This window comes from Mercenaria mercenaria, chromosome 7 (assembly GCF_021730395.1).
Source record: "Mercenaria mercenaria strain notata chromosome 7, MADL_Memer_1, whole genome shotgun sequence".
Classification (NCBI taxonomy): Eukaryota; Metazoa; Mollusca; class Bivalvia; order Venerida; family Veneridae; genus Mercenaria; species Mercenaria mercenaria.
In genome coordinates, this window is record NC_069367.1 from 2700276 (window position 1) to 2844454 (window position 144179).

The 144179-nt window shown below is 35.1% G+C and overlaps 5 protein-coding genes and 1 long non-coding RNA gene across 6 annotated transcripts; 2 read left to right on the forward strand and 4 right to left on the reverse strand.

Annotated features, from left to right (window-relative positions):
* Positions 1 to 2493: 2493 nt before the first annotated feature.
* LOC123556121 (deoxyribodipyrimidine photo-lyase-like) lies at positions 2494 to 23752 on the forward strand. Its single transcript, XM_053547376.1, has 10 exons — positions 2494 to 2606; positions 9185 to 9582; positions 13577 to 13722; positions 14186 to 14368; positions 14874 to 15032; positions 18338 to 18536; positions 19151 to 19303; positions 20387 to 20508; positions 21226 to 21385; positions 22864 to 23752. The coding sequence occupies exons 1-10, from the start codon at positions 2593 to 2595 to the stop codon at positions 23016 to 23018; spliced, it is 1689 nt and encodes a 562-aa protein (XP_053403351.1). The 5' UTR covers positions 2494 to 2592; the 3' UTR covers positions 23019 to 23752.
* Positions 23753 to 25357: 1605 nt separating this feature from the next.
* On the reverse strand, positions 25358 to 80964 carry LOC123555133 (uncharacterized). Its single transcript, XM_053548916.1, has 20 exons — positions 80782 to 80964; positions 77529 to 77746; positions 76709 to 76803; positions 71142 to 71565; positions 68660 to 68664; positions 66663 to 66803; positions 65637 to 65764; positions 64569 to 64671; positions 62875 to 63030; positions 62441 to 62626; positions 62072 to 62088; positions 61910 to 61949; positions 61046 to 61153; positions 58344 to 58509; positions 57511 to 57700; positions 50202 to 50318; positions 39469 to 39623; positions 37766 to 37899; positions 33790 to 33999; positions 25358 to 28209 (listed from the first exon to the last, which is right to left on the reverse strand). The coding sequence occupies exons 2-20, from the start codon at positions 77734 to 77736 to the stop codon at positions 28102 to 28104; spliced, it is 2691 nt and encodes an 896-aa protein (XP_053404891.1). The 5' UTR covers positions 77737 to 77746; positions 80782 to 80964; the 3' UTR covers positions 25358 to 28101.
* On the reverse strand, positions 40535 to 41477 carry LOC128558390 (uncharacterized). Its single transcript, XR_008371574.1, has 2 exons — positions 40941 to 41477; positions 40535 to 40665 (listed from the first exon to the last, which is right to left on the reverse strand). It is a non-coding gene; the product is annotated as an uncharacterized LOC128558390 (long non-coding RNA).
* Positions 80965 to 89598: 8634 nt separating the features above from the next.
* LOC123555693 (uncharacterized) lies at positions 89599 to 91953 on the reverse strand. The gene is made up of 4 exons (XM_053548964.1): positions 91852 to 91953; positions 91284 to 91485; positions 90873 to 90969; positions 89599 to 90544 (listed from the first exon to the last, which is right to left on the reverse strand). Exons 1-4 carry the CDS (start codon positions 91949 to 91951, stop codon positions 89660 to 89662), a joined length of 1284 nt encoding a protein of 427 aa, XP_053404939.1. The 5' UTR covers positions 91952 to 91953; the 3' UTR covers positions 89599 to 89659.
* A 1132-nt stretch (positions 91954 to 93085) lies between these two features.
* On the reverse strand, positions 93086 to 94364 carry LOC128558760 (uncharacterized). Its single transcript, XM_053548965.1, has 3 exons — positions 94148 to 94364; positions 93453 to 93544; positions 93086 to 93228 (listed from the first exon to the last, which is right to left on the reverse strand). The coding sequence occupies exons 1-3, from the start codon at positions 94272 to 94274 to the stop codon at positions 93130 to 93132; spliced, it is 318 nt and encodes a 105-aa protein (XP_053404940.1). The 5' UTR covers positions 94275 to 94364; the 3' UTR covers positions 93086 to 93129.
* Positions 94365 to 108643: 14279 nt separating this feature from the next.
* On the forward strand, positions 108644 to 114435 carry LOC123555692 (perlucin-like protein). The gene is made up of 4 exons (XM_045346283.2): positions 108644 to 108942; positions 111118 to 111200; positions 112756 to 112843; positions 113063 to 114435. Exons 1-4 carry the CDS (start codon positions 108681 to 108683, stop codon positions 113278 to 113280), a joined length of 651 nt encoding a protein of 216 aa, XP_045202218.2. The 5' UTR covers positions 108644 to 108680; the 3' UTR covers positions 113281 to 114435.
* Positions 114436 to 144179: the final 29744 nt, after the last annotated feature.

Sequence of the window (144179 nt, forward strand, 5' to 3'; positions counted from 1 at the left end):
CTTTATAGATCTATGTTTGAATACAAAATGTACAAAATGTATTTAGAAACAATTAAAAATACTTTACTGAAAAATGACTTAAACGTGTGTGTGGTTTTTTTGGGGGTTTTTTTTTTTTTAGTTGTTTTTTTTTTTGTTTCATCACGGGCGTCTCTATATTCTAATGGTGCATTGGTGCTTTTGGGTTTCGGTTGTCATGACAACACCAATAACTTTTTTTTTTGTAAAATATGGTAGAATTTTATTCGCCTTAAGTAGATAAATGAATCACGATATGCTAGTTTTAGCTTCTGCACGAACATTAGGGAAACAATGACAATTCCAATATTGTAAGCTAGTTACTTAAAATATTACTTCGACACTTTCTTCAAAGACATATATTTCGAAAAAGAAATGTATCCCTACTATAAAAAAAGATTTGGACCGTTTCATGAGAAATTCTGTATTATTGCGGAGTCACTCAAAATAGACCCCTAGACTTTATATGAATACGAGGTTTATGCACACCAAATAGGAAGTGATTACTAAGTGTTTACTTTACTCCCAGAGATCTTCGACCTCACATATGTTATACATGCAAATGCATGTAGGCTGTTTACACCAAATAGGTACTGACTACGCGGTGAAATAGTCCGAAATGTAGTTCCATGTTCTTGATAGAATATGTTACATTTAGTCAATAAGAGTATGTAGTGCTCAGTTATATTGCAGGTTAAGTTTTATTGCTGATAATTCAAAAAAGATCTAGATCACTCGTATTGTAAATTTTAATTCTGTTAATTGAGAAAACGTTTATATACGCGAATTTGATAAACAGCAAATTTCATGGGACATATTCAAAACGTAATGTTTTTTTAAAAACAGGTTACCGGTACGTCTCTTGGCGAGAAAATATGTTACTCTAACTGGTCGTATACGGTTTTCGTAAAATTGAACTATTCTAAAGTACTGAAAATGAGGTCTCAAGATTTGATAAAGAAGGAACAGGTTAAGGTACAATAGTATTAAACTGGTAATCCAGCAGCACCTCCGAGCTAGTCGGATAATGGCGGAACAAAAATCCTCATTTTTCCCTAGTTAATATGGCGTTTTCATGTTTTATGAAAACCAGTTCCTATTTGTTTTCATTTTAGACCTATACTTGACGTTTTGGTTGCATTTTTAAGGAGACCTTTTGCTTTTATAGTATGTAAACAAACCTTATTACACATGCGTTCATACCCACATTTTAGTTGTCAGTTTGGAACATATTCCATAGCGTTGACCTGTCAGTTAAAAAAATCTTTCTTAGAAGATACATGACTGTAACAGTATTTGATAACCTTCCCATGATGCTTTGTATGTCGTACGTAATACATCGATATTGCGCATGCGATGTTGAGTCAGTTTAGTGTATGCGAGCGGCTTGAGTAAATCTATTTTCATATATACGATATTTGTTGTTAATCATATAATGCAGAGATTAACTCTTTAAACATGGTGTCAGAAGTGGGATTTACTATATATGTCATTTATGAACATAAGGCTAGTAATCCCTTATTAAAAAGGGTCTAGTTATGTGTGTCATAAGATTGTTAATTTTATACAGAACATACAGCAAATTTATTTACCACTATATACCCTAGCTAATAGGCTGATCACTATTAAATCAAAAGTAAGCCTCCGCATATGTTGTCACAAATAGTCCAACTATGAATAGTGCTATTCTTTCTTCCTTTCCTCGTGTCCTTTCTCAATAGTCATATGTTTGTGTTTTCTTTTACTCTATTACGTTTCAGTATGTATGTTTGGCATTCTATTGAAATGGCGTTATCTCGAAAAGAGACATTGAAAGAAGCGAAAATGAGTACATTCAATTGGTTGTATTTAAAAAAAGTCAACACCCCTTTTTCTTTTTTTTATAGAATCTCAGTCATACAATTTACCTCTGAGGACCGCTAAGGACCACTAGGGTAACAAAGTAAGTGGATTTTAGGCATACAGACACTAAATAGAAAAATGGCGCGATAAAAATGGTAGTCGCATAATGGCGGATACAAATAATCCTCAGTTTTTTTGCTCTGTAGAGCTATTTTCCTTATTTTCTTTGCATTTTTTTTCTAAAATCACATGACAGATGTATGCTTGATCATGACATTTAGGTAGCATTTTCATAATGAAATAACAACATATATTGACAAAATTTTTCATGGAAACTTAGATCATACACTACCAGTATAATTTAGGGTCTCATTATTTAGCTGATTTTGCAGTTTGTGTGTTTGACTGAAATTATTTTTCTTGCATTAAACATTAAACCCCCACTTTTCTTTTGATTTTTATTTAGCACTGACAATATTCTTCAAGAAAATGTAGGTTACAGACATTTAAAATGGGCCCTGATGTGTTCTGCGGCCATTGGAAATAGGTCAATTTTATATAGAATAAAGAACAACAACTATTTAGTGTGTTATAACCAGCCAGATTTAGTGGTGTTCAGCCTAAATATCAACACCAGATTTAGTAGTGTTCAGCCATGACCGCTGTGTCGGTGTCCGTAATATGTGTAAATTATAACAGCCACAACGTCTGCAAGAAGAACGGTAGAAATTAATGAAAATTCAAGGGTAAATTTTCAATTTGCATTTCAAGTACAGAAAATTATACAGATGATATGCGCATGCATAGATATCTGTAGATTTCACTGTTGCAACATTGCGGGATTTCACGTGTTGTGTTGCGTAATCAAAATGTTTAAGTTTCGGACAAGGAGATATTCGGATAGGTTCATGCAACAGAATCATGACATCATGTCTTTATATTTCTTGTTCAGTGTTTCTGAGGTTTCTTACTAAAGTAAATGTAAGCTTTATTTAATATGTATGCAAGGCCTTTATTGGTATACCAGATCTTTAAGTTTGTTTTGTTTTTAATTTGGCAGTGGCTACGATTACGCAAAGGGGTCCGACACGTGTTGGTCATCTTAATATGGCATAATAAATAGTCCTAAGGCACTGGGGGCAAAAACATTGGTCAATAGATATCTAACTGTGACCAGGGAAATCGCTCTCTATGGGCTCTTCAACTACAGTGCTTTAGGGTATAGCGGATTTTAGGGTATAGAGGATAGATTGATAAATTTTATATTTAGACTTGAATTTTTGTATAAATTTTCATATCATTCTTTTACTGACATGCAGACAGACATTCTGGCATACATTTTAAATGTTTGCTTGTTGTGTTATTTTTCATATGTCATCAAATGTAAAATAAAGCTATCCCCTATAGACTAAATCAGTGTATATGTAAAAAACGTTAGTGAATGAAAATTATTTGATAGAAATTTAAAAAGCTGAATGTTTTTGAAAAGAGAATACATAATTTTTCTGATTTATATTAAAGAGGTCTTGGAAAGTTTGTTAAGATGTGGATTTTAAACTAATAATGTAAAAAATGACCAAAGCTATCCTGTACACCCTAAATCAGCTCATATGTAAACAATGGCGTGGAGAGAAAAAACACATTAATTTCTATGAAAAGCTGAATGTTTTAAGAAGAATAGATGTTTTCTGTCTGAGATACTGAAAAAAAAACTATTATTGTCATTTCTTTGAATTAGAAAGCAGGAAAAATTAGTTAGCTATCCGCTATACCCTAAAGCACTGTACCTCACTCTACAAAACACCCAAAATTTTTAACACGCTTCGTTGCATCCATTGTTTCTCTCTGTGAATTACAGAGCTATGCATTGCCACTCATGAAAACACACAACTTTAATCCATGCCTTAAACGATGTTCATTTTGTCAAGCTTTGTATGTCACAATAACGAATAAATTTCGATCCATTTACACGCGTTCGTACACACGGAATTCATCAGTAAAATGAATCTTAAATTCAAATTATCGGCGAGTAATTGCTACAGATCGATAAACAAACATATTTTACTAACACTCACCACTGTTGAAATGTTTCTGTTTCACTTAACATAGACAAAAATCAGTTTCAAGTAAATTTCAGAACATTTTCGCCAACATACTCCATTTTCCGTGTCGCGTGATATTGACAGAACCGGTGATGTAACAAATGATTTGATTGGCTAAGCGCTTTAAAATCACTTGTTACATCACCCGTTCTGTCAAATAGCACGCTCCAGTAAAGATGGAGGATGGTGGGGGAAATATTTTTAAAATTTACTTTGAACTGATTTTCGTCTGTGTTAAGTGAAAAAATAAATATAACATTAGTGGTGAGTGTTAGTAAATATGTTTGTTTATCGGACTGTAGCAATTTTTCACCGACAATTTGCATTCAAGAGTCATTTTACTGATGCATTCCGTGTGTAAGAATGCGTGTAAATGGATCGAAATTTATTCGTTATTGTGACATACAAAGCTTGACAAAATGAACATCGTTTAAGGCATGGATTAAAGTTGTGTGTTTTCATGAGTGGCAATGCATAGCTCTGTAATTCACAGAGAGAAACAATGGATGCAACAAAGCGTGTTAAAAATTTTGGGGGTTTTGTAGAGTGAGGTAGTTGAAGGGACCATAGAGTGCAATTTCCCTGGTCACAGTTATATTATATCTGTTAACCAATGTTTTTGCCCCCAGTGCCTTAGGACTATTTATTATGCCATATTAAGGTGACCCACATGTGTCAAACCCCTTTGCGATTACGGTACCGTAATCCTAGCCTCTGATTCTAGGATTACGGAAGTTCCATATTCCTAGACAATGCTATGAGGATAGGCTAGGATTACGGAGTATGTAACAGGCATCAAGTATATGTTAGAACATGCATAAATGATGTTGTAAACTTACTTATTTCACTTAAAACAGCAATTTTTCATGCCTGTCGCACATACGGGTGTTGATTTCGCCCGATTCTATTTGCACGGAAATCTAAAGTGACAGGCAAAATCAAATCATAAAATTTAAAGTATGAAATTTTTTTTTTTAAATCCTTTTGAGCTATCATTAAGAATATAATCCACGTTTGTCTGTCAATTTAAAAAAAAAAAAAAAAGACAAAGAAAAACATTTAGTATGGTTTTGGAAAGAAAAACTTATAAATACGGGTGTTGATTTCGCCTTTCTTTCGTGGAAAACTCGAGTGACAAACAAACTAATCTCATAAAATTTTAAGTATAGATTTTTTTTTTTTAATTTAACATTAACTATCATATTTCTATAATATTTCTGCGCCGCCATTAATATATTGTTTAAGTTTATACTGACCCAAAATATTGGATCGATAACACGAAATACACGTAACATGGTAGGCATGAAAAAATCGCTATTTTCAGTGAAATATGTAAGTTTAAAACATCATTTATGCATGTCCTTACTTATTTCGGTAATCCTAGCCTATCCTCGTAGGGTTGTCTAGGAATACGGAACTACCGTAATCGTAGCCACTGCCTTTTAATTTATTTCCTTAATTATATTGAAAACAGCAACACGCACAGTAACAACATCCGTATAAATGGAGTTGATCCCCACAGCTGGTCTGCCTGGACTTCATTTTATTTTAGTGAGTTATTTCTACTCAGTGCACGAATAGAAATAAAAAGCTGATGAAAAACGGAATTTTCTTAAAACATATGTGCTTGATTTACATGAGACATCATGCTTGTTGGCAGATGTCTTTGAACTTAGCTACCAAAACAAAAATTGAAAGTACGCAATAACTGTTCTTGGGATATAATGATGGCCCGAGGTTATGAAAATATACTTTTCTTTTAATTTCTCTGAAATTTTTCAGTGTAAAGTGATAAAAAAGAAAAGAGATTAATTTTATTTTGTGTTAAAAGAGGCGCCACTATACATAATAATACACGAAGAAAATCGATATATATGTATCGGTGTTAACATGAATATTCAGTTCATAACAATGTACTGCTTTATTGATCCAGCCCTAATAAATATCAATTTGTACGCCATAAACATTTTTTTCTAGGGATCTGATGAATTAAAATAATATTAAACTTATTAAATATTTTCTTATTTAAGACATGGATTGTGCCCAAGAATTGTTGAATTTGTTTTACTGCTTGAGTAAATAAATAACGAATAGAATATTTACACAAAACATAATACATGAATAATGGCAACATTATGACAACTAATCATAACTTTTACCAGCAATTACCTTTACACTAGCAATACAGTACATAATAGTACATGTGTATTGATTACCGGACCCCTAGCCACTTCCTTTTGATTCTGCTTGAAGTGAAATTTTGGAGATCTTAAGGTACACTATTTATTATTATGCCCCCCTTCGAAGGAGGGGTATATTGTTTTGCAGATGTTGGTGTGTTGGTATGTAGACCAATCCGTTTCCATATGATAACTCAAGAACACTTGGGCTTAGGATCATGACAGTTGATCATGACAGTTGATAGGGTGGTTGGACATAGCCAGCAGATGTCCCCTATTGATGTCGAGATCAGTAGGTCAAAGGTCAAGGACACAGTGACCCAGAACAGTTAAACGGTTTCCGGATGATAACTCAAGAACGCCTGGGCCTAGGATCACAAAAATTGGTAGGGTGGTTGGTCAAAACCAGCAAATGACCCCTATTGATCAGTCAGGGGTGTAACTGTTTCAAGTTATCGCAGTTTATAACCCATTTGAGTTATTGCTTATACTTTCATAACTTGTTTCAGTTATCGTAAAATATTACAAAGCCCTCCTGTGCCAATACCTCATTTTGAATGAGACTAATAATATTAATGCAATTATTTCCTGAATTCTTGAACTTTTATATTTCCAGCTATGCAGTAAAAAAATTTACGCAAGGCTGATAAAGTTTTACGCAAAAGTTTTAAAGCTATAAAACTCTTAACATCTCATTAATTATGCTTATCTGGTCATGATCAAACTAAAAGAGAATTTGATTGACCACAGTTTGCTACTAATTTCACTTTAAAGGTCACTTTGTGAGAACAGCAAAAATTTTGTGAATAACTTAACTGAGTTAACTATATTTTATAACTAATACAAGTTATAAAATGCTTGAAAAAGTAACTGAAATAGGTTACATAACTTAAAACAGTTACACCCCTAACTGTCGATTTAGAGATCAGTAGGTTAAAGGACAAGGTCACAGTGACCCAGAACAGTTAAACGGTTTCCAGATGATAACTCAAGAACGCTTGGGCCTAGAATCTTGAAAGTTGATAGAGAGGCTGGTCATGACCACCAGATGACCCCTATTGATTTTGAGGTCAGTAAGTCGGGTCAAGGTCACAGTGATCAAGAACAGTTTAACAGTTTTCAGATGATGACTCAAGAACGCTTGGGCCTAGGGTCACAAAAGTTGACAGGGAGGTTGATCATGACCAGCAGATGACCCTAATTGATTTTGAGGTCATGTCAAGGTCACAGGAACCTGGAACAGTAAAACTGTTTCTTACGATAACTTGAGAACGTTAGGTCCTAGGATCACGAAACTTAATAGGGAGGTTGGTCATGATCAGCAGATGACCCCTATTGATGTTGAGTAAGTCAAGGGTCAAGGTCACAGTGATCTGGGACAGTAAAAATGTGTCAGGACGATAACTTGAAAATGCTTGGGCCTAGGATCACAAAACTTAATAGGAGGAGGTCTATCATGACCAGCAGATGACCCCTACTGACTTTGAGGTCAATAGGTCAAAGGTCAAGGTCATTTTGACCAAGAACAATGGAACTTTTGTGCACAGTGTCCAAATAATTTCTGTTCCTTGAGCAATTACTGAATGCATCAAGGTGGACATTTCATTTTCTACGAGCTCTTGTTTACATTTATTAAAGGTACATGTATATTAGATCCAAATTTCATATCAAAAATATGAACAATTACTTCATACTGTTTATATAAACATAAAGTTAAAATAATTTAAATTATATACATTAACAGTACTATGCATAAGGTTTAAAATAGATAAGCTCAGCTGAAATATATACTAAAACTGAAAACTGGCTGTTTTTTTTGTAACAATCAACTGTTAAGTACTGCATGGTATTTAAATGTGGACACATGTAGGTCTATATCGTCACTTTAGCGCAATAAGTCAATAAGTCCTTCTTTGAATCAATGCAGTTATCCACTTTCTGCACTGAGGTGACGATATGCAGACTTAATTTATATATTTAGTAAAGTTAAATACAATTAACGAGGATCTAATACATTTGAAGTAAATATATAAAGATAAAATATTTTACTGAAAGATGACCATTGTATCTTTAATATATATTCTAGCATAAAACTGCTGTTCTTGTCACTTTTTGAGGGTGTTTTAACAGGAGAGAAAACGTGTGTTAACAGAGAGATTCTCGCGCTCACGTGCTGTTATAACACCTTTTTATATATGCGCATTCCGTGGCAGAGCGTAAATGTATTACGGCCCCAAAACGGATAATTCAAATGGAAATGACGTCAACGTGAAAAAAACAACTCGGATATTCCTGCGCATTTCATGGAAATTTAATGACGTTGAGGGATAATGTATTCATTTATTCGTTTTTTCGCGTTTTATGCTAGAATAGCATATTATTTTCATGTTATAACATCTTCAGAATCCCTCGGGATACGTTGGTACCCTCACCCTACGGGCTCGGGCACCAACCAATCCCTCGGGATTCTGCAGACGTTATAACACGAAAAAACATGCGTTATCCCTACATTAAGCAGTCTTTTCAAAATGAAAAAATATTTGTATACCATTGTTAAAAAAGTACCCTTGTTTGAAAAAATGAGATGCATCGGTTGATGCTGCACAGAGTAAAAGTGGTGTAAATCCTTGATATTTGTTTTTTCATTTGACCACAAGAATAGAATAATGAGATGTCATAGAAAATGAAGAAATATGCTGGAAGAGTGTACATGTAGATTTCCAAAAAGTAAAAAAATAAACAACTTGTTCTTTCACAGAATAATATTGTGCTCCTGAAGTAGCTCACCATTTCCGCTGCAAAACTCCTGCATATTTCTTGATACGAATCTGATATTAAACCTGTAAATATAGAATTTTTGTTGTTCTGTGATCTAGAGGTCTGGTCCATAAGATGTATATTTAGTTAAGTAATTTAAAACATCTAACCACAACTTATTGCTGATATTTGGGGTTGGATTGTCCAAACCATAGAATTGTTTTAGGCTTTATTATAATACTGTGATTTATTTGTGATTTATTCTTAATTTTGTTTTCTTTACAGATTAAGGTTAATCAGACTGGTAATCAACTGTAGACACATTGCTGAGAGTGTAATATACCCATGTGCTAATTTTTCAAACACAGCGTACAGACTGAGATATTCCCCAGTGTTGTTACCAAGATACCTCTCAACAATGTCTGGCAGTGAAAGTGGCAAGAAGAGAAAACGTGAGGCTGATGACAAGAATAGTTGTAAGGAGAACGGGGAACCAGACGTAAAGAAGCTGTCTGTGGAAGACTTTCAGTTGAAGATCATTGAGTCAAGAAAATCAGTTTGTAAGTCAGTCGCTGAGTTCAAGTTCAACAAAAAACGTGTTCGTGTTCTGTCAAAGGCTCAGGATTTCCCAGAGGATAGCAATGGTGTGTTGTACTGGATGTCGAGGGACCAAAGAGTTCAAGGTATTTTATGAGTATGTGCTCTCAATTTTTAGCTCACCTGTCACAAAGTGACATGGTGAGCTTTTGTGATCGCGCGGTGTCCGTCGTCCGTCGTCCGTCCGTGTGTGCGTGCGTGCGTCCGTCCGTCCATAAACTTTTGCTTGTGACCACTCTAGAGGTCACATTTTTCATGGGATCTTTATGAAAGTTGGTCAGAATGTTCATCTTGATGATATCTAGGTCAAGTTCGAAACTGGGTCACGTGCCTTCAAAAACTAGGTCAGTAGATCTAAAAATAGAAAAACCTTGTGACCTCTCTAGAGGCCATATATTTCACAAGATCTTCATGAAAATTGGTCAGAATGTTCACCTTGATGATATCTAGGTCAAGTTCGAAAATGGGTCACGTGCCATCAAAAACTAGGTCAGTAGGTCTAAAAATAGAAAAACCTTGTGACCTCTCTAGAGGCCATATATTTCACAAGATCTTCATGAAAGTTGGTCAGAACGTTCACCTTGATGATATCTAGGTCAAGTTCGAAACTGGGTCACGTGCCTTCAAAAACTAGGTCAGTAGGTCAAATAATAGAAAAACCTTGTGACCTCTCTAAAGGCCATATTTTTCATGGGATCTGTATAAAAGTTGGTCTGAATGTTCATCTTGATGATATCTAAGTCAAGTTCGAAACTGGGTCACGTGCGGTCAAAAACTAGGTCAGTAGGTCTAAAAATAGAAAAACCTTGTGACCTCTCTAGAGGCCATATATTTCATGAGATCTTCATGAAAATTGGTCAGAATGTTCACCTTGATGATATCTAGGTCAAGTTCGAAACTGGGTCACGTGCCTTCAAAAACTAGGTCAGTAGGTCTAAAAATAGAAAAACCTTGTGACCTCTCTAGAGGCCATATATTTCACAAGATCTTCATGAAAGTTGGTCAGAACGTTCACCTTGATGATATCTAGGTCAAGTTCGAAACTGGGTCACGTGCCATCAAAAACTAGGTCAGTAGGTCAAATAATAGAAAAACCTTGTGACCTCTCTAAAGGCCATATTTTTCATGGGATCTGTATGAAAGTTGGTCTGAATGTTCATCTTGATGATATCTAGGTCAAGTTCGAAACTGGGTCACGTGCGGTCAAAAACTAGGTCAGTAGGTCTAAAAATAGAAAAACCTTGTGACCTCTCTAGAGGCCATATATTTCATGAGATCTTCATGAAAATTGGTCAGAATGTTCACCTTGATGATATCTAAGTCAAGTTCGAAAATGGGTCACGTGCCATCAAAAACTAGGTCAGTAGGTAAAATAATAGAAAAATCTTGTGACCTCTCTAGAGGCCATATTTTTCATTGGATCTATATGAAAGTTGGTCTGAATGTTCATCTTGATGATATCTAGGTCAAGTTCGAAAGTGGGTCACATGCCGTCAAAAACTAGGTCAGTAGGTCAAATAATAGAAAAACCTTGTGACCTCTCTAAAGGCCATATTTTTCATGGGATCTGTATGAAAATTGGATGAGAATGTTCATCTTGATGATATCTAGGTCAGGTTTGAAACAGGGTCATGTGCGGTCAAAAACTAGGTCAGTAGGTCTAAAAATAGAAAAACCTTGTGACCTCTCTAGAGGCCATACTTGTGAATGGATCTCCATAAAAATTGGTCAGAATGTTCACCTTGATGATATCTAGGTCAAGTTTGAAGCTGGGTCACGTGCCATAAAAAACTAGGTCAGTAGGTCAAATAATGAAAAAACCTTGTGACCTCTCTAGAGGCAATACTTTTCATGGGATCTGTATGAAAGTTGGTCTGAATGTTCATCTTGATGATATCTAGATCAAGTTTGAAACTGAGTCAACTGCCTTCAAAAACTAGGTCAGTAGGTCTAAAATTAGAAAAATCTTTTGACCTCTCTAGAGGCCATATTTTTCAATGGATCTTCATGAAAATTGATCTGAATGTTCACCTTGATGATATCTAGGTCAAGTTCGAAACTGGGTCACGTGCGGTAAAAAACTAGGCCAGTAGGTATAAAAATAGAAAAACCTTGTGTCCTCTCTAGAGGCCATATTTTTCATGAGATCTTCATGAAAATTAGTGAGAATGTTCACCTTGATGATATCTAGGTAAAGTTCAAAACAGGGTCACGTACCTTCGAAAACTAGGTCAATAGGTCAAATAATAGAAAAACCTTGTGACCTCTCTTAGAGACCATATTTTTCAATGGATCTTGATGAAAATTGGTCAGAATTTTTATCTGGATAATATCTAGGTCAGGTTCAAAACTGGGTCACATGAGCTCAAAAACTAGGTCACTATGTCAGATAATAGAAAAAACGACATCATACTCAAAACTGGGTCATGTGGGAAGAGGTGAGCGATTCAGGACCATCATGGTCCTCTTGTTTCATAGTTGCCAATTATTTGCTCATTATTCATTATTGGTAATTCTTCCAGTGGAATAATACTTATTTTAGGATTTGTGAAGTTGTGCAGGATACTATGTTATGTTTAATGGTGCAACGACACAATTATAGGTCATATGGCAACTTCCCAATTTTGATGGTGGAGGAAGACTCCAGTTGCCCCTCCGTTCATTGTTTCCTAGCCGGCAGGTACCTGGATAGAACCACCGACCTTCCGTAAGCCAGCTGGATGGTTTCCTCAACGACCTTCCGTAAGCCAGCTGGGTGGTTTCCTCACCGACCTTCCGTAAGCCAGCTGGATGGTTTCCTCACCGACCTTCCGTAAGCCAGCTGGGTGGTTTCCTCACCGACCTTCCGTAAGCCAGCTGGATGGTTTCCTCAACGACCTTCCGTAAGCCAGCTGGATGGTTTCCTCACCGACCTTCCGTAAGCCAGCTGGGTGGTTTCCTCAACGACCTTCCGTAAGCCAGCTGGATGGTTTCCTCACCGACCTTCCGTAAGCCAGCTGGGTGGTTTCCTCACCGACCTTCCGTAAGCCAGCTGGATGGTTTCCTCAACGACCTTCCGTAAGCCAGCTGGATGGTTTCCTCACCGACCTTTCCGTAAGCCAGCTGGATGGTTTCCTCACCGACCTTCCGTAAGCCAGCTGGATGGTTTCCTCAACGACCTTCCGTAAGCCAGCTGGATGGTTTCCTCACCGACCTTCCGTAAGCCAGCTGGATGGTTTCCTCACCGACCTTCCGTAAGCCAGCTGGATGGTTTCCTCACCGACCTTCCGTAAGCCAGCTGGATGGTTTCCTCACCGACCTTCCGTAAGCCAGCTGGATGGTTTCCTCAACGACCTTCCGTAAGCCAGCTGGGTGGTTTCCTCACCGACCTTCCGTAAGCCAGCTGGATGGTTTCCTCAACGACCTTCCGTAAGCCAGCCGGATGGTTTCCTCAACGACCTTCCGTAAGCCAGCCGGATGGTTTCCTCAACGACCTTCCGTAAGCCAGCCGGATGGTTTCCTCATCGACCTTCCGTAAGCCAGCCGGATGGTTTCCTCACCGACCTTCCGTAAGCCAGCCGGATGGTTTCCTCATCGACCTTCCGTAAGCCAGCCGGATGGTTTCCTCAACGACCTTCCGTAAGCCAGCTGGATGGTTTCCTCACATGAACAGTTCAATGCCCCGAGTGAGGCTCAGCCCATGTCGGTGAGGGGCAAGTAATTTGAAGTCAGCGACCTTAAACCACTTGGCCACTGAGGCCCCTATACATGTAGTATAAGATAGAGAATATACCCTGATTTCAGGAGATTACTTTGGTTCTTCAACATGTCACTTGAGAGTAACTTGTGGAATAACCATAAATACCTTAGGACTGTTAGTAATATTTCATCTAGACCTGTAACCTCTTAATTATTGTCCAGACTTCTATCACTGGATGGTCTAGACAACAGGTTTACTTTTACTACTGAACAGAACTTAACATTCTAACAATGCATTACAAGTGACCTCTTTGTTTACACACAGATACACTTACAAATGAGCCCTTGGTTATAGTGAAGAAGACCACTGTTCCTTGTATAATGTGTTATCTGTATTTCCAGACAACTGGGCCTTCCTGTATGCTCAGAAGTTGGCATTAAAGTTGGAGGTTCCATTACATGTTTGTTTCTGCCTTGTACCGAAGTTCCTCGAGGCGACTATCAGACACTTTACATTTATGTTAGAAGGTCTCAAAGAAGTTGAAAAGGTAAAACTTACGGTTAACAAAGTTTACATGATTCTATCAACTTTATGCTTCTACTTCATATTCATATACTTCCATATTTCACTGCGCAACTACATTTACATGTACATAAGGTATTACCACTATTACATGGTGTTACATGCCTCACTTTCCCAGTCGTACATACCCCTTCCAGCATTATTTTACTGCACTTTCCCCTTTGAGCATTATGTTACCACACATTTACTTTCTAGCAACTGTATGTTCCTTGAATCCTTAGATACTGTGTGTGCCATGAATCCTTAGATACTGTATGTGTCATGAATCTTTAGGTACTGTATGTTCCATGAATCCTTATATACTTATGTTCCTTGAATCCTTAGATACTGTATGTAGATACTGTATATGCCTTGCATCCTTAGATACACTTTGTGCAAGACCAGTGACTTGGTTATTCAGTTTGCATGTTGTTCACATGTTATTGTAGGAATGTAAGGAGTTGGGCATTAGTTTTCATCTTTTGATTGGCCATGCCAAGGATGTGTTACCTTCATTTGTGACAGAGCATTCTATTGGAGGTCTTGTCACTGACTTCTCTCCTCTACGAGTACCAAGAGGTTGGGTGGAAGAAGTTGTGAAAGTATTGCCAAAGGACATTGCCTTTTGTCAGGTAAGTTGTACCAGGCAATTACTTTATTGTACTTATTGACACATGTGAAATCTATTAATAATTACTTATTTTAAAAGTTCAGCAACATGAATAATAATTATGATAAACCCTCGTTGAAGAGCCTCCAAGTGGTCTTTACATGTAGAGGGTCATAAATTTGCCTGTTAATATTAATTAATAGCATTTGAATTGGAAAAAAACAACAAAATAGTAATGTTTATAGTCAGTTCACAGACACAGAATTGTCTATATATTGATCTGTTTAACATAATGAGTAATAAATGCAAAGTACTTGAAATCATATTTCATATTATTAAATTGATACTTAAATCATCATGAGTGGGCACCTGGGTCCTCACATAAAGAATTTAAAGCCTTCAGTGAGGCTCGATTGCACATCAGTGAGGGAGAAGTGGTTCAGAGTCAGCAACCTTAACCATGCTACCAGTGATTTTTGTTCTGCAAGCAGAAACAGGATGTGAAATATATTAAAGTTATTTTGTAGGTTGATGCTCACAATCTAGTACCTTGTTGGGAAGCGTCTCCAAAGCTGGAATATGGAGCAAGGACAATACGTAACAAAATACATAACCAGCTGTCTGGATTCCTCACAGAATATCCACCTGTATGTAAACACAAATACAGACCTAAACTTGAATCCATGGTATGTAACTGTATGATCATTTGGTATCAGAACATGATAAGTATTTTATATAACTACCAAAACTTGGACTCAATTTATGTTATATAGCGGAATCTTGGGTTTACAGCATAATGCTTCTTTAAGACCACCCCCTATAAAGACCATCTCTTCATTAAGACCACTTTTGTAATGTGACAACTGTTGTTGAATAATCTGAATATTTTCTTTATAGAAATTTTGGTTAGGGAAAATTATCTTTACTATTATACTAATTGTCCATCAATAATTACAAAATATATTTCAGTTGAAATTATTTTATTTATTAGCCCACCATCATCAGATGGTGGGCTATTCAAATCACTCTGTGTCCGTGGTCTGTCCGTCGTCATTCCGTTCGTCCGTCCGTTAACAATTTCTCGTTATCGCATCTCCTCAGAAACTACTGGGGGGATTTTGACCAAACTTTGTCAGAATGATGTATTGGTACCCTAGTTGTGTCCCCCTGAAAATCAGACTGGTTCAACAATTATTGAGTGAGTTATGGCCCTTTGTTTATTTTTATAATTTACGTAGATTTATATAGGGAAAAATTTTGAAAATCTTCTTGTCCAAAACCACAGAGCCTAGGGCTTTGATATTTGGTATGAAGCATCATCTAGTGGTCCTCTACCAAGATGATTAAAATTATATCCCTGGGGTCAAATATGGCCCCGTCCCGGGGTCACATGGTTTATATAGACTTATATTGGGAAAAACTTTGAAAAACCTCTTGTCCAAAACCACAGGGCCTAGGGCTTTGATATTTTGCATGTGACATCATCTAGTGGTCTTCTACTAAGATTGTTCAAATTATGCCCCTAGGGTCAAATATGGCCCCGCCCTGGGGGTCACATGGTTTATATAGACTTATATAGGGAAAAACTTTGAAAATCTTCTTGTCCAAACCACAAAGCCTAGGGCTTTGATATTTGTTATGTAGCATCATCTAGTGGTTTTCTACCAAGTTAGTTCAAATTATCCGCCTAGGGTCAAATATGGCCCCGCCCCCGGGGGTCACATGGTTCATATAGACTTATATAGGGAAAAGCTTTTAAAATCTTCTTGTCAATAACCTACAACATTCAGATTTGGAGCACATGTATAGTTTTGAGTGGCAAGATGAACATTGACATGAGTTGACCTTGATTTTGACCTAGTGACCTACTTTCACATTTCTTTAGCTACAGCCTTCAAATTTGGACCACATGCATAGTTTTGTGCACCGAAAAAATCTTTGACCTTGACATTGACCTAGTGACCTACTTTCACATTTTTGAAGGTACAGGCTTCAAATTTGGACCACATGCATAGTTCTGTGTTCCGAAATAAAATTTGACCTTGATTTTGACCTAGTGACCTACTTTCACATTTCTCAAGCTACAGCCTTCAAATTTGGACCACTTGCATAGTTTTTTGTACCGAAATAAACTTTGACCTTAAGATTGACCTAGTGACCTACTTTCACATTTCTGTAGCTACAGGCTTCAAATTTAGACCACATGCATAGGATTGTATACCGAAACAAACTTTGACCTTGACATTGACCTAGTTACCTACTTTAACATTTTTGAAGGTACAGGCTTCAAAGTTGGACCACATGCATAGATTTATGTTCTGAAATGAAATTTGACCTTGATTTTGACCTAGTGACCTACTTTTCTCAAACTACAGCCTTCAGATTTGGACCACTTGCATAGTTTTGTGTACCGAAATAAACTTTACCTAGACATTGACCTAGTGACCTACTTTCACATTTTTGAAGGTACAGGCTTCAAATTTGGACCACATGCATAGTTCTGTGTTCCGAAATAAAATTTGACCTTGATTTTGACCTAGTGACCTACTTTCACATTTCTCAAGCTACAGCCTTCAAATTTGGACCACTTGCATAGTTTTTTGTACCGAAATAAACTTTGACCTTAAGATTGACCTAGTGACCTACTTTCACATTTCTGTAGCTACAGGCTTCAAATTTAGACCACATGCATAGGATTGTATACCGAAACAAACTTTGACCTTGACATTGACCTAGTTACCTACTTTAACATTTTTGAAGGTACAGGCTTCAAAGTTGGACCACATGCATAGATTTATGTTCTGAAATGAAATTTGACCTTGATTTTGACCTAGTGACCTACTTTTCTCAAACTACAGCCTTCAGATTTGGACCACTTGCATAGTTTTGTGTACCGAAATAAACTTTGACCTTAAGATTGACCTAGTGACCTACTTTCAAATTTCTCAAACTACAGTCTTCAAACTTGTTGCACATGCATAGTTTTGTGTACAAAGAACTTTGTCCTTGAAATTGATATAGTGACCTACTTTCACATTTCTCAAGCTACAGCTTTCAAATTTGGACCACATGCATGGACCACATGCATAGTGTTGTGTACAGAAATGAAATTTGACCTTGAGCTAGTCAATAAGTCTTGAAATTTGGAACACTCAAAAATTGCACATTGGTGGGCGTCAATATCACTCTGTGATCTCTTGTTCCTACATGAAGTCAGAAGTTTTCGATAAAATTTTGCATTTGTCAAATTTTCATATTGTGTGTAAAGAAAAACCCAGTTATAAAAGAAACATGCTATTCAGACCACTTTTTAAAAGAACCATTGGTGGTCTCATTTGTGGAGATCTACTGCAAACACAAATACTGACATGCATTTGAAATGTGTAAATACCCGCCCGCTTAACTCAGTAGGTAGAGCATTGATCTACGGATCGTGGGGTTGCGAGTTCGATCCTCGGGCGGGGCGTATGTTCTCCGTGACTATTTGATAAACGACATTGTGTCTGAAATCATTAGTCCTCCACCTCTGATTCATGTGGGGAAGTTGGCAGTTACTTGCGGAGAACAGGTTTGTACTGGTACAGAATCCAGGAACACTGGTTAGGTTAACTGCCCGCCGTTATATGACTGAAATACTGTTGAAAAACGGTGTTAAACCCAAATCAAACAAGAAATGTGTAAAACCAAATACAGAAACGAAGTTTTTTTGTGGAAGCTTGTATAATATACATATTCTTAGCGTAGCACAAGGTTAATTTTGGAAACACATTGTTAACGTGACATGAGCCATGTTTTCTACATGTTCTTCATGAAACTTGGTCAGAATGTTTACCTTTATATAACTAGAACAGAACTAGGACAGGTGAATGATTCTGGGCCATCATGGCTCCCTTGGCTTTAAAGAAGAGATAAAAAGAACAGATGTTCCTTTTTAAGGAAAATTTTAGCACATGTACATGTATGGTTATTTTTCATTCCATGTAAAACTCAGCCGATAGACTGGGACTCGGCCTATGCAAGCCTCGAGGTGAACCAGACTGTTGGGCCTGTGGACTGGGCCAAGCCAGGAACCAGTGCAGGACTACAGATGCTTGAATCATTCTGTAAGGAAAGGCTGAGATACTTCGGCAGTGAAAGGAATAATCCAAACAAGAATGCACTAAGTAACCTGTCACCGTGGATACATTTTGGTAAAATTTCAGATTCTGATTGATAAATTAAGAAACCTGTCTTCAGTGTTAGAATTCTTTTTGCAGAAGGAAAAAAAAAAGTTGGTTTTAATAAAATGCTCTTTAAATGAGCAATTATTGCATACGAATTTCCCAGTTGAAAAGGCAAGCCTCTTCCCAATTTCCTGGTGAAAAGTCTGCAAAGTCATATCTGAACTGTTAAAACTGGACATTAGCGGAATAAAGATACATTTAGCAAACTTTCAAAAGCATTCTTCTGAAGTGTGACAGGAATGTTAGTATGTCAGTTAAATTTATATCATGTTTGCACTTCAATATTTACTGTACAGAAATGATACGACATATTTGTAATTACATTCTAAATTTTGCTGCATATTTGAGGCCAGTCAAAAATGTTTACAGTATGTGGAGGCATCCATGTCTAATGGAATTAATTGATTTGCACTACACAGTGTTTTATGATGTTGCAATGTGTCAGTGGAGCCTATATTAGGCAGACAGAATCAATTTATACAGTTAAAAATAAGCCCCCATATTACAAAACATCATTTTTATGAGCAAAATTGGTTAAACAATCTGCTAATCTGTAGCTGGGTGTATTTTTATAACTTCAGGTCAGATTTCTGTACAACGGTGTATCCTGATGGTGCGACAGTACAGGGGGAGACACAAGGAAGGGGTGGATGCTTACATTGAGGAGGCTGTCATCAGGAGAGAGCTATCAGACAACTTCTGCTACTACAACAATAACTATGATAGTATAGATGGTTAGTCTTTTATACATTGTATATCAAATCTGTTCTTTTGTAGGTTTGTAATTTCTTAATGTCTCTTCCCCCATTACTGGTGGAAATAAGTTATTATAGCAGGACCGTCTGCCAGTACAGCCACACTTCTCAAAGAATATTGTCAGCTGGGAACTCTGGGGGTAGGGCTGGTTGTTACTTTTCATACCTTTCTCAAAGGTCCATAATACTTACAAATTTTATCTTAAAAACAGATGAAATTGTTTTTCAAATAAATAGAATGCATACTTACATGGTTAGAAAAGCACTACTTTTAATATTGCTCATGAACAATAAAGGGAGGTAATAAAAACAGTAGATTCAATAAAACATTCTAGTATATTCAGCAATATTCAAACCTTTGACAAATGTTAAAGAAATTATCAGAAATATGATTTAACAAGAAATTAATGTATCTTATGTGAATGATCTGTTTGCCATCATAAAAATGTGAGATACACTCTTGATCCAAAGGTAAAGGTCACACTTGGAGGTTCAAGGTCAGTACATGTTTTTTTCCTGTTTGGTTCATAACTCATCCTTGAAGAATTTTATTTTTTATAATGAGACAGCTTGTCATGTACAACACTGAGACCCCTAGCTCAAACATCAAGTTAAGTGCAAAAGAGCTTTTTTTCTTGTCAGGTCGGTAACTTAGTCATTAATCAAAAGATTTTAATATGACTTTGCACGAATGTTTTTTCCATAATGAGATGATCCGTCATGCAAAACATCCAGATCCCTTGCTCAAAGGTTAATGTTACACTTGGAGATCAACATTAAGTATTTTCCTGCACAGTCTGTAATTATTATAGGTCACTTTTCTTGTCCTGTCTGTAACTGTTTTGTCCATGCATGGCTATTTAAATAACTTTGTAAAAATATTCAACAGTTAGTGCACTGTAAAACCCAAATCAACCCAAATCAACATCAAGATAAACAAAGGTCATACAGAAAGACATTTTGTGTTCATTTAAATGTGTGGCATTAAAATTCTAACAAGGAAACAAAAAGAGACCTGTGTTAAATATTCTGTGTTGATAGCTGACACAAAAATATTTTCAGGAGCCTATGACTGGGCAAAGCAGACTCTGAAGGCACATGAAAAAGATAAAAGAGAGTATGTATATAGCAGGGAGAAACTTGAACAAGGAAAAACACACGATCCCCTGTGGAATGCAGCCCAGGTATGTATAAAGAAAGCACTTGAACAGACTCAGGAATGGGGGGGCCTCTATTACCGAGTGGTTAAGGTTACTGACTTCAAATCACTTGCCCCTCATCGATGTGGGTTCAAGCCCCACTGGGGCATTGAATTCTTCATTTGAGGAAGCCATCCAGTTGGCTTACTGAAGGTCGTAGGTTCAACCAAAGGGCACGCTTTAGATGAAATAATGCACAGGACACCTGGGGTCTTCTTCCACCATCAAAGCTGGAAAGTCGCCGTATGACCTATAATTGTGTCGGTGCAACGTAAGACCCAACAAAATAAATAAATGAACAAACTCATGTTGTTTGTATCTAGCTTAAAACGTCTTTGTGCATGTTTTAATTTTAAGACTGTCGTAGGGCCTTCCGTGGTTCTCAAAGAAAAATTGGGTTGCAGGACATTCATCCCTATGCTTCTTGCTGTAACAGACACTGTCTATCAACTGTGTACCATCAAAATACCAGGTTTTTGGGAAAAATCACTTCAGATACAGAAAATTTTCCACAATAGTAGGTTTAATGATAAAAAAGTAAGTATGGTAATATCTGCAGAGTAATAGGTTGGGGAGGTGGCCAAAATAAGCACTTGGAGCAGTTGTGGAATTTTCCAACTGTCTTGTCTTATGTTTTCATTGAGGGTTAGCTGTCCTACATAGAGTGTTCAGTAAGAATCTTGCAGTGTTTTTGTCTTGTAGAATGAGATGGTGAATGAAGGAAAGATGCATGGGTTTATGAGAATGTACTGGGCTAAGAAGATCCTTGAGTGGACCAGCAGTCCTAGTGAGGCACTGGAGATAGCCATATACCTGAATGATAAATACAGCCTGGATGGCCGTGATCCTAATGGATATGTTGGTATGGCCAGTTTTATTACTGAAAGTTTTTAAGTTATTATGCCTGAAGAGGGAATATATTGTTTTGCTCTTTGTCATTCAGTCAGTATGTAGACTGATCCATTAGTAACCGCCATAGGAGGATTGCTTGTTGTCGGTAGATTGCCAGTATTGTTTCAGTTATTAGAAGGTCAAAGGTTAAAGTCACTATGGCCTACTGTTGTCAAAGTTCAGTGAATAATTGCCTGTGGTCAGTAAATGACCACTATCGTTCGAGAGTCTGTAGGTGAAAGGTCAAGCTCACAATGATCCTGATACTAAAAATGAAATCAACTGAATAAGTAAAGATCGCTTTGGCCTACAGTCATCAAATCCATAGGTTGATTGCCTGTGGCCAGTAGATGAATTGTGTCATTTTCAGTGTCAGCATGTCAGAGGTTAAGGTCACAGTGATCTTGAGACTTCAACTTCTGCTCAAGAATGAACACGTTCGGCCTACAGACTAAAAATGGTTCCTGCTCAATAAATAAAGAACATTTTTGCCTGCATTTGTATATTAGTCAAGCTTCATAGGAATATTGCTTGTGTCATGAGATGACCCCCTGTTGTGGGGGTTTGTAGGTTAAAGGTCTTCAACCTCAAGAATGAAAATAATTTTCACTCAACGACTAAAGACCACTTGTGTCTAATTGGGACATAATTGTGTTTTACAAACAGCTCTTGTTCCTGTCAGTTTTAATAAAAGATTTGATTGTTTATCCTTGGTTATATTTATTTTGAACAAAGCTTTCTTCTTTTTTCCATCACAACTGACACTGCTTGTTACACTTACTTGGCCAGTCAGTTTGTTAACAAAGTTGTACTAGAATTTTCCTTGCATTATTTTGTAAATTTTATAGGTTAATCATTATTTTCAGTACTTTAATATTCCCAGCTGCAGAAGCAAATTCAGAGATGCAGTCTATTTTCTGTCTATCATGCTTTTTTGTCTGGACAGTAACTTGAAATCTGCAAAGGGAATCAAACTGTACTTGACTGATCTGTTAAAGCACATATTTGCGCTGGGTCAAAATTTCACGAATTTGAAATTTTGAGTATGTTCTAGAGGTTTACTATTCACGAAATTATAAAAATGATATCATACTTTGAATTATACTAATGGTCAATATTTACATGAAAATTAACTTTCGCGAGATGTAGGGCCTTCTGAATGTAGCGAAAATCAAACCATGGTGAAAATTTCTGCTTTAACAGTAGATGGCAATAAGATGGAGTGCAGAGTGAACAAAAAAACAACATAACTCTGGTCTTGAATAATTTTTTATAATGACTCCACTTTAGCCTCTTGAACCGCTGATTTAATCCCATTTGCATTGTAAAACGTAGGGGTGGGGATATGACTTTCTCTCATATTGCTTCTACTAATTGAAAGTCCTTTGACCGATTATGAATTGAATATAAATTGTTCTATAACAAGTTGTATTAATTGTTGTATAACAGGTTGTATGTGGTCTATCTGTGGTATACATGATCAGGGCTGGAAGGAGAGAGAAGTGTTCGGGAAGATCAGATACATGAACTACAACGGCTGTAAGAGAAAGTTTGATGTAGGAAAGTACGAGGCTAAACACAGGAGGCAGACCATTGCTAAATGATTATACGTGTCTTGGATTTAGTTCATGTGTAATTTTGTTATTGATGAACAGGTTTTGAGCCAATACAAGTGCATTAAATGGTAGGCAGCATAAAGTTAGATGCGAGTCATGATGGAGGAAGCTGCTGACTGTATCAGTATGAAGAGAAATATTACAAACAGTGACAATGTACAAAATGTGTGTAGGTAATTGTGTTCTTGGCTGAGCCAGATGGGAGAAATTCGATTTGACGTATTATGAACTAAATTGATCTCAGGTACAGAAGCTGAAATAGATTTAAAGCATTGGATACCTAATTTTCTACAGACTTTAGTTAATTTTAAGGTATCCAAACCTTAGTAAATGCTAAATTTGCAATCCATATTTATGAAAGAAACTTGTGAAAATGAAAAAAAAACTGCATATTGAAAAAAAAAAAACTGCATATTGGAAAACAAAATCTTCTTCAGGTAGCAATACTGCTAGAAACAGAGTTAGAATTAGGGTTTTGATGTTACAGCTCTGTAGTGTTTAAGATAGGACTGCATTAGGGCATAGACTTTTATATTTGAATTAGGACAGTGTTTAGGATAGAGGGTAGCGTAGTATTTGTATTATTATATCATTAAGGGTTAACATTTTGATAAATGTCGATTATTTTTGATAGATACTGTATTTTGTTACCTTGTGGATGCACTTTTTCCTCTACTGATGCTATACTGTAATCATATTATCAATACTCAGGGAACCTCACTACCTCACTACTACCTCACAGGGATAATCACTACCTTACAGTGCCTGTTGCACCAAATGTACTGCATCACATTGTATATACCTGCAGTATGATATTGCTTTTGTTTGCAGTCATTATATTTGTATAAATAGAAAGTGTACTTTTTTGACACTTGCTCATGTTGTGCTGTGTTATCCTAATCTGTATTTGGGATTTTGTGTTTGTCAGTTGATTTGTCCTATCTGCATTTAAACTTTAGATCACCCAACATTGAATGGACCTTTAACCTTATGATCTTCAATTCTGTGTTACCTTCACCCTCGTATGACCTTCAGTTCCATGTATACTTTGTAATTGGATACAAATACTCTTACAATTCTACTTCATTAGTTTCCAAATCACTCTTGCTGTGCAAGTTCATTTTGTTATGCATTGTATCATTGTTTCATGAGATATCACTTGTGTGTTCAGTTTTTTAGTGTGTATGTTCATGTACAGGTTACATTTTGTATGAAGTATATGAAAAAAAAATGTAACTGTATTAAGATATCCTTTTTTATTTTGCCCATTGTATTGTTAGCAGCAACTACAAGGTTGTCTGAAAGACAGCTATATCCACCACCGCTATTATGGACAGTGAGAGTTTTGATGGTATTGGGCGGAAGCATTGAACATTTTGAGTTGTGACCTTGACCTTGGGCTGGCATGGATCAATTTCTGAGTTCTGAATATCATCTTGATAAGTAAAATATTACAGCCAAATCATATTAAAATCCTTCAAGGGGTTTAGGAGATACAGAGCTGACACAAAATGGAAGGCTCAAACCTTTGACTTAGAGCCATTATGGCTGACTTAGGAGTTTGTACATCGATCGTCTTGATGAGGTGACCATTTGACAAAAGTTTTATGAAAATCCTTCAAGGGGACTAGGACATACAGCGCAGACAGAAAATGGAAGGCTCAAACCGTTGACCTTAAGCCGACATGGCTGACTTGCGAGTTCTGCACATAGTATTGATGAGGTGATCATGTGACCAAAGTTTCATGAAAATCCTTCAAAATGTTATGGAAAGACAGGAGACAATTCCTATAAACCCCACCACTTGCGGCGGGGGATTAAAAACGAGAAGGAAAATTTCATTAAGTCGAACTTTTATCCAGTGTCTTTATTGAATTGCCATTAGACTGTAGTGTCAATTGCCCACTTAATTACCGGTATCTTACTTATTTCTGTGTTACTCTAAAAAACAGCCATCAGATGTAAGAAAAAAAGAATAAACAGCTTCTTTCAGTCTCTATATTTGGACCTTGTGCAAGTTACAATGTATTTTTATCCAGGTACACAGCTCTGCCTAAGATAGTAAGCACTTTATGTTTTTTCCACTAAGTAAGTTAAAAATTGCACATGTGTCTGTTGTGTTTTACTAGTTGACAGTAAGGCTGAAAATAGTTAATAGATTTAACCATACTGTATTTAAAATTTCCCAGCTGTATTCAAATAGTTTGTAACTGGTGAAAAAAATACCAATAAACAGTTAGTGTTTGCTTGAAGAAATTTAAATTTGTAAAAGGGTGTTCTGTGGAATCTAAAAGAGTAGAAGTAAGAAAAGCAAGTGAAAGTTATGATACCCTACAAGCAGTAATAATTTATTCAGTATTCAAGTATACATACAAAGTGAATCAACTGTGCATTTACAAAGTATAATAGTAATTCAAAGATAACTCTAAAATAAGAGAAACTGGTTCAAATTAGTGAAAAGGTTTCAAGTATCACACTGCCCCTATAGCACGTAAAACTAATGCAAAGCTTGGCAAACATATTTGGCATTTTTTCTCAAAACAACTCTTAACTCCTCCACTCTTCTATTACAATTCAGGATTAAATATTTAAACATATTAAATTTAAATGTAAAAATAAAGGAATAATTTATGCCATTTATGATACAATAAATGCAGAAATAAACCCTGCTCACTCCTACTACTTCTTGGTGATCTTATATAACCTTATACCTCTATTTATCCTTGTAAAAAAGTAAACATTATAAGCAATACAGAAAAATATCTCCTTTTATAAACATAATGTGCTACATTTTAACTGAAAAATTCATACAAGTAGTACTCAGTAACTCATATCCACATAAAGTAATTAGTTTGGTAGCCATTTCTATATTGTTTTCAAGTTTCTCTTCTGTTTTTATGTAAAAGTAAGATGAAAGACGGACTAAATATGTGTAAACAAACCAGATATTAAATTTCACAGCACGTTTTTGTGTGAACGTAACAGTATCGTGTTTGATAACATTTCATAATTATAAAACCGGAGTTACTTTACCTAAATAATGAAATTTACAAACTGCAATTGTTTTTGCCTTCCAAGAGTCTGGAGACATGTAGAATAATTGGAAAGTTAAGCATGGCATTTGGTATTTGTTGTTTTTTTACTAGACCAGATATAATCCATTTTGAAGACAAGTTATTTTATGACTATAATCAACTGGTAAGAGAAAAGTTTTATTTTGAATGGACACTTAGTACAAATTATTTGGGCCTTCATTTTGATGAAAAAGTTCATTTCTCATTTGTCTACAAACTTTTTTGTAAGTCAATGTTTATACTGTGATATAATTTCATTATTTTTTTTGCCTATTTTGTGGTTTTTATCACAGCAGGTATTTTATGGGGATTTCAGAATTTGTAAAGTCCAGAATAAATGGAAATTTAATTTGTTGGACGAGATTTTATCCATAAAAATCCAGTTTCTCTAAAATTTTAACACAATTACAATATAGATTTACACATATAGTTTTGGTTAAATATTACATAATTTGATTATAAAGATACAGATATGATAACAAAATTGGAATACTGTAAACATACTAAAATATCACAGAAAATATAAAATAGAAAACAAGCAATCAACCTGACCAGGATTATGCGCTAAACATAAAATACAACAAGGCACACCATGTATATATAACCTCTAAAATAAAAAATAAATACTTTGTCTATAACACAATATAAAATGCACAAATGTATAATTATATCTTTTAATTATGCATGTATAACACTTATTCAAGGCACAAAATCAAAATAAAATACTGTATCAAAAATAACGCATAAGAATTCAAGAAAACATTAAGCCACAAACAAGATTATTCTATTCAAATTCAGCAGTTACAGCAAGAAGGCACTATATATCAGGACCTGGTGTTAAATATAAAAGTGAATAAATAGAAAAGCTTGTCTCTGTAGTTTTACAATGAACTCACAATACCTGAATTATATTTTACATAAAATTTACAAAATTTTGACATAAAATCCACATTTTTGAATTACAGAGGTTGAGATGCCCTACATGTCTGTGTACATCAATTGCTATGAGGTGTAGAATTACTCTCAGGATTTCTGTAAGCACCTAAAATGTCAAAATTTAGGACACTAGTTTTCTTACAGTTTATAGCCATACACATCCCAAATGAACTTGTATTACACAAATCTAAAGTTTAAACTGTCTAGATTTATATGCAGCAGCAACTCAATAATTTTTCACACAATTTTCAACTGATGTTATTAATTGTGATAGGGTTATTTACACACAGGAGTACCATGTAGGTTTTCTGCAAATCTCTCAGCCTCTATATTAAATTTTGTTCATTTTATAATACAATTAAAATGTCCAATATTTTATAATGTTAAGTAAGTTGTTCTTTAAATGCAGTGAGCTTTTACATATTTCCATCCAACTCACAATTTCTTTTTGGGATGGGAATAGTTTTAATACATCTGCACAATAATCAATTAACTTTGACATCTAATGCAAGTAGAAAATTACACAACCAAGATTAATTATTGATCTATAAAATAAATAAAGCAAATCTCTAAAAGCCCTCTTCCATAAATATCTTGATGTTTAAAAGATACTGATAAAGGGAAAAGATCACTCTTCTTTACATTATAAAAGACAACATTCTACGGCTAATTTAACATTCAGTGGCTATTTAAAAATTCTGTGGCTAATTAAACATTCTGTGGCTAATTAAACATTCTGTGGCTAATTAAACATTCTATGGCTAATTCAGTTTTTGATAGCTATGTCAGTACAGTTCCTCTAAAATTGAGGACAAGTATGGTCCTTAGTTGGCATGTCAAAGGTTGATGAAAATGTGCAAAAATACAATTAAAACAGTAGGTTATAGTGCCTTTGAACATTTTCTTTGCCATTTCTACCAGTGATGTAAAGAGTACAGAAATATCTTTTAAAGTTCAACCAGGGGACAGTTTAACAACTGGTAAAGTTTTAGAGTAAATTAACCAGTCCAACCGGTATCTTCAGCATTGTTTTACACGAGTCAATTTTTTGTATATACTTCTTATTCAAAGCTGTAGTTGTCAATATATCGGCCATCTTCTGTGCTCCACTCGTGCTCACCTCCACTCTTCCCGAATTTGGCACTGAGAGTTATACCTTTACGTGGCACCTGCAAGTATTAAACAATACCACAGTTACAGAAATATTTTATACATTATCTTGTATTTTGTATTCTACACATTACCTTGGATAATTATTATTATTATTATACCAGATAACAGAAAGAATATATCACTGCTTAAACACTTGGCAAGAAATCTGTCTGAATGTTTCACTAAAACTGACAAATTCAAAATCTACAGAAGTGTAGTATCTCATTTTGTTGGTTGTATATCTAAGTAAAGTCATTTTAAAGATAAAATCTTAATACTGGTACAAGAAATGTCCACATTTAATTCCTTCAAATGTGATCAAATGTACTAAATTAAATTAATGACGCATTACATGCCTATAATGTAGGCACTTCTTAATAAAACTGCTTACTTCAATTAGCAACCAGGTATGTTACAAGTAACAAGGTAACACAGTGTCAAAGTAAAGTTATTTCTATGATTTACATATATATAATTTATTTGAATAAAAAGCTATTTTTGCATAAAACTATACAAAACTTATTAATGTTATTAAAGCATTAATGAAAGTAACAAAACAACTTTAAACAATAACTGCACGGCAATCCAGTGTTTCTTGTTAAAGCAAATTATGGCTAAAATACATTAATGTATATATATTAGGCGAATCATTAAATGGTCTCACAGCACTCTAGGCAATATGTGAAGTAAAAACAGATGTGTTTCTTATGGTGGCATATTTCCGCAAACCAAATATTTACTTAGAACTGTTTTTCACTAGTATTTAAGAGTGGAAAGTGTTTTTGGAGCACTGACTTGTTCTAGTGCAATTTATTGACAACTTTTCTACATGGGTCTGAGGTGGAGTATACACAGACAAAATGACTTCTGTCAAATTGTCAGGGATTACAGTTACCTCAAACAAGTGACCACTCAGTATTCTACTACTAGCATTCACTTATCATCTTCTATAACAAGTGACCACTCAGTGTTCTACGACTAGCATTCACTTATCATCTTCTATAACAAGTGACCACTCAGTATTCTACGACTAGCATTCACTTATCATCTTCTATAACAAGTGACCACTCAGTATTCTACTACTAGCATTCACTTATCATCTTCTATAACAAGTGACCACTCAGTGTTCTACGATTAGCATTCACTTGATCTTCTATAACAAGTGACCACTCAGTATTCTACGACTAGCATTCACTTATCATCTTCTATAACAAGTGACCACTCAGTGTTCTACGATTAGCATTCACTTATCATCTTCTATAACAAGTGACCACTCAGTATTCTACGACTAGCATTCACTTATCATCTTCTATAACAAGTGAAAGTGTTCTACACGATTAGCATTCACTTATACACTTCTTAACAAGTGGAACACACACATGATTCTGACGATTTAGGCATTACAGTTACCTCTAAACAAGTGACCACTCAGTGTTCTACGACTAGCATTCACTCATCTTCTATAAACAAGTGACTCACTCAGTGTTACGATTAGCATTCACTATCATCTTCTATAAAAGTACCACTCATGTTCTCTTACATCACTTCATCTATAACAAGTGACCACTCAGTGTTCTACGACTAGCATTCACTCGATCTTCTATAACAAGTGACCACTCAGTGTTCTACGATTAGCATTCACTTGATCTTCTAAAACAAGTGATCATCCAGTGTTCTACGACTAGCATTCACTCGATCTTCTATAACAAGTGATCATCCAGTGTTCTACGACTAGCATTCACTCGATCTTCTATAACATGTGATCATCCAGTGTTCTACGACTAGCATTCACTCGATCTTCTATAACATGTGATCATCCAGTGTTCTACGACTAGCATTCACTTACTTCTATAACATGTGATCATCCAGTGTTCTACGACTAGCAATCACTTAATCTTCTATAACAAGTGATCATCCAGTGTTCTACGACTAGCATTCACTCGATCTTCTACAACAAGTGATCATCCAGTGTTCTACGACTAGCATTCACTCGATCTTCTATAACAAGTGACCACTCAATGTTCTACGATTAGCATTCACTCGATCTTCTACAACAAGTGATCATCCAGTGTTTTACGACTAGCAATCACTCGATCTTCTACAACAAGTGATCATCCAGTGTTCTACGACTAGCAATCACTGGATCTTCTATAACAAGTGATCACCCAGTGTTCTACGACTAGAAATCACTTAATCTTCTATAACAAGTGATCATCCAGTGTTCTACCTGCAATCACTCGACCTTCTATAACAAGTGATCACTTAAGTGTTCTACGACTAGCAATCACTCAGCCTTCTATAACATGTGATCACTCAGTGTTCTACAACTAGAAATCACACAATCTTCTATAATAAGAGATCATCCAGTGTTTAAGAACTATTGACCACTCAGACTCGATGTTCTACAAATGACAAACAAGAAACTGATGAGACTGGTATCTACTAGTGACCAGTATATACTGTAAGAAACACATCTGTTTTTGCCTTACTCGATGTAAATATGAAACATTAAAACACTTCAATCTTTGAAAATAATGCTACATTTCAAGCTGTATCTGAAAGAAAAACTTAATTCCAGAAATGTACGACCTTATCAAAGTTATAAAATCTGATTAAACCACTTAAAGGAAAAGCTAAAAATATTCAAAGGCAGGTGTTCAGGTTTGATCAATGAAACAGAGAAAAAAATTATTTGATCTTCGATTCCTGTAGTCATGGTAGTTATTTGTAAACTTATACACTCAAATTACTATTTTAAGCTTGAGGTGTAATGCAGTTTTCTTTATTACTATATATTTCGTACATTACATTCTGAACTTTAAGACAAACTTTTACATGAATCGTGTTTCTTTTGTTGATACTGTATTGCAAAAACAAAGTTACCCAAACATAAAGCAGCATATATATTCAGACTTTTCTAGATAAGGGAACAGTGTTTTCCTTACGTATGAAAGATAACAGGTAAGGGTAGATATCTCGGAACACAGAGCACCACAATCTTGTATCTTATCTTGTACCACAAACACAACCTCAGAGCCATGCATAAAGATCTTTCTATCATGTATGAATAATCAATCTACTGTCCATTATAACAGTCGATTAACAGTGTATCAGTGCTATTTTATTGTACATACCAAACTTGTAGTATCAGACACTAAATTTAGAATCTTAAGTGTTAAATTTAGATTTATTTTTGTGGCAAATGTTACGAAATGTGGAATCAGGTTTAAAACTGACTCTTGCATTAATGTAGCAACCTATTTTGGTGAAACTGGCTCAAGTAATGTTAAGAAACCTAATTTTTTGTGCAAAATGATTGTAAGAAATACAGGATCAATAATTATTAGTTATGATCTATCTTATATTTTCTATTATTTTGAACACTGAACATCTGCCTTTAAGATATAAACACTAAAATGTTACTTTAATGCAGATCCTTGTACTTAAATTTCTGTAAAAAAAATCGATACAGTAAGTATATACCAAAGAAACTAATCTTAGCTAACAAATTTAGTGAATTCTGACTGCAACAACAAAATATAATCCCAGTGTTTCCCCCAGTTTCTGAGGTATGCGGAAGCATGATGTTAAATGCAATACTATCTTAAATACTTATACTGCAAGACATGCTCTGTCACAGCTGTTTAAATGCAGAGCTACTGATTTTTGCAAGTATTCAGTACAGTAAACCTCACTTATAAGGAACTCGGATATAAGGAACACTCGGTTATAAGGAACGATTTTCAATTCCCCGATCTAATTCCTTCTTTCTTCAACGTAAAAATCCTCGGTTATAGGGAACTCGGTTATAAGGAACACTCGGTTATAAGGAACACTTTTTCTGGTCCCAAAGTACGAAATTCAATGGAAAACCCCTCGGTTATAGCGAACAGACATAAAGAATAAAAATTATTGAAAACTGGAAATAAACAGGGGAATCGCTGATGACGTCAGAGTAACGTCGGCACTTTCACGCGCTTTTATGCACATGAATAAACACATATTATTTCTTTTCTATGATCTTTAGTTTGTTATTTCGCGGATATGATAAAAAGAAAATAAATAATATCATCATTAACTTATATTTACTCGAGATTATGTTTGAGAGCCACATGTATTAGGTATTTCATGTTAACAATAGTAAAAACGAAAACCAGTCGTGGACACGGTCATGTCATACTATCCTAAATAAATGTGTTAATTACGCGTGATTAACAATGGCAAGCAGTCCAGTTTACCAAATTTTCAATTGTAAAAATTATAGCAGGTGCAAAAATGGACAATAGCAAAACTATAGGTATAATTTACACTTTAGACCGTATGTATGGCGCCGTTGTCTATTCGTAATGCACTGTATGTCATAAACACCCTACTTTTAAATTTTAATTGGTAGTCTAATTTAACATTTTTGTATTAATTATTTGAACATTTATTTTATATTAGTACTGATGCCTTTTCACATAACATGCTGCCGAGCAAGGTAAGGGCTGCAAACATATCTTATAATCATAATCAAACGTCGGTCAAATAGTGTTCGCTATACAAACCTCGGTTACAAGGAATTAGTTCGCTATACGGATATAAGGAACCTCGGTTATAAGGAACAATTTTTAGAGGTCCCAAGCTGTTCCTTATAAGCGAGGTTTACTGTACCTCCAAATAAAATATTTTGATGAAAGAGTATGAAATACTATTTTCAGTAGGAACAGCAAACTGAATGCAGCATTCCTTAGGAATAAAGCATGCTTAGTCTGTAAAATATATGTTAAATTATAATTTATTTCAAGTCTGTCCATGGTTTACTGAAGTGTAACGGCTGATAATGTTTGAGACTCACTCTGTCACTGTTTCAAACAGTGGAATTTTTACTTTATAATTTTCACTGTTATGCAACTAACATTTAATGTGAAAAAATATGAAGTGTTTATAATGATCTGGCTTTCTTTCCAAATATTCATCAATACAGATGAAGAAATATATAATTATATACAAGAAAAGATTATGAGATCAACTATCATTGTAAAATGTAAAAGAAATCACAAAATTCTCAAAGAATTACTATATTTTCTAATAATAAAAATTGAATATTGTGATGTCATAAATTTGCAAATGACATTGCCCAATGTGTGTGACATTTGAAAATTTCAGAGGTAAAACTGGTTTAATTTGGTAAAAACCATTCAAAAGACATGGAATTGAATTTTTTTCTAACTGTACACAGACTGAAAAGTCTAATTTTACTCATATGAACAGATTTTAAAATTTTTACTCATGCCTTTGCAACTTGCGAGAATGTTGCATCTGGTGTTCACTTGGGGAAAGATATTTTGACCTTACACTGCAAATATATATATATATCTCAATATGTATGTTTTAAGTTCAAAATCTAAAAATACTTTACGTATTTCTAAATGTTCCAGTCTTACAAATAGATTATATCAAAACTGCATCAATTAATATATTTAACATTAGGAGGATAAACAGTGAAATTTAGAGTTAAAGCAAGTGTGGGTATAAAACATATGCTGTGCAAATAAATAAATTGGTCCAAGTTAGATTAGGTGCATTTATTCAGGGCGAGTTACAGGGCACATCACCTGCCCATTTTTTACTGAAACACTTCTTTCTGAGCCTCTAGAAGAGTCGTAGAGTGACCTGGGATACCCGGTCGGTCCCCGGCTTGACAATGCCCTTCCTGAGGTCACACGACTTGATGGGGCTCGGGCAGAGGTCACACGACTTGATGGGGCTCGGGCAGAGTTTTCTCTGCTCAGGATTTGACTGTTCTTCTCTGAAGATACTCCAGACTGTAAAACAAGCTCCACGGTAAATCACAATTTTCTTCACTTTATATCAGACATAGCAGTTACCTAATGCCTGAATGAAACATTAAACATCTAACACACATAAATATTATTTTACCCTTTTTTTTAATGAGTAAAACTGTTTGTGTATAGTACTGTCTAAGACTAGGCATGTATCTTGATATGAACATAGTTACAGTCACCGTAACGTATCTCGATACCCATGTTACAGTTACACCATGATACATCTTGATGTGCCTCTGGCTACCTAACTTTCATCTTTAGGAATTTTTTAATGAATACTACTATAATTTAAAAATAAGGATTTTCATTAAAGTTTAATATACAACACTGGTTATACACATGTGTGTCTTAAAAAGTCCACTGATTAAGATGACACCCATCTCTCTTCAGTTAAAGGATCAATCAATTTTACGATTTCTAACCCACACTATTAGAGGCTCCTCCATAAAAGCTTACAAAAAAACTTAAATGTTAATAAAACACCAATACATAACATGATATTTTGTAGTTCTGTTAGCTTACACCCGCACCTACAATTGTCAATAAGCAATGTTAAGATTAATTTACAAAACAGCGGCTGCCATTTCTTTGCTTGTTCTGATTTTGCAACATTTAGTTTATGTACAAAGCTAAATTCAGAACAATCACAGAAAATAGCAAATCATGTTTAGATCTGCAAACATAAGAGACTTCACTGAGGTACCAGTTTTATCAATATCAAATCCGAGCTCTTCCAACATCCCTCCGAGACTGCCCATATCATCATCCCTCTGTATATACATGTATGTATGTCATTCAGTATAGAAAACATTAATAATTTTGTATGTTAATATAAATACTGTAGAAACTTTAAAATAATGCAAACTTTCTGGTTCTAAATTTATATTGGGCCGAATTTATATACTAGGCTGGCCTAAAATAAAATAGCCCCTTGATATAATTTCATTTTTAAATTACGTTTTTCAAACAATCAGAAATAAGTAATTGCATTAATAAGACCAATTCTATTCTACAGAATTTTCAAACAGTCCAAAAAATGTATTGATCCATGTTGACAGCACTAATGCACTTCTTTAAACATTAAGTATACAGCTGATGCTTTTCAATTTCTATAAATGTTTTGTCCCTAAAGGCAGAGCTTTCCAGAACAGAGTATGATTGTTTAAATACATCAAATTGCCATGAAAAACTTGCATTAAACTGAAAGTTGCCATTGAAAGGATTGCCTTGTGATTCAATGCTAGCACTTAAAATGTATGCAACCAGTGTTACATAAATGTATAGAAAACAAAACTGAAAACATTAATAATTCAGACCTTTAACTGGTATTGCTTAAACAGTAACTGTTACCATGGATGCAGATTCTTCCTGCAACCAGTAATAATTCCTTACAAGGAGTCAAATATTAGTGATTTTGAAAATGTATAAAAAAGAAACTAAAGAATCTGAAACTGCACACATGTGCATCTACAGTGAACACAATCAGACAAAATACAAGGTGGTAGGTTGTTGTACATTAAAAAGGAGAAATCAGAAGTTTATTTCAGATGTTCAGATGTACTGAAAGACAGACAAAAACAGAGAGCCAGACAAGCTGTCAACCTTTATTTTTTTTTCCTGAAGAAAATTCTATATCTAAAATATATATTTTACCCACAAACATTGAAGTTTTCATATACTGTAGTAAAAATTTCCCCTGTAAGGGTTTACTCTAGCATAAAGGCGTGTTGTAAAAGAAAAGTGTAAACACAACTTTTTATAGATGCACATATTAAATGCAAAATGCACTTTCTATGGAGAAAGGTAAACATATAAAGACCCTGTAAGGTATAATTAAAATCAAGCATAAAAAGAAATGAATACTTATCAACACAATATTCAAATAATTTAGTTTTTAACAAATTTTGTGCTTGATAAGCATTAACACATTTTTACTGCCTTAACACTACCTGCAGAATCCCTCATCTACAGCATCCCTCAGTGTCTGAGAATGTTAAACAATGACTTGGGATTTTTCAGAAGTTTTAACAGGAAAAAAACAATGTAATGCAACTTATGAAGAAAAAACTGAATGTATACTTTGGGAAAATATTGGATGTCTGCAGAAAATCATGAGGTAACAGTGAAATAAGGATGCAGAAACTGGTGGACAGCTTGATAAAGAAACAAGAACTGTCTCCATAGGATGACACATGCCCCCGATGGCACTTTGAATGAATAGTTATGGCCGATGTTAGAGTTTAGGACCTTTGACCTACGGAGCTGGGTCTTGCACGCGACAGGTCATCTTACTGTGTCACACATTCATGCATAGTTATTTTAAAATCCATGCACTAATGACAAAGATATGGACAGGACACGCCCATCAATGCACTATCATGAAAAATGACCTTTAACGTCTAAGTGTGACCTTGACCTTTGAGCTACGGACCTGGGTCTTGCGTGCGACACGTCATCTTACTGTGGTACACATTTATGCCAAGTTATTTGAAAATCCATCCATGGATGACAAAGATATGGACCGGACACGCCCATCAATGCACTATCCTTTAACGTCTAAGTGTGACCTTGACCTTTGAGCTACGGACCTGGGTCTTGCGTGCGACACGTCGTCTTACTGTGGTACAAATTTATGCCAAGTTATTTGAAAATCCATCCATGGATGACAAAGATATGGACCGGACACGCCCATCAATGTACTATCCTTTAACGTCTTAGTGTGACCTTGATCTTTGAGCTAGGGACCTAGGTCTTGCACGCGACACGCCATCTTACTGTGGTACACATTCATGCCAAGTTATTTAAAAATCCATCCATCGATGACAAAGATATGGACCGGACACGCCCATCAATGCACTATCCTTTAACGTCTAAGTGTGACCTTGACCTTTGAGCTACGGACCTGGGTCTTGCGTGCGACACGTCGTCTTACTGTGGTACACATTCATGCCAAGTTATTTGAAAATCCATCCATCGATGACAAAGATATGGATCGGACACGAAAATTGCGGACAGACTGACAGACCGACAGACGGACGGTTCAAAAACTATATGCCTCCCTTCGGGGGCATAAAAAGTGGTTTGAAATTGCACAATGACAGTGACAATATAGAAAAGTAAGACAGCACCTATTCCTACAGCTTCCTGTAACAATTAGAATTTAATCTTAAAACTTTTACAATACTTCAATAGTCCCATAATTTCCCACAGACATCCACCAGGTTACCGGAGTGGAACACTGATTATATGTACAGGGTAGGCAAATGATTTTTTCATTTTTTTCTATATTAAGTGGGTTTCACTAAGGAGCAGGAAGTCTGCAGGAAATTATGGAAGTTACAATTCAGTGAGTAGAACAATTTATAAAACCATCCTTTAAGAGTAGTATACATGTATAGCTAAATCCTCTAAAATATACTTCAAGCTTTAATGAAATAAAAGAATATTCCTTGATAAACAATTTTCTATTTTTCAGAACAGATCATACTTTAGAGAACTTTCCAAATTCTGCCAGCTATAGACATCATGATCTTCAGTTATATCTATTGTAGCAAGGAATGGTAAACATTGATATGTTCAATCCTTAACCTAGGAGCAATAACCATTAAAAGAGCATCTGTAAATCACTACAATTTTACCTGTTATTTAAGACAGAGAGAAGGTCAAGTACAAAAGTGTTTCTTTCCTAAAATAAAGATTTCTACTTATAACTCATGTCTTTACAGTTCTCATTTATACCACTTACATGTATTCTCACAGCCTGCTTATCTTTGCTCAGTTCAGACACTGTTGTTTTCTTTCCCTTATCAGGATTGGTGGCGGGTGTCGGGCTCTCACCTCGCTGACGTCGAGAAGTTGGACTCGGGCTTCTTGACCTCCCTAAGTTAGTTAAATACAAAATAGTTAACTGTAAAACTGAATACTATTTGCTGTACATTGTTAAATCACTCTTAAATGAATAATAATTTAATAATGCAAAATGCTTTAAAGCTTTTAAACACTAATATTTATTATAATAAAATGCTTCCTTCACATAACTTTGTGTGCTATTGTATGTACATGTATACATTAACTACATGTATACTTTCAAAATCTTTAAGAGTCTAAAACTATGTATAATATATTCTATAATCATTTTTAGAGTTAATTTAGCAAAGAAACAAGTGCTATTTGTAAAACATATAATTATGACCCATATGATGGCCTCTTGCAGGCAATGGCATAATTTTGTATTCTGTGACCTTGACTCTTAACCTAATGACTTCAACAGTCGGGATCATTTACTGACTACAGGCAATCATCTTATGACAACTGTAGGCCAAAGATTTCTCAAGCAAATGTGCAGGAACCATTACAGGTCACTACAACCTTGACCTTTGACCTTCTGAACATAAAAAAATCTGGTTAATCTACTGACAGCAGGCAATTATCCTATGAAGACACTAAACTCTGACCCTGATAATAAACTCCAAACCCTGATAATAAACTCCAACCCTGATATTTAACTCCAACCCTGATACTAACCTCCAACCCTGATACTAACCTCCAACCTTGATACTAACCTCCAACCCTGATACTAACCTCCAACTTTGATACTAACCTCCAACCCTGATACTAACCTCCAACCTTGATACTAACCTCCAACCTTGATACTAACCTCCAACCCTGATACTAACCTCCAACCCTGATATTTAACTCCAACCTTGATACTAACCTCCAACCCTGATACTAACCTCCAACCTTGATACTAACCTCCAACCCTGATACTAACCTCCAACCCTGATATTTAACTCCAACCCTGATACATTCTTCCTTATGTCGAAGGTTCCAGGCTTTCAGCTACTAACCTCCAACCCTGATACTAACCTCCAACCCTGATATTTAACTCCAACCCTGATACATTCTTCCTTATGTCGAAGGTTCCAGGCTTTCAGATACTAACCTCCAACCCTGATACTAACCTCCAACCCTGATATTTAACTCCAACCTTGATACTAACCTCCAACCCTGATATTTAACTCCAACCCTGATACATTCTTCCTTATGTCGAAGGTTCCAGGCTTTCAGCTACATACCTCCAACCCTGATACTAACCTCCAACCCTGATATTTAACTCCAACCCTGATACATTCTTCCTTATGTCGAAGGTTCCAGGCTTTCAGATACTAACCTCCAACCCTGATATTTAACTCCAACCTTGATACTAACCTCCAACCCTGATACTAACCTCCAACCTTGATACTAACCTCCAACCCTGATACTAACCTCCAACCCTGATACTAACCCTGATACTAACCTCCAACCCTGATACTAACCTCCAACCTTGATACTAACCTCCAACCCTGATACTAACCTCCAACCTTGATACTAACCTCCAACCCTGATACTAACCTCCAACCCTGATACTAACCTCTAACCCTGATACTAACCTCCAACCTTGATACTAACCTCCAACCCTGATACATTCTTCCTTATGTCGAAGGTTCCAGGCTTTCAGCTTACACACCTTGCTACAGTAGTATACCTCCTTGCATCGTGTACATGCAGACAGACGGACAAACACCGAGCGACCACACTGGTAACAATATTTGAACAATGGTTTCCTGTTACAGAAAGAAATATCTGACTTGAGTGAGTAAGCAAATCACAATGTAATTTATGCTCAACAGCCCTTTATGATTGCAGTTAAAACAGATAAAACTTTAAAAGTCTGACTGCAAAATTACCAGTATAATTTCAGTTTTTGTCTTGTATTATTATAACATAGAATCAATCAGTCACCCTAGAGTGTACAAGCTCAACTAGGGACATGACCAGACTTGTATATCAAGTCAATATAACTTCAATAGGCAGAAAACAAATGTGAAACTATAGCCTACAAATTTAACTGTTCTAACTGCATCAAAAAATTGCTGCTTCCATAAAATAACAATTTCTTTTTGCCCAGCTGGGACAAGTTATTTTAGGCAAATCAGAACAAAAAGCTAACAGTCAGCAGTCAGGGGTGTAACTGTTTTAAGTTATGTAACCTATTTCAGTTACTTTTTCAAGCATTTTATAACCTGTATTAGTTATAAAATGTAGTTAACTCAGGTAGGTTATTCAAAAAAAGTCTGTTTGCTGTTCTCACAAAGTGACCTTTACAGTGAAATTATAGTTCAACCATCGTTTTTATCCAATGACAAGCGAGGGATTTTCAAAAAAGTAACCAACTTATTTTCATATTGTTTCATAACTGAAGAATCTGATCTACTTAATCATGAAGTAGTTCAAAATTAATGAGTATTCATCCCAGTAGGCATTTGACGTCGGTTAGACGTCGTATAGACGTCGGACCCCGACGTCGGATTAACGTTGGATTTTGGTTGGATTTGCAAACCGTTTAGACGTCGGATCCTGACGTTGGCTAGACGTCGCAATCCGACCATTTTCCAACATAAATCTAACCACATTTCAACCAAAATCTGACCAAATTTTCAACGTAATTTGCAATCAAACAAGTAATCAACACATGTATTTTATCATCTTTATTTCATATTATGGCGACGTAAGTCTAATACAATAAGTCCAAAAAGTAATGCAGTAATTGAAAGTTTCAAGTTTCGTCATTTTTGTATGATTCTTCAACTCCGCCAACATTTCCACCTGAAATGTATAAAATTTGACAGTTTCATTATTTAACATATACAAATGTACTAGTGCTATTACTAAGAGCATAATTAATACGTGCTAAACAAATATGTAATATTTTAAATTCTATGAAAAAGAATATTCTATAATTAACTTCGTAAAATATATTTAAATGAAATTGCTTTTTAAAGTAACAAACAAAAATAAGTCAATTTTTTAAAAAAAAAATACGGAATATAAATCAGTATAACTTTTAAAATAAGTATAGTTTTTAAAAATCTGTTACTCACGTTGCGGATCCTTCCCTTTGTGTAAAGTATTTATAAACTTGCTCTATCTTATCCCAGTAAATACCAAATTACAGGAAGACTGTGTAAACCGATGCAGGCTTATCTCGCGAATGTGTGACTAATAGACAACATGTGTAGAAGAGAAGATCTATGTGAATTTAGAATAATTTATACATGTGTATAGAATGCATTTTTATCTTGAACAGTTTAAAGTTCGTGAAAAAATCCGTCTCCGAAAATAGACAATCTCATGCGATATTGTAACATTATTAATATAATGTTTGTTGTGAGAATGAACTAGTATTAATAAGGGCATGTCCAGGCCTTTATGAAAACCAGTAAGAATCTTTAAACTATACTAGCAAAATTATACCAGTTAGTTTTATAACTAAAAACATTTATCAGACTTTCTATCCAACCTAATTCCAACGTCTTCTAGACGTCTAAGTCTGGCGTCTATTAGACGTCGGGGATATGACGTTGGTTAGACGTTGGATTCAGGTCGCCGACGTCGCGACCAAAATCCAACGTCTAACCAACGTCTGTACGACGTCAGGTGTTTACTGGGATTGTTCCGCCTATTATGGATTTCCCACATTCTAGGAGGTGGAGCAATTACCAAAGCAGGGACTGCATACAAGTAATGTGTCTATAATAAACGGACCAAATAGATAAATGAGCTGTGTCATGTGAAAACCAACATAGTGGGTTTGCGGCCAGCATGGATCCAGACCAGCCTGCGCATCCGCACAGTCTGGTCAGGATCCATGCTGTTCACTAACAGTTTCTCTAATTACAATAGGCTTTGAAAGCGAACAGCATGGATCCTGACCAGACGTCTGGCGCGGCTCAAATATTTTAATGCAAGCTGTACTTTCATAGTTCAAGTTTGACCTTTCTGCACCTTTCACTACCTCTACTGGTCTAAAAATAAACCAGGGTGCACTTAAATTCTACTTTGTCTTGTTTTATTTATACATGTATACGTTGCTTGACTTGTACTGTTACATCATTACGAGTTAAACCTGCATATTATATTTCCATTGAATAAGAATATAAAATTGTGTTCCACAAACTACTCGATAAGACTGATGTATTTATGATATAAACTAAATTAAAATCCAGCACTGGATCAACCACTGTTTTGCTAAAGTTGCTAAAGGCACTAAAATGACCTTGTATAAAGTTGTAGTAAACATGTACTTCTCCACCATGAGTGAAGATAAGACTAGCCAATGAATTAACAGAAGGCGTGGTTAGTTTACTTCAGAGAACTTTTTGCGGTTTTGACCCGTCAGTTAAATTAAACGGGGCGCTAAACTATAAGCCGGTTATAGATACACTTACTGAACTTCTAAATGCATTAAGTTTTGCCTTCACTACGCTACGCTCCGTTTCGGCAAACTTAATTGCATTAGAAGTTCAATAAATGATCTATAACCTATACTTAGTAGCAAACTGTGGTTAATCAAATTCTCTTTTAGTCTGAGCATGACCTGATAAGCATAATGGGATATTAAGAGTTTTATAGCTTTAAAACTTTTGCGTAAAGCTTTATCAGCCTTGCGTAAAAATTTTACTGCACAGCTGGAAAGATACAAGATCAAGGATTCAGGAAATAATTGCATTTGTCTCATTCAAAATGAGGAATTGGCACAAGAGGGCTTTGTAATATTTTATGATAACTGAAACAAGTTATGAAAGTTTAAGCAATAACTCAAATGGGTTATAAACTGCAATAACTTAAAACAGTTACACCCCTGACTGGTCAGGTGGACAGACAAAGCTGAAACTCATCAAAACATTTTCATGGAAAAAAACAACAAAAAACCCCCTTAACACATTAAACTGTAGTACCTTTAGAATCACAGATTTCATGTACTGACTGTTACTGTTATGACTGTGCTACTGTCTGTTACTATGGTGACTGTGATCAGAGTAACGTCTGTGTAACTGCTGTGACCGTGATCACTGATTTTATATACTGTCTGTAACTATGGTGACTCAGACTTGTGTACTGTCTGTTACTGCTGTGACTGTGAACCCAGACTTTATATACTGTCTGTCACTATTGTGACTGTGATCAGACTTTTTGTACCGTTTGTTACTGCTGTGACTGTGATCAATGTTTTTCTGTACTGTCTGTTACATTGGCGACTGTGATCAGACTTTGTGTACTATCTGTTACTGCCGTGACTGATCACTGATTTTATATACCATCTGTAACTATGGTGACAGTGATCAGACTTTGTGTACCGTCTGTAACTGCTTTGACTGTGACCACTGATTTTACATACTGTCTGTTACTATGGTGACTGTGATCAGACTTTCAGTACCACTGGTTACTGCTGTGACTGTGATCGCTGTTTTTCTGTACTGTCTGTTACAATGGCGACTGTGAACAAACTTTGTGTACTGTCTGTTACTGCTGTGACTGTGATCACTAATTTTATTTACTGTCTGTAACTTACAATGGTGACTGTGATCAGACTTTGTGTACCATCTGTTATTGCTGTGACTGTGATCACTGATTTTATAAACTGTCTGTTACTATGGTGACTGTGATCAGAGTAACGTCTGTTAGTGCTGTGACTGTGATCCCAGATTTTATATACTGTCTGTAACTATGGTGACTGTGATCATAATTTGTGTACCGTCTGTAACTGCTGTGACTGTGGTCACTGTTTTTCTGTACTGTCTGTAACTATGGTGACTGTGATCAGACTGTGCACCGTCTGTTACTGGTTTGACTGGGATCACTGATTTTATGTACTGTCTGTTACTATGCCTACCCCATGTTACTGTTGTGATAGTGATATCATATTTTATGTACTGTCTGTTACTACGGTGACAGTGATCAGACTTTGTGTAATATCTAATACTGTTATGACTATGATCACAGACTCTTGTGTTCTTTGTGCTACCATGGAGACTATGATCTTATATTTTGTACAGTGTCAGTAAACAGTAAGAATTATAAAACAACCAGCTGTAAAGTTTCTTCCATAGAATGTGTTTATATTTCTTTAGTAAACTGGTTTCTAATATGTAATAAATATTCAAATTAGTTTAATCATGTTAATTTACCCAAAATAAAATATAGTACATTATTTTAAACTTGTATATTTACTATAAAACTGAGCGGAAAGCTGTAAACAGTAAAAGTGCTATCAATTAAAAGACTACAGGAAAAGCAAGTTTATTAGGAGTTTCTATCTATAGTCTAACCATCACCAAAATAAAAGTATTTAAAATTCATTTTTGACTCAGTAAGTAATGTTACATAAAATCTGTCTATAATAATCATATACATGATATATGTACAGGCATGTCTCAAATAAATTTGTAGACAGAAGTCTTTGTTCCTTTAGAAATACAAAATAAAAATGATCTTATTACATATATTTTTAAACTGACAGATATGAAAATCAAAATGTTTATCTTTTACATGATGAAAAAAATTGTTGGTATTTTGGATGATATTCTGTCAAAAACTTTTACAATAATCCCAAAGGTAGAAAAATATTTTTACGCACCAATTTATGGTTTGGTTGACACATGATGGAAGACCTGTATTGTCCTTGAATTCTAATACATGTAATAGGGGATAAACCGTATTGTCCTTGAATTCTAATACATGTAACAGGAGTTATATAGTATTGTCTTTGAATTCTAATACATGTAATAGGGGATAAACTGTATTGTCCTTGAATTCTAATACATGTAACAGGAGTTATATAGTATTGTCTTTGAATTCTAATACATGTAATAGGGGATAAACTGTATTGTCCTTGAATTCTAATACATGTGACAGGGGTTATACAGTATTGACCTTGAATTCTAATACTTGTAATAGGAGTTATACGCTCTGTCCTTGAATTTTAATACATGTACCAGGGGCTATACAGTCAGTCCTTAAAGTCTAATACATGTAATAGGGGATAAACTGTATTGTCCTTGAATTCTGATACATGTAACAGGAGTTATATAGTATTGTCTTTGAATTCTAATACATGTAATAGGGGATAAACTGTATTGTCCTTGAATTCTAATACATGTGACAGGGGTTATACAGTATTGACCTTGAATTCTAATACCTGTAATAGGAGTTATACGTTCTGTCCTTGAATTTTAATACATGTACCAGGGGCTATACAGTCAGTCCTTGAAGTCTAATACATGTAATAGGGGATAAACTGTATTGTCCTTGAATTCTAATACATGTGACAGGGGTTATACAGTATTAACCTTAAATTCTAATACTTGTAATAGGAGTTATACACTCTGTCCTTGAATTTTAATACATTACCAGGGCTATACAGTCAGTCCTTAAAGTCTAATGTAATAAGGGATCTGTATTTTCTTGATTCATAAACTATAGGGGTTTACATATTGTCTTTGAACATTAATATATAACAATAACAAAGTTAAACAGCTTGTCTTGAATTTCTAATAACTGTTTGAAATTAACAATATGTCAAATGAGTTTAACATGTAATTACGAGTTATAAAATATTTTTTTGAATTTCTTTAATTTATTATAACTTTGAATTTTACAAACATATAGAATGTCTATAACTTAAAACTATACGCAAGTATAATATTTTATCTAGATAACATACAAATAAAATTAAATTATTTTTGCACAGAAGAAACAGGAAACTGTTAATAGATTTATTAGACCTATGACAGGATGTTTGTCATCTAAATTAAAGAAAACATAACTTATAGTACAGAACATTTTCTTTAGTTTACCAGATATCTATGAGTATTTTTCATTACGAAGTTATTTTACATGTTTAACTGAAGGTAACTGTCTTTACTGTAATTGTGATATGTAATATTCAATATTATTTTAATAAAATACAAACAAGTTCATTTCAAATCTGAAACATTTTGAAGAGTATTTGTATATGATCGAATCATTTACTTTACAACTGTTAAAGTTTTTTGAATGGATAAACTGAAAGCTCTTACGTTTGAACATGAAAACTTGAAGTCAATATTTCTTTGCATCAATGAATATGATGGGTATACTGTATGTCTTCCATTTGGATAATAACATGCATTGTATAGATCTCTTGCATTTCACATTGTTAGGAATATGTGGACTTTCCCTTTCATTTGATGTGAAATGTGCGACTCTCTCCCTTTCACATTTGTATATTGAATTGTAATAAAGTTGTGTCTCCCTTTCACTTGTGTATGAATATGTGACAAGACTGTGTTCTCTCCTTCACATTGAGTATGAATTGTGAGCTAGACGTGTCTCTCCTTTCACATTTGTATGAAATAGTGAGCATAGGCTGTATTCTCATCCTTTCAATTTGTAATGGAATAAGTCGACTGTCTCATCCTTTCACATTGTGGATGGAATATGTTAGCTTAATGTGTGTCTCTCCCTTTACATTTGTGATGAAATATTGCATAAGACGGTTCTATCCTTTACTATTTGTGTATGATATGGACTCTCTCCCTTTCACATTGTTTGAAAATGTGAGCATAGACGTGTCTTCCTTTCACATTTGGTATGAATTGTGAGCATTACTGTGTCTCATCCTTTCACATTGTGTTGGAATATGGCGACTCTTCCTTCTTACATTTATATGATATACATTTGATCCTGTTTCTCCCTTTCACATTTGTGTATGGAATATGTGCGACTCTCTCCCTTTCACATTTGTGTATGAAATATGTGAGCATAGACTGTATTCTCTCCCTTTCACATTTGTGATGGAATATGTGCGACTCTCCCCTTTACATTGTGTATGACATATGGCAACTATTTCTCGCCTTTCACATTTGTATGAAATTTAGCTAACTTGTTATCTGCCTTTCACTTGTCTTTATTTGAAAATGTGTGACTGCTCTACCTTATCATTAGTGTATGGAATATGTGAGCAAGAACTGTTTCTCCTTTCACTTGTGTATGGAATATGTAGTAATAGACTGTGTTTCTTCCTTTCACATTTGGGGGATAAATGATTGACCTAGACTTGTTATCTCCCATTAATTTTTATGAATATGTGATAGACTGTGTTACTCTTTATACATTTGTTATGGAATATGTGCGACTTTTCTCCTTTCACATTTGTGGTATGAATATGTGAGCATCAAATGTATCTCTCCCTTTCACATTTGTTTAATATTGAGCATGATGTGTTTCTCCCTTTCACATATTTATAGAATAGGAGCATAGACTGTTGATTTTATCTCAGGGCTCTCCTTTCCCAATACATTGTGTATTGAATATTGCGACTTCTACTTTCAAAATTTGTGATAATGAAATAATGTGTGAATTAACATGTTGGTTTATTACTTTTGAGTTTGATAATGTATAGGGTTATAAGATGTTGTTATCTCTCACATATTCACATTTGTGTATTTACAATTATGTGAGCTGAGAACTGTGATTCTCCCTTTGCACATTTTTAATATGATGACATAGACTTGTTCTTCACATTCACATTTGTGTATGAAATGATGCGAACTACTCAGTAACTTTTACATTTGTTTGAATATGTGAGCATAGACGTGTGTTTCTCCATTTCAATTGTAATGGAATTGTGACAGTAAGACATTTATTCTTTTCACATGATTATGAATATTGTTCATAGAGTGTTTTCTCTCCTTTCACATTGTGTTGGATTTGGCATAGATGATATGTTCTATCCCTTACATTTGTTATGAAAAGTGACATAACTTGTGTTTCCCCTAACATTTTGGTATAATTGTGGCGACTACTCTCCCTTTCACATTTTGTAAAGTGTTAATGTGAGCTTGAACTTTCTCTCCTTCACATTTGTTAAATTAATTGAAGTCAATAGCATGATATTCTATCCTTTCACATTTGTGTATGAATATGTGCGATACTTTCCATGTACATTTCTTTGAATATTGTGCATAGACTTTGGTCTCTCTCCCTTTCACATTTGGTATGAATATGTGAGTCTCTTTCAATTTGTGAATATGTGTCCTCCCTTTCTTCTTTATTGTGATAGAACTGTTGTCCTCTTTACATTTGTTCGAATCATTGTGATGAAGATGTGGCTCTCCCTTTCCATCTTGTATGGAATTGTTGGACACTCTCCCTTTCACATTGTGTATAAATTGCATAGACTGTTTCTTTTACATTGTGTATGGAATATGTGAGCATAGACGTATTCTCTCCCTGTCAATTTATCTTAATTGGTATGAATATGCTATTCAATGACTGTTCTATTGAAATAATATATCCTAAACACTGATCTAACATTAAATAAAATCATTGTTTGGAGTTCAGATGTGAAGGAATTATATCATCTGAACAAGGATAATTTTAGGTAAGAGAAAATCATTGACTGGGATTCTAACACAATATCAACTAACATTATTTACATCCGATTCCTTGGAAACATCCACTATATATTTTGCCTGTTTAGTGCTGGTTCATTTTCAAGCTAAATACCACTGTGTGGGTTGATTTATCAGCCTACCACTATGATGTTGTGTTGCAAAGATGTTTGTTGCCATTATGTTTGTTGATAGAATGTTTGTTGCCATGATGTTTGTTGCTATGATGTTTGTTGCCATTATGTTTGTTGCCATGGTGTTCGTTGCCATGATGTTTGTTGCTATAATGTTTGTTGCCATGATGTTTGTTGCTATGATGTTTGTTGCCATGATGTTTGTTGCCATGATATTGTTGCTATGATGTTAGTTGCTATGATGTTTGTTGCCATGATGTTTGTTGCTATGATGTTTGTTGCTATAATATTTGTTGCTATGATGTTGTATGATAATTGTGTTGTGCAAAAAGTGATTTTTACTGCTTGAATTGAAATAAAAAATGTTAAACTTTATTAATTTGAAGTCAAGGCAGTAGATAAAAGGCTTTTCTTTCACTACCTGAATTTGATGTAACAGTTTAAAAATGTCATTCATTTACAAATATTATAAACAATCAATACGGTATCAGTAGATGTGGTTAATTTTTGTCAAGGTTTTACCACACACAAAGTGATCAGTGAACTCAAAACATAATAATTAGCTGTACCATATCCAAAAGATTCACAAATTCTTGTCATTGCAATATGTCTATCAAATCACAAAATAACTATTTCGCAAAAATTATTCAATCTACATTATTCACTATGCAAATTTTTTTTAACCTTTAGCCTGCAAATGGCAAGTGATTCTGCCTTTGCGACCATTGCAGACCAAGATCAGCCTGCACATCCATGCAGTCTGATCATGGTTTGCACTGTTCATTGTTCAGTCAGTAACTTTTCAGAGAACACCCCTTCAAATAATAAATGGTTTTGTCCAAATTGAATGATGTACCAGTCTATTTTAGAAATTTAGCAGTGCAAGGTTAAAAAAACACAAGCTACCTAATGTACAGTACTGTCAGTAATGTTGTAACAATTAATTCATAGTAAGCCAAAACAGTAGATATCCCGGTACATCACAGAAAAACTAAACTGCCAATACCCAAATTTCTATATAGATGACAACAGATATCCATGATGCAGTGGATCTTAATAATACAAGATATCCATATGCTGATCTATATGCATGATGATGAACAGATACCATGAGCAGTGGATCTATATATAGATGACAACAGAATATCCCGTGATGCAGTGGATCTATATACATGTATAGATGACAACAGAATATCCTGTGATGCAGTGGATCTATATATAAATGACAACAGAATATCCCATGATGCAGTGGATCTATATACAGATGACAACAGAATATCCCATGATGCAGTGGATCTATATATAGATGACAACAGAATATCCCATGATGCAGTGGATCTGTAATGTCAATCAGCAACTTCTGTTAGATTATATACTCAAATATGTACCGGTAATTTTGACATTTTCCGCCTGACATGAACATTTGTATGCTCACAGGAGGTACATAATTACAACAAAACAGAATATCAAACAGATATTGCCAATGAGACATTACAGGTTCCCCAACCTAAGTGATCTTAACTTAATAAGCAGAACATAAAACCATTTCCTGAAAACTTTGAAAAACGAAAGCATCTAGTATAATGTAACAAAAACAATAGCATCTGAAAACTGCTTTTAATTACTCCATGGATGATATATAGGTAATAACTAAAAAAAGTAACAAAACTAATAAATAGTGAAATCCTGTTGTCTTCTAAGAAATGTAAAATTTCTTAATTGTCCCTATATAAGAGTAACTGAGCTATATAAGTGCTACAGGAATAAGCTACAGGTATTTGTTGGTATTTCTGACCTTGGTTTGACCTGTGACCTCTTTTGGAATCTAACATGCTGTGTGGGGTTATTCTTCACATGTCGACTGTAATCAGTCAATGTCATGCAATACACGTTGCTATTTATCACAGAATTTCTAAAATTAAATTTATAAATTTTATAAAAATAAATCATTGTGATTTAACCTAATAAAACAATTTACTAGATGTGTGTCCACAGGACACAGGTTCTCCCAACACCTGTCACTGTACAATGTCATGTTTTCGTGACTCTAAGAATAAATATTTCTAAGATATGATATAAAATTATTATTATATACATGTATAATAAACTCTGGTCTGGTTGTGTGAAATCCTAAACAGAACACCAGGTGCACAACTTCACATGCTATTTAACAAGCCCGAAATATTTTATGATACTATGTCAAATACTTTTTAAGATACATGTGACACAAACTTGTATACCCTTTATGCATATTTCTGACAATCAAGGGCTATAACTCTGGTCTGGCAAATAGAAATCTAAATCAACATCCCAGGTGCACAATTTCACATGCTAAATGATATTCTTATGATGTTTCATGACCCTAACCCTTACATAACAAGCCTTCTACGGTGAATGAAAAGTTAATAGGAAGTTAATAGAAAGTTAATGGAGCTATTCACCACAGCAGTTCGCTGTTCATTCACCGCATCCGGTGAATGATTGGCGATCAAACTTCATTTTAACATTCTATTCACCGCAGACTCCAGTGTTCACTTCTTATTCACCGCAGGACTTGGTATTTAAATATTGTATCATTAATTCACTTTCTATTCACCGGAGAAACTTGAATTTCATGATTTGTGAATAAAATAGCTGCACCCGTTTTGGCGGCAAAATGGTTTGTAGAGTTTGAAATTCTGGACCATGCAAAGCACAGCAGATTTTTATGAATAGCATGGTATCAGCTAAAGTAAGTGCTTTTTAATTGTCTATGATATACACAAGGCATGCCAAAAGTAAAATATATTTTTTTCAATTTATTTGATTCATATACATGTAATTCTAAACAGATGTAGACTTATTTTTGTCATCAGTTTCCATGACTTTGATTTCTTGTGCATGTAAATGTATAGAGGTTTCAAGCTAATTCACTAGCTTATTGTTGAGCCCGCTTGTGTTGAGCTTGATATAGTCTCCACTTTTAGCGGTTTGGTGTATGTGCTTCCGTGCATGCGTCTGTCCGATTTTGTCCGGACCATAACTTTGACATGCATGGACCAATCTTGTTTATACAGTGTAACTTCCGAAAACCGGACCTTCTGAAAACCGGAAACCTTTGAAAACTGCACGAAACTCAAAGTCCCGTTTTTTTCTGTTCTTATTTTTATATATTTTTAACCGGAACTTCCGAATTCTGAAAACCGGACGATTTTTGAAGCATCGTTTATATTTTAACACTAAAATTGACTTCTGAAAACCGAACAGCAAAATATTTGCTTGATTAAAAGTGTCACCTGATAATCCAGAAACGCTGTCAACATGTTCTTTTGTTTATTTATTAGCGGTGCGCGTTTATTTTGACACGTTATATAATCACAATGATCATTTGATGCAAAAGTAAGGAAATAATTATTAGCAATTATTTTCATTTGTATTCAATTTATGAATTAAATATCTTATGTGTTAAAAACTTTCTTAATGTTTGAACGAAAGAAAGATGGATGTTTTAAATGATTTGGTTACATCGATTAAACTATGCATTATCAACATTAATTAAAATTTAATGTTGACGAACTCGGGTCCAAATATGGTAAAATGTAAGTGGAAAATGTTTGCGTAAATGCTATTGTATTAAAGTTCTGTTTTTTTATATTTGTTATTTGTGTATTTATTATCCTTAATGTTTGAAAATAATTAATTAATTATCTAATTAATTAATAACTTAATATGAAATTGTAAAATTAAAAAGGATAAAAATCTCCTTCATCCTACGTGTAAGAAAATATAACTCTTGTGCACCACGTCCATTTTGCCTACAAACTTTCAAACTTCTGAATTCCGGAAACTTCCAAAAACCGAACTTTTAGGCTGGTCCGGAGGTCGTTCGGTTTTCGGAAGTTACACTGTATTTTGCATGAATATTAACCTCAATAAGAAGGTGTGTCATGCACAAACCCCATTTTCCTATCTCAAAGGTCAAGGTCACGGAGGTCAAAGGTCAAACTGAAATTTGTCCGGAGCATTTCTTCTTCATGCATGGTGGGATTCTGATGTATTTTGGCAGGAATATTCACCATTATGAGACGGAGTGTCATGCGAAAGAACCAGGTCCCTAGGTTCAAGGTCAAGGTCACACCTGACAGACCGCTGGCAGGCTTGACATTCTGCCCTACAAGAGAAAAGCTAGCTTTCTGCAGACATGCAGCTCGCAGCTCATTCACCACAGACTGTTCACAGTTCATTCACCACAGACTTCACAGCTCATTCACGGCAGACTGTTCGCAGCTCATTCACCGCAGACAGTTCGCAGATCATTCACCGCAGAATGTTCGCAGCTCATTCACCGCAGACTGTTCGCAGCTCATTCACCGCAGTCATTCACTGCAGACCTCATTTGCATGTGAAAAGTTAATGAAAAGTTAATGAAAAGTTAATGGTCCCAACTTCATTCACTTTCTATTAACCAATCATTCACCAACCATTCACCACAGACCATTTTTTTCTGTAAGGGAAGTCAAATATTTTTTGAGATATGAGCGATACAGATTTTTATGCCCTTTTATGCACATTTTTGACTAAGTCAAGGGCCATAATTCTGGTCTGACTGAGTGATATCTCTTTCAAACCCCCAGATGCACAACTTCATAATTATGCTGAATAATATTCCTGTAATGTTTCATAATCCTTGGTCAAATACTTTTTGAAATACATACGATACAAACTTAGGCCCTTTTTATGCTTAATTTTGACTAAGTCATGGGCTATAACTTTTGTCTCAATATGTGAGACCCCAATCAAAACACCAGGTGAACAACTACCTGAGCTAAATAACAATCCTGTATGTCTGATGATGACTGTTTTGTTGATGAAGTTTTTTTTAGATAATTATGCTAGACACAAAATAATGCTAACAGCTAGACATCTGGATGGACAGACAAGGGCAAAATTTTGGGAAGCAAAAAAAAAGCATTATTTAATCATTAGTCAAAACAACATAGGCAACAATGAAACAAATCAAAGTCATTGTTAGGTATGTTAAATTAGAAACTTTTAAAAATAGGACTTGTAATAAAAACTTTGTTGGGAAATATTATCTTGAAGTTCCTATACAAGCTTGTTACAATACCACAGATGCAATCAAACAATGAAAAAGTTAAACAAGCTTTTCATACAATCATGACATGCAAGGCTACAGTGAAAGCACAGCACCTTCTTGCACACACACACACTGCTATAATTAAATCCCTTTATTTTCCCTATGTTACATGTACATCACTGTTAAGATTTTTACATTATTTTCTTTATCAGTTAGTGTTGTTATTGGAACTTTTACACTGCCTTAATTTTGTGAATATTTCTTGCAAGCATCTCACGAAGCTTTTATGTCTTTTGTTAGCTCAAAAAGGGAGGTAACTGATCTATTTATCAAAATTACACATATTTTACTTTAATGATATCTAAAAATAAAAAAACAACAGAAATTGAATTTAAAAAAGCCTTGCGAAGCAAAGCCAGAATAAATCAGTGTATGAACTTAAGGTAGTTCTGCACGTCTGATAAACTGGAAGTTATAGTATGTCATTTATCTGTATAATACAGAATAAAGTCCGTACCAGGCAATTTACAGACACAAAAATCATTCTATGAATTGCCAATTGTGTATTTACAAAAACAACAATGTCGCAATCACAGTAAACGTAACAAGTTAATAAAAATGTTGACCTGTAACATAACTGTAATTCTTATATGAACAATCTATGCACATTTCCGTTAAAACACGGAAATATGATGTCAAGTTAATGTATATTTGGTGACATAATGATACGAGACATGTGCCACAAAAAATGAATTGTTGTATGATAAATCACAATTTTTAGCCCTCTTTTTTAATAGAAAAATGAATTGGGTGTGATAAAATGTAGAATACAATGTAGTTTTATTCAGAACTGCAAAACTACCTTAATCAATTATTACATTTAGAACAAACTGTCAATGCAAGCCTGCATGCAGATTTACCGTATTGGGACAAACATTGGAGCTATCACCTTAACATACATCCAGCTTGGTTAAATAGAAAACATTTAAACTTTGTTAAAAAAATTACATCATTTTACTTACAGAGTAAACAGAAAACTTATGAGTTTATTTTTTTATAATTTTTTGGCTAAACATCAGTGACCTTGACCAGTAATTAATAAATGAGACCTTGACCTAAAAACAATGGCATGACCTTTACCTTTCTGAAATAATTAAGTCTACAATTACTTTTGAAATTCAGAATTATTTCGTCTACAGTTGCTACTATATAATCAAGGTATTTTAACATATTTGCCTTTGATCTTTTTGGCATTTAAAAACTGATCATGCAACATCCATATATTCATTAAGCCGTGTGATAATCCGACTTCCTGGATATTTATCATACAGTTCAATAAAGGATTAGGGGTGTAAAAGCTATACTGTGAATAAAAGCATAAAGAATAATATCAATCTTCAAAGGCTGGATAGAGCGGAAACATCTAAGAATATGAACAAAATTCTCCGACCCCAAACATACACACACACGTCCAAGGCTAAATAAGAAGTCTCCACCTTCCATTTTTCCATTACTTCATAATCTTCAATTCTATTCATTGATAATTTTGCCTTAAAATTTTTCATTTCTCACCTTACCACATTAAGTTGATATCTTTTAGACATTTTATGTGTGAATTTTGTCCTGCATTCAACAAACATTAAAATATATACATCACAGAATCCACATTCTTTCAAATGGTACAAACAAAGAATTAAATTTTCACTTGAAATTTGAAAATAAATTTTATTAAGATCCGTACATTTCTTGCAACTGCAATCCTTCATTCATATTTACTCCACATCAGTGTAAGTGAAAAATCAGTCATATAGACAACATGTTATACAGCTGCTCTTTTATCTGTTTTCTCCAGCGGTATCTAAGTAACCACTTTAATACACTATATTTTTTTAGACTGTATCAATAAAGCGCAGCCAAAGTAATACATAATACAAATGTGCTATAGCAAGTTCAAAAGACTGTACACAGAATATATGCATGTGTAAACAAAACAATTTGGCAATACACATATGCTTCAAATCCTTAACACACCAATACTATGACAATAAAACTTACTTTCCAAACACAGTGTCTTCTTCACTAGATTATGTGAAAATGAACAAATTAAACTTATTACTGCTTAATCTTACTTCTTACTATTAACACTGACTTATTACTGCATAAACTAATTACCAACACTTAATTATTACCGTATCTTTACAGACATGTTCCCAGGATATAAATGACAAATTTTCAAATTAATCAGCAGTGAATTAAGGAAGAATAATTGTCTTTAGAAATATCATAACAGAGGACAATCACCTATCCCTGTGATCGAAGAACTACTGACTGTCCCTGTGATCAAAGACCAATTGACTGTTACTGTGATCAAAGAACAATTGACTGTCCCCGTGATCAAAGAACAATTGACTGTCCCTGTGATCAAAGACCAACTGACTGTCCCTGTGATCAAAGAACAATTGACTGTCCCTGTGATCAAAGACCAACTGACTGTCACTGTGATCAAAGAACAATTCACTGTCCCTGTGACCAAAGACCAACTGACTGTCCCTGTGATCAAAGACCAACTGACTGTCACTGTGATCAAAGACCAATTGACTATCCCGTGACAAAAGACCAACTGACTGTCCCTGTAACCAAAGAACAATTGACTGTCCCTGTGATCAAAGACCAACTGACTGTCACTGTGATCAAAGAACAATTGACTGTCCCTGTGACCAAAGAACAATTGACTGTCCCTGTGATCAAAGAACAATTGACTGTCCCTGTGATCAAAGAACAACTGACTGTCCCTGTGATCAAAGAACAACTGACTGTCCCTGTGACCAAATACCAACTGACTGTCACTGTCAAAGAACTGTGACCAAAGAATAACTGACTGTCCCTGTGATCAAAGAACAATTGACTGTCCCTGTGATGAAGGAACAATTGATCAAAGAACAACTGACTGTCCCTGTGATCAAAAAACAACTGACTGTCGCTGTAACCAAAGAACAATCGACTGTCCCTGTGACCAAAGAACAATCGACTGTCTCTGTGATCAAAGAACAATTGACTGTCCCTGTGATCAAAGAACATTTGACTGTCCCTGTGATCAAAGAACAACTGACTGTCCCTGTGATCAAAGACCAATTGACTGTCCCTGTGATCAAAGACCAACTGACTGTCCCTGTGATCAAAGAACAATTGACTGTCCCAGTGTGATCAAAGAACAATCTTACTTCTTACTATTAACACTGACTTATTACTGCATAAACTAATTACCAACACTTAATTATTACCGTATCTTTACAGACATGTTCCCAGGATATAAATGACAAATTTTCAAATTAATCAGCAGTGAATTAAGGAAGAATAATTGTCTTTAGAAATATCATAACAGAGGACAATCACCTATCCCTGTGATCGAAGAACTACTGACTGTCCCTGTGATCAAAGAACAATTGACTGTCCCCATGATCAAAGAACAATTGACTGTCCCTGTGATCAAAGACCTACTGACTGTCCCTGTGATCAAAGAACAATTGACTGTCCCTGTGATCAAAGACCAACTGACTGTCACTATGATCAAAGAACAATTCACTGTCCCTGTGACTAAAGACCAACTGACTGTCCCTGTGATCAAAGACCAACTGACTGTCACTGTGATCAAAGACCAATTGACTATCCCTGTGATCAAAGAACAATTGACTGTCCCTGTGATCAAAGAACAATAAATTGTCCATGTAATTAATGAACAACTGACTGTCCTTGTGATCAATTTCAATTTCAATTTTCGAACAAAAAAAAAAATAAATGTCCCTATGATCTGTTACCTCCAATGAATCAAAGCAATCTTGATTCCAATACAATATTGATTGTGAAATTTAATGAGTGTCTATAAATGTTCAATTTTGACATGCTAGGAAACTAATCTTAAACAAGAAAATATTTTTCTGATTATGTATCTTTTACCTAATGTGCTCATTCTCAGACTGATGTATACCTCTATTTTTTGAGGAAAAAGTAATATATACATTATACATACCGGGGTCCTTTCACACTATCTGCATCTCCCATATCATAGGGAGTGGAGCCCCCATGTGGTCCCTCAAACTTTACCATGGGGGCATCTCCTGTTGCAGTCGGCTGATTTCGCAGAAATTTTGGCTTTTTGGCATCTGGTGGAAGCTGGGCACCGGCCCCAATATAAACAAATCCACTACTAGGACTTGCACCTGGAACACAAATACATCTGTTTGATTTAACAGCTTATCCTGCATTCAGTAAAACATATAAGCCTTTTGATAGCTATAGAAGTGTTACCTTCAAGTTATGGATCTTGTACATGACATGTTTTGTTTTGGTAAAACATCTGACATCTTACTGTGACACTAAACTTTAAGCTAAGGATGTGAGTTTTACATATGACAAGTCTTGTTGGGGTAAGATATTTCATCTCTTAATGTGACACTGACCTTTAAGATATGAATCTGAGTCTTAAATGTGATGCGTCTTATGGTAAAAAATTAAAAACTGTAAATAAATCACCTAAATAGTTTGACTTCTGTGACCTTGAGTCTTATATGCAACACATTGTTTTATGCTTTGAAATATAAAATACCCACTTTTGCATAAAAAGGTTAAAGGCTGGACAAGAATTAAGGTCTAAAATCTATCTCCAAGTGTGACCTTTACCTGTATGCTTTGAGTCTATATGATAGTTCTCTTGTTATGGTGAATGTCTAAACACACATAAATTTATTTGAAAAGTATACTCCATAAGTAGTAAAATGATTCTAGTTTCTACTGAGGGGAGACTATAATTACCCTAAAGCAATAATGTCCTCTATTTCATATTCATCTTAAAATAAAACATACTTCGGATTCCTCCTCTCTGTTCTTCATCCAGTCTTCTTTTCTCTCTATCCACAGCTTTGGTTCTCAGTATGTCACCTATATGTTCGAGAAGTTTACGACGATTGATAAACGTCTCCCTCTCTGCGTGAGTCAGTGCATGGTAGGGAGTCTTAGCAATATGTGTATCCTGCAAGTTCAATGTATCCAATTGTTTGTTAAATTAATGAAGTTTGAAGAAAACAATGCAAAGTAGTTTAAGGAAATCAACTGCTTTACTTGATCTGAAAATATTTTGACCAGCAAATTACCGGTAATATGACTTAATTTGTTGGTTGGAGTTTTAAGCTTTATCAAAACAAAGTCAAATAAACCCTTGTATGCTTTGTTACTGAAGATCCATTGAGTCATTATTACATGCACACATGTGCTTTAGTAGAACCACCAATCTTCAATAAGCCAGCTGTATCACATGACTGTAAGAGTTCTACTTCCTAAACAGTATTCTCAGCCAAAAAGAGATATACAATAAGTGATTCAAAATCAGAGACCGTGCTGAGACCTTATGAGATAAACACTGGTCTATGAGTATTATTAAATACATAGGAAACTTGTGAGAGCTTCAACATAAATTCAAATGATAAATTACTTGAAGTGTTTATTGACAATTGTGTTAGAGAAAATATCTTGAAATACAAACAAAGTCAATATCAAACATCCAAGATGTAGCAGTATTCACTTAAACTGTATTCCTGGTATTATTCATAGTACAGAAATGGCACCTGTGTAGAACCGTCAAGCTTTCATAAGATCCAGGCTGCTGCCTTCCTGATGAGATAATACCTCAAGCAAGCTTTTAGACATAAACTGACAACAGCAAGTGATTAAGTCAGTGACCTCAACATAAGAGGTGAACAAACTAAATGCCGTCATTTCAACAATTAGGAGGTGAACCAGAATGCACAACAATCAGTCGACAATTTGGGGTCGTGGAAACAAAGCAAAGAACACCAATTCATTCGACAATTAGGGGGTGAACTAATGAACACCAAGGACCTTCCGATAAAAAAGGGAAATTCCATTATTCCTTTTTCCACGGGCACACTCTGTAAACGGTTTTTGAAAACATAAAACAATCCTCTATCTATAACACATGAAAGATAGAGGAACAGTACAATTATAATGAACACCAAGTTTCACAAAAGGGGTGAACAACTGAACACCACATTCGACAATTATGGAGTGAAAGCAAATGAACACCACTCATTCGACAATTAGTGAGAACAACTGACACAATCATCGGACAATGCAGGGGGTGAAACAAATGAAACAACCATCATTCGACAAGTTAGTGGGGGAAAGAAAAATAAACACCCTGTCCAGCATTCAACAATTAGGGGTGAACAAATGGACAACCAGTCTCAACAACGTGGGGGGTGAACAAGCGAAACCACCAATCATATCAATAATTCAGGGTGAAAAAATGAACACCAATAATTCCAAATAGGTAGGAGGTGAACAAATGAAACAGAAAGCTCATCAAACAATTTGTGGGAGTGGGGGGAGGGTTGGGAGGCTGGGAGGGGAGATGGAAACAACTGCAACCAAGTATTCAACATTTGGTGTGTAAGTGATGTGTGAATAACTGAACACCAGTCATTTACAATAAGGGGCGGATGAAAACAACTGAACAGAAGGTCAATTCAACCACTTTTGGGGTGGTGAGGGGGGAGGAGGTGGAGAGGCGTGGGGGGCGGGGGGGGGGTGGGTAGGAATAAACTAACAACAAATGAACGCCGGATTCAACAATAGAGGTGAACAACCAAACACAAGTCATTCAACAATCAACAATTAGAGGTGAACATCCAAACACCAGTCATTGAATGATAAGGAATGAACACCCCAACACCAGTCATTCAACAATAAGGGTCCATAAAATAAGCACTTGTTATTCAACGATTAGGTGTGAACAAATGAACAAAGTCATTCAACAATTAGGAGGTGGGGAATAAATGAACACCAATCATTCAACAATTTTTGGTGAACAAATGAACACAAGTCATTCAACAATTACACGTAGGTGTGGACAAATAAACAAAAATCCTTCAACAATTAGAAGTGAACAAATGAACACAACTCATTCAACAATAAGGTGTGAATAAATAAACAACAGTCATTCAACAATTTTGGGTGAACAACTAAACACCAGTCATTCAACATTTAGGTGTGAACAAATGAACACCAAGCATTAAACACTTAGAAATGAACAATTGAACACCAGTCATTCAACAATACGGTGAGATGGAAAGATGGAAAATAAAAGACTGAACAGTTTAGATACCTGTGAACGACCCATTCATTGGGACAGAAAACAATATAAAATCACCTGTAACTCATCATTGAGTAATTATAGCAAAGTGAATAATGATGTAGAAATGTGAATCTAAGTAACGAATGATATTAAATCAGGAATTCAGCGACTCTGAGTGCTGAAATGCAACTGAGGTTTTTATCACATAAGAATTCTAGAGTAACAGTGAATTGTAAACATACAACAGCACAATACTATACCTGATAACACATATAGCAAACACAGTCAACCGCTGTTCCCGTGAAATACTGTACCTGATAAAATATGTAACAAGTGCAGTCAAATGCTGTACCCAACAGAAAAATTGTATATCTGATAAAAACACGACTACTGTACAAGCAACAAAATAATATACCTGATAAAACATATAGTAGGCATAGTCGACCACTGTACCCATATTCCTCTTTGGTCCAACAGGTATTGGTGCTAGAACATTGGCACATGCTCTCACCAGTTTGTCAATCTAAAACAAAAGAAACAGCTTCTACTTTAAAATGGAAATAGTGACATTTAAAAGTGCTCAAAACCAGGGATAGGGTTAGCCAATCACGATATCTGAAGCCTGGCCTACTAGGACAATCTGATTACCAGCAAAGCCCTGACTAACTTCTAAAAATTGTATTCTGGTTTATATATTCATGATATAAAATAATAAAAAGATGTATTCACGTTATTTTATAGTCTGGTATATATTATTTAGGTTATTTAACCATTGTTGTACAATAGAAGATTATTAGTGACTAAGCTGGAAAACCATATGGACAAGCTGTAGGCGAGCCAATATGGTTTTCACAGCTGGGGTACAAGTTCAAATAGATCTTGCTGTAATATAGTTCACTGTTAAAAACCTTATTATTGTATCTATTTTATTTTAATTGAATTAAAATTTCACTGAATGATTGTATTTTTGCCTTCCTCATTTCAAGATGAATAAGATCAACTCTGTACATAGAGCGCCTACTTCACCCGATTTACATTCAGAACATTTTCATGTGTTTGGGGCTTAATCGTATGTTTAATGTGGGACTTTTAGAACCATCCAAATACAGAAAAATACAGGATTTTTTGTACCACATCATCCAATAAGGTAATATATTGTACGGTCATGTGCTGCAAACGAATGTTCCCGATTGGATAGATAAAATAGATTTTGAATAATTTATGATATAATAATACCAGAGTTTCTGATAGATACAGTATTTTATGATTTAAATATAACAAGATGTATTCTGGTAATTTTTACAAGACTACTAGTATACCTACAAGATGTATTTGGAAGATATGTCTCTGTATTAATTCTGGGTAGTTGCGGGCAACACAGGGACTTACAAAGACACCGTGGGTCAATGGTAGGTATAGAATACATCAGTCCCACAAATACCAAAAGTTAATCTCTACCTAGAAACACAAATGTATATGAAATTACCACAGTCATCTATAGCCTGAACACAATGTATGAAATTACCAACAGTTACTATAGCCTGGAACACAATGTATGAAATACCAAAGTTCATCTTAGCCGTGTAACACAATGATATGAACATTACACAATTCATCTAGGAGCCTGTAACACAATGTATGAAAATTACCAACAGTATCTATGGCCGGAAATAATGTATGAAAATTACCAACAGTTCTCCTATAGCTGTACACCATGTATGAAAATTACAACAGTCCACTATAGCCGTAACACAATGTTTATGAAATTACCAACAGTCCATCTAAGCTGTAACACAATGTATGAAATTACCAACAGTTCATCTATAGCCTGTAACACAATGTATGAAATTACCAACAGTTCATCTATAGCCTGTAACACAATGTATGAAATTACCAACAGTTCATCTATAGCCTGTAACACAATGTATGAAATTACCAACAGTTCATCTATAGCCTGTAACACAATGTATGAAATTACCAACAGTTCATCTATAGCCTGTAACACAATGTATGAAAATTACCAACAGTTCATCTATAGCCTGTAACACAATGTATGAAATTACCAACAGTTCATCTATAGCCTGTAACACAATGTATGAAATTACCAACAGTTCATCTATAGCCTGTAACACAATATATGAAATTACCACCATTCATCTATAACCTTGTAACACCAAGACATGTATAGGAAATTACCAACAGTCATCGATAGCCTGTAACACCAAGGTATGAATGGGAAATTACCAACAGTTCATCTATAGCTTGTAACACAATGTATGAATTTTTGAAATTACCAACAAGTTCATCTATAGCCTGTAAAGACACAATGTATGAAATTACCAACAGTTCATCTATAGCCTGTAACACAATATATGAAATTACCAACAGTTCATCTATAGCCTGTAACACAATATATGAAATTACCACAATTCATCTATAACCTGTAACACAACACATGTATATGAAATTACCAACAACTCATCTACAATCTGCCTTGATTGGTACTTCACTTTTTTAGTCAGACTTTAAGATGTACCTTGCCCTCTGAACCTGTATTCTTAAAGTAGGAACATACATGTAAATAATAAACCAACTTGCCAGATAGTCTGCATACATGACTAAAGAACAAGGAGCTGCGTTCAATAAATGCTTGATGCCCCCGGTGGCATCCTTGTCGATAGATTTTGCACTTAGTCAAAACGAGTCAAGGTCAAGGTCAAACTGATGTCAGGTGATGGTTTGAAAGAGGCGGAGGTCACAGTTTACCCCATCTAGATTAGTATCAATTTTATTCTTGTATGGGGTATGATGCTAGACGAAACGGTCACATTGGTTAACCAAAGAGGATGGCCATTAAAGCAACCTAAGTCCCAAAAATGAAGGTCAAGGTCAAACTGAGGAAGGTGACATCTGAAGATGAGGGAGGAATGGTCACCGATACATCTGCAAGTTAGTCAAGTCATGTCTAGTAAGCGGGTATTGATGCTCGACGCAATGGTCCCCATTGGTTACCCTCGTACGAGGACGGACGGAAAGGAACAAGTCACTATATGCCTCCAGCATCAGTAGAATGCGGGGAGGCATAAACAAATAGGAACTGAAAATCTGTACACACGAGTGAAACTGTCACAATACAGTTTATGTCTTTCCAGCAAATCTTCTCACATTAAATATTCTGCTTACTGAGCTGACTACCTGTAAAGTTTGACTACTTCAAGTGTCATAACTTATCAGAAATACTGTGAATTTGTACAATTTCTAGTAATTCAAGGGCAGTAACTCCAGAGCCTCTAGTACAATCATGAGATGTTGTGCCCATAAACATTGTGTCAAATTTTGTGAACATCAGATAAAACTATTCAAGTAAGAGAATGGAAGTTGCCCACATGCTGCCTGTGACTGCCACACTCATGCTTGCCCTATACAGGTTTTCTCATACCATGTCCTAATTGATGGACATATAAATATGATAGTATTTTTAACCTGTCGAAAGAGAAAAAGATACAGCAATCACTTTTTTACATTACAGTTACCTGCAAAGTATAATGACGTCATAATTATTATTCTAACATGACCAGCAAATAACCTACATACATGCAGAGCAAAATCTATCTCGAGTTATTCTGCAATATACCACTCGCCTGCAATGACATCATCCGATCCAGGTCGAAAAAGTAGAGTAGTTAACCATTTTTTTCTATAACATGTTGATTTGATATAAACTAGTATGCGTGTTAGAATTCGAAGTAATTTTGTCCCAAGTGTGATTATGCATAGAAGAACCAGTTTTCGCCCTTCTTATGCGAAACATATATCACTTAGGCCGGCGGCCTTCGTGATATTATCGTACGCATAAGAACTCAAAAATCTAGTTATTCTACGAAAAACCACATTTGGGAACTTATTATTTCTTAAATAAACAAAATTTTGTTACTTACATGTATGGATACATGTACATGTATATCACAAAATCTTCCCCAGAACTTTCTGTAGTTGCAATGTGTGTTAATGTACTGCATGTACATCAATGTGACATTATACCTAAAGATTGACATTTATTGTTCAGCTTCGCAGCATTACGTGTATATCCTTCTGGCCATGAAAATTGTCATTTTTCCGAAATTCTGAGTTTCCAATACTTAGGCGGCTATTTTAATTGAATGTAGTTATCCCACCCCATTTTTACCCCTACCAAAATCAGGGACCTATTGAGGATTAGCTGTTACGGAGGGTCCCTATGTTATTTTTTTTTCCAGTTTAGTGATATATCTATCCACTGTCAATACACGAGCCGAGACCCGGAGCGAGGAAGAAATGCTTCTACACTTAATGATACAGCCCACTAGCGCCTTTGCCAGTCTCCCCTTTTGCCCCACTGTGAGCCACCACTATTCTTCTTTGTTGTCCCCCCCCGTTACAGCCATACTGGTAACTTTGTCCAAGTTACCACATATATCATTGTACGCACACCGCTTGCTTCAATTGTCACCACGCGCACAAAACTTTCGATTTTACAACAAGATGAGTGTTACAAACTATGTGACATAATGACAACATATCAACAATGTTTTACTACAGTACGCGTATGGTGACATAGACAAATAGACAACATTGTGTTAAACATTGTGTGATATACTATTCAATACTGACACATGCAGTGCTGGTGACTTAAAAATGTCTTTCCTTCTTTCTGAAGTTGAAAATACACTGATTTGAGTCCACACGAGACTGGCTTTTTTGCTGTTTGCATGAAATTTCATGCCAGTAAACTCAAATGATTTCACACTCAACATGTCTCAGTGTAAACAGGATCTTACCTTATAACTATCACCTCCATTATAAGCTGTAAGTTTTTGTGTACTCACCTCCAGAATAAGCATGTAGAGTTGTAGGTCCGTGCAGTGACTCTTCACTTGTCTCCGTGTAAATGGGTTCTTACCTTATAATTGTCATCTCAAGTATAAGCATGTAAAAATGGATGTCCACTCCACTTAGTGACTCTTTACTTGTCTCCATGTAAACAGGTTCTTACCTTATAATTATCATCTCTAGCACAAGCAATATGTAAAGGTGTACGTCCCCCAAGCAACTCCTGACTGTCTGGATGTATTGGATCCTTGCTCCATTCTTTCATCTGAAAATAACAGCAATAAACTATTCACGTAATCTGATTTAACACATACATAGACGTGGTTCTCTGGCTCTTAAAGTTTTTCTTTTTAAATTTTAAAATTGGTTGATTTGATTAACTTTTTGTGTTTAATTACATGTCTGCTTAGTAACTAAACATTAACTGAGACTCATTAGTGCCACTGTATAAATAACACTGTTAAATATGATGATCTTAAAATGACTGAGCATAGTGTTTTTTGATTGTTGCCGGAAAAAGATAAGGTTAGGGTATAGTATAAAACCTGACAGGCTTAATATTATCTGTAACAGTCTCATGAAAAATGTGCAGCCTCAACTGAAATTCAAACCTCAGCCCTTCGGGTCACCTTGCCAATGCTCTACCAATTGAGCTAACGAGGCCCCACGGATAACGGAACTGACTACACACCTGTCCCCCCCTCTATTGAGAGACATTTGGCATCTGGACAAGTCTGCCCGCAGACTTGTTAACCGAATCAGGGCACGCACACCTAAGCCAAACGCTTCGACCCGCATGGGATCCACGGGTATGAACATCCGGCCGAGCCCAAATGTTAGGTTTTTGAACAGTCTCAGGAAAAAAAATGGTGCAGCCTCGGACCGGATCGACCTCGGTTCTTCGGCTTACTGTGCCAAACGACTCTACCAAAGCTGAGCTACCAAGGCACGCCAGCCGATACGAGAACCACTACACAATCTGGATACTTCAACTATGAAGAAGAAAGAAACATTTCAGACTTGCAGTTAGTTACCATAATTTGCTACCAAAAGCAGATATTGTATGCTACTTGATAACAGCTTCTATTCTAAATGAGCTGACAGACTGGAAAGTAGAGTCTGAAATTTTGGTTCATGAAAACAGCTGTGAGTGGAGAACTTACAAGGTTTCTGTTAAGGAAGGAGTCATCCTCCTCGGCCCTCACATCAGGGTCAGCCCCAGCTTTCAGAAGCAGCTCAGTAATCAGCACACCCTCCTCTCCGGGTATAGCACTGGCAATATGTAGTGGTGATAACCCTCCTTTCTGAAATACAGAATCATTTTATATTTTAAGAGAGGTTGATATTTCGATATATGTATGTGCATGTAGATCTGCTTATGAGCATCAATGGCTCTTTTGAGCACTGATGGCTTGTGTATGTTGTATTATCTAGATTTGCGCAAGAGTTTTGTTGTTGCTTTTTTGTTGGGATTAAACATTGCATAATCCGCATCAATTGTGTTACACCAGTCGATACCATGGATTATCATTGTGTGACACCGTCATATTACACATTATCATTGGGTAGTTTACACCAGCCCTATTACATGATGATCATTGTGTTACACCAGTCATTTATTACATGGTTAATCATTGTGTTGTATTACACACAGTCAGTCTATACGATTATCATTGTGTGTGTACAACCAGTTATACTGACCATCATTGGGTGTAAACTCAGTCTATACAGATTCATTAGTGTGAACACACGTCATACATAAGTATCATTGGAGTTTTGTTCTGTTTACACCAGGTCTATACACTGACCATATTGTGTTAACCAGTCTATACATGACAATTATTGTGTTACACCAGTCTATACATGATTATCATTGTGTCGCACTGATATAAACATGATCATCACTGTGTCCCACCTATCTATACATGATCATCATTGTGACACAACAATATAAATCATCATTGTGTCACACTGACCTATACAGAATTATCATTGTATAACAGTGAATATACATGATCATTATTGTGTCACACTGATATACACATCATTGTGTCACACTGATATATATACATGATCATCATTGTGTCACAATAGATATTATGTATCATATGGTGTCTATTGCACAAATAGTGCTGATGGAATATTAACTTAGATCTGCTACCTGTCACAGCTTTCAGTGTATTAAGTAAATTCTATATTTCTCATGAGTACTAAAGTTTTTTAAACATGCAACCCAAAAAGACCTTTTAGGCAGCCTGATGATGGATGGGACGAGGCCTTGTTTTGCAGTAAAAGATATTCACCATCTCAACATCAGCTGCGTAATTTGCAAAGAAAACGGACAGGAAGTGGCCAAACCAGAGGAACGCGAGTTAGGGTACGCACCGCGCTGTATTGTAAACAGATCCAGCGTTAGCCAAGAGATTCATTCTTTCGTCTAGAAAACAAACAAAACACATAAAACATGCATTAAACCCACACACACATTACACAAGAGACTGAATATAATTAAATGAAAAAATACATATTTCTTTATTATTTGACAATATTCTTATAAATGGGACTTTATAAAAACAAAGAGCAGGTTAGGACAGGTTTCGGATTTATCTTAATCTCTTGTTCTACCATTTCAAATACAATCACAAATTACATATATCCACAGATGGTCTTGAATACAAGATTACTTGTACTTCTACGTTGATATCTTGTTGTAGTTAAAATCAAAGGTTTTCGAGGAAAGAAAGAAGTATTTATCTTGAATAGCTTATTAACCTTTAGCCTGTGCAGCAAGTCATTTTGCCATTGGCGACCAAGCAGACCAAGATCCGCATGCACAAGGTGAGCATGCACTCTTTGCGTTTCAGTCAGTATATTTTCAGCAAAATCCCTTTGAAAGACGGAATAGTCCATTTAGAAATTTAGCAGGTAAAGGTGACAAGGAAAATCATAAAAAGATTACCCGGTAAAGAAGGCTTCATGTTAGAAAGAACTGTCATATACTCATAGTCTTTAACCACAGGTGTTTGAAGCTTAATCAATAGAATATATATGCAGGTTAGATATTAAGTAAGGGTGAGATAATGATAATGCATATATATATATAATAATTATACCGGTAGTATGTAGAGGTTCAGCCCCGTGGGTCTAAGGTTAGAAATACCTCCGCTGGAAAATAACAAAAAAAACACAGAAGCGTCAGAGGACAGCAAGGCCCAGCTATTCAACAAGCCTTGTCCGTTGAATGGAATAAAAGTTGAAAAGAACAGGGGAATAAACTTTGTTAAGTGCCAAAAAGTCAGCGTATTGTAACATGGGTATCACATGTCAAATTCATGACAGTGAACAAGGGGTGAAGGTTCAATCCATTCCCATTTAGTGGGTACATCGATACCAGCTTACATACAAAAACTCAAAAACTGTTTAAGTTCGAAAAAAAGGGGCAAATTTTTGTAAAATTGCAAATAGGGGAGATTCTGAACCTGTCACTGCATGTAGATCATGACAGTGAACCAGTATGTGATTTCAATCCAGTTCCATTGGGGTACTGAGTACCAGCTTACATACAAAACTTAACTTAAAACTGCTAAGTCGAAAAAAGGGTCATAATTTTAAAAAAACAAGAGAATAATGGAACCTGCTTGTGAAGTGTCGATGATGAGCAGTGAACATGTGTGGGAATTCAATACATTCCATTTGAGGGTATGAAATACAAGACTTACAGACAAAACCTTAACCAAAAAATTCTAAGTCAAAAAAGGAGGCATAATTTTGGGAAAAAAAACAAAGTAGAGTTAAGGGGACTGCAGCTTAGTGATGTCCAGATGATGACCGTGAAGTGTTAAGTTTCAATCCATTCCACATTGTGGGAATGAAATACCACGCTTCATACAAAACCTAACCAAAAAGGTTCTAAGTCGAAAAAAGGGGCATAATTTGTAAAAAAAGCAAAATAGAGTTCAAGGACCTGGCAATGTGACGTCGGTTATCACAGTAAATAATGTGTGAAGTTTCAATCCATCACAAGTGGGTACTGAGATACACAGACTTAGCGCAATACAATACTAACAATTTGGGACGTGGACGTGAGGCGGATGCAGACGCATGGGTGAGTCCAATAGCCTCTGCATTTGCTTTGAAGGAGTCGGAGCAAAAAATGAAATCCTTTGTAATTCTTTTAGTGATTAAACAAACACAAAATTTAAAACGTTTCAAGTTATCTTTCAAGAGATTCTTTGGGTATGAGTATCCACTCTTTCAAATAGTTTTGCCTTTAAACAATTTAAAGTTGCTGAAAGAATGCATATTATTGGTAATATGTAATTAAGCAAAATGCAGTTTGAATCAAAATGGGCTGTAGGATAGATAACTCCATGTACCATAAAACCTAAGAGCGATTATGTTATAAATGCAATGACAGTAATTTATTATATTTGCATTTGGGACTTTTTAAAGAAGACGAATTGATTGGTTGATTTTGTGTGATGTGTGATTTGAATGCCTATTTATAATAGACAAGTATATAAATGTCAAATGTGTTCTTAAAATTCAGGAGTCAATCAAAGTAATTTAAGAAAAGATAAATTATTGACCTTAGAGGTGTGATGTGTACGAAACATAGATGCATAAAGTCATTTAGTGAAAAAAAAAATATATATGGGTAAATGTTAACACAGAGATGTGGAGTGTAAATGTAACTCAGAAGATTTCCTATGAAAATAACACTTTTTGCCCACATTTTTGTAACTATTAATAATTCATGACATTGACAACATTCAAAATGTTCCTGCTTCAAACTTTGAGACCTGCAAAATGTTGATAAGTTATGCGCTCACTCTTGTACTTTAAGAGAGAAGAATCAAAAAACGCCCAAAAACACATATGTGAATAAATAGTTATGTGAGTGTACCTCAGCTGTGTATACTACTAGAATACAGCCAATTCTTGTAATAATTTATAAGTTAAACATGTTAAGCAGTGTAAAATAAAGTCAATTCTTGTTATAAACCTTAAGTAGATCCCTTCATGTTCCTATTTAAACAAAGAGGCTGGTGAATGAAAAAGTGAATTATTTATACAACAGCATTTTTTGACGTTTAAACGTTGACAGATGCTGGCACGAGAAAAGAAAGCACACAGGAATCAGGGAAATATTTGATGACTATCCAGTCAGAAGTTCATTAATAATCTTGATAACGGTTAATAGCGAAGCGGAAAATAATATAGTATCAAACAGTCATCTGCACGGAATAAAATCATCGTTTATGTTTTAGATGCTATATGATATCAGTTCTTCGCATATAAACTACCACAAACAATGATGTATCAACATGTTTATGACAAATCACAGTTGGGGATATATTATTTCTTAATTAGTTAAAACATGATAAAAGTAAGTTACCTATTTTTGATAAACTGCTCAATGTCGCACAGGTTCATTAAATTGCCCGGTTTGTGGCTGCAGTTCTCCCGCAACACTTCTCATTCATACGTAGCGATGTGGCACAGCCGTCTCACTACAGCTGAGTCTGAAACTTCTATATGTAATATTGTAAAACTCATATTTTAATCGAACTCTTCCGACGGCGGCCATCAAGTCTTGTGTTATACAGCAACGTGAGGATATTGATTTCTTCAATCCTTACTGTTGTTTTGCAGGTTCGGCATATTTGTAATACTTTTTTCCAAACCAGGTGGACCAGAATGTTCTGTCTGTGTCTCACTACCCTGACTGTCAGTTTTCTGTAAATTTGATCCTTTACGATTACCCGTCTGCTTTTTGCTAAGAATACTTTTTGGAGTTATCTGCCCCTGACTAGACTGGTTATGTTGCTGAGTTTGTTGTTGTTGTTGTTCTTGTTGGGACAATTTTGATTTTTCCTCCTTTTGTTTTGTTTTTAAGTCTTTAGGCACTTCTAAATATCTTTCAGCTATATTAAAGCGGAAACTTTCGATAGGGTAGAAGAAAATACAGCCTGCAGAGAGAGCCGAACATCCCTCGTCAGAAAGTTTATTAACATCGGCACCATGATTCAGTAAACAATTAATCACTTCTATATGCCAGTTCACCTACAGAAATAGAAACAGATACATACTGCTGCAATACTGTTACAAGCAGAAGAATGAAAACTATTCTATATTGAAAATAATTTCTATTTGGGACTTAATAAAGAGACTCTTAAACAAGAAAATAATGTGATTTACAGGTTGCTTATAATCCCCCTATTCGGACCAGTCATCTGAGAACCTATGTAAGGATGGGTTTGGCACCATAAAACAAAAATTGTAAGTTGCACATTTTAAATTAAATTTACTTACACAAAATAAATAGTTTCTGTCTCATTTTATTAGGTTCTGACATCACACTGAGAAAAATAAATGTACAGAAATGGAATTGTCGGCTTTTAATGGAGGAGAAGATCCCAGGTGTCCCTGCATGCATTAGTTCAGGTATGGGAAGACACCTGCTTTTTGACCTTTCTCAAGCAAGCTGGATAGCTTCTTCACATAAAAGAATTCCACTCCACAACGTGAGGTTGTTCAACCCTACTGGAGGTTAGGGGAAGCAACCTTAACGCCACTTGGCCAAAGCAGCCCAGCTACACAAATAACAGCAACCTAAAATATTGTTCTATATAAAAAAAGACTGAAGAAGAAGAAAAAAGAGAAAAAATGCTAAAGACCATACATAATGGCCCCAAAATAAGTGCTGAATGCCCGTTGCTATCAGCAACATCCGGTGACACTTTCCCAGAACTCAACAGATCCTCAACTTTATTTACATTTCCCTCTGTAGCTGCTTGAATCCGATTCTTCAAACTGTTTCAGTGGCCCTTTTCCGTTAAATTAAACTCACGATCTCCTGCTAGAGACTTTATCATTTTGCAAGACAATGTTTTCACCCCATACTTATGTTTTTCAAAATGTTTTTGCATGGCTACTATTGATGGGGTCCTATTCCATACTTGATTTCTCATACGTCTCACTTATTCAATCCATCTGTGGGTAAAATTCTGATCAAATGATTCTTATTCACATCTTAGAAGCTTCTGGATCAAAAGGAACCTCAGGTAAAGTATTGAAACTCATACCGCTAACTTTTCGAGGTTTTACGACTATTGGTGCAAAATAATTGTTCAGGGAGGTTCCTTCAAAGGTTTTCAAAAGCTTCTTTTCTGTGGAGTCCATCTTGGTTAGATACTGGATGGCTCATTGGAGTTTAATCAAGCTCTGGTGTGATTTTATAGCACAAATGCTTCAGGAGAATTGCGAAACAGATTTTTACCAACTTTTGCCCCCATGGCCACCAAGCCGACGTACCTGGTGTACGTCAGGGTGAAGTAATCACCCCGTGACCTTCACGTTCATACTTTTTGGATTAAACCCTGCACAGACGCATGAAAAACAACAGTATTAATAAAAACTGAAACAATCTCCCGGAATTATGCAGAGGACACAAGAAGGGTACCAAAATGGGATATATATAGGCTTTTGCAAAAGCTTACAGAATGTCACATTTCCAGAAGGTGGAGTAACATTTTTAGGTAAAAAAACACAATTAGCCAGGAATTATATAGTCCATTGCAGTTACGTATAGGGTCACAATTGCAATGTATCAAATGAAATTAATCTAGGCCGTCCAACACTATAGAAAATTCAAACATAATTATCATTTACGAATGGAAAGTATTAATACCTCAAATCTTTCCCTGGAACAGGAAAGAGAAACTCCATAACTCTCTTTCCTGTCCATATAAAATGTGCCAGAGTAAAGATGTGAACCATCTGACAAGTATACACACATGGTCCCATGACGAACGATCTTGGAAAAACTTCACTTTATAAGAACTGAAATACAAGACATAGTTTTTTTCAATATGCAGTTTCTTATTGAATGGAAAAAAATACTGTTAATGTTTAATTTCTATTTGATAATATAGGGTACCGAGACAATTTATAAACGCAGCATTAATTAATCTTGTCCATTCCTAACATAAATTTAATCCTGTATTTTAACCCAATCACATCTTTCCAGGGACTGGATGTTCCTTTCCTGTTGGCACCAAAGTTCAGGGCAGTTTTTCACCACACTAGCATTTTCAAATAAAGTCTCAAATCAGCTTGATAAGTGCGGATCTCTCTAATTATTGAAAAATGTCTCAAAAACAAGCATAAGAACCTAAATAAATAACATTATTTCACCACATCATATACCTATTAGGTGAGAAGGTTCATTGAAGGTCTAAACTGTAATGTAATTTTTGATTTCTATTTGCGAAAATGTCCACAAAAAATTTGTGATTTCAATAGACTCCAAACTGTTGTTTTTTTTTTTAAAGTAAAAATGTATATAACAGCTAAACAAGTGTTTATATGGTCATCAAAAGGGGAGGACTGACTGAAAAAGTACACCGATGAGAAGGTGACCTTTATATCCAAGTTACCGATACAGCGCATCAACATTGTTTTAAAATTTCATTTTGCTTAATAGGTACATACAGTGTATTGTTTATAAAAATGCATAGATTCTTGTATTAACTGTTATACTTCAAAGCCTTGCATTCTTATATCTTATACTTGTAGAATATAAAACACACACAATTCACACGCCACTGATTGAAGCAGTTTGCGTTTCAAAAAATATGATGTATACGTAAATTCTTCTGACTTTGGAATCTTTCTCCGTTACTATAAATATCTTGCTCTCCTTTTACAGCCTAAATTAGAGTTGATTCATGTGATTTGGAAATTGTTTTAAAAACAGCTTTAATCTTAAAAGCCATTAAATGCAAAAAATGTTTATGGCTTTTTTGAGAACATTATGTTCAGTAACAAAAGATTTACTCAAACAAATAAACTAAATCGTTATTTGACACACCATTTTCTATGTGTAAACAACAAAACTACCTGGGACTTTGATTTACAGCGGTACAGTCAAACAATTTAAGTAACACCATGTTACATTACCTCTTAAGAAATTTAGTGACTGAGATGGTGCATTTTGCTGATGGATATTTCTACGGACGGTAGACAAGCTCATGTATATAGGGGTCCATTATAGGGAATTACCAGATGCTGGACAAAGAAGGTGAATCACAGTCAAGCAGGGTCATTGCTAATATACAGATGATGCCTAAGGTAAGTTAGATAGTGAAAGTTATGCAAGTTTACTTTTTATGTGTACTTTTTTTTAAACTACAAGAGCTCATAGCAAATATATTGTATTCAACATGGAAAAGTTTTAGCTTGATGCAAAGGAGGCAGTAAATATTTTGACAATAAGGCAGTTTGATTGCAATACGCAATTCATTTCCTATGAAAACAGGTTATTTAAATATTGACTTTTATAAAGAAAGGGGAAAAAAACTGTATTTACAATAGGCATTTTAGTTGGGCTTGCCAATAATTTACAATAAGTTGTTACATTTTGTAACTGTACATGTCCTATTTCGATATACCATACAATATATATGGTATTATAACATTACAACACAAAATCTCGTCAGAGTTGAAAGCACAAGAAAGTAAAAATACAGCAAATTATAGAAAACAAATTGAATATACCTTGTTTTTACAGGTAGGAAAAATACCTAAAGTGAAATATTACATTAATTTTGAGCTCTTGAAGAAAATAAGAATGACTGCTTCAGCAGAGAGGTTCAGAAACTTTGAAAACTGAGGTCTTTTATCACAGCCACTAAACTTGTAGACACTGAGTTATTCTCATAAGCATGGAGGCTTGTTAAGGCAGGGGAATGAGGCCATACATAATAAAAAAAACGATTAGAATCACAAAAGTTTATATGTACGCTATGGTATAACAGTCGATGGTGTTACTTAACTATTCATATACCAAAGACATAAAAGTTGTGACATCAAGGACATAATTATCATCAGTGCACAAAATTCCAAATTTAAAAAAGATACCAAAACCTTTCTTTAATTTTTCCCAAATATTTAGTGAGTTATGAACAAAGTATTGATGTATATAATAAAGTCTATTATTTATTTTATAAAATGGATAAAATTACGGATGGTTTTTTAAAAAACACAGTGTTTACACCTTAGAGGAACAAATTACATAAAGACGGTCAGACACATCAGTTCCAACTATATCTGCCATATTTTGAATATGCTGTTAATATTTTATATTACGAAGTACATCTTTAGATAAACTTTCCAAACAGTTGTGATTACTAATCTTAACTGTAACTATTACCTTAATTACCACAAGTTTTTATTGATTTAATTATGGCCTTCATTAAACTTATTTCAATGAACAAACATTATAACATCTGCAGAATCGCTCAGGATATGTTGAAAAAACATGTGTTATCCCTACATTGTCTGCAAAATTCCATATGCTGGGTCCAGGCTTTTATCTATATATAGCTTATTAGATTTGTATTGAGAAATATACATGAATTCTACAACAGAAATATTGTGCAAATTTAAGTGCGCAGTATTATTCTGTGAAAGAACAAGTGCACATTTCTCGATGCAAATATAATTATCTTTTATTAATACACATTACATAAATTATATAAATTTGATTTAAAGCCCGAGAAAAATTGAAAATATCGTCATTAAAGAACTTTTAAACAAAACGACCTACACAAACTGATGTCACAAATGATGTCACTCACCCAACATGAAATTTAAACATCAATATGGAAAAATATTGATGTTTCGGGTTCCAAACTTAAAGGAGTATATAAATGATTATGTAATAACTGACATTATGTCAGGACTATGCAACTATCCGTATAAGTGTTTTATTACATGACATCAATAATATGACATCAGGACTTAATCTTCAAATTTTGACTTAAGTTCAGCAAAAATTTAGTGGTTTAACCCTTATCATGCTGGTCACGATTGATTCTGCTTTTGTTACCAGTGTAGATCATAATCAGCCAGCATATCCATGCGGTCTGATCAAGATCTGCGCTGTTTGCCATTCAGTCTGTATGTTTTTAGTAAGCATCCCTTTTAACAGTTAATGGTAATGTCCAAATTGAAAGATGGATAACTTCATTATAGAAATTTAGGAGGGTCAGGGTTGACTATAAAAATTGGTCAATAGCACAAGCTACAGATCTCTTATCTATATAATTTATGGAGTCATGTAATAATATACACAAGTAAGTTTATTGAATAGCACCAAACTATTGACGGAATTATACAACAGGAATCATGCGTGATATTTTACCTCTTTGTTGGCCCACATATGTTCCCCCTGTCCGTGTCGTAGGTCATTGTGGAACTGACCTTCATATTTACTACCGTCTGGCCATAACTGCTTACCTGTATAGAAAAATATTATATATCATGTATTTCCATTTAAATAATTGTTTGCATGTGAGAACATTGTTGTCATCATCAGAAACTGAATATTTGTAGTTTATTACAAAACTAGTATCATTACGTAAAAGTGCATAATGTCATTTTTTTTTTTTCAAGTATGTCAAGGAGCAAAGTCTTTAAACATCAAGGCATGGGCAATCTCTGATGTAATAACTCCTGAAAGGCAGTATCTTCTGTCTCTTAAAGAAACAAGAACCAAGGCTGTGTCACTGTGTACTCTATGAAAATAAAAGAATTTGTATTTCTTTAATACTATAGTTGCAATTATAAATGCTTGGATTTTTAAAAATTTTCTTTAATTCAACTGATTTCAAGCAGCAAAATGTATATCTGAAAAGTGGTCCAAGCAGCAGTGTTGAAGGTATATCTGAAAAACTAAAACAGGCACGAGAAGCTCAGTGTAATAACAACAACTCTACTATTTGAAAAATTTGAACAGTCATTGGCTTAACCCTTATCATGCTGGACAGGATTGATTCTGCCTTTACAGTCAGTGTAGATCATGATCAGCACATCTGTGCAGTCTGATCAAGATCTGCACTGTTTGTCATTCATTATCTTTTAGGTATGCACCTCTTTTAACAGTTAATGGTACTGTCCAAATTGAAAGAGGGAAAAGTTTATTATAGAAATTTAGCAGGATAAGGGTTAAAATCGAATTTTACCTGATCCTTCGCGATTATTATCCAAAAATTCTCCTTCATATCTTGCTCCATTTGGCCATGTAAAAATACCTCGCCCTATTTTCTTGTGTCCTTGAACTTGACCCTTAAAACTTGCACCGCTTTTGTAGCTTACTTCCACCTCTCCATCTCCGGACAGAGGTTCAAATATTGCACTCTGAAGTCGAGGGAAATTACTCGTATGGCTCATACTGTCTAAACTGAAATAAATAAAAATTACTAAAATCCTACTTTATAATTAACATTTCTAGCCTAGCCAGCCCATATTTGTTTGGCAGTGGCTAGGGGTCTGATAACCAGACCTCTACACCCAGAGACTAGAGGTCTGAGTCACCCTATCTCTTAGCAACCCATTATAGGCTGTCTAGATTGCTGGTAGTCTAATTCAATGAGCCATTTTCAATTTCTCAGTCTGTGATTCGACAGAGCATCATAGGAGGTAACTGAGAGCCACACTCACAGGAGGTAACTGAGAGCCACACTCACAGGAGGTAACTGAGAGCCACACTCACAGGAGGTAACTGAGATATTTTGTGTTTTACTTCATCGGTAGTCTGCTGTGTATTGAACCGCTGTTGGAGTAGATATCTCCAGGCACCTGTTCACATCATATTTTTGAAGATTTAAGTCTCAATTTAACCCATTCGAAGTTTCTACAAAAATATTAATCCTTGATTTATTGAACCAAGTAATTCAGAGCAGTATTTTAGGACTTTTTTGGATTTTTTAATGTCTTTCATAACAGTAAAATGCAGATAACAGTAAGGCTTAGAGGAATGACAACTAATATGAAATAAGGCAAAGCCTCAAAGCGAGCTCAAAGAAATCGGATTTATCTAAAAATATTATGCATCATTTATTTGTCACAAAGAAACTATTCACTAGTCACAAAAACTCAGGAGAACCTATTCACTGAAAAAGTCTACATTTAGTGTCACCATACCTATAACAGTGAATATCATACGTTGCAAAATTTATGGGAAGCCGGTGTCACGGTGACGTCATTACCGCGTTCCCGTTTCTTTTGGCTTATTATGACATTTTTTCCATTTTCTGGCCGATGCTTGATCTTTTAAATGAAAACAATATTTTTTTCAAACAACTGGAAATCATTTTTTCATTATTGTTAAGTGATGAGTAATTTTTAGCAATTGAATGAAGTTCTGTATTCACTCCGGAAAGAAGTACTTCCTGTGAGCACCAGTCCGCTAGGGTGCGCTTTTTTAAAACTTCCGACGAAACTTTTCAAATCCATCACCAAGTGTGAAAGTATACTTGCGTTACCGTAAAGCTCGATTCTCGAGCAGGCCCTTCGGGCCTGCTCTTCGAGCTCGCTATAAAATATCAGATCATAAAATAAGTCATCCGGATAAGCCAATGAGTAAGGCTATCCAAAGAGCTATAAAAATAAATAGATCGGCAAATTGAAAGGCATATAGTTTAGAGCAAACATCACATGGGAACTGAATGAGATCTCGTTTTACCAGTGGTGTCATCCATTATAAAATATAGAATCTTGTATCCTATTCCTAAAATTAACTTTAGTCAGGCACCCGTGACATTTACCAATTTTACCAGGTGAGGTAAGGCAATGTCATTTATTGAAATTTACACAAGACGGCCTGTGAATTTTGATGCAATTATGTGAATAATCATTAAATTCTCCCAACAAATTACCTCCTAAAATAATAAAAATCTAGAAATCCATTCCCAACTGTTTACATTTGTACACTTCCGGTAGAATCACGTGGTAAGTGGCATTCTATTGCTATGCAACATGGGAGGCAACTCAATGTAAGATTAGCGTTTGCTCACGTGCATTTACCTCCCTCAATTTCAGTAACTGCTGAACAACTCTAAATCCGTCTGTTCTTTAATAGTCATATTAAATCCACAAACTTAATCACTTTTTTTTTTCAACATTTTCTAGCATATCAGACTTTCAGAGACTTATATTCCGCTATATTATAGAAAATACTTCAACAAGAACAACGTCCTTAGCCCACAACAACATGGTTTCAGGTCAAAACATAGTTGTGAGACCCAACTCATAGGTTTTACCCAAGAAATAGCAGATAATCTGGAAAAAGGTCAACAAACTGATGTAATTATTATGGATTTTAGTAAAGCCTTCGACAAAGTAGATCATCATAAATTAATTCACAAACTCAAATACCTAGGTATCGATAATAGGCCTACAGCACACCCTATTACCTGATGTCCACCACGCCGAGGGATGCGGCTGCCACAGAGGTAGGAAATCAATAACGGTGAATAGTGGTGTTAGTTTTTTTGAGCTGTATTTTTTTCATTTCGACTTTCCATGAAGATATTCTGGTGCAGGCATATGTGTAAATGCCTAAACATATTATATGATTAATCCTGGTCGCCAACTTTGCGAAATAAAGAAGTATTCAGCTATTTAAATTGGACGAAAATCATATATTCAACGGCCCAATTCGAAGTGTTAACAACGTCGGAGATAGAATGAAGTTCAATCTAGACTGATTACCACCGTGTTTCAGCGGTGTTCGCCATTGAAAATCGCCCATTATTAAACACAAGTATAAACAATGCATACTGCAAATAATTCCATGACCTCCCAGGTCTCAAAAGCAAAACAAACAGCCAAAATAGACGTTTGTACACCAAATTCCCCTCTGCCGTAAACGGTATCCTATATTTTGACTCCTCGGTGGGATGGGCATCATTTAAAAATGCCCTCTGCGGTAAAGTTTATCATACGTGGCTATACCCGGGTCGCGTTGGAGGGTCATAACGTCGCTGTAGACGTACGGACAGACTTGAAACTTGCCAGAATTATCCCCAGATGATTGATCGTTTGACGTGTGAGGTAAACCCGATCAAAATATTTTGTAAACACTTCGAATTGGGCCGTTGAATATGATTTTCGCATCAATTTTAATAAACGTCCAATTTAAACAGCTGAATACTTCTTTATTTCGCAAAGTTGGCGACCAGGATTAATTATATAATATGTTAAGGCATTTACACGTATGCTTGCACCAGAACATTTTCATGGAAAGTCGAAATGAAAAAAATCAGCTCAAAAAACTAACACCACTACTCACCGTTATTGATTTCTGACCTCTGTGGCAGCCGCATCCCTCGGCGTGGTGGACATCAGGTAATAGGGTGTGCGCATGGGTTAAGTCATTTCTCAGGAACAGATCTCAGCAAGTCCTTGTTGAGGGTAAAGTCTCTGAAAGGTTACCTGTCCTATCAGGGGTCCCCCAAGGCTCAGTCCTTGGCCCCTGCCTATTTCTCGCCTACATAAATGACTTGCCCAATAGTATCAAAAGTCGAGCCCGTCTCCATGCAGTAAACACCTGACGTCGTACCGACGTTGGTTAGACGTTGGAATTTGGTCGCGACGTCGGCGACCTGAATCCAACGTCTAACCAACGTCATAACCACGACGTCTAATAGACGTCAGACTTTGACGTATAGGAGACGTTGGATTTAGGTTGGATAGAAAGTCTTTTTACATATTTTTAGTTATAAACATGGCTTCTGAAGAAATGTCTCGATGAGCTCTTGCCGCTGATAACAAACATCATAAATACATCAATGGAATTAAGTTATGTACCAAAATAGTTTAAAAGTGCTAGGATAAGACCCCTGCTTAAGAAACCAGGTCTTGAACCAAACATTCTCAAAAACTACAGGCCTGTATCTAACCTCCCTTTCATTTCAAAAATCTTAGAAAAGGTAGTAGATGCGCGTCTTGAGCGGCACTTGAGTGAAAATGAGCTACATGAGGGACTGCAGTCTGTTTACAGAAAGTTTCATTCAACTGAGTCGGCGTTGATAAAGGTACAGAATGACATCCTCACATCTCTCGATCAAAATTCTGTAACAGTCCTCGTGCTACTCGATCTTTCTGCGGCTTTCGACACGATTGATCACCAAACACTGTTACACCGGCTCGAACATCATTTTGGAGTCACAGACAAAGTACTTGCATGGATGTCATCATATCGTAGTGACCGCTATCAAACTGCCTACGTTGATTAAAATACAGTGTGCCCCAGGGATCAGTGCTCGGTCCAAAGAACTATATCATGTACACTGAACCCGTGGGTGCCATATGCAGACGTCATGGACTTCTTCATCATTTCTACGCTGATGACTCTCAATTATTCCTATCTTTTAAACCGATAGAGGCTGTGGCCAGAAGTGAAGCTTTGCGCCGCATTGAGAGCTGTCTGGCTGAAATTGTCTCGTGGATGAATTCCAACATGCTGAAGCTCAATGCTGATAAAACTGAGGTAATGCTATTGACAGGGATCCCGTAACGTGAGTAGCAGAATTTTGAAAATTATACTTATTTTAATAGCTATTCATTTCAATGTTACGTATTCTTTCAAAGATTGATGTATTATGTTTATTACTTTAAAAAGCAATTAATTGCGTTTAACAAAAGAACTTCATTACAGTTTACGAGGTTATAGAGATTTTTTTAGAATTTAAAATATAAAATGTTTATTTTGCACCTATAGCAATTATGTTCTTTAGTAATAGCACTAGTATACTTGTATAAGTTTTCAATTTTTATGAAATGATGAAACTGTCAAATTTTATGCATTTCAGGTGGAAAATTTAGTGGAGTTGAAGAATCATGCAAACGTGACAAAACTTGAAAGATTACGTTTGTGGATTTATAATATTAGGCTTATGTCGCTATAATGTGAAATAAAGATGATTAAATACATGTGTTGATTACTTGTTTGATTGCAAATTATGTTGAAAATTTGGTCAGATTTTGGTTGGAAAGTGGTTAGATTTTGGTTGGAAAATGGTCGGATTGCGACGTCAAGCCAGCGTCGGGATCCGACGTCTAAACGGTTTGCAAATCCAACCAAAATCCAACGTTAAACCGACGTCGGGGTCCGACGTCGATACGACGTCTAACCGACGTCAAATGATTACTGGGCTCTTTGCTGATGACACCATTGTCTACCTTACCATCAAATCTAAATACTCTGCAGAAAAATTACAGCAAGACCTCTACTGTTTAGAAAAATGAGAAAAAGAATGGTCAATGGAATTTAATCCCGATAAATGTGAAGTTCTAAGAATATATCGTAAAAGAAATCCTGTTATATATCCTTACACCCTACAACAGTCCACTAACCATGCAAAATATCTTGGTGTTACCCTAAATAATAACTTGACCTGGTCAAATCACATAAATAACATAACATCCAAGGCCAGTTATACCCTTCGCTTCATCAAAAAGAATGTAAAGACTACCAACAGACAGGTTAAAGAAATGGCCTACAAAACCTATGTGCGCCCCTCAGGTCGAGTACTGTTCCACGGTCTGGCACCCCTGGCAAAAATATCTCACTTATAAAGTAGAAAGGGTACAAAGATCTGCAGCCCGGTATGTTTTTAATGACTACCAGTATACCAGTAGCGTCTCAGATATGTTATCAGAACTAATTTGGAAGACCCTAGAACAAAGAAGAAATCACTCCACCCTGGTTATTTTCTATAAGATAAGAAGTGAATTAGTGGCAGTGGACCATCATCATCTCACACAGACACGAAATTTAAACTACTTAATTCCACAGTCCAAAACATCGTACCATGCAAATTCCTTTTTCCCCAGGACTATCAGACTATGGAACAGTTTACCAATATATATCCAGTCCAGTCCCAATTTGCAGCCTCCCTAAATACTATAATCCGCTGATTTTAATCTGTAGAGTAAAAGAAAATAAAAAGATGCTATTGAGAAAGGGCTCAAGGAAAGGAAGAAAGTTTAGCACGTTATTTATATGTGGAATACTTGTGATAGACCAGAGGAGGCTTACACTTGATTTGGTAGTGATTAGCCTAAATTGAAGTTTTTGTGTATCTATAGAATTTGCAATTTCTTTATGTCAGCAAAAAGCTATATACATACATGTAGCTAATTTTACGTTGTTAAAACCTTGCCAATAATAGATAATTTTGATTTGATTTTATTTGCTTTTTCTTTTGTCGCAAAAACAACAAGGAGAAATGTGTTATACAAAAACTGGACAAAAGTTTATATATGTGTATATGATCAATGTCTGCTTTTACTTTTCCCTACGTTTACATGAAAATAAAAATAGATCTTTAAAAATCTGAGCAGATGAAATAAATAATCTGTGCTCTAATTATTTATTCGAATCTTCTATACATGTAGTACTTAGAATTGTAATATATAGATATTTTCTTTGGCTAATATAGAACGTACATGTACGTAAACTAATCATCGGCTCAGGCCGTAAAGGTACCTAGCCAGATGTTCCCTTGTTTATCATGCGAGTCGTGTTTGTTGCATGGTGGCAGAGTGAACAGTAACTCCAAACAAGTATAATTCTCACTAGTTGCGCGACAGTGTACTGTTGCACATAAGTCACAGTCAGATTTGGTATCCATTGGTATCAATTGTGTGTCTGAAAATGGCTTTTAACATGTAGATTTTCAAAAGTTCCGAGGGAGAACACCCGAAACTTTTCCCTACCTGCACTCCAATTATACAGGCTGGAACGGTGTACCTTTCAGCCTGATTTGCTCAGGGTTTTTTTTTCCGAAATGAATTGAAAATGCACCATTCTGTCTTGTGGGATTTCAAAAATTATATAGTTACCGAACCCTAACCGTACCTACACACTAAATATCTAGTGTAGTGGTGTTTACATTTCAACCAGAATTGCAGATTTCTTTTGTCTGAAATGACTTTAAATTGCACCCATTGCGTCTTGTAGGATTCCAAACTTTCTTGCGGAGGATCCCCAAACGTAGTGGTTAGTGGTGCGCGGTTAGTAAATGTTTATATGTTTTACTGTAACCGATCAAGATCAAGAAAAAGTCCAACTCGTGACGTAATTATCACTTTCTTTTCATTTAGTCTGATAATTACGTTCAACTCAGTCACGTCTGAAAAGCAGCGTAACATAAGTGATGCACACCCGAACATAAATTGTAAGCTCCAGAGTACAAGAAACGAAATAAATATTATAATTTGATATAGGTAATACAATTGACCAATCGCCAAATGTTCGCTGTTCGGTGCTTAACTAGATCACGTGGTCTGGAAATGCGAAACCTTCGACAAGCTTTAAAACAACGGAAAAAAACTAACATTGAAATGTTTTTCTTTCAGATGTTGGCTAATATTTCTTTTTCTTTACAAAACATTAGTGTAAAATGAAATGATTTATTGCAACTTGACGCAGTCTAATGCACAGTGAAACCGTTTTGTGTAAAGACGTTTAACGCAACATGAGTTCGTGCAGTGTAAAATGAAACGATTCATTAAAGCTTGGCGCCGTCTATTGCATACTGAAACCGTGTTGTGTGATTTGGAGCGGCGTATTAAAATTTGATGCCATGCAGCCAAATATGAAGCCGTTTAACGAAACACGAGTACGTGCATTGTAAACGATTAATAAGACTTTCAGTTTATAAGTCATTTTTATTTCTATTACTGAGTCTGTTTCAGAAAGAAGAAAGATGTTTCACGAAAATAAGGTCCCTTTTAATATTCAGATAAATCGCAGGAACAGTTTAAATTAAATGTTAAAGTTTTACCACAAGGTCGCTTAAAAGGACAAAATTTAAGATATTCATAAGTAAAACTGATCCAGAATCTATATGATAGTCACATTGAACTGCATGTCATCAATTTTTTTATACACCGCCCTTTATTACACAAAGCGGTTTCAATATGCATTAGACGGCGTCAAGTTGTAATAAACTATTTTATTTTACACTGCACGTACTCATATTGTGTTAAAAGGCTTCACATTTAGCTGGGCAGATTAAGTCATTTATTCGGGAAAATACTGCATTTGGTGATGCAAACATGAAATTTGGCATGAGTACTCGTTTTTCAAAAAGCCCGTTAGCCACTTAAAAGTTCAAAATGGCGGCCATTTTTCAAGATGGCCGACACAGGAAGTTGATTTTTTATTTAAACAGACCTATACCGAGTTCTTTTTGTCAATTTTGAGGAAAAAATATCTCTTAAGTTGTTTTGAGTGTTCAAAACCTATTTCTAATACACAAAAGACTGGTTTCAAAATCCAATATGGCGTCTTTTTTCAAGATGGCCGCCATTTCTTGTAAAAAGTACTAAATTTGCCGTTAAAACTGACGTTCCTAGTTAAATGAATTTTTATGTTATATTCAAATAGTGTGTTGAAGGACAGTTTTTGTCTCGCCTGCTTAAGGAACTGACGGCGGACTAAGGCGTAGCTTTTCCGGTGGCGACGGTGATGACGACGGCGGTGGTGGCGTCAACATTAAGTTTATATTGAAGTCTTTTATCAGAAACAACTTAGTTTATTGGGTTGAAACTTAACACATGCCTTTGTGGTCATAAGGCGCTGTACTAGGCCAAGTTCCATGAATCGGAGATACATTTTAACAAGATTATCACGAATCGGAGATACATTTCGTATTAAGTCTTTTTCTCAGAAACTACTAGGTTTATTGGGTTGAAACATCACAATGGCTTCGTGGTCATTAAGCACTAAACCAAGCTAAGTTTCATAACACTTACGTGAATTTTAACAAAATTATCCCCATTTTAAATCAGAAATTTCAACATAAGGTTTTCGTGTCTCTACATGAAATATTGTTAATTATGTTCTTTATGGCCGTCACTGCTTGATTGGAACTTGTGGTCAAAGTTTATATAAGGCGGACATATTTAACATTAAAGTGTATGTAGCAATACACGCAGACACATCGATTTTGATAAACAAAAGACCTGCTTTGTGTCATAGATAAACGAATGTAGATCTACTGTACTTGTTTCCTCTGGAAGTCATGTCTTAAAATTGTAGTTGTCACATTTGCAGTTACATAGATCTGTACATGGGAGTCCAAAACGATAGCATTTACACCTACCACAACATTCTGTCTTACATGCACATTTGGTTAGTTCTTTAAAGGTATCTGCAACTGGTGGAATCGTTGTCAAGTGCATCTGCCAAAGGTCGCCTTGTTTCTCCCATCCCCATTCAGCAGGATATACGACTTCCATTTGACAAAACAGTGCCTGTCCCCATATGCATACAGCTTGGTATGCAACATGCTTTGTGTGATCGGCGAGGGCTGCTTGAGTTTGGGGAAGAGCATCATATGACATCTGTTTTCAGGCAAGCATGTCTAGTCTGACGCCATAAATATCTGCTATAGAACTTGACCTGTCATACATTTCTGATTTGAAAGATCTTGGCCTTTAACAGCTGTATGTAGCCTTCCGACAAGGAACAAATTTGAGATGGATTGCCATACATAATGTCATTCAATCAATCGGCCATGAGAAAACAAAAGGTTTTGCCTTCTTCCATGCGTTTATTGGTTGTGATGTAGTGACAGGTTTCTGGGGGAAAAGTAAAAAGGCTGTTTGGCAACTCTGTTCATGTATTTTCTGAATTGAAAGATCTTGGCCTTGAACAGCTGTATATAGTCTTCCGACAAGGAACAAATTTGAGATGTATTCCTATACATAATGGTACAAGTGATGCCAGTCTTTTATGTATCAAAATAGGTTTTGCACACTCAAAAGAGATATTTATTCCTCAAAATTGACTAAAAGAACTCGGTATAGGTCTGTTCAAGTTAAAAATCAATATCCCGAGTCGGCCATCTTGAAAAATGGCCACCATTTTGTATCTTTTAAAAAAAGAAGGCTTAGACGAGTACTCATGCCAAATTTCATGCTTGCATCACCAAATGCAGTATTGTTTCAGTAATCTGCACAGCTAATTGAGCTGGATGATATCATGTTTTGCTGGATGATTTCATAGTACAGTGCATCGCAACAAGTTTTTCAATGCATCGTTCCATGTTTAATTGGATGGAATGAAGTTTTGCATTAAATGATTTCCAAATACAATGCGTTGAATGCAAATTTATTGGACGGGACGGGAAACCAGCGACCAGACAAGATGGTACCATTCAGCTACTAGTATCCTAAACTCACGAAAATACTGAACATACCGATGACGATATATTTTGACAAACAAATATCCTTTAGGGTAGAGACCACCAATTGTTTTCCCATAGACTTACATTATAACATTATGGCGTGTACGGCCTTCCATACATCGAAACATGTATATCTAACTACATATTTTTCAAGAACTATCTTAGTTCTACCAAAATATCGGACGAAAAACATATGAATAGTGATACTTTATTTAAGTAATTTTCGTGTGAATGAGATGACCCCCTGTTTACATCGTTGGCATGGCGGGAGAAATTTGTTTGATAAAACTTTTTTTCAATACACATAAAATGTAGCAAATTTTGTCAAAATGTATAATAAAATACTGTAAATGCAGTGAAAAAATATCAATTTTGAAAAAATAATCACTTCCTGGGTTTGTTTACATGACTGACCAATCAGAACGCACAGACGTTACCTTATTCCCAGGTATACACTTACCTCATTCCCAGTAAGTTCCCTGTACTTTTTTGAATTGGTGGTCTCTGACCTTTATTCATTTAGGTTTAGCCATAGCGTAACTTAAATGAAACAGGAAATCGTTCAAAAGACGTTAATATAAAACTCCGCGTTCATTAAATACACTTAAAGCTCGATAGGAGGTCATTGATTCCGTGACAGATTTTTTTTCTTTGTTTCAATTTCCGCTATTTGCTTATCAATAAGGAATAATGCTGCATTATGTGACATGACTTGTGTCAGTATGAAAACACCATATAAATAACCGGTATGCATTCCGTTCTAACACTTAATTAGAAAAAGCCTTAGGCTTACAAAGTCTGTTGAGATCAAATAATCTGTAATAATATTAGTTTCTTCATACTGACACTGATATTTTCTCAGAAAAACATTTTCTGTCTAGGCTCATCTCAACACGTTAGAGACAGAGGCAAGAGAAATGTTTCATAAAGTGGTATCAGAGAGGATTGGTTTTATGGCCAGTGCTTTACATTTTATGACTCTAACGACTGATGCCAGTCTAAAAAAGCCTCCGTGACCGAGTCGTTAAAATATTCGTATTCTAACCATTTGCTCCTCACAGATATGCGTATGAACCTCGCTCAGGCGTTGAATTCTTCATGTGAGAGAGCCATCCAGCTGGTTTACGGAAGTTTTGTAGTTCTACCCAGGTGTCCGCTCGTGATGGAATAATTCACCATCAAAAGCTGGAAAGTCGCATTTTGACTTATAATTGTGTCAGTGTGACGTTAAGCCCAACAAACAAAAACCCACTAAATCAATAAACCATCTTTTAACTGAATTTAAATTTATAAGCTTTGATTACTTTCCTTGTTTCGTTGCTGTACATGATTCGTTTCCAGAAACACAATCACGTATGAAATGTTTATGTAACGTTCTTGACAGCACATAAAAGTTGTTTTATTTGTTGACTTGTAAGTAACACCCAAAAGATGTAGGTTAGATCTATCAGTCTAGCCAATGCACCGTATGGTACAGAACATCTTGTGGCGTATGAAAATCTGTAATAATGACAATATAATAATGACAATATGTTAGCTTCTACTACATCTTTTGTCTCTTAAATTGTTCAAGTTTGTTTTTATTTTGAGATATCCAAGTTCATACCGAAAGATTATAATTGTTTCATTGTGATAGAACATTCTGATCAGCTCTCAACTTTTTATCTGGAAGCAAGATTATTCCTTCTTAAGTAGTTAAAACGAATTCTTCACCTTACCTTTCATTACCTTTGTTTTATTAACGTAATTGTATATATTTTGATTAAATCACACTTGACATTTCATCCAGGATACGTTCAAGTGATTGTATTATCGGGTAAGATACATTAAATTTAAAAAGATCTATCAGAAGAGCCATAGAATGCAAACTTATATGCAAACATGTTTTTATTGTCATGACTGGTAATGATACAAACTGCGTCATTAATCTAACTTTATTTGTGTAGAAATGTTATTATCACTGAAATGATACTTGTTATCCGAGCGCATAATGCATACATGCTATGACCACATCGGTTAAGTATGATTTGCTTGTGTTTGATTCACATCGTTTAGAAAAAAACAGTGATAATTAAAAAAAATGTTCATCATTCGTATAATACAAAATTGTTTCAAGGCCAAGCAACATCAATATGTTCAGAAAATGTGATATATTTCTTCCTGAACCCAGCACCACTTTGTCCTATTTTCATATTATTTTTGAATACTATAGCAGAAATTATAGCCAAGAAGTCGCCTTTGTTGTCCTTGCCTGTGCTTGGTATTACAGATGTCGTTTCGCTGTTTGGGTATGAAGTAACGGCTGAAGATAAAGTTGGTGGATGTTTCCTCGTGGAACTTGATGAAACGGATTGAACTGAAGATGAAATGGTAGAAGCGGTAGTGGTGGTTACTGCAGCAGCTGTTGAAGGTGAAGCGGTAGTGGTGGTTACTGCAGCAGCTGTTGAAGGTGAAGCGGTAGTGGTGGTTACTGCAGCAGCTGTTGAAGGTGAAGCGGTAGTGGTGGTTACTGCAGCAGCTGTTGAAGGTGAAGCGGTAGTGGTGGTTACTGCAGCAGCTGTTGAAGGTGAAGCGGTAGTGGTGGTTACTGCAGCAGCCGTTGAAGGTGAAGCGGTAGTGGTGGTTACTGCAGCAGCATCTGTTGAAGGTGAAGCGGTAGTGGTGGTTACTGCAGTAGCTGTTGAAGGTATTGCTTTGGCACTAGACAGGGATTTAGTTCTAGACGTTGTCCCCGCAATAGTTACAGGATAGTTTGATTTAAAACTAGTCAATGGTGCTGTGCTAGGAGTGGTACCTGCAACCGTTGATGAAGATATTGATTTGACGCTGGTCGATGATGTTACACTGGATGTTGTTATTCCAACAATTGAGGGAGGTGTTGATTTTACACCAGTCGATAACAATGAACTGGACGGTATTACTCCAGCAGTTGTTAAAGAAGCTGATTTAAAATCAATTGCTGCCGGTGTAATTGTAGTTGTTGATGTAGAGATATTCTGAAACAAACAATTATTCATCATTGTACATACATCAATTTATTGTTAAATGTTGAAAGATACACATACGTAAAAGTTGTAAAGGATTTCAGAAATAAAATTTGGATATTTATTGACTAATATGATTTTTTTCATAATCATATCACGATAGAACCCGAGGGCACAGTGTTATAATTATTTGAAATTAACAAACATTCTTGCAGTCCCCAGCACAAATGTCTATAGTACGTTCAAGCAAAATATAATTCCTAGAAATGTAAATTAACTGCAAAGACTACAGCTGAAATATGTTGATAATTTGACATTGATTAAAAGTGTATGAACCTACGGTGATATGTCTTTCCACTGTGAATTGCCTCACTTCGGATGGTCCATGTAGAACTTGTCCATGTCCGAGATATGGTTTAGCTGTGATTGTAACTGTTCTAAAAATAAGCAATGAATCAACTTATTCGCAGACTGGCAGACTATAATGATCGGAAGCTTTGTTAATAAATGTATTCTAAACTGATGCTGAAAACCATAAAATTTCCAAACAAATCTATTGCATTTTCATTACTTTTACAAATTAAGTACGTAATAATTGCTTTGAAAACTGCGAAGAAAAATCTTTCATTTGTGATCAGTTAAAAGCTTTGCAGTTCTGACAGACCACCACGACAAGTACAATTATTTAATGGTAAGAATTTAAGGCGACCATGTGGATTCATAAGTTAAAGGACATTTATTGTCTACACACGTTGTTATTCCTGATATTCCACCTCTGATCACGAACTTCCCAGTGAAGTTTTTACCAGGTTTAAGCGTAAAAGAAATGATTGTCGGTGCTTCAGCAAAGCCCTGGGTGTCCCGAATTCTAACATCAATATCTTGATCTGTCGACAACTTATTTAGTACAGAAAATGGTATATCCATCTTCGTATTCTCATACAATTTTACACCTGCAAAAGCCATGACTTTTTGAATTTTATTTCTCAAACAAATAAAATATATCACTGAATACATTGATGGATGGTTTTCATAGCGTTGTAAAATGATATCATCAGATACATTCAGCCATCAAGAAGAAATAACATTGTTAAAATTATGATGTGAAATCATGTTCTATTTTTTTACTTATACTAGGTAACTTATATGTCCACCGGGCCGGGTCTTTTTATATATATTTTGATTTAAGATTGTCGTTGTGAATTGTGATGTTACTGTAGTAAATAATTATCTTATCCTACTTTAACTTATCTTAAGCTAGTTTGCGTCTATGAACTCTGAGATAACTGTGTTCATGTATTCCCTATGAAAGTGTATACCTGTATATGACGGTACCGAAATAATGAGAGCTATTGGCTTGATTACAGTAATGCGCCGGAAAAAAGTGCCATATTTGTCCTTGCCTTGTATTCCGAGCATGAATTCCTACAAAACAAAACAGACCTATTTTAAACAAATCAATTTGTACTGCAGCTTGTAGTATGTTGTCATATAAACTAAAGTAGTATACTTTATATCTAAGTCTAGTGTAACGGTTGCTTACGCTTGCCTGTTCGTGTACAGCCAATTCTCTGACAATTGCGCCGGAGAGTCAACTCTTTAGCACAGTGGTTAAATCATTATACTAGCACCCGAGCGACCCGGGTTCGAATTCCATCATAGCTAGTTAGGGATTTGTCGTCATAAAATGCTATTGATCTGTTACGGCTTAAAGTCGTTAGATGGGGGCTCGACCGGGAAACAAACTTAATTTCATGCCGAGAAAAAGGCTTACATGGCATTATAAATGATGACTTATTTGAAGAGGGAAAGTGTTACGGTCGCTTACACCTAGCCTTGGCTAAGTGGTTAGAGCCTTAAACTTGCACCCGAGCGGCCCATGTTCAAATCCCACCACAGGCTGTGGGATTTTGTTGTCATATGTGCTATGCTCTTTCATTTGTTAGGCTACGATTAAAAGTCGTAAGAACAGCTTTATATCACAACAATCGCACGAACAATTAGATATAAAATGTTCTACCTCGTCCAGCATTTGTAATGATGCTACTTCATACATTCCCCGTGCTTTGTAGGGGAACATCATGTTTGCTGGAGTATACTTCTCAGTAACAAGCACTAGTACCATATCCACTTTCTGTATTGTGCCATATTCTGGTACTGTAAACAAAGTCTTGTAGGTTTTCCCTAAAATTGTAATGTAGTAAAACGTTTGTTTTACAAGTTGCATGCGTTAATAAAATATCAAAATGCATAGAATAGCTATTATGTGTTTTATTTATTTCCTTACATCTGTCAAACGCGCTATCAAGTGAGTTGCGAGGTTTGGAACCAACATCGTTGACGGCTTTAGGGATCTTACCTACTTGGCCGCGGGCCCCTAAAATGTATTTATAAAGGGATGTAAACATCAATCCTAATAACAATTACCGCGTAGTTCTTCTCTGCATCGAATTTGTCTACAATCAAGCATAATTAAAATCTAACTGCTGACAACTGTGATATTTCAACCAACATTGTTTAAGTTATATCTCATTGTTCTAACGATAGAATACCTTGTATAGGATCTCCTGTAATTGGTACTTGTATAAAAGATCCTTCTAAAAACTGGTAGCTAAAATCCAGAGCACTCTCGCCTTGAATTTCACATTCCAAGTATTTGCGTCTAATTTATTTAGCATCCATATACCATAATCAGCCTGTTAGATGGTAAGTTAAAGAAATGCAGTATATAATATGCGTCAGCGGAAACACATCTTCAGTTCTTTGTGAATTATAACATTGAACAAATTATATTGCAAAATACGTATTGCATTATATATATAATGATTCTGGCACACAAATTGAAATACAATATACAATGAAAGTAGAAATATATTAAAACAACAACAAAAACAAAGCTCTTCTTTTTTCATTAACTTACCATAGTAATAGCGACGTCCATAGTTGCCCTAACGGTACTAACGGTTCCTATATTCGCTGTGCTATTCAGGTTGGGACGATAACCCGGCAAACCTGTAACAAGTGTTGTCAGTTTTACTCTAAAATATTACCAGATTTGTAAAAAGTTATCTGTCATTCCAAATGAGCTATGTCGGCATTTAAGGAAATAAGCTGGAGTGAAACTTCAGCATTAGATTTGTATCATGAAATATGCCCGGGTTCTGCAGTGGAAATACTGCGCGACTTTAGGAGCGCAATATTATTCCGCGAAAGAACGAAAAGCAGAGATACGCACTCATACACTATATTTATGTCTTAACGTAAACTATAGGAGTAAGGGTCCGGCCATTTTATATTCTGGTGTGTGTGTGTGTGTGTGTGTGTGTGTGTGTGTGTGTGTGTTTGGGGAGAGGGGAAGGGACTGGGATAATTTTTAAATAAAATTCCTGTCTACAATTTTCTAATTCGCCATATTCTTTGGTTTGAAACTGCTTTTAGATTTAATATTTTATAATTTCATAATAAGGTTTCTTTATATCATAGCATAACACTTTTTTGAGCAGCATTTCTATCAACATTTTAATATTGGACACTGTCAGATTGATTATGTGTAGTGTAATTGTGACTGCAGTATGTTATACTGATATATATGAACAGTAATATAAATGTATATACCTGACGGTTTAGTAACAATCATAACTGGACTTGATCTGTCAGTTTCCACTTCGACGATAAGTCGAGTCATCGTGTTGTCAACATAAATAGGAAACTTCTTTCCTGGGGCCGAACTATCCGTAAACATAGCAATGTCAACCAGCTTTGTTGTCCGAAATGTTTTATATTCCAAATTGATCTCTATTACATCTATGTTAGAGGTCCATCAGTTCCTATATAAACAGACAATGTTTATATCCTTTTTAATTTTAGTTTAAACATTTACATAACTTCTAAGCAGCTAGAACTTGCTTGATGGCTGATTTGTGCTTTTCGTTATTTCTCTCTGTCGCAGCGACACAACGACAAATTTTCGAACGTCGCTCCACTGAATATAATTATAGTGCCCGCAAAACATCGTTCTGTCGAATATCGCCCCGTGAAACGTCGTCCCGCCGAACGTCGCCCCGTCAAACGTCGTTTTTTCTCTTTCCAGAATGAAATAATTGTATAAATTAAATTTGTGATGGAAGGGGGTAATTCTCACTTACCCCCACCCCTGACCAGCACACCACAACTTCAATCCATCAGTGAGTCTATCCTTGACACGATATGAGCCTTTTAAATATCAAGCTTTTTCATGACATACAGATATAGCGCAATAAGCGTGTGTGCATGCGTCAATCTGTCCGTCCATGTGCGCGTGCGTGCATCTATTCGTCTGTCCTCCTTATTTTTGTCCTGATTATAACTTTGCCGTACATTTGGAAAATGCTTTATGATTGCCTCAGTGAGAATAATTCTCGCGAGCGAACATAAAATCTCTATCTGAAAGGCCAATGTCAGACTCGGCTGAGGAGGCTGGGCAAGGCTTATGCTGACAAGAATCCATTTCACTGAGGCAAGCATATAGTATTTTCCCAATGTTCGACACAAAAATTGAACGAACGGACGGGCAGACGCATTACCCTCTATGTATCAATTTAAAAGTATCACTGATATACTCAGTGATGGATTGAAGATTGGGATTAGGGTAACATATCACATAGCAACATTCGGGCCACATTTAAACAAAATAATAAAATGGCACAAAACAGCGATGATATAGAAGGGTTTTATAAGAAATTTGCACAATAAAATCAGATATAGATGTCATGGATTACATTTTTTTTTATCTTTCGGAAACAGTTTTAGTAAGCTATTTTGTCCTTAGCATAAATGTGTACAAGTATGTAAATGTAATATTACAATCGCACACATTTTGAATTATGCCACATTTGCGGCTAAATACACAGTGTTCGCAGTTTGACATGGTTTTCACATGATTAATGGCATTAAGCTTATATATTGTCTACCCTTGTACTTCATAAACCTTAATATATAGAGGTTTATGGTCTGAATTCGACAATAAGGACTTAAACATAAAATAAGGTTACCAAATTTTCAAAATACATATTATAACTTTGAAACCTGAGATCTGTGTTTTTCAAAGATATATATTAAGTGTAGCTGTTGTAAAAAAAAACAAAAAACAAATCTTACGTTTGAAATCACATTTGTTCCAGTTGCAGTAGTCCATTCTTTATACCACAGGAAAATAAAATATATTCGAAGAAGCCTTGTTGATCGCATAATGAATTTTATTTATTTCAAATGAGACTAAACTTTAGGTCCTGAAAATCAGGTAACTACTAACAGTTTCTCCACTCTCCACAAATTCATGAACTACGCAACAAAACCGGTTGTTGTTATCTTAATCACTGAGACCCATATGTTAAATTTTCTGTCTTGTAATTTCTTGTACGCGGTAAAGTTGCAAGATCATACTGCTTCTGATTATTTTTCTTTGAGTTTTTTTTTATAATTGTCGTTTCAGTAGACCATCTTCAACTATCTGTTATTCTAATTTTGAGATTATAAATTTTGTGAAGTGTATTTGATGATATGCTTTGGACGTTAAAATATTTTAAACTTCGGACAAAGAAATACTCGTTTTGTGTTAAGCGATAGTGTTATCTGCCTTTTAAAGGTTTAGTGATATCACATATTACATCAATATTATGCTGCTCTGGCTTTAATTTCTGACTAAGAACCAAATGGAATATAAGTAATTTCAGCACAATAAATGCTTTTTAGATAAAGTTTTCGTTCCGAAGAGCATATTTAACACTGGCGCCAGACCAGAAAGAAAGTGCCACTGTACATGTTATACCCTACCCCTAGTAATGCTATAAGAATCATGGTCATGAACGGAAAAGTCCATTAACTTATTTCAACCTAAAACGCGCAGTGAGATGAAAGACTACCAAACAAATTGAACAAGCGGTAATTTATCTTCCATTGTGTACCAGTCACATTGTCTCAATATTGCAAAGATACTCCACATATTTATGCTTTCGTCAACGTTACAGAAAAAAAAACTTGGGTGAACTTCCCTAATGAACATCCGGTATAGAGACCACAGCAGTGTTAGGCGGAATGTAAACAAACAAAAACAGAATTGGCTTCTTCTCTCATACCATCGTGGCGATGGATTCCATCAGGAATGAGGTGTCGAGAGTGATTAATAAAAGTTGTAGAACTTCCTTCACAATCTACTTAAAATAAATTATATATAAACTAAAAACAAAATTCAAAATATTCACAGTATACTATAAAACAGGAAATGACGAATGGAATTCATCTTAGAAATTATTTTGAATTTGAAATCATACATTGGAACACATTGGCATTGTTTACTTAATTCTCATTGCACATTTATTCTACAAATACACATTTTACCGCAGTTAAACGACGACTGACATACAATTCACATCAATCAGTCAGAGTAGTTTTGTTCCTTTGTTTGTTCGTTTTGTTCCCGTGTGTTGCCTGTGTGTGTGTGTGTGTGTGTGTGTGTGTGTGTGTGTGTGTGCGTGTGTGTGTTGTGTGCACGTCGGCGTGCTTTGGGTTTCGTTTCGTTTTGGGGAGGCTGTGTTTTTTGGTACGTGGCATTCCCTGTTTGATATTTGTCTTTGTTTTTTATGCAAAACTTTCTATTCGTGTATGAAATATTTTTTACAATATTGAATTTCATATATTAGAAAGACACGTTGAGGAATTCATATTTATTTAACAAAAAAAAAAACAAGGTACCAACATCAGAAAAAATATCTTGACAGGTTTCTTATTAACGAAATATTCTTACTAAGCATAAACTACAATACTGATTTCAAGTTGAACAAAAATCGACTTGATTTAACATATTTAGAAGACAGACTTATCCGGGAGCACAAGTGTGAAAGCTTAATTAGTTTGCTGTGTGCGCTTAATTTAGATTTGGTATCCTGAAACATTGACATGTTTCTAACAGGAATTAGATTTGGTATCCTGAAACCTTGACGTGTTTCTCAGAAGAAAATGGCGGTGCATGCATCAAATCTCTTAAAAATCTGACTGGACAAATATTTGTTTGTTATTTTCAAGTGCATATTGGTTTTTTTTAATCCATTGATTTTAATAATCGTGTTGACGAATTTATTGTGTGCATGATGTACGACATTTTAGAACATATCCTGGTTGAAATTTCACACCTGATGCCATGTTATTACTTTGTGAATACAATATTGCTCGAAGAAAGCACGTTTTGTTTTTAATGGTTTAACTGGAAACATGTCTACACCTTAACGAGTAATTGTGAAGAGAAAATGTTTTCTTAAATAATATAATAATATATCCAGACTGGGGTTGCTACTTCACATGGGCACTTTGCTTTATGAAGCGTATTTGAAAGGCCGGTGGATCAACGAAATAAAAAAAAACGTCCTTACCTAAAATTAGCCTCGATCTTCAACTGATAAAAAAGCGAAACTCCTCTTTGTATATGCCTTATCCATCCAGTAAATCAAAGCAAAATAACTTGCTGTGACCTTTTTGGCTAATAAAGGTAAAAGACATTAAAAGAAATTAAGAAAATATTATGCTCTTCAAAATGTTTTCTTTATTGTCTTTATTACAGAGAGTTCAGATTAATCTTTTCTTTGTTTTAATTTTGTTAAAAAAAAGAAGAAGCCACAATAGAACTTTTCTAGATAAAATCTAAATAAAAAAGATGCTTTGATATCACACGATTTATTCAAGTTGCAAAACACCCTTTGCACCACTAGCTAATCTTTGGCGTTTTTGCTATATGCTGCTAATTTCGACCAAAAAGACTTACTGTGTCTAATCTGGGAATATTTTGCAGCGCAATCTGTGAAACCTAGATGACAACAGGACAATCTAGGACAATAGTCTAATACCAGTGCCTTGGTGCAAATTTTTCTATTTGTGTATGAAATAATTATTGTTTACAATATAAAAACTATATTTATCAAAACGACACGTTTTTTTTTTAGCTCACCTGTAACGGAGTGACAAGGTGAGCTTTTGTGATCGCACTGAGCCCGGCGTCCGTCGTCCGTCGTCAGTTGTCCGTCCGTAAACTTTTATTTTAAACGACATGTCCTCAAAAACCGCTAAGCCAATTTTATCCAAACTTCACGGAAATGTTCCTTGGGTGAAGCTCTACAAAACTTATTCAAAGAATTGAATTCCATGCAGAACTCTGGTTGCCATGGCAACCGAAATGAAAATTTTTAAAAATCTTCTTGTCCAAAACCACAGGGCTTAGGGCTTCGGTATCTGGTGTTTACCATCATCTAGTCGTCCTCTACCAAAATTGTTCAAATTATTCCCCTAGGGTCAAATATGGCCTCGCCCCGGGGTCACATTGTTTATATAGACTTATATAAGGAAAACTTTGAAAATCTTCTTGTACAAAACCACATGGCCTAGGGCTTTGATATTTAGTATGTAGCATCATCTAGTGGTCCTCTACCAAGATTTTTCAAATTATCCCCCTAGGGTCAAATATGGCCCTGCCCCGGGGGTCCCAAAATTTACATAGACTTATAATGGACCTCAACTAAAATTATTCAAATTATACCCCTTGGGTGAAAAGTGGCCCTGCCCTGGGGGTCCCAAGTTTTATATAGACTTATATAGGAAAAAGCTTTAAAAATATTCTTGTCTGAAACCATACGCCCTAGACTTTTGATATTTGGTATGATGCATTGTCTAGAAGTCCTCTAATAAAATTGTCCAAATTATGCCCCTGGGATTAAAAGAGGCCCCACCCTGGGGTCACTTAGTTATTATGTGAGTTATATAGGAAAAATACTTAAAGAATCATCTGATCCTATTTCCAAGACTGTTTAATTATAATTTTCTGATGATCCCAAGTAATATGATGCCACTTGACTGTGACCTTGACCTACTGACCTACTTTCTTGTTTTTAAGATACAGCCTTGAAATTTTGATGACATTCACAGTTTTGCACACAAATCGTAAAACTGAATTTCATTGACCATGAATGTGACCTACTGACTTTCTTAATATTTTATTATCAGTTTGACACTTGAAACATATTACTCAGGTGAGAGATCCATTTGGATGACATGTACAGTTTTGCACACCAATCTTAAACTGACTTCCAGTGACCATGAATGTGACCTACTGACCTACTTAATAATATTTTAGCTTCAGTTTGCCATTTGAAACAAGTGGGTCATAGTACTCAGGTGAGCGATTCAGGGTCATCATGATCCTCTTGTATAACAAAAACTAGGTACCAACAAGTAGGCTTCTTTTAAAAAAGAAACCTAGGAGAGGTCCAGTGTCGCTTCTTTTAAAGTTATATCAGAGATATAGATAACAATTGTTATTATCTATATCTCTGATTATATGATAGAATCAAAGCCCTGAGAGGACTGAAGGGAACCGGTATGCATTTTAATGGAGAAGCCATGCAAGAAAATATTCCATCATTTTGCAATATTTCACTACATTCATTGAACCCAAAAAGTAACCAACATCCAGATCAAAGTCAGTAAAGGTTACTCAAATCATAATCTTTTGACTTGCTCTAGATCTAATAGGAAAGTAGTAAAGTAGTACAACGTGTAGACAAAGTTCTTTACAAGAACTTATAATCCCTGACATATTTTTCATTTACAAATCGTAAGTATTTACATTTATTGCATATGCTAAATAAATGGTATCGAACTGTTCACTCTCAGACCCTTGAATTTCATAGAAGTACTGAACTACTTTTATAGCGTATGTATGGAAAAAAGGTAGTAACGGCATTGTAACTGTAATTTCACCAAAGTCGGTATACGTAGTTTGGCGGCTTTAGGAAGGCTATGCTTCACAAAAACAAGTTCTATGCTGCAAGTCACTGTGACCTATTAGGGTTCATAGTCACCGTGACCATGACCTAATGATCTCAAAACCAATAAGTCATCTTCACGTTATGATCAACGTCCACCAATCCGAGGAGGCCCAAGCATTTCCTAATTACTGAATTTCATTTAAAAATGTTCAAAAGCTACCATTGCAATAATTGTACATTGAACTTGGCCCTGATGAAAGCTGCCAAATAAGCATCTTACCATTTTTGCGAGAACCTCACCTGACAGGCTTGTTTGTCAACTGCCCCTTTCGTTTGGGCCCAAGAACATTGCTTCTGAGAAGCTTTAGAAAAGCTTAGAAAAATATCCCAATCGAACGGACGTCTGCCGGAAGTGAAAAATATATATCATTCCTTTTTTTAAATGTATTATTTCAGAGATTTTATTGTTAATGTGCTATTTGAAAAAAGAAAGTCTAAACATTTTATTTATTCTAGTTTTGTAAGGTTTATCTGTCGAATTGCCTCCTTGTTTTGATCACGTGATTAACATCTCCGAATATCAGATGGAAGACACAGAAGCTCGGAAGAGCTCTTCTTATTCCGGCAGATCTTCCGAACGGGGTAAACGAACCCGCCAGTTAAACAATAAATTCATTTAATTGAACGAAATACATTTTTAAGTGATTCAATTAGAACGACACGTTTTTATAAAAATTGATTAAATCATCTTTACTCAACAAAAGCAAGGTACCAATATCATGATCGGCTCGGCTTCTTGTTATTGAAGTGTTGTTATTAAGCATTTACCGGAGACAGCAATAATGGTTTTCAAATTAAAAAGTTGCAAAATAAAAACAAAAGTTTCGAATATGTCCCGGATTGCATGTGTCATTTTTATGCTATTAAAGTGAGTTTGGATTGTGCGGAATAATTTATATTAATTGGTATCCTGAAACCTCGTCATGCTCTTTATCCAACACTTCAGAAATAAATGACAGTGCATACAAATCCCTTAAATATCTTATCTGTGAAAAATACTAATTCGTTATTTTCAAGTGCATATTGTTTTTTTTGTTTTTTTTTTTTTTTTTTTTTTTTTTATCCGGGGATTTTAAGAACCAAATTGACGGATGTATGTACAATATCTATAATTTAAAAAACAAAATTTGTCAGTGACAATTTTTCAAATTTAAAACATTATCTAGATGAAAAATTATCATTTCACAAATTTGAGATTGATTTCATAACTCCTTTGGAAGTAAAAAATATCATATCTAAAATTGACCTTAAAAAAGCTACTGGGATAGACGGAATAAGCCCAAAGATTCTACATGACTGCGGAGATTTCATAACTCCAGCCATCACATCTATAATAAATAAAAGCATACACAGTGGTGTTTTTCCCGATAAATTAAAAGATGCTTACGTTATTCCAATTTTTAAAAAAGGGAATAAGCAGAATCCAGGTAATTATAGACCTATCTCAATTTTACCTACCATATCAAAGATATTTGAAAGGCATATTGCTTCACAGTTGCAATTGTATTTCAAAAAGACAAATATATTACACACAAAACAATCAGGTTTTCGTCCTACACATTCATGCCACACTGCTTTAACACTTTTAATTGATACTTGGTTGAAAGATGTTGACAGTGGTAAATATGTAGGGTCCGTATTTCTCGATCTTCGAAAAGCATTCGATCTTGTCGACCATGAAATATTACTGCATAAACTAAAGCTTTATCACTTCACAGATAACTCACTGAAATTATTTGAATCATATCTGTCGAAATGAACTCAGCTAGTTAAAATTAGAAATTTATATTCTAAAAAACTGGTTGTAAAATCTGGAGTTCCACAAGGCTCGATTTTAGGACCCTTACTATTTATATTATATATAAATGATATGACACTTATTTCAGACACTATTAATATTGACATGTATGCTGACGATTCCACTGTGCATAAATCCGACACTGACATTTCAGTTATAGAGCAAGAGCTCCAAAGTAATCTTAGCCTCATTAACACATGGTGCAAAATTAATAATATGTCATTACATCCGGAAAAAACAAAATGTATGCTTCTAAGTACAAATTATAAAACGAAACAAGCAAGGAATCTTGAACTGTTTATCAATGGAACGATAATTGAAAATGTAACAAGTCAAAATATTCTTGGAATCTGTATAGATAATAATATAACGTGGCATGCACAAGTTTGCAATGTTGTGAATAAACTTAACTCAAAGGTTGCACTTTTAAAAAGAATTTCGTACTTTTTGACCGATGAAATGAAGATGCTATATTATAATGCATATATTATATCAACCATGGACTATTGCAGTACTGTATGGGGGCTTGCCCGTAAATCAGATACTGATAAAATATATAATATACAAAAGAGGGCAATTCGTGTAATAAAAAAAAATCGTATCGTAGGTAGCGTGTTTAAAAATCTGAATCTGCTCACTTTTGAAAACAGATGCAATTACCACATGGCTGTACTGGTTTTTAAATGTGACCATAACCTTGTACCAAAATATATGTCTGAATTATTATCTTTTGCTCATAACGATAGATATAATCTTCGTTCCTCGACTCGTAAAGATCTTTCTTTGTTAAAGCCCCGAACAAACTACTTGAAACAAACATTCTCATACAAAGCCACACATTTATGGAATTCCATTCCATCAAACATCAAACTTCAAGGTAATCTGTTAACGTTTAAACGAAAAATTAAGGATTATTTATTACAAGAACAACGTTTCTAATACTGAGATTTTTTTTTGATTTTTTGATTTTTTATTTATTTATTTATTTATTTATTCATTTTTTCCCCCTCAAATCTTCATCAATTATCATGCATTTTATGTCGTATAGGGTAGCTTTTAAACTTTATGATATTGATGGATGAATGTACATGTATGCAAAATGGATTACACTGATTTATTCTCCTGGTAAAATCATTTCAAATCGAGTTTGTTTTTAAAGTGTGTTTGTCGTTAAAATTGTGCTACTGATACTATTATTGTTGTAGATACTGTGTTTTAACATTTATGTAGAAGGCCATATTGGAAATAAGTTGTATGTATACTATGTACTCTTAATATGTCACCTTCTTAAAATAAAGTTATTATTATTATTATTATTATTATTATTATTATTATTATTATCTTAGAACACATCCTGGCTGCGCGCTTGATGTCATGTTTTTACTTTTTATGTAAAAAGCAACCTTTGTAATTTCTGGTGAAATTGGCAACATATCTACACCTTTGACGATTTATTATATAGAGATAATATTTTCTTAATCAATATATCTAGAAGGGGGTTTCTATTTGACATGAGCACAATTATTTATAAACCGTATTGCTACATTTCTTTTAACTTTTGTCAGCTCTTACCATTCTCATGCTTTAAAATTATTTCTTGAATAATGTATAGTTTTGAAAACTTGTGTGTTGAAATTTACTTATATAGATCTAAGTAAATGTATCACAACTGGATTTTAATTTGGTTTTATTGATTAAGTATTCCAAAAATACATACTGGAAAAATAAAAAGCACGAGTCTTGCTTGAAAAGTAATGGCAATGCGTCAGTTGTGCAATTGTTCGGTTTTGTATTATTATAAAAATTATATCAAGATGAAGGGCGACTATACAATCCTGATTACACCAGTAAATATGATTGTCAAAGGTGGTTTCGTTTGAAATACATAGAGATTCAAAATATATTACCGGCGCCATTGAAAACAACATTTCAAAAACATAATTATGATAAAAAGTTTTAGGACCGTAAAACATGTTTTAATCCCTACGAGCGAATTCAATTAGCTCAAAAAAGTTGTAGAACCGTAAAATACGTTTTGATCCCTACGAGCGATTTCAATTAGCTCATTGTGATTCAGCGCTGATGTCATTAATATATGACATAAAGTATGACGTCATAATGACGTGACGTCATATAAAAGTTATGCTTTTAACTCGAAACACAGGGTCAACTCACCTAATTTGATTATTCTGTTCATAAATAATTTGCGAGCTGTTAGATAACTAATTTAACAAATATCTATACGTCCCATTGGCTATGCAACACGCTGCAAATGTAGCCTGGTACTGTAAAATACGAATTATTTGCGTTGATAGAATCGAATAATATATGTTCCAATACTTTTATCAGTTAAAACTCTAGATTTAATTAATACGCATCCAAACCCATGCCCATATTTTATTAACTGATAAAATATAGAGCTAGGAACAGATTTATTATTTCGTAATTATAAGAATCTAAAGTAACGTCTCTCAGACTTTATTGATGTCATCGCATTTTTTGAATTCGCAAAATAGTACTAAATCTTTTTTGCATTTTTATGCCCCCGAAGGGAGGCATATAGTTTTTGAACCGTCTGTCCGTCTGTCGGTCTGTCGGTTTGTCAGTCTGTCCGCATTTTTCGTGTCCGGTCCATATCTTTGTCATCGATGGACGGATTTTCAAATAACTTGGCATGAATGTGTACCACAGTAAGACGACGTGTCGCGCGCAAGACCCAGGTCCATAGCTCAAAGGTCAAGGTCACACTTAGACGTTAAAGGTCATTTTTCATGATGTGCATTCGTGTCCGGTCCATATCTTTGTCATCCATGGATGGATTTTCAAATAACTTGGCATGAATGTGTACCACAGTAAGACGACATGTCGCGCGCAAGACCCAGGTCCGTAGCTCAAAGGTCAAGGTCACACTTAGACGTTAAAGGTCAATTTTCATGATAGTGCATTCGTGTCCGGTCCATATCTTTGTCATCCATGGATGGATTTTTAAATAACTTGGCATGAATGTGTACCACAGTAAGACGACGTGTCGCGCGCAAGACCCAGGTCCTTAGCTCAAAGGTCAAGGTCACATTTAGACGTTAAAAGTCATATTTCATGATAGTGCATTGATGGGCGTGTCCGGTCCATATCTTTGTCATTCATGCATGGATTTTAAAGTTATTGGGCATGAATGTGTACCACAGTAACACGACGTGTCGCGCGCAAGACCCAGGTCCGTAGGTCAAAGGTCCTAAACTCTAACATCGGCCATAACTATTCATTCAAAGTGCCATCGGGGGCATGTGTCATCCTATGGAGACAGCTCTTGTTTCCTATTGCAGAAGTAAGTAGCGTCAATGACATGAAGCGTTTTTGCTGTTGCCATGCTTTCAGTATCAGTCGATATTATTAAGTGCACAATCGTTTCATGATTTTGTTGAGAAATATTGAAAATAGATTAAGGTTCTTGGGTATCATTTTTTGTTGCTTTCCTTTCATTTTAAATATTTATACAGGGTCAATGTATTGTGATTCTCATTATTAAATACAACATGCTAGTTTGACGAATATCGTATTAGATTCTCCTTGACGTTATGACAGGTCTTGAGATTCCATTTTAAAGCGTTACAGGTGTACCAAGGATGTACAAGCACGACTTTTGACGGATGTTAGTTAACCTGTGAAAGCATTTTCATATTTTCATTATGATCAGTCATAGTCTCAAATCAAATTTGCAAACTATTTGAAGAAATTAATTAATTTTTACTTTTAAAGGTGGTCAATCACATTTAAACAACATTTAATGACATTTTTTACTTTTTGTATATTCTGGTAGAGAATTATTTAAGGAACAAAAAGACCGATTACATAGAGTTAGATTCCTATTTGAAATGTATATTTTATTATTAGTCCCCTACTGGTTGAAAACCAGTTTCGGGGACTATAGGAATGCACTTTTCCGTCATTCCGTCTGTCCGTCCGTCCGTCTGTCCGTCCGTCCGTCCGTCCGTCCGCAATTTCGTGTCCGGTCCATAACTCTGCCATCCATGAAGGGATTTTAATATTACTTGGCATAAATGTTCCCCATGATGAGACGACGTGTCATGCGCCGGACCTCTAGCTCAAAGGTCAAGGTTACAATTTGAGGTCAAAGGTCAACAGGGCTTTTTTCCTGTCCGGTCCACAACTCTCCCATTCTTGAAGGGATTTTAGTATTACTTGGCACAAATGTTCCCCATGATGAGATGATGTGTCATGTGCAAATCCCGGACCCCTAGCTCAAAGGTCAAGGTCACAATTGGAGGTCAAAGGTCAACAGGGCTTTTTTCCTGTCCGGTCCATAACTCTCCCATCCATTAAGGGATTACAATATTACTTGGCACAAATGTTCCCCATGAGGAGACGACGTGTCATGCGCAAAACCTGGACCCCTAGCTTAAAGGTCAAGGTCACAATTGGAGGTCAAAGGTCAACAAGGCTTTTTTCCTGTCCGGTCCATAACTTTCCCATCTATGAAGGGATTTTAATATTACTTGGCACAAATGTTCCTCATAATAAGACGATGTGTCATGCACAACTTTCAGACCCCTAGCTCAAAGGTCAAGGTCACACTTAGCAGTCAAATGTTAACATAGCATGAACAGGGTCTGTTTCGTGTCCGGTCCATAACTCTGACATTCATTAAGGAATTTTAATATCACTTAGCACAAGTGTTCCCCATGATGAGACGACGTGTCATGCGCAAATCCCAGACCCCTAGCTCAAAGGTCAAGGTCACAATTGGGGGTCAAAGGTCCACAGAGTTTTTTTCCTGTCCCGTCCATAACTCTGCCATCCATGAAGGGATTTTAATATTACTTGGCACAAATGTTCCCCATGATGAGACAACATGTCATGCGCAAAGCCCAGACCCTTAGCTCAAAGGTCAAGGTCACAATTGGAGGTCAAAGGTCAATAAGGTTTTTGCCCTGTCCGATCCAGAACTCTGTCATCCATTAAGGGATTACAATATTACTTGGCATAAAATGTTTCCCATGATGAGACGACGTGTCATGCGCAACACCCAATACCCTAGCTTAAATGTCAAGGTCACACTTTGAGATCAAAGATCAAGAGGATTTTTTTCCTCTCCGGTCTATAACTTTGTCATGCAAAGCAGGATTTAGATATCAGTTGGCACAAATATTCCCTGGATGAGACAACATGTCATGCGCAAGAACCAGGTCCCTAGGTCCTTAGGTCAAGGTCATATTTAGAGGTCAAAGGTCAAATTCAAGAATGACTTTGTACGGGACATTTCTTCTTCATGCATGGAGGGATTTTGATGTAACTTGGACCAAATGTTCACCACCATGAGGCACCCTTGTTTTTAGAATTACGTCCCTTTGTTGTTACTATAAATAGATTTTATTGTAACTTTTTTATTACTGGCGGTAGAGAAAAATCGAGACCACTTTTCTGTGGTACAGCATGCATTTACATCCAATTTTTAGGTGTATTTTGACCTATCTCTACCTGGTAAAAATTTTCTTGTGACTTGTATTATATAGATTTTTTTTTTTTTTTTTTTTTTTTTAAAGATTAATTTCCCTTTGTTGTTACTATAAATAACTTACATGATAACATTTTTATAATCACCCAAAAAAAAATTCAATATGAAAAACTGTGGGTTTTTTATATATATAAATTTTAATCCAAGTGTTTTGTTATAACTATTGTATATATAGTACAATATTGTTTATACATCATTGACAGATATCAGTTCATTATGTTATACTGCAGTAGAGAAAATTAGGTGCCTTCCAGTAGGGGACTTTGTATTGCATGGCAATACTTCATTCACTTGTTTTTACAAAATTTTGTAATTACTCCCCTTTAATATGAAAGTATATAAAAAGCTGGGTATTTCTTTTTATTTCGATACAATGTCTAGTTTTACATTTGCATTTGATAGACATATCAACTATTGAACAATCTGAACCAAAATGCAAGTTTTAAAGCTGTGTGTAGCTTCTGAATTCATTTATTTCCAATCTATCTTGGTTGCGCAACCAAGATAGGCAAAGGGAGGTAATAATAACTTTTCAAACTTGCGTTTCTAATGAATTCCATCTAAATACATAATTTTTAATGCAAATATTTTACAAATATATTACAATATGTCTAATATTTATACATTTCCTTAGGCAAAGTATGTTTATCAAATTTATACTTATGATAAAAATAACTCTATCTTGGTTGGGCAAACAGGATAGGAAAATGAAATTTTAAAAATACCTCCAGTGAAAATCTAATTTGTATTAAGTGTTAAGTGAACATAAATGAGTGTAAATGATCAGATGCTAAAGTTTCGAACAAATCCGTTTCATGGCCAAAACCTGATTATCCACCTTTAATAGGATCTGAGGACATTATATCTTAATATAAAAAGATCATTAATATGCATATTATGTATTTATCGTACAGCTATATAAGCGCCTGCTACACTTTAGGACAGGTACTATTTCGTTGAGACGTTTCCATGTTCGACACTTTCAATAAACGCAAAACCAGAATGCATTATATATTTTCGATTTTGATTTTTTGTTTGTCAAATAACATAGTAATCGGATACTCAGTGAATTCGAATGATAAAGAAAACTCAGATTTTAACGATTATACACGTTATAATGTTGCAAGAGATCTTCTAAAGGAGCTAAAATCGCCGGTAACAGGTGTTTCTGAACGGTCTTCGCCAGTGACTGGATTGTCAAGTAGCGCTGCAAGAAAAGCATGTTATCAAGGTATGAAAATAAGACAACTTATAAAATAAATATTGTCAAGCCTTCATTTTGTCAGATTTTGCGCCTTTTTAACTTTTTGGTTAAAGTTTCTCGAAAACTACATGGTAAATTGCTTTTAAACTTCACACAAACCTTTGGTATAATGAGTTGACCTCACAGGGCAAAGTTCAGTAAAGCTTAATTTTGCTCTTTTAAGATTTTAATCGAGCTTTGTACATAAGGAAGTCGAGAAACAACAACTACCAAGTTGAATGCTTTCATCGTTCATACATGTCTTCGGCATCATGCGATGACCTCCAAGGACAAGTTACATAACTTGGAAATATATTTTGCCCTTTTCAACATAAAAATTGTAATAGTATTGCATGTGAGCATGTTTCTCAGTAAGCACCTGACTGAATCTTTCGAACTCATTTGAACTCATTTTGTCTAGGGCTCACATTTTGACAAAATAATGCTTGCTTTTAACATTGGATTTTTATGAAAGTAAGTTTCTCATAAACTGTTGGACTGATGCTTTACACCTCTTCTTCGTAAGTATTTTGCATCACGAAATAACCATTCTGAACCAGGTTTAATATCTCTTACTTAGAGTGTATAATATAATACTTGTTTCTTAAAATGGAAAATGTTAGTATACCGTTTATATGTAACCAAGTACATATATATAAGGGCGTCAAATACTCGAACGCACTGTCATTAAACATCTCCTGTTTTTAAACTCGTGAAGCAGGTCTCTGGCAAAATTTTGACAGATTTTAAACAAGCTGTCTTGAATATATTTTTATAATAACACAAACATCAGTTGTTAATCAGATATTTTTGAGATATAATGTTAGTGATGTTTTCAACGTGACAAACAAAACAGTACAATATCCTTTTTTGTTATTTTTTGGCTGCCTTTAATTTTATCCATTTTAATGTCAGTGCGAATATTTTTGACAAAGACCAAACAACAAAATATGGTATATATTGTAACAAAAAAATACATACAAACAGATGATTATGTTTGAAGACTACAGACCTGGGGCCGTATTCATAAAGCATCTTAAGTATAAGTATAAGAAATTGATTATTTACTTAAGTATTACTTAAGTAAGAAATTTATTTTACTTAAGTATATTTGTTATTCATAAAACAACTTAGTAAGTAATTCTTGGCTTTTATTGTGGACGAAAACATTTAAAAAACAGCATTAATTTCAGACAGATACAACATGCACAATTATGTTTAAAGTGCTTTTATCTGAAAAACAACACTTTAATCGTACGCACGACGCTATTTTGTTTTCTGACTTAAGTCATTTCTTACGCATCTTAAGTTTAAGCTGTTTTATGAATAGGACTTAAGTTTTTACTTAGACTTAAGCTGAAATCATCACAAACTTAAGTAAAATCTTAAACTTAAGTCAAAACTTATACTTAAGATGCTTTATGAATACGGCCCCTGGTTGTTAGCTAGACGTATACTGAACTAGTTGTACCACATTAAAGGAATGATATCATTTTATCAAGGAAAATTCTTGGTTACGAAAAAAAAAAAAAAAAAAAAAAAAAAAACAACAACAACAACAAAAGATGAAACTTTCAAACAAAAGAATCAGAAACATTGTAAAATGTTTTTTGTTTTCTGACTTTTCAAAACTAAAGACTGTATGGCCACAAAATGATAAACATCATATGTAGTTAGTTTATTTATATTTACCTGAATCTTGTGTACGTTTTGTTGTGGTTGTGTTTGTCGTGCGCAGTTGACATTTGACTATCGGTGATATTTTACTTGCTCAATCCAAGCACAATACTCTTGGCCGTCATCCGATTAACCTTGCCCCAAATCAAGTTAAGTATATTTCATGTACTTGGATTCAGTGTTGTTATATTTTCTGGTCCTTTGGGATCATGGAGTCCATTCAAAATATGTGTAATACTATTCCGCTTAAGCCGGTGCTAGGGAGCGTGAGAAGTGTTGCACATTTTATTACCTCTCACGAACTGACTCAATTATATCGAGTCTGCTATCATTCTTCTTGGTTGCATTCTTTGCTTCCATAGGATCTTTTTACAAGTTTGTTTTATAAAATCTAGTTTTTCAATGTTGAACAATATTAGCAGATATTTTATTTTTTATATATTTTCACCTTCATTATATAGGATGCTCTGGTTTCTTTTTTTGCAGGTAGATGTGCAACCGGATGGACTAATTTTGGGAATACTTGCTACTATTTTGATCATGAACAAGTAACGTTTGCAGAAGCTAATGTATGTAAAACGTATCTTGATAATTTTCTAATAGAAAATGTTCAATATAATTATGACTATCATTTATTCCAAACCACTATACATAAAACATAGTAGTTTAATAATAGTTTAATGAAAGGTAAATAATTTAATATGGAAATCCTCATTTCAATGACGAAACAAACAAAACAAATCATGTTTAATGTAATAATAATAATAATAATAATAATGATGATGATGATGATGATGATGATGATGATGATGATAATTATGAAAATAGAATAACGTTGTCAAGCTAGTGTTATAATACAGACACTTTTCTTATAGATGAACACGTTAGGATACTCAGTCTGATACTTTCCTTCTAGACGTTGTCAAGCTAGTACGTGTAACAATACTGACACTTTCCTTCTAGACGTTGTCAAGCTAGTACGTGTAACAATACTGATACTTTCCTTCTAGACGTTGTCAAGCTAGTACGTGTAACAATACTGACACTTTCCTTCTAGACGTTGTCAAGCTAGTATGTGTAACAATACTGATACTTTCCTTCTAGACGTTGTCAAGCTAGTACGTGTAACAATACTGATACTTTCCTTCTAGACGTTGTCAAGCTAGTACGTGTAACAATACTGACACTTTCCTTCTAGACGTTGTCAAGCTAGTACGTGTAACAATACTGACACTTTCCTTCTAGACGTTGTCAAGCTAGTATGTGTAACAATACTGACACTTTCCTTCTAGACGTTGTCAAGCTAGTACGTGTAACAATACTGACACTTTCCTTCTAGACGTTGTCAAGCTAGTACGTGTAACAATACTGATACTTTCCTTCTAGACGTTGTCAAGCTAGTACGTGTAACAATACTGACACTTTCCTTCTAGACGTTGTCAAGCTAGTACGTGTAACAATACTGATACTTTCCTTCTAGACGTTGTCAAGCTAGTACGTGTAACAATACTGACACTTTCCTTCTAGACGTTGTCAAGCTAGTATGTGTAACAATACTGACACTTTCCTTCTAGACGTTGTCAAGCTAGTACGTGTAACAATACTGATACTTTCCTTCTAGACGTTGTCAAGCTAGTACGTGTAACAATACTGACACTTTCCTTCTAGACGTTGTCAAGCTAGTATGTGTAACAATACTGACACTTTCCTTCTAGACGTTGTCAAGCTAGTATGTGTAACAATACTGACACTTTCCTTCTAGACGTTGTCAAGCCAGTACGTGTAACAATACTGACACTTTCCTTCTAGACGTTGTCAAGCTAGTATGTGTAACAATACTGACACTTTCCTTCTAGACGTTGTCAAGCTAGTATGTGTAACAATACTGACACTTTCCTTCTAGACGTTGTCAAGCTAGTACGTGTAACAATACTGACACTTTCCTTCTAGACGTTGTCAAGCCAGTACGTGTAACAATACTGAAACTTGATAAAACAGCATAATCATAATGTACTTACTTAATATATACTACAGTGGCTAAGTTTTTCGTTTCAAATTTAAAATTGATTTTCCAATTACAAAATTAAATGTACTTTATCAAGTTTTGTTTTCATTCTTTTTCAGAGAAAGTGCCAGCAGATGCACGGGCAACTAGTTGAAGTCGAAAGTGAAGCCGAATGGGTCTTCTTGAAAACCCAAGCTGAGAAGAAATGTAAGCATTTTTAAATAATGTTTAAAATGTAGTATCGAAACAGTAAACCAGCTTTATATGAAATGCAATAATTAATCAAAAATATTACTAGTATGTAACTTTTCATATATTTTACATTAAACACTGTTGTTTTTTTGTCTCATCATTAAAATTGAGTTATCCATATTAAGTTTGTTTACTTTATCATTACATTACTCTTATATTTCATTTTTATATTAGCGCTTGATAATTTTTGGATTGCACTCACTGACGCATTTGAAGAAAATGACTGGTCGTGGATCAACACTTGGAGAACAGCTTCATTCTCTATCTGGTCTCCTGGGCAGCCGGACAATTACAATTCGGATGAGCATTGCGCCCATGCGATAGAGAGCAGACAATACCAATGGAATGATTGGAACTGGAACAAACAAGCTGCGTTTGTTTGTGAAGCTTAGAACTTTCCTACTTGATTAGTGAATCGTAGAAATCTGAAATTAACGTTTGAAACTTTCCTTATCGATGAACATATCTAGAGGTTGTCAAGTTAGTGTTTGAATACTGATACTTTCCTTATAGATGAACATATCTAGACGTTGTCAAGTTAGTGTTTGAATATTGATACTTTCCTTATAGATGAACATATCTAGACGTTGTCAAGTTAGTGTTTGAATAATGATACTTTCCTTATAGATGAACATATCTAGACGTTGTCAAGTTAGTGTTTGAATACTGATACTTTCCTTATAGATGAACATATCTAGACGTTGTCAAGTTAGTGTTTGAATACTGATACTTTCCTTATAGATGAACATATCTAGACGTTGTCAAGTTAGTGTTTGAATATTGATACTTTCCTTATAGATGAACATATCTAGACGTTGTCAAGTTAGTGTTTGAATACTGATACTTTCCTTATAGATGAACATATCTAGACGTTGTCAAGTTAGTGTTTGAATACTGATACTTTCCTTATAGATGAACATATCTAGACGTTGTCAAGTTAGTGTTTGAATATTGATACTTTCCTTATAGATGAACATATCTAGACGTTGTCAAGTTAGTGTTTGAATACTGATACTTTCCTTATAGATGAACATATCTAGACGTTGTCAAGTTAGTGTTTGAATATTGATACTTTCCTTATAGATGAACATATCTAGACGTTGTCAAGTTAGTGTTTGAATACTGATACTTTCCTTATAGATGAACATATCTAGACGTTGTCAAGTTAGTGTTTGAATACTGATACTTTCCTTATAGATGAACATATCTAGACGTTGTCAAGTTAGTGTTTGAATACTGATACTTTCCTTATAGATGAACATATCTAGACGTTGTCAAGTTAGTGTTTGAATATTGATACTTTCCTTATAAACGAACATATCTAGACGTTGTCAAGGAATATAATCTGTTTGATGAACAAAAATACAAACTGACACAAACATTTATATAAAAAATATTACTTTACACTTACTTTTTGTTTCATTTTCTTAATAAATTGAGATTCTCACTATAGACATGAGTATTGTTTATTTTGAACAGTTTACCGTAATTGATAAATCACTGTCTTTTCTGAGCATTGAATACAATCATTTTGTATACCAAACATTGTTCATTATTGTGTTCTTAATTTTTGATTAATATGCAACACCCCCACCCCCTTCCAAAAAAAAAAAAGACAACAACAACAACAAAACCGATACAATTTGATAGTTTTGCTTGTTGATTGGTTATATATGTTACGTGAAGAAATACTGTTCGGAGGGGCTGGTCAAAAAGACATCAGTACAGAAAGTACACTTGTATGATCAAGGCAGACAGACTGGGCCAGACATTTCCGTACGATATTTAAAATTGAAATTCCCTGTATAATTTTATATTAAGGAAGATATGAACCTTCAGAAGTCTTTTGTTTCTTAAATTATTTCTCCAGAGCTCCAGGATCTGAAATGAGTGAGTGTAACGTTCTGATGGGGAGTCGCCCATATATATCAGTAACAATTAGTGACTAGTGATACATTTAGGTACAAAAAAGTGAAAATGACATATTTTCATAATGATGCTGGCAGATCCCTTTTTTAGTATTTACTAACATTAAGTCATTCTCGTATACCAGAGGTCTTCTATGGTTCCCTAATTGGTCTCGGGATTTTGACGACCCTCTGATGGATGAGAATGCAATTTGTGTGTTGAGAATTTTAATTTTAATTTTAGTATATTAAATTGACTTGCAAACATTTCTCAATCTGCAATTACATAAAGATACATAAACTTGTATGTTGTACACATTCTGTAGTATTTGAAACTCAAAGAATTGCTTGGTTTGAATTTGACTGTCAAAGAGGTAAATACTTGTAGACTTGTTAACCCTTAGCCTGCTAAATTTTTAAAATGGGCTGGTCCATAATTCAATTTAGGCAATACCATATTTCATTCAAAGTTACTGACTGAATAGCAAACAAGAGAGACCATGATCGGACTGCTCGGATGAGCAGGCTGATTTTGGTCGGCACTGGTCGCAAAGGCAGAACCACTTGCCACCAGGCTAAAGGTTAAATATGCTGAGTTCTTTTTTTAAATTTCTTTTTCTTTCTGCGAAAACTGAAAATTACCACTTTTAAAAAATGCAGTATTAGTTGCCGAATGGATTTGGTTGTAATCATCATCTATGTGGGTTAACACCGGGTTCGAACACTCAGTCTCAGTAAAGACTTCTTTCATATAACGAAACTTCATTCCCAACTTAATTTTGAAAGGCCGATGGTTCAACCAAAAAGACTCACCCTTGCCTAAAATTAGCCTCGATCTTCAACTGTTAAAAAAGCAAAACTCGTCATTGTGTATGCCTTATTCAGCTAGTAAAGCATTGCAACTATACTATGCTGTGATCTTTTGCCCAATAAAGTGGAAAACTAACAAAATAGTTATCATCTGGCAAATGTTTTCTTTTTTATTTTCAATACTAGTACTTCGAAGTAAGGTAAACAAGTTAAAAGATATTTTTTTTTTTTTGGAAAGGGGTAACAATGTAATTTTTCTTGATAAAATCTAAAGGAAGATGCTTTGAAACCACATAAATAATTCAAGTTGCAAAACACCCTTTGTAGCCTTAACGTTTCTGGTGTGTGCTGCTAATTTCGGCCAAAAACCTTACTGGGTTTAATATGGGAATACTTTGCGGCCTTACCAGCCTAACTTTAGTAATTCACAGACGGATATTTTGATATCATGTATATCTTAATTTGCCTTTTCTTATTTTATTTGTTAGTATTTATCCGATTTCGACCAAAGTCAGTTGCAATTCTATCTGGTTGGCAGCATATACATGGCATAAGAAAGCTACAGAAGTGGGTAGATTTAGATAAATTGGAAGAAGCCAACGTTTTTGTTCAAAAGTAGTATGAATCAAATTAAAACAGAATATCATTTTCATTGGTTTGCCAATATTACAGTGTCTTGAGAAAAACATTTTTACCTAGATATTATTTTACTTGTCCTTAAATCGACAAATTCAAATCAATATGCCAGATCAATAATCAATACTGGAATTTTCACATTATGTAGAACAGAACAGAAGATATATTTTATTAATAATAAACTTTGATAATGTGGCAGTTGACCTCAATACAATCGACTCTGTTTATCTTCCAATACAGGTAAATCCAATATTTGCTTTGCATACGATCTATGACGGATTATCTTTGAACACCCCTGGACATATTGGACTCAACTGCCAAATTATCAAAGTTTATTAGTAGATTTGAACATAGTGCATCATCAACATTGATTTAACATTTACATTTATTTACATATAGTATTACATCACGTGTGACTGTATGATAAATTATAATAAAAAGCAGTTTACATAGAGGATGCTAGATATTTATGATAGTATTTCTGATTTCCAAACTTTCTTTAACACATTTGTATTATAGAGATTTGGTAGTAGTTTGCAATAGCTGAATAAGATGGTCGTACATTAATGTATTTCTTTATATATATTCCTACGCAAGTTACTGGATAAGTAACACTGAAATGACTGACTTTATACTTAGTATTTCTTAATTTGATCATTAAATTGTTACATATATTTGCCAAATTCCAACAGGAAAAGCCATATTTAAGGAACACAGCCTCCCACACAGCGCTCCACACTGAAATACTGATATATGAAACTGTATATACGTACATCATGGATGAGCACGATTACATTTACACAGACCATTAAATAACAATAGACACAGACATACATCAAGGAAACACACATAAGTGTTTCGTCGGCAAAACGACCTTACCGGGAAGTAGTAAATAGTACTATAATCTAATTTTCATTGAAAAAAATCTAAGCAGGTAAATAAAAGCCCCCACATATTTCTCCAGCACACTCCTCTAATTAATTCATAATAAATCGTTTAAGTTATGTTTGTGACACATGAAGAGCATCGCTTTTTAAGAAGTACTCTCGTATCATCCTGCCACTTGACAAATTCATTCAGCTGCATGTAAATCAAATTGAAGGCTTATTACTTTAATTAGTTACAATTTTATAGTAACATACCCTAAGTCCATTCTGGTTATTTTCATTTGTCGACGCACATTATACTGGGAACTAAGCAGTGTTCTATATTTAGGAAACCCACTGTGCTATTTTAGACCTTATATTTCACAGGGAAAATCCAAATATAATGCCTCATTGAAAGCATTGAATTGAAACAGGCAGTGTTGACCAATCGATGGAGTTTTTATATTTTCTCCTTCCTTGGATTTTGTTTCCCGGATTCTCCTATTACACTAAATTAAATTTAGAAATTGAAAATAAAAAAAAAACAAGCTAATGGCTTGGAGCCGTAGCTCCAAGTCAATAAGACAACCAAACAGTTGCTTAGAGGTTATACTGGGTGTACGAATATATGTACAGGTCAGAAAGGCAATGAATACAGAAGAGGCAATCCTTTATCAGAACATTTCTTACTTTTACGGTTACTTCCGTACAATGTCGTATTCTCCGTCTTTTATGACGGCATACTTCGGCCATAATTGTAACTCAGTCGTAACAATCGGAGAATGCCGAAATCACATACGAAGTGTTGTTGAGCTACGTTATAGTGAATGAAAATTTGGTCGAGCATTTGGTCGCGAGAGTCCAAATGAAATCAATATAAATATGTACACTTAAAACACAAAAATTTCTTCATGTGAGGTAGCCACCCAGCTGTAAGGTTGTTGGTTTTACCCAGATACCCGCTCGTGATGAAATAATGCGCAGAGGGGCACCTAAGGTCTTCCTCCACCATCAAAGCAGGAAAGTTGCCATAATGCCTGTATTGTAGCAAACTGACAATATATTCGTAAACGTAGTGTCGAATATGTAACTTAATAAACACATATGTACTTTTGTACGATCTGGCAACATGTTCGTAAAAGTGCTGTCAAATCTGTAAAAATACATATACGAGCGACTCAGTCCAATCTGTCAACATGTTGATAGAAGTGATGTTGAATCTTTAAGTTTACATGTATAATTCCGTCCAATTCGTCAACATGCTCGTGGAGGTGCTGTCAAATCTGTAAGTTTATTTGTAAAAGTAGTTACGTATGAATTGCTTTTGTATCTTATTTTTAGGCTAATCATCCATATACATTTAAGTCTAAAATTCTAAATAGGGGTTGCTAGAATAAATATATAAAAAGAAATCTAGAGACACAAAATATAAAATATTCAGACTTATTCGAGACAAGTAAGACGTTGCTGTAAAACTTGGACCATCTGCTTACAGACCATTTAGTTTAATAATATTTTATTGTGTGTGTATATATATATAAAGAAAAAATAAACAACATTACATGAGTAACATTATATTTGCCTACCGGTATCGTTTATACTCATCAGGGCAAATAAAACAATATGACGCCATATTGTTTTATTTGCCCTGATGAGTATAAACGAAACCGGTAGGCAAATATAATGTTACTCATGTAATGTTGTTTATTTTTTCTTTGTAATATACTTGATCCGGTACAAACTTTTGCATTTTATATATATATATATATATATATATATATATATATATATATATGAACATTTTTATATCTGAGAGTCAAAAGTTGGGTCCGAAGTCGATTGTTGGGTCGAAAGTCGATTATCGGGTGTTTAGGACCCAACATCAAATTTACCACTTTCCCAATGGTCTGGGGGTGGGGGAGGGGTGGGGGGGGGGTTACCCCTATTAAACTGACCTAATATGTTAGGAACTGATAAGTGGGTCTCTTTGATTTTAACCGATAGGTGGGTCAAAATTTTATATAGTAACTTAATGGGGACCCTTTAACTCACCAAGTATGAGTATATTCGTGTATATATATATATAATTCAGTACATGCACATACAACTAGCGTACATAAATACATCGATGTAAATATACGGTAGGGTTGGGCCAGACGTTATAACAACATTATCGGGGGCACTGACTGCCGCAAATGATGAAGCAAAGTACCCTTATGGTTTAAACACCATTGAAGATATATACAGTAAAGACTGTTGAAAACAAAATATACGAAGGAAAAGATCATTTAACTACAATAATTGTGTGTTTAAATATTTATTGATTCGTATATTCGAAAGGTCTCAAAATGAGATGTAATTCAAGGTATTGACAGGCACTAACCATTCAAAGAAAGCCATGACTCACCGAGTTACCGCGTAAATTCTTGTTCATGTTAATCCAGTTTTATTAAGTTAAGCATTTTGGAATTTTTGCATTCCAGATTTTTGCGTACGCTCTTGTTTAAGGAGCGTTCGGTTTCAGTTGTCGTTTTTCCTTTCTTTTTTTTTATCTAGGTTCCGACGAGTATTTCTTCTTTCACAAATTACCATACTCATTTTCTTCCTCTGTGTAGATACTTAACGTAAGTGTGATTTAGTTAGAAAATCTCTTATAGTTTTGCTTATTTGTGACGTGTTGCTACACCTACTTTGTAATTTCAAATAATGATCTCCTTATGACATAAGTTTCTGAAACGGAAAGTATCATTGAACAAAGACAACTCATTCATTGTAAAAAAAACATTAAGTGTTCATAGGCCAAAGAACAAGTGTGCGTTTTATAATACCGGCATATAAAGAAATATTTTTGTATACACTTCCTCCTTTTGATGATATATGAGGCATCTGTCCAAAAGATTTATTGGAAAGTCCACCCGAAATAACCAATATTGCATTATATATAGTAATGAAATTAGCTTGGTTCAGCGTGGAAGCTTAATCCTGTATTGTGCCCTGTTTCAAAGACTTTTTTCACGTACCTACTATTGCCTGTAACCTTTCACTGGTTCAGTAGCAAGACATATCTTGAAAATAATCTCTGTCTCTTCCCATAGCAAACCAGTGTCTGACACCTTATCAGCTATGCTATCCTGAAGCGCACATGCTTGACAGACTGACACCTTGCACTGGATAAGGCGAGAAATTTCTCCTGCTCATTTTAAAAGATTATATCTGCCCGTAGTTCTTCCTTGTCTGATACTTTCCATTTCTCAGATAGAATAACTTTAACTTTGCGCAATGACAACATATACACCAGCACAAGAAAAACATAATTTCATGACGTAACATATTTGACCGTCCTAATGAAATAAAGAGGTAGAATGCATGCATTAACAATAATTTTAAATAATTTTAAGCTTTCTACTTTAATTAAAGAGGGATTGCTTCTTTCTTCAAAGAATTATTTATATTTTAATCTTTAATGGAATTCCGAAATACTAATTTCAAGCTATAAAATGACTGAAATTGATAATTTTGTCAGTAAAACAGCTATCGAAAGAACATTCTTGAAGAAGTAGAAACGTAGCTTCGGTAAATATTTTTTATTTTTATACAATATTTATTTAATATTATAATAAGAACACTGTCTCTGTTATCTGCAACAGTGGATAGCATAGTAACGCTATAAAAAGTTGTTTGATTCTCTCATGTTACTAGACATTTGATATAGACTTTGTGGCATATAGGTGTGTGTATAGAATTTATGGCTACCGGAAGATCGATGGTTCTACCAAAGTGCTCTTCTATGCTTGAAACAATGCCGGAGGGATTTTAAGAGTCTTCCTGTGCTATCAAAATCTGGAAAAGTCGACATATGACTAATAGTATACTGTATGTCAATATGTTACTGATTATTAACGAATAAAAGGCTCTATTATAAATCAATCGGTATTAAATGGTATTAGGCCTTAAAAACCTACAATCCAGTGGCAGGTTTGTCAAATTTTTCCCAAATATAATTTGGTAGGATAATCATTTTCGGTTCAAATAACTCTTTTTTAAAAACATTATTCGGTATTTATTTTCTAGATTGTGAAATCTGATGCAGTTAAACTGCACATACATGTATATAAAAAGAGTTTACGTTTATACTTTCGATGGAAGTGTCTATTTTATGTCTGCTCTGTGTACAGCTATAAACAATTTATTATCATTTTTAACATTTGCATTAAGCTTATTAATATAATGTATTATATACTTTTCCTAAAACGTAGCAAAAAGGTTAAGCACGAATATAATAAGAAATAAGCATGTTGTTAAACATGGCATCTTTGACTTCCAATACATTTTAACAAAATAAAAATTTGATCAACATAATAGAAACGTGCACTATTTGAACTTGAATATTATTTTCAGGAATTGCATAGAAAACTACAGAAGTGTACTACGATTAACATGTCTTCCACAAAAAAACTTGTTGTGTTGATGCTTCTGGCTTTGACAACGCTGATAAAAAATAGTGAATGCCGGAGACGCCAGGTATTATGCAGAATGAACAGGAGAACTGGATCATGTAACAGCGTTACTAAGAGAATAGGTGGTGCTAAACGAGTATCCACTGGACGTTGTGAGCAAATAGGAGGCTCTTGTGAACTTTTCGAGAAAAGAAAAATATCAAGATGTGCTTGTATTGTAACTTACGATGCCTAAATAAAGAGACTTGTCTGCCTGCAACGGGAAATTAGAAGTTTAAGATTTGCCGAAGCTGTGATGTTAAGGCATGCGTTTTCTGTTACAAACAGTTGTATCGTACCCTGAATACTACCTCATTGTTACGTTTGTAACATTTTGTATTTAATTGTTTTATCCATTCGTTTTCATACCATTTTATTTTTCCTATAATTACACTATACAAACGTGCTTTCCGTCTTTTATTTATGTGACGACGAGTCCCTCATCAACTGATTCATTCATTAATACATGTTTCTTTGTGTTATTTAAAGGCAAGAAATTACTAGCGTATTATATGATATCATACATTCTTAACATTAATTCCTTTTTTATGTGTAATGTACTACCTAAATAATTATGTACAATTTATAATAAGAGAATTTTTTAGCATACGTATCTACATAACAAATCTATTTTTCCTATTTCTTGTCGTTATTATATTGAATACAAATATTGTGAAGTTTGCGGTGTTTTATAAATTGATTTAAATAAGATATATATAAGAGTTGCGATCTGGGGAGGCTGTGTTTTTGGCACGTGGCATTCCCTGCTGAATATTTATCATTGCTTTTATCAAAATGAGAAACAGCAAGTTTCAATATTTTCAGTTTATTTTTTTCCAGCTAGGTATGGGAATAAATCTACTGAGGTATACTATTTTTCCTTGAACTAATGCGTACAATGCTTTAACAGTAATCAGCTGACCTAATTAAAATCTGGAAAGTAGATCCCTCGGAAGCACCGAGAACAATGCAAACAGTGAAAATTGCAGACTCGGTTTGATTGAGTCTGTTCATGAGCAGTAATGGAAAATGCAACACTGCCCACGCCCCCTAGCACCGGCTTAAGTCTTACATAAAAAGGAATATCTTTAAAAATTGATTTCCTACTAAATTCAACTATAAAGTCCGTCTTGAAAGTGATATAATACAGAAAGGCTCTTGCTGTCTTTGCCTACCATGTTATAGCAACTAAGCTAATGAGCCAGTAGTATCCAGCAGGTGTTTTAATAAAAATACGTGCAGAGTAAATACTAATGGGAAAATTCATGTAGTGTATGATGGTAGGACCTGGCTTGTTTAGATGTCTTGTCCATTTCATACTGTATGGCTGCCTCATATCATTCTTGTGCATAGATTGCTGTGCTTGAAACGCTTCTGTGTTAAAGAGTTAAAGAGCTGAAATATTTGTTGTTGATTTCTAAAAACGCAACCCGATCACAGATCAGAGACAAAATCATGTCGTTTAGGTAAAAAATAATAGTTATCATGCTGCCATAGTTATAATATGACAACTGGGTTTGTTCAATTCCTAAGTGTTAAATAAACTGGTTTGTGTTCCGTTTGACTCTTGTTAAAGTTATTGTCTATGAACAAGTTTCATTTTGACGTTGTTGCCATTTTTTAATATTGTAACATATATTTTCCGACAACCTAACATTAATTTACATTTTATTAGTCTGCTTTTTTAATTGTTTGTAGAGTTATAGTATAGATGTTTGCGATGTTTGTATTTCAAGTTATTACTTAGTATGTAATACGGGTTATGTTTGTTGAATAATATTTTATATTTCTTGAATAAATTGCTTGTCATGTTGATCTGGTAATAGTGTTTTTGTACCTTTCAACGGTCTGTGAGAATGTAAAGTGGCATATTTTATGATGAGTGCTGAACTTGGATGTAGAGAATTAATAAATGTATTATAAATTCAAACTAATATACATCCCGCATGATAACTCAAACGATAATAATTTTGATAATTATAAATTTTCTTCATGAAAACGTTTTCATGTATCTTTCTTCGTGTTTTTTTTGTCATCCTCAAAACACCCAAAAACTAAAATTGTTCTTCCCTGTGCTCGTATCGTACTTTGGTGATAAAGTGCGCTCGTATTAAATTTTGAACAAATACGGCATTTTGCCGGAATTTTTTACTCCAGAAATAGCCATGTTAAGGGACGAAACTCTTGATTTTCTGAACATTATAGCCGATTCTGATTAAATGGCTGCCTTACGCAAGTTCCTCTCTTGTATGACTATGTTTGTTAGAATACCAAGAAATCTCTCAAAAGCTCCCGAAAACTCTCAGAAGCTCAAACTTTCTTGAGAGCTTTCAGAAAATCGCCAGAATTGCAAGAATCTCACCAGAACTCTCCGAAGCTAGCAGGAATTCTATGAAGCTCCCGAGAACTTTCAGATGCGTGCTTGCACGATCACTCAAAAGATCTCAAAATCTCTCAAAAACTCGACAAATCTGTCAGAAACTGCCTTAGGCCCTAAGAGTATTCTTAGAATCTCCTGAGACCACTCATTAGCTTGTCAGAACTGCCAGAACCTCGCCAAAACTTCCAGAAGCTCGCATGAACTCTAAAATACTCGCGAAAATACCCAGAAGCTTGTACGAGCGCTCAGAAACTCTTACAATCTCCCAGAAACTCAACTAGTCTCTCATAAACTCACCTAACCCCTAAGAAACTCCCCAGGTCTCAGAAGTTTGCTAGTACACTCGGAAGATCGCGAGAAATCTCAAAAGCTCAACGGAACTCTCAGCATCTCGCCAGAACATTTAAAGTTCGTCAGAATGTCACAAATTGACATACGGGCCTTATTTTATATGTAAGTGTAAATGCGGTATTCATCATCTTTTTGTAAATTTTTGAGTTATTGAGGTAAATGTAATTTCACGCATGAAATACCTCTTATATTTTTCTCTATATTTCATAACATAAATTTCCATGATACATTTCATTAAATTCTGTTCAGTAAAAGAAAGTTGATATTTTATAAACTACAGTAATTTATGTTTTTATCCCCAAAACCACTATAATGGGCCTCAAAATTGTCAATTTTAAATCGCGCACAAAGTAGTTAGATTTTCCCGGCTAGATCGTGAATCCCTGAAAATGAACAATATCGGAGCTCACGGCCTTAACCGTTAATCCCATGAAATTTAGTAGTTGGGACGGGACATTAGCCTTTAAATAGACTGAACTAGATGCCTTGCGCACAACCACCTTACGACTTATAGACGAATCTATGTCTGAATTATTTTCTGCTAGAAATTTATGCTCGATCGAGGTAAGAAATTAATTTGTTAGATTTTTGTATATTTTTTGCATTACGATTTTTTTGGTAAATTTTGTTCATTCTACAGAATTCTGTAACATTTTACTTTCGGCATGTGATGTTAGCTAGTTCGGTATGTCCAGGATGATTTTTAAAAAATTTTCAGACTTTTGTAAATAATTTAGAAAAGAGGAATCTAAAATGTTTCATTTAGTATAAGATGTAAAATTTGTACTGAAATTTGTAACATGAACATTTATAAAGTACTTTGTTTCAAAAACTTATGTCTAACATTTTGTTAATTAAATGGAAGGGCCATTACTGCTTGTATTGTTATGTAAAAATCTTATGGCAAGTCTAGTACCATGTAGGTAATATTTTATTGTAATTTTGTATTGTGTGCCAGTCTATAGCACTTCTAATTAATGTCCGTTGTAAAAAAATAAAAGTGTATGGCATTGAGATTATATGGATGCCAACTATGATATTAACGTTGGATTATTTTGAATTTTGGTTAATTTGTTAGTTGAAAATAATAGCTGCAGTTTATCATGTCCTATCTATAATGTTTCTTCATATACTTTTCATATCTTTTTCATACATTAACTTTAGTCTTTTAAGTAAGTAATTTTTGAAATTAATGGAAGTAATAAGTGACGTATTTTAATCTTGTGACGTTGAACTTATATCACATATATTTTAGTATAAGTAGCACGTATTATTTATGGGAGCCTACGGATGTATGTGTACCAAAGGAGCATTTTATGCCCGACTTAATTGTTTTGCTATGGGCATACCATATTTTATATATTTTAGCTCTTCCGCCAGACGATTTTTCCGGGTGATGTCATAACCCGAAGACAATGCCCGAGGTTCACTTGTCTTCACTCGCCTGGATGTGATACCCCATCGCAGAGCTTTCGTCCCATGGTTGTGCCGTAACCGCAAAGACGATGATTTTTGTTATCCTCTGAAGTCAGCTCAGGGATGCAATCTCCTACCACCATAGGGAGCCAATACGGAATCAAAGTCTCACGTTTAAAGGGACTGTATTTTGAATTTAGAAGCTGTTTTGTTTGTGACTACTTAAAGTTCACAATTACCATTAAGACCTGTGTCACTCAGATTAGAATGGACTATAAGAACTTTTGTATCTAGAGATACTGAAACTTTCATTTTTTTTTCTTTCTTATAATCATTTTTTTTTTCCTTTTCATATCTATTCATTGTTAATAATCATCTTTTTGTAAATAAATTGTAAATATTGTAAAGGGTGTTGAAATTGTTCTGATGGTTACTGTCGCCGGTACGGCTTTCCTGTCACAATGGTGTTCAGAAGTGGGATTGGTCGGACCAGACCAGTAGCTATTCGAACATTATTAACACCCATACCCCCCCCCCCCCCCCCCCTTCAACTGCAGCAATAATTTGTAAAGATTCCTCTTGTTTTGGTTCTATTGTTTACACATATAATTGTTTTTTATTCATTTTTCAGAGTGCCGGCTTACCTCAACAAGACAAGACAGATCCGTAACTTCAGCTAACCAGCTTTATGGTCACAGACTGATAGACAGTTGCTTACGACACTTGATTCTGGGGTAGTTTTCGTCCATTTATTTCTCTTTTGTGGTTATTTTTTGTGGTCACTTCCAGATTAAGCCACCATAATAATCTGTGCTGAGAGTGATCGCCCCTTGACAAGGAGAGTTTATCCTACTCTCGTCTTAATTGTGCGTCGCCCTACTTCCTCCAGGTGATCCTATTTTCTAGTAGTTGTACTGTATACATACCAGATACAGTTTTGTTTCTTTGTGTGTGTTAGCAAATTGTTACTTGCCATATTATCTTTTACCTACTTTTAAGTTTTAGTCTACACAGTGTGTTTTATAACCTATACTTTGATCTAGGATAAAGCACGTTGATTTATTTTTGTTTATTGTTACACTAAAGTGTTAACACCATTACAGGTTGATTGATATTTTGATAAGGCTAGGGTAATTGTTGCAGCCTACGTCACGTACTTTGTTGCTTGTTTGCCGATCAACCTTGATTGACACATCGTACTGTTGCGCAACTTAGTGTAATTATTATTTTAGTGAGGACGTTTTGTGTAGTAATACGTAAGTATAGTATTTTGTTTTGGCTTCAGTGTAACTGTTTCGCAGGCCTTAGTGTAAACTAGTGTATCCTAGTATTCCCTCACGATTGTTTAACCTAGTGTTCAGGTTGTTATGTATGCTGTTTGTACGTAGTGTTTATATAGTGTTAACGTAGTTGTAATCAGACTAAGTGTAGTAGAGTTAACGAAGGTAGGAAAGGAGTTAGGTTATGAAGAGATGAGTTTACGTAACTTTGTTAAGGAAGAGCAGCTAGGGAACGTGAGGAAAACATAGTAGAGTAGAAGCAGAGAAAGATAGATTAGAGGCAGAGAAATTAAGAGTAGAAACAGAAGAGAAAGAGAGAAGGAAAGGTTAGAAGCAGAATAGGGAAAATTAGAGTTAGAAGTTAGGTTGGCCAGAGAAAAGATAGAATATGACGACGTATAGCTTAGAGGCTGAGAAGGAAAAGTTAGAGTTAAGAACGTAAGTTAGAACTAATAAGTTAGAAATGGAAAAGGATAAGTTAATGTTAGCTAGGAAGTTAAAACAGTAAAAAAAAAAGGAGTAAGCAGAAAGTAGGAATTTAGAAACCGAGCATAAAGTTTAAGACAGACTGAAAAAGAAGAGTAAGAAAAAGGTAAATGTTAAGATGTCTCCCTTTGATGGAGAAAATTGATTCCATGGATGTCGTAACTTGAATGTGTTACGATACTACGCTAGTTGCCGCAGGATTGGATAAAGAGATTATGGTCACTTAACGTACCGGGTTCCTTCTAAAGTACGGCAAGAGTGGTTTTTGATAGGCTTCCGTTGGAAGATAGGAAGGATTATGATAAACTGAAAGCCGCTTTGCTACGTCAGTTCGAAACTCACTGACGATGGCTATAAAGAAAAAGTTTAGAATTTGGGGAGAGGTCCTCGGGATATGAGACTTTGTGATGTTTTCCTAGCCAGAATAAGTAGATATTTAGAGTGTTGGCTTAGACTGAGTAAGGTAGATAACGTACGAAGGATGTTTAGATTTTATCTTAGGGACGCAATTTTAGAAGTATGTAAGAGAGAACTATACCAAATTTGAGTAGTAAGAAGTTTGTTAAAAGCTAGGGATGTAGCAGAAGATGCAGATTTGTTTGCAAAGACCTCGTGGAGGTCCAAGTATTCGTGAATCGAACCAATAAGGACCGGACATAAACCATATGAAATACCCAGAGACCGTATCCTAGTAGTCGTAATGTAGGCAGCTAGTAATTAGAGGTAGTAAGCAATGTTGCAAATAGAGTCGAATTTTTTTCAACCCATTGGTGTACTGAAGTGTATTAAGTGTGGTCGATAGGCATAGCTCATATTACTGTTAGGAGTGGAAAGTACGGCGGTAATAGTGCCATTGCAGCAGCAGAGTTTAGAGGTAGAGCAGGAAAGTATAAAGGGGAGAATAGAACTAGTAAGGAAAGTAGAAATAGAGGTAGAGGCCTGACCGATCTAGATAGAGGGTAGGAAGGAAATAGAGATAGAGATAGGAGTAAGTCAAGTAGGTCAGAGAGTGGAAATAGTAATTATAGAACTAAGTTGACTGTAAGGATTAGGTATGCTTAGTGTAAGTACACATCCTACAAAACCCGGTACTTGTAATGGTAGGGATTACTCGCTATGCAGATACAGGCTGTACATGTGTGGATAGTGCAACGGAACTTAGTAGAAGCAGTCCAGAGTTGTTAGAGAAAACCCGGAGATGTAAGTACATAGATGGGAGTGAACATAGGCTAATGTAGCTAGAATGATAGTTGACCGTATTTCAAGGGTACAGTAGAGGCGTTGGTTGTAGATAATCCTACCAAATGAATGTTATAAATGGTAAATGTAGAGGAGCCTGTAGAACCTCATTTATAGTTTAGCGCAGCATAGAAACCTAGGGCGCAATCAAAGTTAAGAAGCAAAGTAAAGCTTAAAGTTCCGTCTCAGATTTAGATGAATCTAGAGAGGAATTCTTATGAAAAGCAACAGAATGAATAGCACTTTTAGATTTTGTGTAGAAAGAAGGCTGAGAAGGTACGATTAAGCATGTAGGAAGGTAAAGGTTCAGTTAGGTTTGAGATAAGGAATCGATTGTTATATGGATAGTATACCCCCAGAATTTAGACAAAATATACAGTGTGATTGTACCTAAATGTCCTTAGAGAAACTGTGATGAAAGTTGCACATGATTCGTTACTGTCAGGCCAGTTAGTATATGGAAAACAAGTGAAAAGGGTATTAGGCGAATTTTACTGGCCAGGAGTAAATGGCAGAGTTCGGAGTACTGTCATCATTAGTATTTTGTCACGTACTATAGCTACGGGTAGAGAGAAGTAAAGTTCCGTTTAGGAGAAAATGCCTTTGTTTGATACTCCGTTTAAGAGAGTTGCCGTCGATATCGTTGGTCCGGCGATCGAACCTATGACTGATAGGAAAACCGAGGTACAATTTGACATGGTAGATTATGCAACTAGATATCCAGAAGCAAAGCACACCTAGTATTGAAACAGAGAGAGTAGCAGAGGCATTAGTAGATATGTACAGTTAGATTTAGGAGTGCCAGAGGGAAATGCTTACGCGATTGTGATCGCAGTTTACGTCAACCTATTGGCAGAAGTTAGTAGGTTATTGTCATTAAGGCAGTTAACTACAACACCGATCCACCCTATGTGTAACGGTAGTAGAGAAGTTTAACGGTAGTTTGAAGCAAATGTTGAAGCGTATGTGTAGTGAGAGACCTAGAGATTGGAAAGGTATTTGAATGCTATTTCTTGTTTGCTTACCGTGAAGTTCCGCAAGAAAGTTTGGAGTTTCTCCCTTTGAGTTACTTCGGCAGAACAATCCGTGGACCTATAACTGTGCTTAAGAGAGTTATGGGCTGGTAAGACGGAGAATGATGAGGTTAAAACCACTTACCATATGTTCTGGATTTTGCAAGAAAAGTTGGGAAGGATACGTGTAAGATACTCAGCAACAGTAGCAAAAAAGTAGTGCTAGATGACAAGTAGTATTACGAATAGGAAGGCTAAGATTGGATGTGTAAGGCAGGTTAGAAAGGACTTGTATTGTACCTACGAAACATAAAATTGTTGTTACATTGGAAGGGGCCCTGACGTATTATAGAGTATAAATAGACTACGATTACAGGGATAGGATGTAGACGGATAGTTGAAAACGTATCATGCAAACATGCTCAAGACTGTACTGTGATAGAAGGATGATTAGTAAGTCTATAACCAGATAAGGGTATATAAGTAAGGTTGGAGCAGCTATTGTAGAGGAGGATCAGAGAGATATGAAGATTATATCCAAATGAAAGTAGTGATGAGTTTTCGAGTAGAGTAGAAAAGGATATAGTTTTGTGTCCCTATAAGGCAGGGTACAGAAACGTACAAAGATGTAGAGATAAATCCGGGTTACTCAGTAGAATGTAATCAGAAGTAGTAGACTTGTTAGACATTTCTCTAATGTATTGACAGACATTTATTTTGTATGTGTATTTTTTATTTGAATATTTTGTAAGTTTTAGCCTCAATTTCGGCGCCTTGCAGTTCCCGCTCACAGATATGACGAAAAGGAGGGTCAGCCAAATCTTGTAGAGTGGGTTGAAAGTCTAGAAAGGCTTTCCTGACTTTGAAGGCTAGCTAATGGTCCGCCTATTTGAAGTGCTAGATTGTAGATCAGACTTTTTATATTGAAATAGATGCTTCAATTTAGGTTTAGGCTCCAGTATTGCTTCAGGAAAGTGATGGAGAGAAAATAACCTATAGCGTATGCCTGAGTAGAAAATTGCTACCTAGGGAGCAAAAGTTACTCAGTGATAGAGAAGGAGTGTTTAGAGATAGTATGGGCAGTAGCTAAGATTCACCCGGATTTGTTCGGTAAAGACTGTATTAGAAAAGATCATCAGCCGCTCACTAATTTGAATAAAGCGAAACTTAGCAATTCCAGGCTGTTGAGATGGGCATTGGCATTGCAGCCATATAGGATCAGTATCAGAGCAATTCCTGGTAGAGAAAATGTAGGGGCAGATTCTTTAAGTAGATGTAGACAGGTGGGCTATATTATATGATGTAGCAGATAGTGACAGTGGTGTGTTTTTCTTTTTGGTTTGCTAATTCAGTATGTCAATTGTTTTCAATTAAGAAAATTAGAATTTCTTTTAAGGGGGACGTGTGGTCACAATTGACATACGGGCTTATGTTATATGTAGTGTAAATGCAGGTATTGCATCATTCTTCTTTGTAAATTTTTGAGTTATTGGAGGTAAAATGTCCAGATTCACGATGAAATACCTCTTATATTTTTTCTATATTTCATAACATAAATTCCATGTAAATTTCATTAAATTCTGTTCATAATAATAAATTTGTATTTTATAACTTCAGGTAATTATGTTTTATCCCCAAAACCACTATAATGGGCCTCAAATTGTCAAGTTAAATCGCGGCCAAAAGTATTAGATTTCTCTCCCGCTATATCGTGATCCCGTGAAAAATGACAATAGTCGGAGCTCACGGCTTTAACCGTGGAATCCCATGAAATTTTGTATTTGGCGGGACATTATCCTTTAAATAGACTGAACAGAAATGCCTTGCGCACACCACCTACGACTTTATAGACGAATCTATTCTGAATTATTTTCTTGCTAGAAATTTATGCTCGATCGAGGTAAGAAATTTATTTGTTAGATTTTTGTATGATTTTTGCATTACGATTTTTTTGGTAAATTTTGTTCATTCTACAGAATCGTGTAACATTTACTTTTCGGGCATGTGATTTTAGCTAGTTTGGTAATGTCAGGATGATTTATTAAAATTTTTCAGACTTTTGTAAATTATTTAGAAAGAGGAATCTAAAATGTTTCATTTATATAAGTGAAAATTTGTACCGAAATTTTGTAACATGAGATTTATAAAGTACTTTTTCAAAAACTATGTCAAACATTTTTTGATAATTATGGAACGCCATTACTGCATTGTATTGTTATGTATAAAGCCTATTGCAATCTAGTACCATGTATTAATATATTGATTGTAATTTGTAATTGTGTGCCAGTCTATAGCCATCTAATTAATGTCCGTTGTAGTGTATGGCATTTGATATTATATGGATGCCAACTATGATATAACGTTTGATTTTATATTTGAATTTTGTTAATTTGTAGTTTTAAAGAATAGCTGCAGTTTTATCAGGTCCGTATCTATAATGTTTCATCATATACTTTTCTATCTTTTTCATACTTTAACTTAGTCATTTAAGTAAGTAATTTTTGTAATAATGGAAGTAATAAGTGACGTATTTTAATCATGTGACGTTTGAACTTAAGTACTCAATATTTTGTATAAGTAGCACGTATTATTTATGGGAGCCTACGGAGGTTTATGTGTACCCAAAGAGCAGTTTTATGCCCTGACTTAATTGTTTTGCTATGGTGCTTACCATATGTTATATATTTTAGCTTCTTCCGCCAAAAGATTTTCCTGGTGATGTCATAACCCGGAAGTACAATGCCCGGGGTTCACTTGTCTTCACTCGCCTGGATTTTGATATTCCCAGCGCAGAGCTTCGTCCCATGGTTGTGCCGTAAACCGCAAAGACGATGATTTTTGTTATCCTCTTGAAGTCAGCTCAGGGATGCATCACCTACCACCATAGGGAGCCAATAGGGAATCAACGTTTCACGGTTTAAAGGGACTGTATTTTGAATTTAGAAGCTGTTTTTTTTGTGCTACTTAAATTTCCCACAATTACATTAAAGACCTGTGTCACGTCAGATTAGAATGGACTATAAGAACTTTTGTATCTAGAGATACTGAAACTTCTTTTTTTTTTTTCTTATAATCAGTTTTTTTTTTCTTTTCATATCTATTCATTGTTAATAACATCTTTTGTAAAAAAATTTTGTAAATATTGTAAAGGGGGGTTGTTTTTGTTCTGATGGTTACTGTCGCCGGTACGGGCCTTTCCTGTCACACAGAACTACAACAATAAGCTCGCCAGAACTCTCAGAAGCTTGCCAGAACTCTCAGAAACTCGTCAGAATTAAAAAACCTCGACAAAACTCCCCGAAGCATGTCGGAAGCTCTCGAAAATTTTAAGAAGCTTGAAAAAACTGTCTAAAGCTTGCAAGAACTCTCAGAAACTTGCGATTACTCTCAGAAAAACGCAAAAAAAAAACACTCTAAAACTTGCGAGAACTCCCAGAGCCTCAGCAGAACTTTTGAAAGCTCAACAGAACACTCAGAAGCTCCCGTGAACTTTAATAAGCCCATCAGAACACTCAGAATCTTGCGAGAACTCTTAGAAGCTCACAAGAACTCACAAAAACTTGCTAAAAGTTTCAACAGCTAACAAGATGTCTGAGAAGCTCGTGAGATCTCTAGGAAGTTTAATAAAACTCTGAGAAGCTAGCAAAAATTCCAAGAAACTCACAAAACTTCTCAGAAACACGCAAGAACACTTAAAAGTATGCGAAACCTTTCCTAAGCACTCGAGCACTCTCAGAAGCTTGTGAGAACTGTCAGAAGAACGCAAGAACTTTCAATGATTCCTGAAAATTCTTGGAAGCTCTCCAGAACTTTCAGAAGCTTGCCGGAAACTGAATAATTTCTAGAAAACTCTCAGAATCTCGGACGAACTGCCAAAATCTCACGAGAACTCTCAGAAGTTCAGCAGAATGCTCTGAACTCTGCCAGATCTCTAACAAGAACGCAATAATTCTCAGAAGCCCGAAAATCTCAGAAGCTCACTAGAACTATAAAAGGAAAATAGTAACTCTCAGGAGCTCGCCAAAATCTCCGAAGCATGCCGGAAGCTCTCGAAGCTCACAGGAACACCCAAGAGCCGACACGATTACTCAGAAGCTTTCCTAATCTTTCAGAAGCTCGCCAGAAATCTTTAAAGCTCAACAGAACTGTTAGAGGAACGTATTAACTCTCAGCAGCTCGCCAGAAAACTCAAAGTTTCTGAAGCACTCTCAGAATCTCGCCACAACCACCAGAAGCTCGCTTAAACTGCCAGAAGCTCGCTTGAACTACCTGAAGCTCAAAGTCAAGAACTTTAAGAAGACGACATGGTCACTCAGAAGCTCTCCAAATCTTTTAAAAACTCGCCAATTCTCTCAAATACTCCCCCAGTACTCTCAGAAACTAAGAGTACTATCAGAAGCTTTTCACAACACCAAGAAGCTCACCAGCTCGCCAGATTTCTGAGAATTCCAAACAATTTTCAGAAGCACGCCAGAACTCTCTGAAGGTGAAAAAAATCTCAATAGCTCTGCAGATGTTATTGCTTTGACTACATTAGTTAACTTATAAGGGAGTCTGTGGCGCAGTTGTAAGCATGTTCGATTCCCGGTCGCGGCTGATATCACGACTAGTGTTCAGTGCTGGCAAGTTTGTTTAAATTGGCACTGTTTCCAGCAGAATCGGCCTATACTGGATCCTGGGGAGGTAGATATAAAGCCTGCCGTGGGCTCGGCTGGAAATAAGTTGTTCCATCCATTCCAGGTAGGGACTTTCATCGGCTACCCACGTTAAACAAGCAACTTTACTTTTACTTTACTTTCTTTTAGTCTGTGAGAAATATCTGCCGTACTATGATAGTTTTTGCTCTTTAAAAGTTGAGTTTATTCTGTACAATGTAATAACATCATCCAAATACTCGTCACAAGACATAATCGTACTGGATTGCTCGCCTTTCAGTAACTAATGTTTGTTTGCTTGGATTTAACACCTTTTTTCATCAGTATCTCAGATATGTAAATTATCCCAACCAATGTTCCTGGATTCTAAACAAGCTCTAATCGGTTCTCCGCAAGTAACAGCCAATTTCCCCACATGAATCAGAGGCGGAAGACGAATGAATTCAGACACAATGTCTTTTATCAAATCGTCATGGCGAACGCACGAACCCCGCGATCCATAGATCGACACTCTCTGTATTGACCTAAGTGTGATGAAAGAAAGGTTACAATATATGGTTATTTCAGGTCCAAGTGTAATTGAATAGAGTGGTCGAATATGTATCTAAAGAGTAGTTCGCATCCACATATTTTTCACTTTTGCTTGTTATACTTAATATAGTCCAATGGCTGAAGCATAAAGAAAATAATTGTATATATATGAAAGCATTAGTCAGATGTTTACTTGCGAACATATAAGATTGTTTCGATGATGTTTATAACTCGGAATTTGAAATAATGACTTTATTATTTAAAGACATTTATCATAACAATTCTTTTTAAAATGTTTGAATATTTTAGTATATTTAGGGCATCTATCGGTCAAACATAGAAACTCACAGTTCGGATAATGGCGTTATAGGAGCTATTTTGTACTTGTAAAAACAATGGTATATTAGATAATAATAGCTTTACCTAAATATATAGAGGATATTTTTTTTGTTTCAGTGAAATACGAGTGAAAATGACATTTTTGGTGCTCACGAGTGAAGTAAAATTGATATTTCACTGACACAAACAAATTTTCTTTTTATTTTATGTGTAAAACACTACTTTTGTTGCGTAATTTATAAAATGTCGGAAATCGCGGGAGAGATCAACAGAAAGCATAACACAAATGATGTCATTTTAACGACGTCATGGTCATTATGGTCCCCGGTATTTATAACGCTCTGTATACAATTTGACTTTGATCGCGACGGAGGACTGGAATTAGGTCGGCAAAAACAGTGAAAAATAAAAATGACAATCTACTGTTTCAAAACTGTGGATTATCACTTTTATTTCACTGAGAAAAATCTATAATTCACTGGAAAACATAAAATAAAAATGTATAATAATTTTCACTATCTAAACGCAATTAACTTATGGAAATGTAAAGGGTTTATTGATTAAGGGAGACAATTCTTCAATGTAGTTATATTTTCTCCCTTTATATAACTATTGAACACACAGAGTGTTTTGAAGTTTGTCTAAATCATGAAGATCAATTCGTGTTCCTATATAAATGCATCTAGGGCAGCGATATGCAGTGTCTGGTAACAGAGTTAAACCCAGGAAAAGCTATTACTGATGTTGTTTTTTTTGCACAGTATGTACGACAGGTCGTGTAACATAATATACTATACATATGTCAATTCTTAACAGGCAACATAACAGGGAAATATCTTATTAATATAACACTATCTGCAGTCTCCTTTGTACCACATGAGAATAAGGTTTTCTTCACTTCATAATAATGTGTATTTGATTTCGATCACTCCGTTTAATAAACTTCATGATACAAAACCTACTTTTGGTGAATGGCACCGAGGGAACTGTTCGCATGGAGGAATTGTTCTTTCTCGAAGTCGAATAGCTTATACCCGTTTGACTCATTCTTATATTCCAAACAAAAATCAACATGAATGGGTACCATGTAAAACACCGCTTACTATTAAACATGTTTTAATCAACTGTGTGGATTCCGCTCCCCAGCGCAGTTCATGCAAGGAAGTACAATCTTTGAAAAAGTTGTTTGAAAAAGTTTTAATCGGCAATATTGTATTTTTTCAAAGCAGATAGTCATTCATCAAAACATCTGAATATAAAAATATCTCAGTCACATATTTTGCAATATTATCGTTTGCCACTGATATTGTAACCCACTTTTTACATTTTGTCTTCCATTTTGGAATAATTTGCAATGTATTGAACATTTTTTATGTAAAATTCAATATAGTGTCCATATCGACCTTTGAGCTCTTTTTATGTTTTTTTTTTTAAATTTTATATATCGTAAGAAGTATAACTGGCAATGCAAACACAAATAAGGATGTAAGAGTTACTTCCCTTCAATACTATACTATTTCATCCTACTATCTTTATCTAACTTAAAAATAACTAGATATTAAAATTATTTTTAGGATAAATAAGACATTTATTCATGATGAAACACAGAACCAAAGATAATTGATATGATCCTTGGTAATTACTTTCCGAATTCAACAAATAATTTCCCACAGCTAATTAAGTTATATTTCACGCACTATATTTTATATATATTTTATATATTTATGTATATTGAATTGTTGCTATTAATGTATGTTGTGTTTTTTTAAAAGATAAATGGGGTTACCTTCAGTGGGCCTAAAAAAGTTAAATTAAAATTAAACGATAAAAAAAAGCGTTTTACAAGCCTTATTCTTATATTCCTTTGATATTTTATGATCCTTGTTTAATTTCGTTGGGTTTAAATACAGGACACAGTTTACTCGCACACACTGAAAACTGGTCAAAACATGCATACAACAAATGAAAGTGGTGTCGAGTAAAACATTCACGTTATAATCATTACAGAAGTGTTGGCGGTTAAAATTGGCATAAAAGATGATTTGGTGCTTATTTTCTCACTGTGTCAATTATAAAAATGACTAATTATGATACTGTATAGAATGTGGCACGTGTTATACACCAGTTTTGTTATATATGATAGGCTTTGTAGATTTTGTAACATGAAGCAAATAGAAACTGAATACCATTTTCTTTTGATATGCCCTAAATACAGAGACTTACGAGTAAAATACTTATCTAATTACTTCTGCCGCTGGCCTTCCTTGAACAATCTTCGAAATCAAGAAAATCTATACAGTACCTTGCTAAATTTTTGTATTTTGCATTCGAGCGAAGGGGGAACTAGTTCGTTCTTTTTCACAATATATTCTGTATCTCGTTAGGTCTAGTAATACAAGAAAACCATACTAATATTATCTACCAGACGTTATTTAAAAAAAAAAGTCAACCAAATGTCAACTTCAGTATTGTAGGCCCATTCATGTATTCTTCTGTTAATCATCTTTGATGTTTACATGTTTACTATGGATTTGTATTCTACCATGCTACCTTGTACTTTGTATATTTGCTAGAAACAATGTAAATTGTTTAATGCAATAAATTATTCATATTCGTATTCGTATATAAATGGACAATTGTACAACTTGTATGACTATTATGGTAATAGTTATATACGGTACAATTTAATATGGTATACATATATATTTGTATAATGCCTCAGTGACAAGTACATGTATTGCGTTGAACGGGAGACATTTTAAACAACCCATTGCCTGGTATTTGCTCTTGTTTACTAGTATGTTAAATTAAATGAAAACACTGATACTGACTGAGAAAAGGCTGCAACTTACCGTTGTTTAGTAACATCTACTTACTGTTGTTAAGTAACATTTATAGGGGACAAACTTTTGTGGATTTCTCAGATGCATCAATCTACGAAATAAAACCCCGCCACATACTTGGCCATTTTCTACATATTGAAATCTACAGATGCATGTTCTCACGGAACAGCATTTATTTGTGCGAAAAGCACAAAAATGCCATGCTCATGGATTAAATTGACTTAACAGTGTAAAGAAATTAATTGTGTTTGGGTTTCTAGATTGATCAAGTACGCGTGCGTGGATGCTGAATTAGAAAACAAAGAGTCTCATGCCTCTAAGAAACTAAAAATTAATGTATTATTCCTGTATCTCAATACATAAAGAAACTAGAAAATGATAAATTATTCCTGCATCACATACCTTTAAGAACATAAAGGTCGATAAACTATTCCTTTATCTCATACCCTGGAGAAACTGAAAATCGATAAAGTATCTAATATTAATTAATTATTTCTGTATCTCATACCCTAAAGAAATAGAAATTAATTAATTATTTTTTGTGTCTCATACCTTTAAGATACTAGAAATCAATTAATTATTTTTGTATCTCATACCTTTAAGAAACTAGAAATTAATTAATTAATTCTGTATCTCATACCTTTAAGAAATTAGAAATTAATGAATTATTTTTGTATCTCATACCCTTAAGAAACTAGAAATTCTAGCATAAAACTAACTGCTTTTGTTTTCACTTTACGGAGTTGTTTTAACAAGAGAGAAAACGTGTGTTAAGGTTCATGTAAAATCTTTTGAAACAACCCTTCGGGTGAATATTTGTTTTAGTATTTTACGCCACATAGACCTTTGTCTCATAAAGCATACATCAAAATATTCATAATAAGTAGAAGAAACTTTCAAGACAGGTTATTCCATTTTGAACAACACATTTTGTCATATATCACATGTGGTCAATTTTTGTCATTTCTTTTATAATCATTGTGTGCCTAACATAATTATCCAGGTACTCCGGCAGTTGAAAGTGTTACAAACCATGTACATTTAAAAAAAAATCAAAAATTGCAAAATGAAAGTGAAAGTAGAGCTGTCAAATTTACAAAAAATGCAGTATTTTAACAAATATAGAAGTGATTTATTTTCCATTTCCCGGAGTACCTAGATAAGTATGTCAGACACAAAATAAAAACAAACTTATAGAAAAAATATGTTTGAAAAGGAAGTTTGTTATTTTGTACAAAATAGGATATGGACAGCTGAAGTACATGTACATGTTTTGTAAGACAAAATACATATATTACCAAACAAGGTGACCTCTATAAAAAGTATTTTCTACTTCTTCTGAACAACTCGGTATATGTATGTTATGAATATTATGAGTCTCTAAGGTATAATTTCCAAAATGAAAATTTACCTAAGAGGTGGTCTCAAACGCTTTACATGAACCTTAGCAGAGAGATTCTCGCGCTAACATACTGTTTTAACACCTTTTTATATATGCGCGTTCCGTGGCAAAGCGTAAAAGTATTACGGCCCGAAAACGGATAATTTTAGAGGGAAATGACGTCAATGTGAAATGTTTTTTTACGCGATTTATGCTAGAATAGCGTTAGCGAATGTTCTTTTCGTGTTATAACGTCTTCTGAATCCCTCGGGATACGTTGGTGCCCTCGCCCTACTGGACTCGGGTACCAACCAATCCCTTGGGATTCTGCAGATGTCATAACACGAAAAAACATGCGTTATCCCTACATTGATGAGTTATTCCTGTATCTCATACCCGTAATAAACTAAAAATTGATAAATAATTCCGTGATTTTTTAATTTTCCTAACTTGTTTGTATTTATCTAATAGATGATTATTTTGAAAATAATTTTGTATTGAATGTTAATGTGTTAGGCCTAATATGTTTACGTTGTAATTTCATTTTAACACGATGTAAAGGTTTATTATTTAAGAAATAATAGATCTATATCTTATCGGTGATTTGTCGCTGAATAAATCACTGTTTGGAGTTCAGATGCGGAGGAATTATATCACGAGGGCGCATCCCGAGTGATATAAATCTACGCATATGAACGACAAACAATGATTTATTCACGAGCAAATCACTAAATGAGATATATTATTTCGATTCTAACACATTACCAAGGATTTTGAAGTACATCATTGTCGGCATTCATTAAATATTTGCCCGTTTTTAATCGGTTTCTTTTCCAGCGCGCTGCTACGCCGTTTGACGCTGTGACGTAATAATCGTGACGTCAGAACAGTGAATTGTTTAAGAAATAATATATCTCATCCAGTGATTTGTCGTTGAATAAATCATTGCTTGGAGTTCAGATGCGAAGGAATTATATCACGAGGTCGTAGCCCGAGTGATATAATAATACGCATCTGAACGACAAGCAATGATTTATTCAAGAGCAAATCACTAAATGAGATATATTATTTCGATTCTAGCACGTTATAAAGGATTTTAAAGTACATCCTTGATGACGTGCATTAAATATTTGCCCGTTTTCATTCGGTTTTTTTCCAGCGCGCCGCTATGCCGCTTGACGCCATGACGTAATAACTGTGACGTCAGAACAGTGATTTATTGTGTGATAATTCACTGCTTTCTTCCTTCTTTGTTTAATAGGAAAATGAATCTAATCGTGTTAGAATATTTAATAATGAATCGGATCGTGTTAGATTGTTTGTTTGATTTAGGGTTACGGGACACCTCGTTTCCATCATATTTTTGAATGAAAGTTTTACATACTAAGCTTAATCGTTACTTTTTGTTACAGTGTCGAAAGTTCAAGATCATAAGGCCATGTTTAGCTATTGTGTCCGTCTTTTGTGCATGTATGCATCCATTCATTGTCACCAGTTTCTTTAACTAACATCTTTTTTTCAAAACTGCAGAGTGGATTTTGATGAAACTCTACATTAAAATATGGGGGTGGCCGTTCAAATTTATTCCTATGGTCCCAGGTCATTGATTATTGAGGTCACTATGGTTCACTATCAATCTTAAAAATCTTCTTCTCTTAAAGCGATACTAGCTAGAGCCTTGATGTTTTGCTTCTGATTTCAGGGTTCGACTCGTTACCGTAATTGTTCAAATTACTGCTCTAGGGTCAGAAAAGGCGAAACCTCTGAGTGTGAGATATATATACTCTATGCTTATATATAATGAACTTTCTCTGAATCCGAAATAGCTAGAGTCTTGATATTTGACATGTGATATCAGGGTTGACTACCATAATTGTTTAAATTATTGCCCTAGGTTCAAAAAGGCAATGCCCATGTGTGTGTGTGGCATGTATATTATATAGGCTAATATAAAAGAAACTTTGAATATCTTCTTCTCTGAATCCACAATTGCTAGAACCTTCTATTTATATAAACCTTACTCTGTATTGTACCATTATGTTATACAAACAAACTTAAGCTCCACTGAGCATAAACATCAATAGAGATATTAAGAACCCTGCCATTTCTGACTGGTCAATAATGTTCAAAAGCTCAATACCTCTCTCTTGAAACCTAATTTTTAATAATAAAATATGAGCTGCTTTTGAGAGAAGCGCGTATTTCCCATAACTGCCTTATCATCTGAATAGTAAGTCTGCCTTTATATACTGTTTACTCACAGAAATAATACCTTTGATAGTTTTGGAGTAAGTTTTGGAGTGAATGGTCTTTCATTATGCATTTGAGTCAATCATACACCAAGACCTGTATCACTTGCATCAGTATTTTCGGTAATTCAAGGGTCATAATTCCGAAGTGCCCGTGCAGATTTAGCTAGTTATCGAACTTGGCCGAGTACTTATTGTCAAAAAAAACAAATTTTATTAAAGTTTGGTGAAGATTGGATGAGAAATGTTCGACTTAGTGTGCGGACAAGACTTGTGACAGATAGTGCGGACAAGATTTGTGACAGACAGACACACACACAGCCAGGAGTAAATCAATATGTCTCCTACACCACTGTGTGGTGGGAGATATAATTAGCATTGTTTTGGATATGAATCCAGTTTCTACGTGTTATTTATTAGGCAGAATCACAGAAGTTTCTAGAAGTGGAGCTTTTGTATCACCGTATTAACCCTGACCCTGCTGATTTTATATAATGAACTTGTCCATCTTCCAATTTGGACAATACTTCCAATTTGGACGTACCTGTTAAAATGGGTGTTTAACAAAAGGATAATGACTGAATGACGAATAGCGCAGATCATGATTAGACTGCACGGATGTGATCATGATCGACACTGATCGTAAAAGCAGAATCAGTCGAGTCCAGCATGTTAAGTGTTAACTGCATTGTGGTTAGAAGGCCGCAACTATTTCTTGTGTAAAAATTTCAATAAATAGCATGTACATATGAGCCGTGCCATGAGAAAACCCACATAGTGGCATCCGCGCAGACTGGTCAGGATCCATGCTGTTCGCTAACAGTTCCTCTAGTAACCATTGGTTTTGAAAGCGAACAGCATGGATCCTGACCAGACTGAGCGGTTGCGCAGTCTGGTCTGGATCCATGCTGGTCGCAAAGCCACTATGTTGGTTTTCTCATGGCATGGCTCATATCAGCATTTCTAGCCTTTCAATTCTTGCTAGACTACCCTTGTCTTGAAGGTATGTCTTAAATACAAATGTACCAAAACAGAATGCAATATGGAACCATGATCCATGACAGAGACACGTAATGGAAACGATAATACTTTCAATTTCATTTTATCTAGCAGGTTTGACACAAGCTTGGAAGCATATAACATAGATTAGTCATACTTCAAGAATCAATGAAGCCTATATCTGGCTTGAAAACGCCTTTACTAGGTGGGAAAATGGCACTACATATTGCTGTGGATTGAATTGAATAACAGTCCAGGGGACCATGGAGGCATTTGCGGTGGATTACCTATATCCAAATAACGGGCCTGCTTGGAGATATGTGTAATATATCATACAAGTCAAATGGTTTATCGCGGCCAGAAATTTGTACAAACCAGACAGAAGTTGCGAAATTGTCATTTGTGCAGGAAAGAAGCGTTTACCATAATGTCTGTCCAGTACTGGACAGGTATAGTGACATACGTTTAAGATATCATGCTTTCTGTTTATGCAGGTAAACTTGTGTCTGGTTAAATTTCAACAGAGCACAATTGTCTGAACAGTGTACAAACTCATTACTGTTTTTTCAGGCAAGGGTGGAAAAAAGTGGTAGACCATGAAAGCAGTAACATTTTTATTAAAAAACAAACAATGAGACAAACATTTCCAACATCTTTGGACGGTTCAAAAATCCCATGTTAAACATACGATTAAGCCCGAAACGCGTGAAAATGTTCCGAATGTAAATCGGGTGAAGTAGGTGCTCTATGTATAGAGTTAGATTATGCGTCTTGATACTGTACCAGAGGGGTCGGTCAATTGTGGGTTATTGATTATACTGGGCGAGTCTACTTACTTATTACTTGAGGATGGAAAAAAAACGTGTTTTTTAAATGTTGCTCTTAAACAAGGGTGACGGTTGAACTACAAAAAATAGAACAACAGTTAATTCACAACAAATCGTACGGTATGTTTTAAAATCAGTAGAAGCTAGTCGTATTACGCTTATGAGACCTGTTTCACCCATAAGTAAAGAATTCACAGGTCCATCATGAAATATCTTCCCCAGCGCGCATATACTTCACCTATTCCATAGGCCGCGATCAATAACGGTAGGTTATGCTTTGTAAAGACGGTAGTAAACAATCCACGAATCATGGTAAAACTAACAAAGTATACAATCAATCGGAAGTAAGGGACTTTGTGTGTGTGTGTGTGTGTGTGTGTGTGTGTCTGTGTCTGTGTGTGTGTGTGTTTGGGGAAGGGGGTGGGGGGGGGGGGGGAAGAGACATGTTCATTGATTTTTGAAAGTTTGAAAATTACTTATTTTCACATCTCTATGTGTTGAAGATACATATTGTAGTAACCCGCCCTCTGCTCAGTAGGGAGAGCATTAGTGTACGGATTGCAGGGTCGTGAGTTCGATCCCCGGGT

Coding starts and splice junctions, on each gene's coding strand:
- LOC128558760 (XM_053548965.1), bottom strand. CDS start 94,274: ATGTTTACGGATAGTTCGGCCCCAGGAAAGAAGTTTCCTATTTATGTT. Junction 93,545..94,147: donor GATTGTTACTAAACCGTCAG/GTATATACATTT, acceptor CACTTGTTACAG/GTTTGCCGGGTTATCGTCCC. Junction 93,229..93,452: donor TGGACGTCGCTATTACTATG/GTAAGTTAATGA, acceptor ACCATCTAACAG/GCTGATTATGGTATATGGAT.
- LOC123555692 (XM_045346283.2), top strand. CDS start 108,681: ATGTTCGACACTTTCAATAAACGCAAAACCAGAATGCATTATATATTT. Junction 108,943..111,117: donor AAGAAAAGCATGTTATCAAG/GTATGAAAATAA, acceptor CTTTTTTTGCAG/GTAGATGTGCAACCGGATGG. Junction 112,844..113,062: donor AACCCAAGCTGAGAAGAAAT/GTAAGCATTTTT, acceptor TTTTTATATTAG/CGCTTGATAATTTTTGGATT.
- LOC123555133 (XM_053548916.1), bottom strand. CDS start 77,736: ATGAGCCATACGAGTAATTTCCCTCGACTTCAGAGTGCAATATTTGAA. Junction 63,031..64,568: donor ATGTACATGTATCCATACAT/GTAAGTAACAAA, acceptor ATTGTGTTACAG/GCTATAGATGAACTGTTGGT. Junction 50,319..57,510: donor GATAGTGTGAAAGGACCCCG/GTATGTATAATG, acceptor ATTTAATTTTAG/AAATTCTGTGATAAATAGCA.
- LOC123556121 (XM_053547376.1), top strand. Junction 9,583..13,576: donor GAGGGACCAAAGAGTTCAAG/GTATTTTATGAG, acceptor CTGTATTTCCAG/ACAACTGGGCCTTCCTGTAT. Junction 20,509..21,225: donor CCCTGTGGAATGCAGCCCAG/GTATGTATAAAG, acceptor TTTGTCTTGTAG/AATGAGATGGTGAATGAAGG.
- LOC123555693 (XM_053548964.1), bottom strand. CDS start 91,951: ATGCTCGGAATACAAGGCAAGGACAAATATGGCACTTTTTTCCGGCGC. Junction 90,970..91,283: donor GGAATATCAGGAATAACAAC/GTGTGTAGACAA, acceptor GCTTATTTTTAG/AACAGTTACAATCACAGCTA. Junction 90,545..90,872: donor CAGTGGAAAGACATATCACC/GTAGGTTCATAC, acceptor TGTTTGTTTCAG/AATATCTCTACATCAACAAC.